The sequence below is a fragment of the Neovison vison genome, chromosome 4, assembly GCF_020171115.1.
Source record: "Neovison vison isolate M4711 chromosome 4, ASM_NN_V1, whole genome shotgun sequence".
NCBI classification, from domain to species: Eukaryota; Metazoa; Chordata; class Mammalia; order Carnivora; family Mustelidae; genus Neogale; species Neogale vison.
Window position 1 is genome coordinate 77,084,686 of NC_058094.1, and position 144,179 is coordinate 77,228,864.

At 39.9% G+C, this 144,179-nt stretch overlaps 1 protein-coding gene and 2 pseudogenes across 1 annotated transcript; all 3 read left to right on the plus strand.

Moving 5' to 3' along the window:
* The first annotated feature begins 33,372 nt into the window (after nt 1-33,372).
* Nucleotides 33,373-33,689, plus strand: LOC122905348 (annotated as a pseudogene).
* Nucleotides 33,690-53,733: 20,044 nt separating this feature from the next.
* BPNT2 (3'(2'), 5'-bisphosphate nucleotidase 2) lies at nt 53,734-92,188 on the plus strand. The gene is made up of 5 exons (XM_044245564.1): nt 53,734-54,395; nt 72,782-72,944; nt 74,247-74,342; nt 84,043-84,204; nt 86,154-92,188. The coding sequence occupies exons 1-5, from the start codon at nt 54,006-54,008 to the stop codon at nt 86,423-86,425; spliced, it is 1,083 nt and encodes a 360-aa protein (XP_044101499.1). The 5' UTR covers nt 53,734-54,005; the 3' UTR covers nt 86,426-92,188.
* LOC122905690 lies at nt 68,200-68,282 on the plus strand (annotated as a pseudogene).
* Nucleotides 92,189-144,179: the final 51,991 nt, after the last annotated feature.

Here is a 144,179-nt window from a genome sequence, read left to right on the forward strand (position 1 = left end):
TCCCTGGGGCATGGATGGAGCAATGAGAGTCTTCTGCTTTTTTGCTGTACCAAACACCACAGCTGCATGGTTGTAACTTGTAGAAATAGGGCCAGAAACAAATAACAGTTATCATCAATAAAAGCATCTGTCAGTGGAGTAAGCACAATCCAATAGAAAGAGTCTCTTTTGTTTATCAAGGCAGTGACTAAAATATATCAATTATATGGACAGAAATATCAGAGGTATTAAATTAAGTCTACAAAAACAATCGTTTTCCATTAAGCTTTTTTAAACTCCTAGGAAATCTTAAGATTTATCCAGTTCAACCACCTGGCTCATTAAGCCCTTCTGCCCTTCCCCATGATAAGGAAAGCACGAACCTTTGAAGCCACCCATTTCCATTTGAGACTATTTCTTTGACTAAAGTGGAAAGGATTTCTTTGGTGTCTACATTCTTTGGACCAAGTTCCACACTCCAGAGCCCAATCTGATACCCCTCACCTTTGACCAATCTTTGAATATTTCATGAGATCATCTACACTGCTCCTGCATTAACTTCTCCAGTCCCTTCCACTGTTCACCATACTACAGGACTGGTGGGGCCTTCAGCATCCTAGCCACACATCAAGTACCCTTTCTTTGTAAAATAGCTCACCTGCCCTGGACTCTGTCCTCTGGCAAAGGCATAACCATGTACATTTACCACTCTGTGTAGCTAGAGCGAAGTATTCTAAATATGTTCTCCAGCCCACTCCTATGTTCGAGAGCACATTTCCTTTCTTTTCTTTTCTTTTCTTTTCTTTTTTTTTTTTTAAGATTTTACCCATTTACTTAGAGAGAGAGAGAGAGTGAGAGAGCGCACAAGCACAGGGAGCAGAGGGAAAGGGAGAAGCAGACTCCCTGCTGAACAAGGAGCCCAATGTGGGGCTCCATCCCAGGACAGTTAGATCATGACCTGAGCTAAAGGCAGATGCCCAACTGACTGACCCATCCAGGTACCCTTGGGAGCATATTTCAAAGCAAAATTATTTGATCTCTTCCCTGGGTTCTGTTCTGCACGTCGGAATCACATACCAACCATACCAGAAGGCAGCGTGAGAAACTGGGACGGCAGGGTGCTGACCAAGAGAATTTAAACCTGGGTGTTCTATTGACTCAGTTCACCATACAACTAAGTGGATATGCTTTTCAACATTCATTTCAACTACATGGCGAAGAGTCTGAAGTTTTATCCTACTTGCACACCAGCAAACAAACCTGCCACAGTGTTGCAGAGGCTGCCAGATGCCATGAGATGCCTGGGTCAGAGACAAAGGAGCTTATGACACCAGGCACAGCAAGCAGCCCGGCCTTCATGTTCCTGTGGTTTCCACTTGGCTCTTGAGTCCCTCCAGGACAGGGTGGACCAGCGTGAGTGGATGCTGAGGACTCAGCAAGTGTACACCACAGCTGCTCAAACATCACCCAATCTTTCATAATCGGCTGCAAGCAAGCTCACCCAACTTTTACCCTGGAGGGAGACATAATCTTTATTACATTGGGCAGCAAACAAACCTGCCCTCCGTTCCAGTGTGTGTGTGTGTGTTGGGGGGGTCACTATCTCTATTTTCCCAAGTCGTTCATTACATAATCATCCTTGAAAAGGGAATCTAGAATAAAAACTGTCAATGCCTCTGCTCATAAGACATGCCAAGCCGAGAGACCCATTGTGAATGGTCTCCCAGTACATCAAGGAATTTCACATAATTACTCCAGAACATTAAGCCGTTCAGTAAGTATGTATTGAATGAACACTGTGTGTTCTGCACTCGCCTAGGTACTATGGAGGTGAAAAGTCTACGGCCTCTAGATTCAAGGAACTCAGAAGTGATCAAGGACTACTTGGCCCACAACAAGGAAGAATATTCTAGGGAAGAATATAAAATAAGCTAAAGTTACATTAGGAATAATTCATTCATTCACACAAATTAATATTAAATTCTTAACATAAACACTAACATTTACTTAGTGTTCATTATAAAACAGGTACTAATCTAAGCCTTTTACATATATTAAAACAAGCATATAGAGTAAATCCTAATATTATCCCGATTTTACAGATGTGAAAATAAAGGCAGAACATATAAAGTGGCTTATCCACAGGCACACAGCTAGGAACTTATCTGATGCTCAGGCAGTGCCCACAGAGACCGCAGGCTTACTCTGAGCACTGCACTCCCTACCTTGATAAAAGTTGGACAAGAGCAGGGACAATCCCCATTTCCACAAAGCTTGCGATCTACTAAGTAGGACACTTGGTCATGGCTATTCACTTGATGATGGGGGCGGGGGTGCTTTTGATAAGGAGCCCAGCTCAAAAGCTAACACAATAACACAAGCAAGAACTAATGCCTGCTTGGGGTTCCTAGGTGGCTCAGTCATTAAGCATCTGTCTTCGGCTCAGATCATGATCCTGGGGTTATGGGATCAAGTCCTGCATCAGGCTCCCTGCTCTAGCGGGAAATCTTCTTCTCCCTTTCCCACTCCCTCTGCTTGTATTCCCTCTCTCGCTGTCTCTCTCTGCCAAATAAATAAATAAATAAATAATTTTTTAAAAAAAGGATTAATGTCCACTTGAACAGAAGAAATGGAGGGGGCCGAAGATATGGAGGGGTGGGCACAGAAGAGATACGATAGAAATAGAATTAATAAGGTGAGTGACTAATTGGAAGTTAGAAGTGAAGGAGAAAGAGGTGTCTGTGATGAGCCCTGGTGTCTGGCGTGGGGGCCAGTGTGCCTGTTATGTCACCGGCAAAAGAAAGTAAAAGCAAGAACAAGAACAAGCTTTGGGAAAAGGGGATTGACCCCATTTTGAACGAGCCCTCAGGGATCAATGGAGGCCCACGGAGAAGCACTTTCAGCGAGCACAGACCCTGGGCTGCCTGAGAGCAGTCAGCCTGGCTGGTGAGTCCAGGGCCATGGGAGGAGCCTGTATGACCAGAACAAGCATCATGCTGTCATTCTTTATAATTCGGGGTCATGGTAATTGGAGGGGTCTTTGTTTCCTCAGTGCTTAGAGTGTAAAGGTAGAAGCTGAAGGACTGTCAGATATGGAGGTATGTCTAATAGAGTGTGTCCTACAAGGGCGGACTTGGAGGAGAGCTATCAGTGCGGGTGCTGGAGAGTGCCACATGCTTGCAGGGTAGTATGGGTGAGCATAGTGGCCGCTGATGGGAAAGCCAACATTTGGTCATGCTAGGCAGATCTTGTCTGGGAGACTTGGATCACACCTGCGATCACATCATTGACCTGGTCACCAGCCAGGTATCCTCACGACTGTCCATGTGCCATCCCTCACTCTAGGGAAGTTGACTTAGACTGGAGGAACCTTGGAAATCCTTACACCGTCACGTCAAAGGAATACGGAGTTTACAATAACAGAGAGCAACTGTCCCATCTTGGTGGGAGTCGCGTACAGCATCAGCGTACAACTGGAGCACACGTTGCAGACAACGTCAGCTGTGGTCAGCCTCTGTGAAGCTCCTACACTTCACAAATTGAGATTACTGTTTAATCCATCAACTGGAGCACACGTTGCAGACAACGTCAGCTGTGGTCAGCCTCTGTGAAGCTCCTACACTTCACAAATTGAGATTACTGTTTAATCCATCAGCTGTTCAAACTCCTAAGAGCTGAGACTTTTTTGAGGAGTGGAGCAGAGCTTGGCAGCCATGCTGGAGCTGGGGAAGGGCCTCCACCTTGGAAGTCTCAAAGACGGCCACTACCAACAAGCACTTCAGAGCCCTCCTTGAGGCCAAATTATGCTCCAGAAGCTGGAGACAGAGTTAGGAGTCAGTGCTGTGCACTATAAGGAAGAACTTCACATTAGTTTGAAAAATAGGAAAGTAAAATATTAACATATAAAGTATGGAGTTTTTGAGAGACAATGGAAATTAATAGAAAAGTTTAGGTCTGATGTGAGGGATGCCACACGTCTCAGAGCTGGACACCTCTCTCTTTGGCAGAAGGCTGAGGGGAGACTGGTGAACAGTTATCCGCAAAGGAATTCCAGTTACCCTAGGGGGCATCAAGGACCCGCCATTTTTTCACATGCTGTGCCTTCTATCAGGAAGATCCTCCCCAGCCCACTGCTTCCTCCTTTTCCTCTTCTTGGAAAGCCCTTCTCATGTCCCCATGCTCAGTTCAGGAGTCTCCCCCGCACCTCACCCCACTGCCCAGGTGGAATTGGGCACGCTCTCCTTTGAGTGCTCAGGTACCGTATATACAGAAATCTTTCACTGAGATTGGTGAACTTTTTAATTTGCATGTCAAATTCCTTCCGGTGAACTCCAGTCCTTAAAGGACAAAGGCCTTGGTTTGCTGTCAGATTCCTCAGCCCCTGCCCCAATGTTTGCTGTAAGATCGGTACTTGACAAATGTTGGATAGTTGAGAGGCTCATACTGACCCCCATTCCTACCTGGATTCCCAGAAGAACAAACTATAAGGCAGGCACTGAGGCCAATGTTATATGAAGTAGTCTGAATTTCCAGGATCCATTGGGAAAGGGAAAGTGAGGAAGGAAATGAGAATTCTAAATCTGTAACCAGAGGAGACAGGGAGCCATTTCCCACCCAACCAGCCCTCAGTCACTGATGACAAGACCCTTTAGAGCAGGGGTGGTGGGAAGAAGCAACCGTTTCTAGTTAGAGGGGAAAATGACTGGAAAAAAGGAAGCAGAATCAGCCCACAACTTCCTTGTGGGGAAAGGCTTCCAAGGGTCTCCCTTTCTGTCATTTGACTTTCCCCATCACAGATAAGCCCTTATAGTAAAGTCCCCGAGGAAAGAAAAGGAAAGTAAGTTGGAAAGCCTAGTGGCCAATGAGTATCTCTCTTACCCTGCCTTAAATCCCACCCATCAGAAAGTCAGAGAATTAAAAAACATCAAATGCAAATACCTTGGGTTTCTGGGGTAAATGGAGCAGACACAGGTGCTCCTTCTAGAACTAGCCTGTGACAGAGGTACCAGCAAAGACACCACCAGCAGCTTTCGTGCCTGGAGTGCCAGCCATGGGCTATGGGCCTCCCTGGACTCCCTCAGTCCGTTTTTCTGGTCCATGTTAGAGATGACCCTCCAGATGCTAGAAGGATGAGTTGGTGCCAACTCCATTCCTGCGAGCATTTTGTGAATTCCAGATTAGGATGCGTCTGCTGAGCCCCATGGCCAGTGCAAGGCCACCATACCCTTCTCCTGCCAACCTGCTATGGCTTTGGTCCCCGCACCTCCTGGGCTAGCAAGCACATCCTTTCAGCACCTTTCCTGTGTCCTCACCTCCTACACCACAGCTCTCCCTTCTCGCTTAGGCCCTCCCTTGGGTTTGCTCTTGGCAGGGTGTGCCCCAGCCTGACCCACTGTGGCCAAGCCTTGGCTATCACTGCTGTGGATTTATGATCCAGCTTTCTGGTAACTGCCAAGGGACTGGGTGCCAGTAAATGTGGCCAATAGCAGATGGAAGCCTCTGGATAAATTCTTCCCCTTTCCTGTCCCCATCCCCCATCATAGATTGCTTGGAAAAGCAGTAGTCTCAGCATCTCTGAAGAGATCTCTGAGACCTGGTAACCCACTTGGGAATACACCAGATTGAGATATATTTGTTCTCTCCACTTCTGGGCCTCATCCTATGTTTGCCCTCATCACACATTCCCAGGAAAGTGTGAGCTGGGGAGCCTGAAGGCTCAGTCTGACGCTGGGAGCCTGGGAAGGAGGAGGGTCTACTACCCACCGAAAGTACAGTGGGAGTAAGGGAAAGACAGATTATAATACTTTAAAAATACAATGGCTTGGGACTCTTCTTATTCTGGACCCTTATCATTATCCAGAGGCCAGATGAGAAGAGTAACCTAACTTCAGGCAATCTCAGGGACATCTGGACACAAGCCCCTGCACACGGGAACAGGGATCCCCATGTCCACTTCTTTTAGAACTTCATGCTAGAGAGACTGAAGGGCGAGATGAGAGAGGGTCCTGAGTCCCCTACTCCAGGGGCTCATGGACATGAGGAACATGGCTCCTCGGGAAGCCAAGCACAGAGCCAGACCCTCTTTGAGAATTCCTTTCCTTTCTTTGTCCACATCCCCTGCCAGAGTTTGATGAGAAGCCAACATGGAGAACAAAGCAGGCTTCGTGTGGTCCAGGGAGAAAGTCACCACAGGTAAGGAGTCAGGCCAATCTGGAGCCTCATCCAGACCTACTATGTAAAGACCTCGGGCACATTATCTAACAGTTCTATCTTTAGTTTACTTGTCTATCAAGTGGGAATGCTCAAGCCCAGGGAAATTGAAAGACTTTGGAATGGGCCTAAGAGATCACTAAGAGTGTCCTTTCAATGGCATGTTGGGCATTGCTCCATGGATGTTCAAGGATTATTGGATTCCATGGGAGTGTGTGTCTTTGATGGTCTCCGAGGAGGCTGTTTACAATTTGGTAGAGATAGAAGTGAGTCTACAGAAGACTTATAGTGCTTATAGACACATGATTTAATCTTATTAAGGGCAACACAAATCAATTCTGTCTGGTTGAGGATATACATCTTTATACATTAATCTGAATTTGAACTAGTTTTTACCTTTCAGCAGTTCCCTTCTTAATTAATGAATTACATAAAATCTTCCGTGCATGTTCATCTTACAAAAAAGTCATGATTTTACCATTTTGAAAATTATCCTTCATAGTTATATCATGACTTAAAAGGGTTTGGGGATGATTAAATGAGGATGTGTATACGAAGAGTCTGACATAGAGGATGTGAAAACACAGGACAGCAAAGTCTGATGTGGAGTAAAAGATCACACACAAGGGAAAGGAAAAGATGGATTTACAGCTGAGTTCTATCAGAGGCCCTACTATGTAACCTTTTCTAATATTGACAACTACCCAGTATGGTAGTCATTATTAACCTGGTATCATGAAGAGTTCCCTGATCTCTGGGTCCTAGGGCACTTGACCTAAGCCAAGATGGTGGGAGGTAAAGCAGAGGAGACCCAGGTCTGTCTGACTCCAAAAGTCCATGTTTTTTCCACAAACCACCTAACACAGGCCAAGAATCAGTGCCACCCCAGTGTGGTGGGGAGGGAACTTCTATAAATAGGTGGGTATCTGCAAGTGAAGAGGGAGAAGGTGCTCAGAGCCCCGGGCACCCTGGCTCAAAAGGAGCCAGGAGGAAAGGGGGTGAGTGGAGAAGGAAGGTGGCAAGGGGACAATCCCAAGGACCTCCAGCCTTGGGCAGATACAGGCTTTGTTCCCTCAGCCTCCTTCCTGCTCCTTCTGCTCGAAGGAGGGCTGAGTGAAAAGAAAAAAGGAAACTGAAATTCACATTAACTTCATAATTTCATCCAAGCAGGGACATTGACATTTTCAAAGACCAAAAAAAAAAAAAAAAGACTCTTCCAGGTCATGAACAATGTCAGTGAGGAGACAGAACGGAGGACCCCCTGACCCCTGGGATCATACACCCCCCCAACTATACTCCCTCCAAAGATTTTAAAGAGTCATTATTCATCAGAATGGTGAACTCGCTGACTGTACTCTGTAATATCATTCGTCAAATCTCTGACCAAGTGGGTTAATTTTTAAAGACTATAAATTCTGCTTGCTTTTAAAAATAAAGATAAGCATGCAAAACTGGTAGTTAGGGATATTAAGACTGATGCAATATTAATAAATTTTAATTGCTTTATTATTTATATTGACAAAGCAACCAAAGTCCATTAAAAAAGGAAAAACAAACCCAAACAGGCTCCATTGTGTTGTTGTGTGCCGATCTGTTTAAAAAGAGTAGCTGGGGGCCTTCCATACCTAGCTACACACATCAGTGATATCTTGACCAAGCCAACAACTACCGCCTCAGTGGCCTTGTAAGTGATTTCTCAGGTTCCTCAAATGTCTTTCACAGGTAGTAGATGGTTGCTGCTAATCTGGGGTGCTCATCTAATTTATCACTGGGATATTTTAAATTACTATTTCTCCCACCCCTTCACCTTCCATCTCATACACCCCCGACCAGTGATTTTGAAATATATGGGATGAAAAAAAAGAAGAAGAAATATATGGGATTTTTCCTGGAGGAGAAACAACATTCTTAACTTGTAAATGGGAACTAAATGTCAAGCTTTAGATGGAAGTATGTCTTCTAAAATTGTGAAACCAGAGACATTTCTAATCGACCATTTTTCTTCTCCTGACCTTTTAGTTCCATGACCTACCAGAGGTCATTTCATTACAACCCTCTGAGGAAAAAGTTGCTGCATTTTCACCCAAATGCAGACCCAGGAGCGAGGGAGGGGAATAGGCAGCTAATCTAGCCTCGTCGTCAAAGACTGTTGCAAATAGCTTTCGAATGACTATGAAGACAAATGAACAGTAGATTATGCCTCCATATGATGAAGAGCTGTAATAACTGCCGGACTTCTTAGAATTCCAGGCTTCACATTTTCCTAAAGGAAATAGAGCATACAAAATACAAAAATGGGGAATAATAATGAATTCTCAGTAATTATATAGCTACCTATTCTAATTTGCTTTAAAATGATAAATTGGTTTTTATATATTATCAGAAAAAATTCATCCTACTGGGTGTTAGGAATTAGATTTCATGGAAAAATTCCATTGTCACTGAGTCACTTGGCACTTTGTCGTGACCAGTTAAAGCAATCACTTCAGTAAAAAATAAGCTGTGAACGAGAAAAATTTTAGTGTTTATTCTTTTTTTTTTAGTGTTTATTCTTTTTTTTTCTCTAGTGTTTATTCTTGATTGAATCGTATTTAGTCTTACTGAGTGATTAGTCTTACTGAATAAACCACTGACAATAACCAAATGAAAGAAGCAATATTTATTTTACCAACTATTGGCAGATTATTTAACTCTAAAAAGGTACTCATTAAAAGATGTATATGGGAAGGGGGGGACAAGATGGCAGGGGAGTAGGAGGAGGCGCCTTTTCAGCCGGTACCCCAAAGTGAGCTGATTACCTACCAAAGAACTTCGATCACCCATGAAATCAGCCTGAGATCAGAATTATACACGTCTGGATCTCTACAGGGGCAGAAGCCGCCAGTGGGCAGGTAAAGTGGAATGGGAACGGCGACTGATATGGGAAGACAAACAAAAGGGGGAGGGAGCCACCAGAGGTGACCAGGTGGAAAGCAATACCCCAATATGAGCGGGAGTGCCCTGCGTCTGGGGACCAGCATTAACTTGGAGACGGGTTGAAAGCACTCCAAAAGAGCAAAGGATCGCAGGGGGAAATTGTGGGAATCGGGGCGGCTAGGGACAGGGACTTAAGTCCCCAGTCCCAGACAGCCTCCCTGGCGCTGAGGCAGAGAGTGCGGCGGAGAAACCAGCTCCTGGTCCCTAAGCCGCCAGCGCGCCCGAGAATGCGTGGGTTCTAGTTCCTGTGAGGGGATGGGAGCTGCGCCAGTCTGCAGAACACGCGCTAGCCCTACCACAAAGCTTGAGATACATGCGCATGTCCCTCATGCTCCCCTGAGTTACAAAGGCCCAGCCAGCGCTCTTTGACCCGCGCCATTGTTTCAAAGCCTAAGCCGCGCGCCCGAAACAATTCCCCTGACAGAGGTGCGCAAAAGCCCAGCCTGGGGCTTATGGACAAGCGCCCCGTTCTCAGTGCCCCAGACGCGCACCCAACTCATAGCTGCCTCTGAAAAGAGGTGCGCGCAAACCGGGCACTCCCAGCCCAGGCCGGCAGCAAAATCCCAGTGTGCGACTGCTCCTTGGAACCTCTCTGGCTGTCGGGAGCTCCCAGATAGCTGCCACTGCCTTGGCTTTAGGTACGAGCAAAAGATCCTGAGCACCCAGGGTCTGCAACTTGGAACCTGCTCTGCCGGCGGCCAAGGGGGAACTTATTCAGGTTCTGCACCCAGACTGAGGCTTCTTTCTGAGAGGGAGATCAGGGTGCGGTTTGATTTCTTCTACTACTACAAAAACCATCAAAGGCGGTCAAGGTGAGAAAAAAAAAAGTGAGCAAGCATAAAAACCACCAGAGAACAAAAGCCTGAATAAAACCAGTTTCCTCAGAGCCCACCCCCTTGAGGGGGGCGGGAGGACTTAACTCAGGAAACATCATTGACTGACAACCCACGTGGCAGGCCCCTCCCCAGAAAACAAACCAAGGGAAAAAAAAAAAAAGGACTACAAGAGAACAACCACTGCTTCATAGGAAAACTTGTATTGTTCACTCGTTCCCACTACTCCGGTTCATATATATATATTTTTTTTTACACATAGGTAATTTTTTTAACCTATTTACCATCACAGCGAGTTGTACAGTACATCAAATTCCATAATACCTTTCTAACCTGAACTTTTTGATACATACACCTATGTTTTTCTTTTGCAATTTTATTTTTTGAATTCCTTTTTTAAAATTTTAGTTTAGTCTACTTTATTCCTTTTTATTTTTATCCTCTAATATTCATATAGAGTTAAACTTCAAAGTAATCCCCTTTCCCCAATCAATACTACCCCTATAGGTAAACCAATTTTTAATCCCCTTTATCTTAGGAAAGTTGAGTCCTTTAACAAAGATATCAAGATACATCCAGAAAGAATCAAAACAACCTTCCTTGCACGCACTGAGAATTTATAAGAACTCTCCCATCTTCTTCCACCAGTGTTTCTGTGTTTTTTTGTGTTTGTCCTGATAGCATATAAATTTTATACTTGTGGTTCTTTTTGATGAGATTCTTTCTTTATTTGCATATATATATTTTTCTCTCTTGCCATATACTTGTATCAGTCTTTTTATCTCTTTTTGTTTGTCTACTTCATAAATCTTACCTTGGGGCCCATCTGGGCTGAACCTTCTTTTTCATCTTCCCTTTCTTTCCTGTCTCTCTCTCTCTCTCTTTTTCTTTTTCTTTTCTTTTGTCTCTCGTTTGGGTGGGGAATCCTGATTGCTCAGAAGTGTTCCAGGGTGCACCTTGACTGCACCAGAGTTGATACATCCAGCTACATCTGTTCAGTCATCTCCCACCAAAATGACTAGGAGGAGGAATGCCCAACAAAAGAAAAATACAGAGGATGGACCTTCTGCAACAGAGCTAACGGCTATCAACATAGACAATATGTCGGAAAGAGAATTCAGGCTAACAATTATCCAGGCAATAGCTAGGTTGGAGAAAGCCATGGATGACCAAACAGAATTGATTAGGGCTGAACTGAAAGCGACCAGACAGGATGTTCACAATGTTAGGGCGGAGCTTAAAGCTACCAGGGAGGAGATTCACAATGCTCTCAATGAGTTCCAATCTAATCTAAACTCTCTCAAAGCTAGGGTAACTGAGACAGAAGATAGAATTAGTGATCTGGAAGACAAACAGATAGAGAGAAAGGATCAGGAGGAAGCCTGAAACAAACAGCTTAGAAACCACGAAAACAGAATCAGGGAAATAAATGATGCCATGAAGCATTCCAACATCAGAATTATTGGAATACATGAAGGGGAGGAGAAAGAAAGAAGTCTAGAAGATATAGTGGAACAAGTCCTTCATGCAAAATTTTCCCAATCTCGCGAATGGAACCAGCGTTCATGTACTAGAGGCTGAACGGTCTCCACCCAAGATTATACATTCCAAAAAAAATCACGACACCTGATAGTCAAATTGAGGAATTATAATTGTAGGTATAAGCTCTTGAAAGCCGCCAGGGCAAAGAGGCTCCTTACTTACAGAGGGAAGCCCATCAGAATAACGTCAGACCTGTCCACAGAGACCTGGCAAGCCAGAAGAGGCTGGCAAGATATATTCAGGGCACTAAATGAGAAGAACATGCAGCCAAGAATACTTTATCCAGCAAGACTGACATTCAAAATGGATGGAGAGATAAAGAGTTTTCAAGACCGGCAAGGCTTAAAAGACTATGCAACCACCAAGCTGACACTGCAGGAAATATTAAGGGGGGTTCTATAAAAGAGGAAAAATCCCAAGAATAGCATTGAACAGAAATATAGAGACAGTCTACAGAAAGAAAGACTTCAAAGGTAACTCGATGTCAATAAAAACGTATCTATCAATAATCACTCTCAATGTGAATGGCCTAAATGCACCCATAAAACGGCACAGGGTTGCAGATTGGATAAAACGACAGGACCCATCCATATGTTGTCTACAAGAGACCCATTTTGAAACTAAAGATACACGCAGACTGAAAGTGAAGGGATGGAGAAGCATCTTTCATGCCAACGGGCTTCAAAAGAAGGCCGGGGTAGCGATTCTCATATCAGATAAATTAGACTTCAAACTAAAGACTGTAGTCAGAGATACAGAAGGACACTACATAATCCTTAAAGGGACTATCCACCAAGATGATCTAACAATTGTAAATATCTATGCTCCCAATATGGGAGCAGCCAATTACTTAAGAAAACTGTTAATCAAGATTAAGAGTCATATTGATATGAATACACTAATTGTAGGAGATCTTAACACACCTCTTTCAGAGTTAGACAGATCATCGAAGCAGAAAATCAATAAAGAAACAAGAGCATTGAATGACACATTGGACCAGATGGACCTCATAGATATATACAGAACATTTCACCCTAAAACAACAGAATACTCATTCTTCTCAAGTGCACACGGAACCTTCTCCAGAATAGACCACATACTGGGTCACAAATCAGGACTCAACCGATACCAAAAGACTGAGATTATTCCCTGCATATTTTCAGATCACAATGCTTTGAAACTGGAGCTCAATCACAAGGAAAAGTTCAGAAGGAACTCAAACACCTGGAAGCTAAAGACCACCTTTCTTAAGAATGCTTGGATCAACCAGGAGATCAAAGAAGAACTGAAACAATTCATGGAAACAAATGAGAATGAAGACACTTCAGTCCAAAACCTATGGGATACAGCAAAGGCGGTCCTAAGGGGAAAATACATAGCCATCCAAGCCTCCCTCAAAAAAATTGAAAAATCTAGAACACAACAGCTGTCTCTACACCTTAAAGAACTGGAGAATCAACAACAAATCAAACCAACTCCACACATAAGAAGGGAGATCATCAAGATTAGAGCTGAGATCAATGAGGTAGAAACCAGAGATACAGTAGAACGTATCAATGAAACTAGAAGCTGGTTTTTTGAAAGAATCAATAAGATCGATAAACCATTGGCCACACTAATCCAAAAGAAAAGAGAGAAAGCCCAAATTCATAAAATTATGAATGAAAAGGGAGAGATCACAACTAACACCAAGGAAGTAGAAACAATCATCAGAAGTTATTATCAACAGTTATATGCCAATAAGCTTAGGAACCTAGATGAAATGGATACATTCCTGGAAAAATATAAACTACCAACATTGAACCAGGAAGAAATCGATAACCTGAATAGACCGATATCTAATAACGAGATTGAAGCAGTGATCAAAAACCTCCCAAAAAACAAGAGCCCAGGACCTGACAGATTCCCTGGGGAATTCTACCAAACCTTCCAAGAAGAAATAACACCTATTCTCCTGAAGCTGTTTCAAAAAATTGAAGCAGAAGGAAAACTTCCAGACTCTTTCTATGAAGCCAGCATTACCCTGATCCCCAAACCAGGCAAAGACGCTACCAAAAAGGAGAATTTTAGACCAATATCACTGATTAATATGGATGCTAAGATTCTCAACAAGATCCTAGCCAACAGGATCCAACAACACATTAAAAAGATTATCCACCATGATCAGGTGGGATTCATCCCTGGGCTACAAGGATGGTTTAACATTTGAAAATCAATCATTGTGATACAACAAATTAATATGAGAAGGGAGAAGAACCAGAAGAACCACATGGTCCTCTCAATTGATGCAGAAAAAGCATTTGACAAAATCCAGCATCTTTTCCTCATTAAAATGCTTCAAATTATAGGGATAGAGGGAACATTCCTGAACCTCATCAAATCTATCTATGAAAGACCCACAGCAAATATCATCCTCAATGGGAAAAAGCTTGCAGCCTTCCCATTGAGATCAGGAACACGACAAGGATGCCCACTTTCACCACTCTTGTTCAACATAGTATTAGAAGTCCTAGCCAACAGCAATCAGACAACAAAGAGAAATAAAAGGTATCCAAATTGGTAATGAAGAAGTCAAACTCTCTCTCTTCGCAGATGACATGATTCTTTATATGGAAAACCCAAAAGACTCCACTCCCAAACTACTAGAACTCATACAGCAATTCAGCAATGTGGCAGGATACAAAGTCAATGTGCAGAAATCAGTGGCTTTCTTATACACTAACAATGAAAATACAGAAAGGGAAATTAGAGAATCGATTCCATTTACTATAGCACCAAGAACCATAAGATACCTGGGAATAAACCTAACCAAAGAGGTAAAGGATCTGTACTCAAGGAACTACAGAACACTCATGAAAGAAATTGAAGAAGACACAAATAGATGGAAGACCATTCCATGCTCTTGGATCGGAAGAATAAACATTGTTAAAATGTCTATACTGCCTAAGCAATCTATACTTTTAATGCTATTCCGATCAAAATTCCACCGGCATTCTTCAAAGAGCTGGAGTAAATAATCCTAAAATTTGTATGGAATCAGAAGAGACCCCGAATCGCTAAGGAAATGTTGAAAAACAAAAATAAAGCTGGCGGCATCACCTTACCTGATTTCAAGCTTTATTACAAAGCTGTGATCACCAAGACAGCATGGTACTGGCATAAAAACAGACGCATAGACCAGTGGAACAGAGTAAAGAGCCCAGATATGGACCCTCAACTGTAATCTTCGACAAAACAGGAAAAAATATACAGTGTAAAAAAGACAGTCTCTTCAATAAATGGTGCTGGGAAAACTGGACAGCTATATGTAGAAGAATGAAACTCGACCATTCTCTTACACCGTACACAAAGATAAACTCAAAATGGATAAAAGACCTCAATGTGAGACAGGAATCTATCAGAATCTTAGAGGAGAACATAGGCAGTAATCTCTTCAACATCAGCCATAGCAACTTCTTTCAAAATATGCTCCAAAGGCAAAGAAAACAAAAGCGAAAATAAACTTTTGGGACTTCATCAAAATCAAAAGTTTCTGCACAGCAAAGGAAACAGTCAAAAAAACAAAGAGGCAACCCACAGAATGGGAGAAGATATTTGCAAATGACAGTACAGACAAAAGGTTGATATCCAGGATCTATAATGAACTCCTCAAACTCAACACACACGAAACAGGCAAACATATCAAAAAATGGGCAGATGATATGAACAGACACTTCTCCAATCAAGACATACAAATGGCTATCAGACACATGAAAAAATGTTCATCATCATTAGCCCTCAGGGAGTTTCAAATTAAAACCACATTGAGATATCACCTTACACCAGTTAGAATGGCCAAAATTAACAAAACAGGAAACAACATGTGTTGGAGAGGATGTGGAGAAAGGGGAACCCTCTTACACTGTTGGTGGGAATGCAAGTTGGTGCAGCCTCTTTGGAGAACAGTGTGGAGACTCCTCAAGAAATTAAAAGTAGAGCTTCCCTATGACCCTGCAATTGCACTCCTGGGTATTTACCCCAAAGATACAGATGTCGTGAAAAGAAGGGTCATCTGTACCCCAATGTTTATAGCAGCAATGGCCACGGTCGCCAAACTATGGAAAGAACCAAGATGCCCTTCAACGGATGAATGGATAAGGAAGATGTGGTCCATATACACTATGGAGTATTATGCCTCCATCAGAAAGGATGAATACCCAACTTTTGTAGCAACATGGACGGGACTGGAAGAGATGATGCTGAGTGAAATCAGTCAAGCAGAGAGAGTCAATTATCATATGGTTTCACTTATTTGTGGAGCATAACAAATATCATGGAGGACAAGGGGTGTTAGAGAGAAGGGAGTTGGGGTAAATTGGAAGGGGAGGTGAATCACGAGAGACTATGGACTCTGAAAAACAATCTGAGGGGTTTGAAGTGGCGGGGGGGTGGGAGGTTGGGGTACCAGGTGGTGGGTATTATAGAGGGCACGGATTGCATGGAGCACTGGGTGTCGTGAAAAAATGATACTGTTATGCTGAAAATAAATAAATTGAAAAAAAAAAAAAAAGAAAGTGGGCTAAGATAGAGTCTGGGTTGAGGAAACACACCAGAACTGAAACTAGAAAAAGGTATTTTTGGTTTAGAAGAGGTTGTTTCCTCTGTCAAATCAAAGCCAATGAATCTGTTTTAACAGAGTAATTTCTAAAAATAAACCTATTAAGATGGTAAAAAAAAATGTATATGGGGTATGTGAGGTGTATGTGTGTGTGTATGCCTGTGTTCACAGGTGTGTGTGAGTGTATGTGTATATGAATGTGTGTGTGTGTGCCTATGCACAACTTGTGCCTAAGCCTGATTAGTGGTCATACCTCTACATATAGGAGGACCTCCAAGTTCTCCCATAGCCCTTCTGCTCCTTTTAATCTCTACACAGTAAGAAATCATTTATCACTTGGCCAAAGCCAGGAATAAGAATCATTTTCCCGACAGTGGGCAAATGATACTCAGTAAAATCATCATCATCATCATCATCATCATCATCACCATCATGTCAACTATGAAGACACCCGTCACAGATCATGCTTCATGTTTGAAAATTAATTTCTGGACACCATCCCAATAGCAACAATATTATCTGCTCACCTGAGAATCAACCTAGTCCAATAAACAGCAATGACAAGGCAGTACTGTAAGCATGTGCTAAAATGAACACATGAAGAGTGCTGCTAAAATTCTGCATTTTAATTAATTGTAAGTTCTGTGAAAATACGGACTGGGTCCGTCTCAACTCTGGGTCATAAATTCCCTACCAAAGACTGAAGTACCAAAACATTGTGTTAGTAGTAGTAGAGGATCTTTGGTTATTTTAAAGGAAATATTAAGGTCTTTGAAGATGATAGCAATTCCTTAACAAATTCAGATAGCATATTCCAGAATGCTATGATTTTAAAGGTATTACTTTATGGCAAGGGCCACACTGGCCATCATGACCTACCTCTTTCCCCGAAGACCTGAGTGGAGGTTGTGTTCAGTCAAGCATTGCTGTTGGGTTTTACTGAGTGAGTAACTTGTGTGTATCTTCACGTCCTGGCGATGGGAAAAGAAGAGTTCAAATCTCCTTTTCCTGCCAGCCCCAACTCTACCACTTGGCCATTTTATCACCCCAAGAGCTGGTAAATTCCCCTTGAGTTTAGCAGGCATTCACTGACAGCAAAACAAACAAACAAAAACCAAACCAACAAAAAATCAACCCAGAAGCGCATTTCAAATAAAGCTGGCATAGCCATCACACTGCTCTCTTATTTCAGGCAGACTTCATAGAATTTTTTCTCTACGCTTCTCTCTATGCAAGTATCTCAGTTTTGTTTTAACTGTTGTAACTTGACAGGAACCAGGCAGAGAACTGCAATAAAAACTACAACGGAGCAGATGTTTGAATATTTTAGTCTTTAGTCTAGAGAATCATTCAACAGGTTGTTTCCTGCCTCTTCAAATAAACTAGTTATTTCACTGCTGTGAAATGTGAGTAACCCTAACTACCACCATAGTAACCTCACCACGACAGACTGTGAAATGGAGATGGGATATATGCCCATGGGCAACACTGGTCAGGAAAGTCTAGCTAAGGATAAAGGGCTATACTGGACCAAAATGTCCTGTCAAAGGAATTAGCTTACACGTCCAGGTCTATTATTTCTGTCTTGCTTTCATCGAAGTTCAGGTTAAAAGGTCAGACCAAAACTAATGTTTGCGATAAACAAATAATAAGATATATCAGGAAGGTATGTTTTAATTATATGCATTCAAGAATAAAACAGCTTTACTATTTTCTCCATTGAAGTGCAGTAAATTAAAAGCAGCATTTAAAAAATGGTATGGAATATGTGGTTTGCATCACAGGAAACATGGATTTGTTGTGCCCTGGATTTGCTATACACCAATTTTATGACCTTGGATAGTTAACCCAAGGCTCCGTTTCCTCAGATATAAAAGAGGAAGGAGAACAATTGTTTTTTCATAGTTTTGTCACACAATGGGATGCCTAGCAAAGAGTAGCACTCAGTAAAAGTTAATGGTGATTATTATATTTATTCAGTATTTAACTAACATTTATTTATCTTAAAAATATTGGCTGACCATCTTGGTGCATGGCAGGCATTTTTCCAGGGGCAAAAGAGACAGTGATGGGCACCCCTGAGTGGCTTGGTCGGTAAAGCATTTGCCTTTGGCTCAGGTCATGATCTCAGGGTTCTGGGATGGAGCCCTGCATGGGGTTCCCTGCTCAGCAGGGAGTCTCTTTTTTCCCTCTCCCCCTGTATCTCCTCCCTGCTTATGCTCTCTCGCTTGCTCGCTCTCTCTCTCTCACATAAATAAATAAAAGCTTTAAAAAAAAATAAAGACACATTGATGAATGAGTCAATAATTGTGGAGAGTTACCGAGGTGTGACCATGTAAGACCTGAGTGGAGGTTGTGTTCAGTGGTGTTCAAGCATTCCTGTTGGGCTTTACTTAGTGAGTAACTTGTGTGTATCTTCACATCCTGGCGATGGGAAAAGAAGAGTTCAAATCTCCTTTTCCTGCCAGCCCCAACTCTACCACTTGACCATTTTATCAACCCAAGAGCTGGTAAAGGCACTGTGCCAAGTGTGCGCTGTGTGATGACGCATTTCAGACTCATAACTCAGTAGTAGCAGCATTATTGCTTTTCAGATGAAGGCATTGAGAAGTTAACTAGGAATATGTGGATCTGAGATTTGGAACCTAGTTGATCCAGCTCAAGACCTTCACCATTTTCAAGTTTTAGTGCATGAGTCAGTCACAAGGTAAACAAGCGAACAAGTTATTGAATTCAGAGGCTGAGTATGGCCAGGCAAAAAAGAAGCCTCAGCATAAGGAACTAGAGAATGAGAAGAGCTTCGGGGAAGAGAGGCCAGGGAAGGCCTCTAGGACGAGATGAGGTCAGAGCAGAGGTCTCAGTGACATGGAAACAGAACCAGGCTATGGTCCGCAGGAACAGCATTCCAGGAGGAAGGAACTGCATGAATAAAGACCCTGCAACTAGCTTGCGTTTCATCTGAAAATTAATTTTCTATATGAATATTCTCAAGGACCCCATGCCTACCCTGTTCACTTTCCCTATTACCTTTTTCCCGGTTTCCTCTTTCCCTGTTACCCCTCCATGTTGCTATATTTTTCTTACCAGTCCCCTTCTGCTTCTCTCACTGCCATGGAGTATGAGCACAAGGAGAGAAGATCAGAGGAAAGAAGGGAAAACGGGAAGGGAAGACTTCAGGTATGACATGCTCCTACAGATGCTGCGTGCTGTCGTATATTAGGCCTGAATTTGTGAAGCTGGGATTCATCAGGAACTCTATCCCCGCCTCTCCTGCCTAACTCAGAGCTACACTCTGTGTTCAGTTGTAGTAGCTTCCATGAGCCCAGGTGTTCTGGTATACACTGCATTACTCGAATCTTATATTGGGTCTGTACTTCTACATGCTACAATTCCATAACTTGGGGTGTAGATATAAATTGCAAATACATTTAAATAAACAAATAAAAGCACCGTGGTTATTGTTTGCAAAGCGCCCACCGTGATTTCCCTCTGTGGACAGGTCTATGGGTAGGGCCTCCCACACTGATGCTAAGGAGCTTTCCATTTCTTTTAATCCTGAAAACCCTTTCCTCCCACGTGAAAGAGCCTGAGCTAGCCTCCTGGTGGAGGGAGAGGTTCCAGCCTTCCAGATTTTCCCGCCATTTCAGGTGAGGTCCCAGATGCGAAGTCATCCTGGATTCTCCAGATGCACCTGAGCTGGCCCAGGCAAAGGCCCTCTCCAGCCAGGATAGAAAATAATGGGAAATAATAAGTGTTTTATTTTATGCTGCTATGTTTTGGCATGGCTTATAATACAACAAAAGCTCACTGGTAAAAACAACAGCATTTTCTCCAGGTAAAATACTTGAAAGTAAATACACAGCCATATTCTAAATTATATTCTTAATAAACTGCTTAGCTTTGCACTAATGTAACTAGTTCATAAGTTTTAGTAAAAAACTTTCCTGATAATATAGAAGGGATGCTTATTAAATGTGAAGAGGGCAGGAAATTAGGAATGATGTAATTAAATGAAATAGATGTTTGAAAAGCCCAAATGATAAGATATTCAACAAGGTAAAATTCATTACATATTAAATATGGAGTCTTACATCATGGTCCATAATATCTACAGCATACATATAGTTTCTTGGGACTTGTCTGAAGCATTTGAAGATAAACATTTTGGGCAAATTTTCTCCTTTGGTTCAGAGAAGATGAAAACAAACAAACAAACGAAGAAGAAGTACCAAGGTAATCTGGAGGGCCTCATTGGATATTATATTAGTTAATGTTGGCTACGTGCTTTAATAAGTAGATCCCAAAGATACAGATGTAGTGAAAAGAAGGGCCATCTGTACCCCAATGTTTATAGCAGCAATGGCCACGGTCACCAAACTGTGGAAAGAACCAAGATGCCCTTCAACGGACGAATAGATAAGCAAGATGTGGTCCATATACACTATGGAGTATTATGCCTCAGAAAGGACAAATACCCAACTTTTGTAGCAACATGGATGGGACTGGAAGAGATTATGCTGAGTGAAAGAAGTCAAGCAGAGAGAGTCAATTATCATGTGGTTTCACTTATTTGTGAAGCATAACAAATAGCATGGAGGACAAGGGAAGATGGAGAGGAGAAGGGAATTGAGAGAAATTGGAAGGGGAGGTGAACCATGAGATACTATGGACTCTGAAAAAATCTGAGGGTTTTGAAGGGGCGGGGGGTGGGAGGTCGGGGTACCAGGTGGTGGGTTAGGGCACGGATTGTATGGAGCACTGGGTGTGGTACAAAAATAATGAATACTGTTATGCTGAAAATAAAAAATAAATTAAAAAAATAAGTAGATCCCAAATTATGGAATTGTTAACACACAAGAAGAGACTATGTATTACTTATGTAACAATGCTGGGAAGGTGAGCAGATGAAGCAGAGTGGCCCTTGGCCATACAAACCTTCAGGAATCCAGGCTGACAGAGTCCTGCCATCTTCAGTATGTGGGTTCCAATATCCCTAGCTTGCAAAATCCAATTCAATCTAATATCCCTTCTCTATTTCAGTGGGTCAGAGGGAGAAGGACCATGCAGGATTCTGTATAGGAGGAGATAATGGTGTAGCTCTGAAATGGCAGGCATCACTCCATTTCTCTTATTCCATGGGTTAGAACTCAGTTAACAGGACCCTCTAACATTAAGGAACACTGGGAACTCTATGTGTTAGGAAGTCAGGAACAAGAGATTATGGCAAAGGCTCAGCCTTTTTCACTCCAGCCTTTCACAGGAATGCACAGCTGCCCACCATTCATTCTCACCCTAATCTTCTGATGGACCCACTCTTTTTCCTGCCCTGCCCTCTCACCTTGAGTAACTCACCGCCATTAATGTGCACGAGGTTACATTACTCAGGTGAAGTGCAGAGAAAAAAAAAACAAAACAAAAACTGTTCAGATCCATTCACTCAGAGTTTTAGTCAGTAAAAGTCAATACTGGAAATGACTGCGAAGAAGCAGTAAAGGTCACTGATATCAGTAGTGCCCAGAATGAGAGCGGTGTTCTTCCTTGCTCTTCACTGCTCGTCTCAAACATGAAGTATTTCATTCAGGTTCCATCACGCGTGCTAAAGGATAAGGTGGGTTGCAGAACCAAACCATAGGAAGACAAGCTGAAAGAAGTGGAATGATTCAGATGGAAGAGCAAAGAAGGATCAATGGAGAGGCTATAATTATCTTTACAAGAATATTTTATAGAAGCTAACCTTTTTCTGATAATAAACTCAGAGGGTAGGGGGTGGAATGTTATCCATATTCCCACCACCTAGAGACAAACTCTGTTAACATAACTTTTGTATAGTTCCTTCCAGACTATTTTCCATGCATAATATTTTAAGATACTCTTGCATTTTATGTATTTTTTGCATTTTTGCATGTTTTTGTCATTTAGGAGAGTAAGCATTTGCTTTATGTTTTTAGAGTCTTCAAAAACACCATTTCCTAAAAACACATACTGTTTCACTGGGAAGATATATCACAGCCACTCACTGCTCAGGATTTAGATTGCTCCTAATTTTTCACTGTTATAAATATCATTGGGATGCACATTTGTGTGCAGAAGCCTTTTTCCTCCTCGTCAATGTACTGTCTACTTGCATAAAATCTCTTCATATGTATGCTAAATTGTCTTTCAATATTTTTCTCCCACTGGTAAATAGCTAAGAATGCATGTTTCATCAACCCTTCTCTAGTGTTTGGAATTACTTAAAAATCGTGAGATTAAACAATTTTCCAAGTTTATTAATCACTTATATTTCTGCATTTGTGAATTTTTTTTACCTTATTTGACCAACTAATTAGTGTTTTCCTTATTGACTTGTATGATATAATTATGCTGATATTTTAGCACATCTGTCAAGTTTATTTTCTTTGGTTTCTTTGACTTTGCTATTATTCATTAGTTTGTCTATTGCAGTTGTAAACCTTAATGTAATCAAAAAATTTAACCTCATCTATTTTTCGCTAATGTTTAATATAAGAAATTTCTTTCCAATTTAGAGGGTGAATAAATATACATTGATATTTCTCCTACCTTTTTTTAGAGTTGCTTTTTTTTTTACATTTAATTCCTTAATGAAACTGTAACAGTATTTCAGAAGTCCCAGATTGTCTAAAGCTTTATTTCAAGTTTATTGATTTCTCAAATAGCTATCTTCAAATATTTAAATGGATATTATGTGTGCAGAATGTAAGTGGTAGAATTAAACTGGCTTTGCATGGCTCCAAGAGAGAGCATTAGAATCAATGGGTTAAATTATAGATTTTGGTTTCATAAAAGAAAGCACATTCTAAATGGTGATGACATTGAAATATTTAATACCTGATATAGCATGTTCTCCAAGCATCCAAGTGGATTTCCAGCCACAAAAAAAAATAATAATGCCCTTTGGTGTAACAGGATGAACATCAACCAATGTTAAAATTACCTGGAGAATATGAAATGGACCACCTTGAAGTTAAAGGTGCAATTACCACATGCATCAGTTAGCCCATGATAGTCCTGATTTATGCCCGTTATTCAGGTATGATTATCTGTAATGTCTTTTTCCCCCCACTTTCATACTCTTCCAATTTAGATAGCTCTGATCATGGCAGCACTCTCTGAATGAAGATATTCAGCTGGAAGTGGGGGGGACTAATTTGGAAGGTGTGGAATAAAGAATTCTGCCATTAAGGGACTATTCTAATCACTTCCCAGGCCCTGTTGTCAGGTTCTTATGGCCCAGAGTGCATCCAGCTGTACCCAAGTCCCTGTATCCTTTCCACAGCTTGATGACTACTTTGTGGGACTGCGTATATGCTTATATATTTCCCCAACAGAGCTCGCGTGTAATGTGATATTATGCTGGTTTTTCCCACTCACATTCCCTAACTCATACCTAATATAAAGCAAGCACAATTTGTCTTGGTTGTCGAGCACTCCCCACCCTAAAAAAAGGTTGAGGAGGTGGGAGACATCCCTAGTGAAGATGGAGTAAGTCATCTGGTTGGGGTTGAAATGTTGACAACCGTGAGATTTACATGGTTTATGTCCATCGACTATAGAAGCCCTAATAAGGCACACAAAGTTCCCTGAAATTCTATCCTTTGACTCTACTGCAGAGTCTGTAAATCCTTCTGAGCTCTCAAGATAAAAAGGAAGAGAAAAAAGAATTCCCATATCATCCCTCGGCAACCTTTGGAGTAGATGGAACAGCCTAACTGCTTAGACAGGAAGCCTTCCACTATGCAGCATCACACTCAAGGACCTTTTAGGAGGGAAACAAGTATGGGTAAAAATGTGACAATACACAAGAAGATAATTTCTCTCCTCTGACTATTATTATATCCTATGCTAGAGGAACTAAAGAGAGTTCATTTGAATAGTAAGTGTTCACATTAATGAAGTTGAATGAGAGTGCGTTTTAGGCAATAGGAGGTGGGGAATGCAGGACCTGCAGTTGCAGAAAGAATTTTCTAGACTGACCAATAAAATATGCCTCACTTTTTTATTAAGGGTTTTAGGAAATCATGTTCACATTCTCAATCAAAGGATCTTTCTCGAAGAATCCGTAATAACAAATCTACAAAAAACTCAGCGGTTTAACACATGAAGTTTGTACTCATTCAAATCCACTGAGAGCTCATGAGCTCTTTATGTGGTTCATAAAGTAGGATGATGAGCTTTCAGTAAAGGTTATTTGGGTCATTTTAAGGCCAAATTATGAATATAAGTCAATGACCCTTAAACAAGACCAAGATGACATAATGATAAATTAATATGATGTCAAGTAATTCATAGAATTAACTATCACTTGCCTCCGTAAAGAAACTTTTCTCATCTGGACTTGAGCAGCTTCTCGTTCACTCAAATTTAAGATAGGACTCAAATTCTTTAAGAATTAAGATCAAATGAGTCTCGTTTGGAGACCTGGATTTTACCGGAGAGGAGAATAGGGTTTTCCCCCACATTGTTCCCTCTCCCTGAGAGTCTTCTTGTTGAGGCAGTGGGGATTCTTCTGATGCTTCCTGAGGAAAAATGCCCTTTCTCCAGCCTGGGAATGACTGCTGTATGAATCTCCATAACCAATGGATTTGTGGGGAAAAATTTACTTAAAATGTACATTGAAACTTATTAAGAGACTAGTCTAATATGATACTGAGATTTTATTTTATTTTATTTTTTTAGATTTTATTTATTTATTTGACAGACAGAGATCACAAGTAGGCAGAGAGGCAGGCAGAGAGAGAGGAGGAAGCAGGCTCCCCACTGGGCAGAGAGCCCGATGTGGGGCTGGATCCCAGGACCCTGGGATCATGACCTGAGCCGAAGGCAGAGGCTTAACCCACTGAGCCACCCAGGCGCCCTGATACTGAGATTTTAATACAGAACTCCAGACATTGTTTGAGCACTATGAAATATAATAAAGCTATTATCTCTTATATTGTTCATTTCCTACCTATAATAATACAGCTATCACTATATTGTTTCTTAGGCTTTACAGACCTATCAATATTCATGGTTTCTTATTAATAATAAAAATACAAGTGTCTCTGATTTTTTATCTCTGCCTTCTCATTCTGCTACTTTGTGTGTCTCCCACTCTGCTCTCAAAAACATGCTGTGTATTTCTTGAACACACACACACATACCCATATCCACTCCAGTGTAGTGCTGGCTCTTTTAAAGTGTATTTCGTCATTTAATTCCCACAAGAAGTGCTATGTGGGTAGTAGTCTTACTTTACAAAGCAAAAATGTTAACATAGGGAGGTTAAATGCTCTGCCAAGTTTCCATGCCTCTCAAATGGTATATTACCACATAATTGTTTAGATAAATACAAGGTGCTCTTGTGCAATAGGGTAATAGACAGTACAATTATTTGGCACAAGGGTTTTAAATGATTCTGTCTTAAATTCCTAGCCACACAGATGGACCATTTCAAATCATTGTGTTTTCATTACCTTTATTTTCATGGAATCGCAGACTCCCCGTACCACACTCTGTGAGTTCAAGGCTGTGGTCATAGTCCTTACAACCTTTCTTGGAGTTAGGAGCAGTCATTAAGCAGACTGAAGATATACATTCAAGGCCAGTAAAGTCCAGAGTGGAAGTGAAAGTCCATGGAATGCGAATGCGTTAACTACTTGTGCACCCAAGTTCCTTCACCTTTTTTCATAACTGCCTCAGACATGTCCTCAAACTACATTATTCACACCTCATGTCCATCTGAGCTCAACCTCTAACCTCCTAGGTCACTAGTTCCTACATTTTTTGCACCAACCAGGTTGTTGCTGCTGTAGGTGAAATGTTATGGCCACAGACATATCATGCCTGAGCTCCTATAATGCACAAGCAGGTCCAACTAATGCTAATGGCAGCACAAATGTTTCTGTAGTTAAACCTCAATATGCTTCTCAAAAGCACTTTTTAAAAAAGATTTTGTTTATTTGACAAAGAGATAGCACAAGTAGGCAGAGCAGCAGGCAGAAGGAGAGGGAGAAGCAGACACCCCACTGAGTGGGAAGCCTGATGTGGGACTCTATCCCAGGGTCCTGGGATCATGACCTGAGCCAAAGGCAGCTGCTTATCCAACTGAGCCACCCAAGTGTCCCGCTCCTCACAAGTACTTTTTTAAAAATCTCCCCTGGTATCCAAGCAGCTTATGAACAAAGATTCTGAAAAATCAGGAAAAATGTCCTAATTTTTGGAATTTAAGGTCACCTAAGGAATATAGACTAGTTTAATGACTTCCCCACCACTAAGAAGGCAGGCAGGTCATGAGTCAGCCTGGGACCATCCTGAGTACTTTTCTTCAAACTTCAGTCTAAAAGTATTTCTCTGATGGAAGCTGCTACTTCATGTAAAATAAAGAAATTCCTCCAAACTAATGCACTAATTTCTTTTTTTTTTTTTGGTCCAAATTTCTACACATAGATCCTATGTTTCTTTTTCATTTCCAAAAAACATGTTTCTATACCATTTTTTAAAGATTTTATTTATTTATTTGACAGATAGAGATCACAAGTAGGCAGAGAGGCAGGCAGAGAGAGAGGAGGAAGCAGGCTCCCTGCTGATCAGAGAGCCTGATGTGGTGCCCGATCCCAGGACCCTAGGATCATGACCTGAACCGAAGGCAGAGGCTTTACCCAGTCACCCCTCTATACCACTATTAATGCTTTATTTTATGCAATGAAAAAATCTTATCTGGATAAATTTTGTAATAGCACTGACTTAAACTTACTCTCCCTTCATTAAAAATAATAATCATAGTACAATAAGCAATAGCAGAATAAAACATTCCCACCAAATCTTCTCAGTTTAGTTCACAGTAGAACAAACTAACCAAACCACAAAAAATACTTTGGTGGAAGCTGACTTAGTAGAAAAAGCCTTCTATTGGAAATCAGGGAATTAATTGCTGAGAGACTTTGTGGGGATTGTTTGAAAACTGGTGTAAAAGTGAAAATGCTATTTGAAATGCCATCATTGACTTTAAATCCCTCACTTGGAAATACATATATGTCCTCATGCATTTGGTCAATCAACAAATATCTGTAGAGTGTCAATCATGTATCGCAGACATAAGTGTTAGGTATTTATTCTGATTTAGGTTACTGAACCGTCTTTCTAATCTAATCTCTTTTTAACAAAGAAGAAAATAACTTTCTGCTGGATAATTAAAAACTCTGCAACAAGCTGCAATAAGAAGTCATCTAAGGCATATTTATTTACTTCTGAATTTCATGCGACTATTGAAATCGAATTATGTATTACTCATCATTGAAACTTGGGATTTCTTCCCACTGAGGTATTTCTGTTTCTGGGGAAACTGAGGTCAGAGGTTTATTTTCATTGCTTTCCCTTGTGTGTTTCCTCTGTCCCTTGCTTTCTGGTCAGACTGAAAGGATAGACAGAATGAATTGAGAGAGGAATGTTAAGAATTTAAGACATCCATCTTTTGTGTGACCAGGCCCAATTCAATTTAAGAAGAGTGAAGCAGAAGAGTACTAGAAGAGAGCCATCTAACCTGTTCTTCTGAAAAGTTCTGGCTTCTGAAGAGCAGTGAGGGAAGGGTCTGGCATAAAGGGACAGTTAAATGCTTGCATTTCTCCTTAAGAATGAAGGGGGCGGTGCTATTTCTCCCCAGCAGGTGATGGTGGCTGAGAGCCATGTTTGCAATTCTCAGCTACAACCTCTCTAGCAGTCTAGATAGTGAGGTGGACACTTCTCTCCACACCCATCTTCCTAAAGCCTGTAGATGACTCACCCTCACAGCTCACATAAGAGGGGCTTGTTAAGCATTTCAGGCTGGGAAGGGTGGGTGTTCAGGCTGGGAAGGGTGGGTGCTCTTTAATAGCTGTGTTCTACTTTTCTTAATGGGAAACTATAAAAAGAGTTCCCTCCAAAATAAAAAAGAAGTAAAGGATCCCCACTATTCTCTATAATTGTTTTGAAGGTCCTTATCAACATAATTAGTCAGTATGAAGTAGTTACAGGCATAAGAATTGGAAAGGAAGAGATATAACCATCTGTATTAACAGAAATGAAGTTATTAAATTTATGGAAAACCTAAAAAAATCATGTTAAAAAACTACAAAAATAATAGAATTCAATGAACATAGAAAAATATTAGTCTTTATAAATACATATGATAATTTTCTAACAACAAAATGGAAGCAGAGACTTCATTTACAGTAGTAAAAATAATAATAGTAATAACAACAGAATACCTAGGTATAACTTAACAGTACATGTTTAATATCTATATGAAGAAAATTCTTAAAGAATCCTGAAATACACAAAAATAGACTTGAGCAAATGAAATGATACATAACTTGTTTGAGACAGGAAGGCTCAAATTATAAATATGTCAATTCTTTCTAAATTAATTTATAAATGTAATGCATTCACTACAAAAATATTTTCATATTTTCTAAATCAAGATAAGTTGATTATAACAAGCAATAAAAGCCAAAAAACAAATCTTGAAGAGAATGAGAGGTGATTAGGAAGCTAGCCATATGTCTAGAAATTACTCCATAGCGTGAAAAATACACTTTCATACTAAAACATATTACATTAAAGCATGTGACAATTCTCAATGGGGAAAAACTGAGAGCCCTTCTCCTAAGGTCAGTAACACAGCAGGGATGTTCACTATCACCACTGCTATTCAACGTAGTACTAGAAATCCTAGACTCAGCAATCAGACCACAAAAAGGAGTAAAAGACATTCAAATCAGCAAAAAGTCAAACTTCTACTCTTCGCAGATGACATGATACTGTATGTTGAAAACCCAAAAGATTCCACCCCAAAATTGCTAGAACTCATACAGCAATTCAGCAATGTGGCAGGATATGAAACCTATGCACGGAAATCAGTTGCATTTCTATACACTTAACGAGACAGAAGAAAGAGAAGTTAAGGAGTTGATCCCATTTATAATTGCATCCAGAACCACAAGATACCTGGGAATAAACCTAACCAAAGAGGTAAAGGATCTGTACTCAAAAATCTATAGAACGCTCATGAAAGAAACTGAGGAAGACACAGAAATGGAAAACCATTCCATGCTCATGGATTGGAAGAACAAATATTGTTAAAATGTCTATATCACCCAAAGCAATCTACACATGTAACGCAATCCCTTTCAAACTACTACCAGCATTTTTTCACAGAGATGGAACAAAAAATCCTAAAACTTGTATGGAACCACAAAAGACCCCAAACAGCCAAAGAAATCTTGAAAAGGCAAAACAAAGCAGAAGGCATCACAATTATGGACTTCAGGTTGTGTCAGTAAGCTGTAGTGCTCAAGACATTATCATGCTGTCACAAAAGCAGACACATAGATCAATGGAATAGAATAGAAAACCCAGAAATGGACACACAACTCTATGGTCAACTATTCTTCAACAAAGCAGGAAAGATTATTAGTGGAAAAAGACAGTCTCATCAATGAACAGTTTTGAGAAAACCAGACAGCAACATGTAAAAGAATGGAACTAGACCACTTTCTTACACCATACACAAAAATAAATTCAAAATGTATGGAAAACCTAAATGTGAGATAGGAAACCATCAAAATCCTAGAAAAGAACACAAACAGTAACCTCACTGACATCAGCCATAGCAACTTCTTCCTAGATATGTCTCCCAAGGCAAGGGAAACAAAAGCAAAACTAAATATGGGACTTCATCAAGATGAAAAGCTTCTTTACAGGGAAGGAAACAATCAACAAAACTATAAAGCAACTTATGAAATGGGGAAGATATTTGCAAAAGACATATCTGATAAAGGGTTAGTATCCAAAATCTATAAAGAACTTCTCAAACTCAACACCCTAAAAATAAATAATCTGGTTAAGAAATGAGCAGAAGACATAAATAGACAATTTTCCAAAGAAGACATCCAGATGGCTAACAGATGCATGAAAAAATGCTCAACCTCACTCATCGTTAGGGAAATACAAATCAAAACCACAATGAGATACCACCTCACACCAGTCAGAATGGCTAAAATTAACAAGTTAGGAAATGACGGATGTTGGTGAGGATGCAGAGAAAGGGGAACCCTCTTACACTATTGATAGGAATGCAAACTTGTGTAGCCACTCTGGAAAACAGTATGGAGGTTCCTCAAAAAGTTAAAAATAGAACTACCCTACAACCTAGGAATTGCACTACTAGGTATTTACCAAAGGATACAAAAACACAGATTTAAAGGGATACATGCACTCCGGTGTTTATAAGCAGCATTGTCAATAATAGCCAAACTATGGAAAGGGCCCAGATGCCCATCAACAGATGAATGGAAAAAGAAGATGTGAGATAGATATATATATATATATTTGAATAATATATCTATATCATATATGATATTATATATGTAATATCTATATATGATATATATGTGATATATATGCATATATATGTGTATATATACACATATATATGTATACATATATATATCTCAAAGAAGGTGTGGGGTGTGTGTGTGTGTATATACATATTTATATATGTATATATACACCCATATATATTACTCAGCCATCAAAAAGAATGAAACCTTGTCATTTGCAATGACATGGATAGAGTCATGTCATGGATAGAGTCATGGATAGAATGTCATTATAGGTACATAGAGTGTATTATGCTAAGCAAAATATGTCAGTCAGAGAAAGACAAATACCATATGATTTCGCTTATATGTGGAATTAAAAAAAAACAACAACAGATGAACATAGGGGGAGATAAAAAGGATCAAACCATAACACAGACTCTTAACTAATAAAGAACAAACTGAGGATTCTGGAGGGGAGGTGGGATTAAATGGGTGAAGGAGGGCACTTGTTGTGATGAGCCTGGGGTGTTATACGTAAGTAATGAATCACTAAATTCTTCTCCCAAAACTATTGCACTATATTTTAACTAAATGAAATTTAAATAAAAACTTGAAACAAGAAAAACAAGCAAAAGATATCTGAACAAAAATATGAAAATATGTATATGTGTGGTTTTCTCTTGTTCTTGTTAGATTATCTGTAAAATACTGGAAACAATCTTAATATGCATCCTCAGAGTACTGGGTGAAGACAATATAGTATATCCACGTGATATCACGCTATCACATAGTCACAAAATGAAGTATTAGTCCTCAAAGGAATGAGGAAGACTGTCCTATGGAGTAATCTCCAATATGCACTACTAAATGAAAAGGCAAGTTGCACCACAGTCTGGGTACTATGTTTCTTTATATCTAAGAAATAGGATACATTCTGGCTTGTGTTTTTTCAAAAGGCAATTCTTAAAAGCTAATAAAAATTGTTTCTTGTATGGGGAGATAGAATTGATTGAATCAGAGGTGGAACTTGGGTTGCTTACACTGTCCCTGGTTTTGTGCTTTTGGCTTTGGAACAGTGTAAAGGTAAATAGAAAATGAAATCAAAATTGGGGGTGGGATCCCTAAAAATTAAAAACATAAATAAACAAATGACCCTAGCTGTATATCAAATTGGTGGTTTAATGACCCAGAGAAAAATCATATAATCTGATTTTAAAACATAGTATTTGACAAATATAGTCCTAGTGGGAAATATTCTAAGAACAACAACAAATAAAAAACTGCAAATAAATCTGTGTTCATTATTCCCAGTGTTCATAGTAACCAAGCACCAGGCCCTTTTTGCCAGGATTAAGGTGTTGGTTTTTATTCTCTTCTTCAGAACTCTTGGCTAGAACTGGGTTATATGACCACACTCTAGCTTTAAGGAAGTTGGAGGCAACAAGAGCAACATTATCACAATTATTATTTTTTTAAAAGATTTTATTTATTTATTTGACAGATAGAGATCACAAGTATGCAGAGAGGCAAGCAGAGACAGAGAGGAGGAAGCAGGCTCCCTGCTGAGCAGAGAGCCTGATGCGAGGCTAGATCCCAGGACCCTGAGATCATGACCTGAACCGAAGGCAGAGGCTTAACCCACTGAGCCACCCAGGTGCCCCTATTATCACAATTATTTAGATGAATCATGAACCATTCCTTGGGGTGAGGCCTTTATCTGTTCTCTGCCACAAGAAGTAGCATCTGTTAGCAAGGATGAAGCAGAGAATGTACTGGAGAGAAGTAATTTAAAGCACTGGCCACAGAGGGTAAGGATGAGGGGAAAATCTCAGATGAATGCTTCCTGGGGGACACATTTGTAGAGCATTCAATGGGCAAGTTAACCAGAGGACAGATTTGACTTCTAATCCCTACCACTCTTATGAGTTGGATTATGTTTATCTCTCTAAAGCATTCTCTGAAGATTCTTTTTTTTTTTTTAATATTTTATTTATTTATTTAACAGAGGGAGAGAGAGAGATCACAAGTAGGCAGAGAAGCAGGCAGGGGAGGGGGGAAGCGGGCTCCCTACTGAGCAGAGAGCCCCATGCGGGGCTCGATCCCAGGACCCTGAGATCATGACCTGAGCTGAACGCAGAGGGTTAACCCACTGAGCCATCCAGACGCCCCTTCTCTGAAGATTCTTGAGTGTCCTCTGAGTGTGTGTGTGCGTGTGTGTCTGTGTGGTCCACTGACAAGAGAGGTCAAGCATCTTACCTGAGAGCATACAGCCAACAAGTGGACGAACCTGGATTCCCACTCTCACAGCGGCAACAGAGCCAGGGTCTTAAGTACTCCTCGAGAGACTGGTTTTACTGAATCCAAAATAAGGGCCATAATACCTGGGATTCATTTTGCATTGACAGCTAACATCTAACAGGCAAGCAGTGCTAAGGGCTTTATATAGACGATCTCTCTTAAACCTAGAAAAAACTCAGCCATTACCTTGTGATTCCAGACAGGAACCCTGAGATTCCCATAGCCTGAGAAATTTGTCCAAGTTCTTGGCTTTTCTAAGTAGCAGAGCTAGAATGTGTGCCTAATTCTTTCTGCCTCCAGTGTCTTCCCTCTAGTCTGCCTTGGGAAACTGTCTCTTCCTGGAAAGAAGTTTTTTTTAAAAAGCTTTTTATTTCTGAGACATCCTTTTCAGCTCTTAAATTTACATTGTGTGATTGTGGGGTTCTTGGGGTCTCACTAAGTGGACAAGGAATTTAATAAAAATATTTTAGAATATAAATTGCCTTCCATAGATAACACGCAAATTAGAGGAAACTTTCTGAAAGAAATATGAATGAACATTGAGAGTTAACAATTCTGAATTCCACTCTCTGGGTTCAGACCTAGTTTTTAGCAACATGGCTAAACACACCAAGAAGGTCAGAATCCTTGGTGACAATGGGACTGGTTATGGTGCCTCCTTCAGGAAAATGGTGAAGATTTAAATAATCTAGCATGCTAAGTATACTTGCGGCTTCTGTGGCAAAACCAAGATGAAAAGATGAGCTGTGGGGATCTGGCATCATGGTTCTTGCATAAAAATAGTAGCCAGTGGTAGCTGGACCTACAATACCACTTCTGCTGTCCATGAAGTCTGCCATCAGAACACTGAAAGAGTTGAAAGACCAGCAGAAGCTCCACCATTTGAAACACTGCTAGCCTATAATAAATGGGTTAATTTATATAACAACAACAAAAAGAATTCTGAATCCCAGAATTGGTGGTCTAGATCACAGTGCCCTTAAGCAAAAGTCAGGAAGTTGTATGCCAAGTTAAAAACCTACTGTTGGCATGGAGATGAAGGCATACACTATCTCTAGGACAGGGACCAAGATGAAGGCCAAGAAGTCTACAGAGCATGTTAGGATCTGAGAGTCTCGAGTGTAAGACCATAGAACTTTCCAAGGCCAGCTATTGGAGTAGCCAAGGAGATATACAAGAGTTGCCTCCCCCACAGATAACAAGAAGACTTCTGCATGAAGCAACGTAGGTTCACCTAGACTAAGAGTCACATGCTGTCAGACAACGTGTTCTGTATAAACCACACTGTCTGGACTTAAACCAGCTTTGCTTTCTGCATCAGTGACTCTAAAGAAATACAGTTGACCCTTAAACAAAACAAGTTGGAACTCTGTGGGTCCACTTATGCCCAGAGTTTTTACAATACGGTACTATAAATTTATTTTCTCTCCCTTATTATTTCTTAATAACAATTTCTTTTTTTTATCTTACTTTAAGAATACAATATATAATATATAGAATATGTGTTAATCAATTGTTTATGTTATTGGCAAGGCTTCTGGTCAGCAGTAGGCTATTAATTAGCTTCCAGGGAGTTGAAAGGTACACTCAGGTTTTTGACTATGCAGGGGGTTGGTGCCCCTGACCCCTTAATTGTCCAAGAGTCACTTGTAATTCTCTCGCTTCAGGAGCTCCTGATCTCTGGGCTCCCTTTCAGTAGTGTTATCCTCTGAGGACTGTCCATCCCACATAAAGCCAGACAGCTACGAATGTTACCAAAAGCCAGTGTACCAGAACAAATATGAAAGCAAGACAATGTCCCTACAGTAAGAATAAATAATTTTAAAAATAGGCAAAGCCTCCTGAAAATTTTAAAAGTTTATTTATGAGAAATACATAAACACCCCAATAAGTATATGAAAATCAATAAATGGAAACCTCACTAAGGTAGAGTCAGGTGGCTGGCCCCGGGAGGCCTACCACTCAGTGTCAGCTACAGGAAGAATTGTCAATTATAGACTAGAACAGAAGAATCCTCAACAGGAAGAGATATAAGTTGCATCTTTTACAAGAAATGGAATACCCTGGAAATCAGTCAATGGGGAATAGTCTTCACCCTAAACCCTCACTTTTCTCCAGTTGACTTTTACTCAAAACAGCCCCTCCCAATTTCCTCCTCCTTCTCCATACACTAACATTTTTCTCCTTTGTATGTTGGACATGTCTGAATTTGTCCTGAATCTGTAGCTTCCAAGTCCTGAACTACAATTCTCTGATAGTCCTAACAAACCCATTTTGCGGTAAAATAGCTGGCTGTTTTATTTTTAAGGTTAACAAGTAAAAAGATAGTGTTTTACTTTAGGCATTATTATCCTCTCACCATTTTTCTTTTGTGTTTATTAATCTTATGACTAGTATTGGGCCACCCAGAAGGAAAAGAAAAAGCCCCTGAACATTTTATATTATTTGAAAATTCAAAATATTTTTACTCTTTCCTGATGACCTGGACCTGTCCTGCTTACCTGGCCTTTCTCTTGCTTTGCCTCTGCATCTCACAGCTGTGGGATATCATGTTTCTTTCACTGAGTTCTGGCTTTGAGATTAAGACTTAGTATGCCTCTCAAAATATCTTCCAGTATTGAGGTGGATGAAATATTTAGATTCATCAAAGTGTTACAGAGAGTGAGATGGAAAAGGAAAGAAGCTTCGGTTCTTTTCGGTGCCACAGTAAAGAATTAAGGGAAGAGGAAATGAAAGGAAGGCAGAAGAAAGTTTTATTAAAGTACACTCTGAAAGGGTACCTTTGCCTCAGGTCATGATCCCAGGGTCCTGGGATCTGCTCAGCGATGAGTCTGCTTCTCCCTCTCCCTCTGCCCCTGTTCATGTTCTCTCTCTCTTTCTCTTGCTCTCTCTCTCTCAAATAAATAAAATCTTTAAAGAAGGGGTGCCTGCGTGGCTCAGTGGTTTAAGCCTCTGCCCTCGGCTCTGGTCATGATCTCAGGGTCCTGGGATCAAGCCCCACATCTGGTCTCTGCTCAGCAGGGGGCCTGCTTCCCCCTCTCTCTGCCTGCTTCTCTGCCTACTTGTGCTCTCTCTGTCAAATAAATGAATAAAATCTTAAAAAAAAATCTTTAAAGAAAAAGAAAGATAAAGTACACTCCAAGGGAAGAGCCGGCCAGTAAAGAGAGACAAAGGTCTGGGGAACTCTAGGGTGTGGGCTTGTTTTTTTTCTTGTGGGTGGGTCCTAGGGCCCCAACATTTGAGTGGCATGCCTGAATTACCTAAGAATTAGCCAACTTTTTTAGCCTGTCTTTCCCTAAAATGTATTTAAAATACCTGCATGGGGTAGGAAATGGCAACATTATTTCTATTCTAGGGACGCAGGTCACCTAGTAAGAACCAAGCAGCTGCTTTCTGCACAAGTGTAACAAGTGCAACAAATTTAACTCTGTCTCTGTCCAGATGCTGTAACCACAAACTGACTGTGAGATGGGTGGAATGTGGTGGTCCCCTCTGCAATCCTGGATTGGGGCTCTCCAGCAGGACATCTAACGACTTTGGTGAAGATGACAATTCTGCCCAGTCCAGTGATAACCATGTTAAATCAGCTTGCTGGGAAGCACAGATCCCCTTCCTCCCCTCACCTCATCCCCAGTATCCAAAAGCCAAACAGTCCTATGAAACCTTTAATGAACCAAAACAGCCACAAAGAGGAGGAGCAATTGCCATTGATTTAGAAAATTCCTTTGAGTGCTCCCAGACTCAAAAAGCAATCTCTCTTAGGATTTGCTGATACCTTAGGACACACTGATTGAGAAAAACTGTACTCTAAGATGGCTGACCAAACCAGCAAGGGAATTCCAGTCCCTGTCTCAAAGCCCTTCAGGTTCTTCCTTCCTACTGCCTCTCCCACGTGCACCAAATACCAAGTATGTGGAAGTAGAAAGGTATAAATCTCCCTCCCTGCTTGAGCTAGGGGCTCAGACCTTTGGAGAACAGCCTCGTCTGAGCTCACCAGTGTTAAATAAACTCTGATTCTCCAAGGTCTCCGAGTGCTGCTTGGTTCTTCCACCAGGATCCAGTCCACGTTCTGCAACATTTGGTTCCCTGACCAGGAAACCCAACCGCACTGGCCCATTGATTTGGGGCAATGGTGGGGTAGTGCCAGAATGAGGGACCGTAAGGGAGAAGGTGCGCCCTGCCTGATTTTTGGCAGTCTCCCGCCCGGTCACCTCAGGCTGGCCTGCCCTGCTGTTCCCACCCAGACTCAATGGAGACTTGGCAGCTGAGGACCTGGTCCTGACTTTGGATTCTGGTAAGATCTGGTGCCCCAGGACCCAGTCAGGCCCACCCCTGAGGGTAGAAGGGGAGACTGATCACCTCCCAGAGACCTCTTAGAAGTCTCACAAGTAGGGCCTTCCTGTGGGGAGGTCCTTCAGGTCAGGAATTCCAGAAAGGAATTTCTGGAAGGAATTCCACAGTTCAGGGCCTTCTGGAGGGGAGGAACTGTAATAACTTAGGTGTGAAAGTGTCAATGAATGTGTAGTTCGACCTGGCTTGTCAGGCATATGGATTCTGTGGCTCCACAGATGGGGACCCTAGGGTCCCCAGAAGCCTATGGAGTCTGAGTGGCCCTAACATGCTTCTCTGGTGACCTCATAGGGTCTAAGGCGAGCCCCTTTGGGTGCCAGTCTGGGATTCATACGGACTTGCTAAGGCTAAGAGGCACCCAGGTGTCCTCTGGGATGGTGGACAGGAGGACATCTGACTGGTCTGTCCTTTGAAGGGACACCCACCCTTCATTTGTCTTCATGCCAATGACACAGGGAGGGAACACACAGGGTGGTCAAGGGAGCCTGCCTGCACATCATGGTGAGCATGATGACTGATTCAAAACCTATGGTCTTAGACTGTATGCTCAAAATTTTAAGAAGCGATTCTCAGGAGACTCTGGGATCAAAACATCTGGGAAATTCGGCACATTATGTGAATTGGAATGTGCCACCTTTGGGGTCAACTGGCCCTCTGAGGGGCCCTAAGACTTACCCACTGTCCAGGTCATTTACAAAATTATGGTCGGGACTCCCAGACACACTGACCAATTCCCGTGTATTGATTCTTGGCTTCAGATAGCCCAAACTCTGCCCCCATGGGTCCAATTCTGTGCTAATAGGACCAAAGACCAAAGTAGGACATTTGTAACCCAAGTAAAAGAGCTCAGCGTCTGTAAGGAAGCAAAGCCTATCAGGGAGGCCCTGGCCAGTGGGCGTCAGGAGCAGCAATGGGGATGAGCTCTGGATAAGGATGAACCCATCAGAAAGTGTGGGGACCACAGTCCTCCTCTGACCTGGGGCCTAAAGGTGAGCTGCAGGAAGATAGTGCTCCTGCTTCTGGTAAGTGACATGTGTAGGGAGATACCCGATTTAGCAGCTCTGATAGCCCACAGGAAACTTGATCCAGACAGAAACAGAATGAAAAATAACAGCTCTCATATTTACCTTTAAGAGAAAGTGGGAGGGGCGCCTGGGTGGCTCAGGGGGTTAAACCGTCTGCCTTCCTCTCAGGTCATGATCCCAGGTGTCCTTCAGGATAGGGACTTTAAGAATATTCCCAAGCAGCTGCAAAACCTCCTTTGTTTTAGGGAATTCCCTGTCTTCTCTGGCCCAATATGGATTGTCTGTTCCTGCCCTTGTTGGTGTGAAAACATGGCATCTGCTCCTCTGGAGCTGATGATCTCCTGAACCAGGAACCCTTTCTCTGCCCTCTGGCAACACTTTGTCTCTTCTGCCTCCCCATCTTTCTTTTTCCTGTTTTTGCACCACCTTGGATGCGGCCTGCATTACTGGCTTCTAGACCATCCTCACTGGCTTAGGCATCACTGTCAAGGAGCAAGAAGAGCAACTCTAGGAACTAACACCACCCACTCCAGATTTCCCCACGTGTCTCAGGTGAAAACTGACCATGGGGAAGATGCTAGTGGAACATATTTCAGCATTTAAACTAAGCTTGTTGGTTTAGTTCAGACAGATGTGTCTTTTAAGCTATCAGTGGCAAACGTGAAATTTTTATTCTATCAAGGTTTACTGAAGGTCAAATAAGCTCGTTATCACTGTTGAAATGTGTTTCCAAAATAATGACTAAACTGATGGTTAATTGTCTCAAAGTTTTCATGGGTAATTGTTAATATAACTTTTGAAGTCTTTGGTAACCTGAAACTTTAAAGTTTTGGTTGAATGATAAATGGAATGAAATTCGTTGAACATCTAGGTCTTTCAAATAGGATAAAATGGTAAGTTATTAATTACTGGACATAGGTTTGTGCTTTTGACTTACTAAAGAAACAAAGAATATGTAGGCAAAGAAACTAAGAATATTTAAAATTGTTGGTAAGGGGCGCCTGGGTGTCTCAGTGGGTTAAGCCTCTGCCTTCGGCTCAGGTCATGATCTCAGGGTCCCGGGATCAAGTCCAACATTGGGCTCTCTGCTCAGCAAGGAGCCTGCTTTCCCCTCCCCCTCTGCCTGCCTCTTCTGCCTACTTGTGATCTCTTTCTCTCTCTGTGTGTCAAATAAATAAATACAATCTTTAAAAAAAAATAAAAAACAAAATGAATCTGTTGGTAAACATGTCTTGTGCTTAACCGATTAATAAAGTTGCCATCTAAAGAATTCTGTTGTAACAGTTCACAAAGGGTTAATACTTAGCCATTGCTAGCTATTAAGGTGTTTCTAAGAGTACAAAATTATGCTAACTGTAACTATGACTGATGGAAATAAGGGAAAAAACTCTATGTGGAAAAGTAGGAGATATGTAAGAAAGATAGAAGTAATGGGAATGCATTTTGTTGAAGGAAAAGAAGGTAATTTTATCCTAAATGAGATGATTTTTTGGAAGGAAAATGGCTTGGAACAAAACCTAAATGCAAAGGAAAGTTGTAGAAGGTTTATGAAGGGAAATCTTCAGAAAAATAATTTTAAGTATGGCCACGATGGACTAAGATTGAAATGAATTTTTAAAAAGACACTGGTATAGAAAACTGGTTTTCTCTCTGTTAAAAGGACAAACTTTTCTTAGGTTAATTGATCTGCTGTCAGGAAGAAAACGTAAATAGTTGTTTCCTCCTTGCCTGTCCAGAAAAACCATTTTCCACATTTTGCCCCATCAGGTGTTTAACATCTCTAATTATATTTAGGCATGTGCTTTAAAACTTTCTAAGATTTTAGAAAATGTTGACAAGATTTAAACTGCAAATGAAATCTCTTTAACTCATTAGGCTTTTCCTTGGTATACTAAGTTACTCAGGAAGTACTGCTAAACAAATGATCAACCTTGGGTTACATTTGGGTAAATGTTATAATGATTCTAGAGGTTCTATACATTTCCCCAAATTTCAATATTTTGATAAGTCATCACTTGATATTATTATTATTGAAGTGTTATGTGTAACAGAAATAACCTGATTTCCTTACCAGCTAAATTGTAAACTCTCATCAGCTCTTTAACCATATCTATTCTGCGTTTTTGTCATTTATAATTGTTTTAATTCTCTTGTAAAATGAGTTTCACCTTAAAGGAGATTCATATAAAGGATTTTCAGGATAAATACAGGTATCCAATATATTAGAAACCCTAAAACTGAAATGGGAAAGAACTTCCAGAACTAACTAAAGCTGCATTCAAATTAAACCAGAATTAGTAACATGGGAGTAAATGAACTAAAAGATTATAGCGTTATGCCTCTTATTTTAGACATTGCTCATTCTCTAATGTTTGCTGTTCCAGACTAAGAAAAATTTTACTTAAGTTATCTGTGACTTACAGAAATGTAAAAATATTCATTTGTAAACAAATCAAAGCATTCAACTTTCTCTTTCTGAATCCTCTGAAACTCAAAAGGTCTCAGTAAGTATTCCTTCTTCCATGGCAATCAGTTATTTGCATAAGTTCAATAAGAATCTGTTCTCCAGTGTGCCTGGGTGGCTCAGTGGGTTAAAGCCTCTGCCCTTGGCACGGATCATGATCCCAGGGTCCCGGAAGCCTGCTTCCTCCTCTCTGCCTGCCTCTCTGCCTACTAGTGATCTCCGTCTGTCAAATAAATAAATAAAATCTTAAAAAAAAAAAAAAAAAGAATCTGTTCTCCGTGTAATAGGACACTATTGGAAACATTGGTTATTTTACCAAGGCTTTGACTGGAATGTCTTTTGAGAAAGACATGCATAGACTCAGATATGACCAGATAGCTTTAAGGACCTAAGTTGACTTTATGAAACCTGGAGCCATAAAGCCCCTTAGAACTGTTGGCTTGATACCTTGCCTACAGAGTTCCCAGCAGCCTTACCAGGTGAGTAAAGAAAGTCACTTCCCAGCAGGTTTTCTCTTTGGGGACCTCACAAACAAGAATCTACCCAAATCTACAGGTGTTGTAAACATGTCTGATGGCAAGTACTTGGCTTGGTTTCTGGTCTGGAAAGGCTACTGAAAGTTCAACTGAGATTCTTTATAAGAAGTTCCAGCAAAGCAGATTCTAAAAGATCTATATGATCACTCACTGTTCTTGCTGATCTTATGTAAATAATTGGGCCAAATCTGTTTAAACTGGACTTGTTTTTCAAATAAATTAGTCCTAATTTGGCTATCTCTGGAAATGAGGGTTATTTAGAAAGAAAAATTATGTTTCAGTAACACACCTTTGTGGATGTTAAGTTCTAGATTGGGTTGTCTTTAAATGTTTGTTGTTTACCTAAGCTAGACAACTAGAGGTAAACTTAAGAGAAATTACCACAGTAACTCATATATAGATAATCTTCTGCTGATTATTGTGTGGGGATAATAACCCCATGGGCACATAATTATCTAAGCAACTGGAAAATGGGATTGATCCTCAACAAATGTATAACTTAACTATCACCTTAACTAATTCTGTGGGCTAGGATAAGAAATTGCTTAAGGGGCGCCTGGGTGGCTCAGTGGTTTAAGCCTCTGCCTTCAGCTCAGGTCATGATCTCAGGGTCCTGGGATCGAGCCCCACATTGGGCTCTCTGCTCAGCAGGGAGCCTGCTTCCCCCTCTCTCTCTGCCTACTTGTGATCTCTCTCTGTCTATCAAATAAATAAATAAAAATCTTAAAAAAAAAAAAAAAGAAATTGCCTAAAAACCAGAAACATACCCTACCCCATAGGATTAACTATGGACTTGTGGAGCTAATAGATGACCCCACTTTCTTTATGATTTTATTGGATGATGCATGTGGGACTCCCCTTACCTCTTGACAAGTTTTCTCCCATTTGCTTGTGCTCCTTTGTAATTAGGATATTGTTAAGGCTGGACAACTCAAGAAAAGGGCTTCTTAGTGCTTTCATCCCTTAGTCATATTTATCCTAGAAGCCACCTCTATTGAGGTACAATTACAATCAAAGGCTTTAGCTAAGCATAGAACAGCCCTCCTCATAAAAGGAGCCTTAAAGCTCACTATGGGACAATCCCTGACTGTAATGACTTTGCATCAGGTCCAGATTTGTCTTAGAAACCAAAGGCCACCAATGGATGATGGAGGCCAACTTATTAAATACCAGGCTACACTGATAGAGGTGTCTGAAATAATACCTAAAACCTGCCAGACTTTAAAATCCAGTTACCCTTATGCCTGGACCTGAACGTTGCACTTCTGTAGAGCATAACTGTTGGACGTCATTGATATTGTTTATTCTAGTCAACGGGATTTAAAAGATTGCTGCAAGTATAATTCACCAAGAAAGCTCTATGGCAGGCCACCCCCCCACCATAGTAAGTAGTCTTAGAGAAGACCTTGAACAGATTGGAAACTTAGAGGTGTCCCAACACCTCTAAGCCCTGGGAAAAACTAGAAGGCCCATCTCCTGAGAAGCTTTAGAAAGGATCTTCTCAAATCATGGTGGAAAGTGTCCCACACTGTTGTTCTAACCACCTCCTACTGCCCTCAGGGCCTTAGGTGTCACCGAATGGGTCCACCACTCTAGAGTAAAGGAGGATCTCACCAGCTGGATGAACCACACCAGTGGAAAGCCCTACCAGATCCTACATACCTGCTCCAGCTCCACCTTCAATGAGACTTCCACCAACTGATGGACATCTGTTCACCGTGGTCCTGTCTATTGTAGGCATGACACCAACACTCTTACCTCAAGAGATGAACTTTACATTGCTGCCCCATCTGACTGGACATTCTCCCAGAAACTTGTTATTGTTAATTGCTTATTGGGCAGCCTTAGGAACCTTAAGATGGATTGCTAAGATCAGAGAAAACCTGTTACCAGGCAAGCCACTGCCCAAATATTAGCCTTGCAGGGCCATGGTAATAGATGATAATGATGCCCTCCAAACTAGGTGTTTAAAAGGGCATCAAAGGGGGGAATGATTGGGAAAAACTGTACTCTAAGATGGCTGACCAAACCAGCAAGGGAATTCCAGTCCCTGTGTCAAAGCCCTTCCCGGTTCTTCTTTCCTACCCCGTTTCCCGTGCACACCAAAAGTACCAAGCATGTAGAAGTAGAGGGTATAAATCTCCCTCCCTGGCTTGTGCTAGGGGCTCAGACCTTTGGAGAACAACCTCCTCTGAGCCCACTGGTGTTAAATAAACCTCCAATTCTCCAAAGTCTCTGAGTGCTCCTTGGTTCTTCCACCAGGATCCAGGCCAGGTTCCGCAATAACATCTTGCTAACAGATGAACAAAATAAATAGAAGGGAAGTATGGATGTTCACAGACACAGTTCAAAGCTATGGTGGCTGGATTCTGAGCTGCTGAGTGTGGTTCCCTGGGGAAGGAGCTTGGTGGGGTTGGTCTCACTGCTCTGGTTGCATGAGGCCCCCAGAAAAGCTCAGTAGATGCAAAACAAATGCTGGACACTAGTATTGCTTTTTGCCTTTTCTCGTAAAAGCAAAAGTCCCCTTCGGATTTCCTTGGTTAGCAGAAACAGTAATAATAGAGTAGGTCTTATGTGAAAGTGAAGTGGCCTCACAGGAACTTTTGAAAGGTGGGAGATACCCTGTATCACTGTAATGCATAGTGAGACTCAAGCCATCAGCTGAACCCACAACTGGGAGACAAACTCTCACCTTCTTGCCCATTTCAATTTCCCATTCTTTTATTCTCTCTTCTTTTCTCCATATAGTGTATTTAAATGTAAATAGAATACAGTGTACACGTCAATCTATGTGTTTGAAACTCATCGAGGCTTTTACTTGGTAGGCACTGTGCCCTCACAATCTAGGGCACATGGGTTTTTTTCTCTAAACGGTTCCACCCAAACCCCTCTCATACTGTCTGAGGCAGAGATGGGGCATGCTCAAGGTAAGAACTGCACTGAGCAACTAGCTTTAATGGATCCTCACTTAACCTTCCCTCTCTGATCATGCTCCCGATCTATGTCGTGGTGGAAGGGAGGGATTGGCCCTATTCCTTGAGGGTCCTGACAATAGCTCTGGGAAGATGAGGGGGCAGGTGCCTCTCTTGAGAATGTATCTTTTCTTCATTGTTCTCAGCTTTTGAATCTCCATGAAAACAGCAAGACCATGAGAAAACTTAGGTCTAGCCTCCTGTTGCATAGGGTTGATGCAACTGGGAATCACCCCTCCCTCTCCTTTTCCCTCCAGGCACAAGTCATCCTTATAATCAATCAACCACCATGCTGGGCCAGGTCTTTGCTAGCTACCCGGGAAATTGTTCTCTCTCTCGCTGTGTGTCTATTTGTCAAATAAATAAAATCTTAAAAAAAAAAAAAAAAAAAAAAGAAAACGAAAGAAAGAAAGAAAAAGAAAAAGAAAAACTAGATTACAAGGTTTTGAGAACTATCATCCCAGTAAGTAAAACAGAAGGTGTCCATTTAAAACACAACACACTGAGTCAACAGCAGACCTGTGCCAGCAGGCACAGCCTGGTTAGGCTGGACAGCCCTTGAAGGGGTGTGGAGGGAGGTGATCCCCTCCATGGTCATGAAATTTTCCTCAGCAATCACAGAACAGTGGCCCAGAGGCAAGAGTCTTGGGAAGGGAGAGGGCACAAGGAGGGAAGCAGGGGGTAGCCTGTCCCACCCTGCAGGATAACCTGAAGTGTGCAAATACAGGATGCTTCCTTGTCTTAGGCTCTCCAGGGGCCCACAGGCCACAGAATTCCTCATCCTCAGGGAAGGGCCTTCCTCGGCCAGAGATAGCCCAAGAGAGCCAATGTGTGCCCAGCATCTGAGGAAAGTAAGCAAAACATGGCCTTTGCGGTGTATGAGAAATGCAAGTCAAGAATGAGAATTTGAGGGCGCCTGGGTGGCTCAGTGGGTTAAGCCGCTGCCTTCGGCTCAGGTCATGATCCCAAAGTCCTGGGATCAAGTCCCACATCGGGCTCTCTGCTTGGCAGGGAACCTGCTTCCTCCTCTCTCTCTCTGCCTGCCTCTCTGCCTACATGTAATCTCTCTCTGTCAAATAAAGAAATAAAATCTTTAAAAAAAAAAAAAAAAAGAATGAGAATTTGAGGGAAATGATCCTTTGGTGGGCCATGCTGTGTTCCTTCAAGCACGAGAGACAAGACCATGTTGGTAGAGCTCAAGGAATGTTATGCAGAAATAATAAGGAAGGCCTTGCAGGGCTAAGCAGAATAGGAAAGATTAGGAGCACAGAAGAAATTTAAAGACTGAGCTGCTGGGAGGAGTCTGAGGAGGGACAAGGGATGATTGTACAGGGCTCAGAGGATGGCGGAGAACTGGCAAGACCCAGAAGGGAAGGAGGATACCCAGAAGAAGGGGAGACAGCTTCTAAGAGAGACAGAACAACCTGTGGTTATAAAGCATACACCATCATAAAGTGAAAGCAAAGGGTTTTGCATTTTTGTTCCCGTTGTAGTGTCAGCCTCAGGAGCCCTGTCTTGGACATGACAGCTTTAGCTGAAGTTGGCCCCGAGTGCTCTAGTTAGGGAGTAAGCAGAGCCCCCTTCCAGATTATTCATCAGGCATTTGTCTCCTCCTTGCATTTGGCTGGAGCCTTGCCGGGACTGATGGAGACACGCGACATCACTTTCAAATGCTGCCCTAGTTTTTCTTATCCAGGTCAATCTTTGAAGGACCTTCAGTCACAAATCCAGTCAGACAGGGAACTTATTCACCCTCATGATTTATATTCATCGGCAGCGTGCCCATTGGAGAGAAATATCACTTTGCCCCCTCCCCGGTCCTCGGTGTTCTAGTCTGACTAGCCGAAGGGCTGGACTTTTTCCCTCGACTATTCTGTGTTTATTTCTACCTGCGTGAGTTAGTGGGGAGAATACACTTGCAGATGATGTCAGACAGGACTAGAAGAGATTTATTATCCTCTAAAGACATTACATCAAGACAATTTTGTTGGACCATGATAGGGCAGAAATGCTGAATTCTCCCCCCATTCTATTTTGCGTCTAAAGAGGTACATTGCTATCATATACAAGATCTGTTTCTTGACTTGATTTGTCCTTCCTTCTTTCTAAAAAATCGTTTTTTTGATGTACAATTTATATATGCCAATTTATATATGCCGATTTTAATTATTTGTCAAGTTGCTGAATTTTGACCAATGTCAGGGAACCACCCCTACAATAATAATATTCAATATTTCCATCACCCCAGATGTTGCCTCAAGTTTTCTTGCCATCAACCCCCTCCTTCTAGCCCTGACCCTGGCACAATTTGTCCCTTTCTACACGAGGAGGGATGTGAGTAGCCTAAAAGGAGCATGGTCACATATCCTCTGAGTCGTCTTGTTCTTAGTTTACAGAAATTCCACTTTGCTGGTCATTTCGTAATTGGCATCTTGAAGAATCAGGAATTATTAAGAACTGTCCATCTTTTGCCACTTGCTAAGAGCTGGACTCATTGTCTATGTTGATCTGCTCCACGAATATCATAGATAAATTTGGTCCATGTTTCCAAAGAGATGGCCCTAAAATTGACATCTGTCTGAGGCCGAAAGAGAGCCATCTGAGCTTAAAGACAAAGGAATGCACAGTTGAAATTCAATGTAGTAAACTCTCCCTCCTACTGCTCTATTATCTTTTGGTTAGATTTTTGTAGGATTTTGTGTCTGAGAGATTGTTCCCTTATTCTTTTGCCCTATGGGAATAGGAAGAAATAAGAAGTAATGAACAAAGCTAAGCAAGGAATTCTGGAAGGGATAAATAACGGTGGTGTAAATGTGGTGGGTGGAACAAAATGCATTATAAAGCACTTGCTGGGCATGCATCAGGTATTCCAAGTGCTGGGATACCAACCCAGAAAGAGGTATGGGTCTTGTCCACCAGGAGCTCACAGTTCAGTATGGGAAGCCACCAGGTAACTGGGCAGTGAGGAGATGCTGGGATCAGGCAATGGCAGGCAATGCTGTTGGCTACTGGAGCACACACAAAGAGCATGGCATCCATTCTTCCACCAGGGAAGCCTCCTGGAGACTGTGGTATCCAGGCTTGATCATGAAGATCATGAAGAGCACAAAACCTGAGAATTTGTTTCTCTGGGTTGTTTGTGGTAATAAGCAATTCACAAAGTAGAAACTGGAGACTATTTAAAATTAAGTGGTATCATGCAGAAGCATGCAAGAAGGGAGAAAAATTAAAAATGCAATCCGAGGGACACCTGGGTGGCTCAGTGGGTTAAAGCCTCTGCCTTCGGCTCATGTCATGATCCCAGGGTCCTGGGATGGAGTCCCGCATCGGGCTCTCTGCTCAGCAGGGAGCCTGCTTCCTCCTTTCTTTCTGCCTGCCTCTCTGTCTACCTGTGATCTCTTCAAATAAATAAATAAAAATCTTTAAAAAAAATGCAATCCGAATCAGATTATATGCGAATCTAAGGTGAATCAACTGAATCTGAAAAGAGAGGGAGGGAGGGACTGAGAGGGAAAGAGAGAGAGAAAAAGACAAAGAGGGACAGAATATGCCACTCCATGGAGCAGTCTTTGTGGCAGAGCCTGGAAACGAGGGCTCTGCATTTGAGGGGCTAATGCACTTGCTGCCTTCCAAAGAAGGGATATGAGGCCCATATGTGGGCATTGTGTGGAAATCATGTTGAATAGGAAGTGGAAGACCAGGGTTTCCATCCAGCTTAGCTCTGGGGGAACTCAGCTTACTGACCTACAAAAACAAGAAGATGGAGCAAACTGATCTCTTTAGTGTTTTAATCGCTAGACTTTCCTGATTCAATGTTTATGTAGTGAGGCATAATGATGTTAAGATGTTACTTGAGGCACTAGTAGATGGCCAATAATGACTATATATGGCCCTCTGCAAAGGAAAGCAACATTAAAGCTATTCTTCAAGTGGTTATGGCTTTTGCTATATGTGTGGATATGCAATGAAAGTAACCCTGCTTATCCTGGATGAAATGATTGGCCCAGAGCCAAAGGCACCCAGCGAGATGTATGTGGGAAGTACCACATGACAAGTAACTTGATGTGGAACACTGCCAGTATGAGTGACCTAATCTGAGCTTTTCTTGCTGGTGTAAATACGATGCATGGAAGAAACATGGGTTACTAGAGCTGTTTTGCATTCTTCATGACTATGAGTCAACCTTGAAGCATTCATGATCTGTGGAATAATATGGTTGTAGAAGCAATGAGACACAGAATGAATCTAAGTTGTTGAGAATGTTCCTGTAGTTCCTCATTACTACAGATAGTCTTACAGTAATGCTTCTCATCTAGAGCAATATGGGTGTGTCCCATCTCTGCCAACTATGGAAATCCCCAGGATTAGCAGGAAGCTCTAAGTGAAGCTCCTGGGTGAATAGAGAGGAGTAAGAGATTTCATTCTGCTAAAAGAGGAGGTGCTTCTGGAGACACTTTGTAGCATAATGCAGTATTAGTAAGTTGATGCTGCAGAAAAATACATTTTCTATTTGCTTTGGGACTAAGGTGTAGAAGTAAATTGGCAAAATTGGCCTTATGGCTAAATTGATAATGTGGGAACATTGTTTGAGACTTTACCCTACCTGCAGCTAACCTGTTAGCATACAAGTTTCATGGATGCTAGCAGAAGACATGAGACTCCTGGCTCAGAGACAAGGCAATTGAGGCATTCAGAGTCAGCACTGGCCCCTCTTTCTCAGGCCTCACTTCTCACTGAGTGACACTAAGAGGGTCCAGAGGAGAAGAACTCTGAGCTTAGGAACCTTGAAACAGTAAGCCTGCCTCCCATTATCTATATTTCAATGTGCAGGAAACAAACTTGTCTTTTTCTCTGGAGGAAGACACTATCTCTGTTTTTCAAGGCTGTTTGTACAACAAACAGCCTTGAAAGGATAGCATTCTTCAAAAGGGAGTCAGTGCCTGTGCTGGAAAGACAAAGAGAAATAGAGACTCACAGAAAACTGTCTCCAAACAGTGAGTCATTAATAGAACCATCAAATAAATTCAGAGGGTTTAAACACAAAGAATAATATTTCATGTAGTAGGGCAAACAGTGTTAGGGCAATTTTCCTTTAAAAATATTTTTTTTTCACCTTTTCTCAATGACCATACATTTGAGATACACTGGCTAAGATATTATTAAATACACTGAGTTCTTACATTCTGGGTGACATGACTTGGCTTGCATTTTACCCAGGATTGTGCAATAGCAACCTGTATTATATTGGGGTTCTTCTGTAATATAAATCATAAACACAATGCCATAAATGACACATTCTGATCGTGATTAATAAACATACTCAATTGCTATTTTTGGAGACTAGGAAATTTTAGATACTATATTGTGGGCTTTTTTTTTTAACTAAATGGAGTTTTAAGAAGATAAATTTTACCTCTGGTTACAGGTAGATAGCAGAGAAAATATGTAGTATGAGTTTGGACCACTCAGAGAAAAAAATATAGTGTGGGAAAGTTTATATTACTAACTAAATTGATGCTTTGCCAGGCATTGGATTTAATAAGGAACACACACACAAATTAACAAATATTTGACATCTTAACAGCCCCAAAGCAAATATTTTTTCTGACTTGTATGCCTATGAAATGAAAGTTCTGGACAGACAAAAGGAATGTTGGGTCCTCAATGTATTTGTTAAATTCAAGATTTTTAAAAAATACTTTACACAATAGGCAAAATTTCATTAAAACTAGTTTTTAAAAGTCCACTTTCATAAGTATCTACTGAGTTCATATATGCTAAAAGTCAGAGGATAGAAAGATATGTAAAATAGATACCTGACTTCATGTGGATCATGTGGCTTAGAGTGATCATAATTTCGAAGGGTAGAAATTATATGCAATTTTCTATTTTACATACCTACCGCATTGCCTCTATTTAAAATAAGTATTTGCTGTTATTATTGCTAAGATCAGAGCCATAGTAGAAGGTTACAGTGCTAACACATTATTTTATATCAATTGAAAAAGTTACCCATTTAAGTGGAGTATTTCTAAATCTTTGGGAAAATCAATTGTAAGAATGGATGTAGATCATGTTTTAGAAATAGGCATAGGAAATCTTAATATATGAAAGCCATTATCCCGAGAATTACATGATCTTCTATAGAGAGAACTTCAATGGCAGAACCAAGCACCATATCACTGGGTCTATTACAAAATAGAATTATTGTTTTTATAGGCTCAACTCGTTTAAAGCAAGAATATGAAATAATATTCTTCTTGGAATATTTTAAACATGAAGAAATGCCATCAGTTCTTGCTTTCTCAGAAAAGTAGTAAAACCACTTTTCCGTAAGGTTCAACTAGCCTGAACACTTAATTAATTTCATTGTGCCCGTTAAATGCTCTTTCCAAAGAAAAACCAAAGAAGAAAACTAGCTGGCAGAGATTTCACACAAACACACACACACACACACACACACACCTGTTTTCTCCAAGATAAATTCTGGGGCCAAAAGTCATTCGGACAAGTCAAAATATCCTCATCATTTAAGATCTCAATAATGTTCTATACATGGATATTATTTATTTCATACATAATGGAGAGCATAAAGAAAGGTGGTATTGTAGGAAGGTAGCAATATCCAGACTTTAAGGGGCGGTTCTTTGTCTAATATAATCAAGATAGGAGTAGGCTGTAGATGTAAATATCTGAATATATAATCATTTGTCTATCTTTTTATACAAGACAAAGGGTTTTCTTTCAGTATATTCATTAGTTGTACTTTCAACTACATGGGTAATGCATTACTTAAGATAACCAGCCTGGTTTCCTTAAAGTCAAGCAATCTGACTTCAGCATTAGTTTGAGCTTTTATGATTCTTTTTCTTTACAATCGGATACAGTTTTTGCTCCAACACTTAGTTTGATAGTAATTTTTGTTTTTAATGGCTCACCCATATCAAGTCATTCAAAGCTTTCAGCTTTAGATTTATACTCATATTTTACTGTTTTAATGACATTTAACTTGTATGTATTTGTGATAGTAACCACAATGGAAAAATGAGGTTGAAATAAACAAAATTAACCCTTAAGAAGTACTTAAAGCTCTAACAGTGGGGGTAGGAGGGGGCAGTGCTCCAAAAGGTGGCATTTACTGTATATAAACAGGTAGATGGCAGCAAGCAGGGTCTGCCAAGCCAGTGAAGGAGAAAGTTGTTAAGGAAGTTTCTATTGTGTGTCAATTCTTGCTGCTATTGGTATTTATACAGAATAATGAGGTCTGCCTCATCTTCTTCAACACTTAGAAAAAAAGTTATTTTTGAAAGTCCAGTTTGCCTCAGTTCACAAATCTTTTAGTTTACATTTACTTGCATATAATTTTCATTGGTATGTAGCATTCTTTTTTGTTTGTTTTTTGAAAGAGAGTGAACAGGAGGGGCAGAGGGTGAGAGAATCTCAAGCTGCCTCAGTAAGCATGGAGTGGGACACAGGGCTGGGCTTGATATCACGACCCTGAAGGCATGACCTGAGCCAAAACCAACAGTCAGATGCTTAACCAAATGCACCACCCAGGCCACCCAGTTAAGCATTCTTTAGAGCCTCTGACCACTTGCTACTGAGAAAGCAAGTTTCTTGCAATCAAATTCCTGTGAAGTTTCTAAGACAACATCACTGTCCCACATGTAATTAATTGCATTTCCTCAACACACAGTTTCTCTTAATGATCACATGCTATATTTTATCAGTATTTATTACCTATTCCTTGTGGTCACCTGGGTACTAGAGCCCCTTTTGGAACTATGATATTTATTTATTTATCGGAACTATGATCTTTAAACTCACACTTTGTTTCAGGGCATTTTCTCCTTCGATTCTTTAATCCCTTTCCCTGCAGCATAAATTGCCAGAGCTTTCAGTATCCCTCTGGGTGTCTCACTGGTGCTTTGTATAATGCCACAGTGAATGGGGCCAACAATTCTCTTTAATATCCTTGAAAATATTATTCAGTTTATTTTTACAAACCTCATCCAAAAAAACATCATCTAATGATGCTTTGAATATTTTCACAACTACTCCCCAACCCGTATCTTTTGCTGATCTCATAGTATAGTTTGAGGTGGTTCTGTTGAACTTTTAAGTCTACTTCAACCCGGATCTTTATCTCTGGATTTGGTAGCCATAATTACCCTGTGACCTTCACTTTCAAATTTCTTTTGAAAGCAGCTTTGCTTAATTGTGAATTTGTTCCCAAAAGCTAACAAAAACAGTGCCAGTTCCTTAAGATCTGGTGTTGTCAACACTCCAGAGACTGTTCTTTCATTGATTTGTATTTGTGCTTGATTCTGTGCTGTGATTATTTTTAAGCTAGTTACAGATTGCTGCCAGGGAAACCAAGCAATCAAAAGTCTTTGTTTATTCTATCTATATAACCATATGCAAATTCTACAGATGTTCTGAACTCTGAGAAGTGGTGAAGTTTAGCCTGTTTCTAAGGACTTGCTTAACAGAGGATGTTCAGAATCCATTTCGTATATTTCCAGTTTTTAAGGTCATTAATGCTTATTAAAGCCCACTTAAAGCCAATGACTTTTGCCTATGAACTGTAAAATAGGCTGCATTTTAAGTTGATTTTATATAACTGTTCTAATATCTGAGAGTGATACTGCACATCCTAATATTCACTTATGAGATGGAAGAGGAATTTATTAATGCTTATTATAATACTTATTAAAATTTAGTATTAACTATGACTGCTAAGGTAAGTGGCATACAAGGCAGTTACATCTGTTAAAGGCTTCTCCAAATACATTTGGAGGGCCTATACTGACTCAAAAATTACATGTTCTAGATTGACTGACCATCCTGTAATAATCTTTACATCAAGTGGGCTTTCTCAGACCTTTCCGCTTTCATCTGGACCTCTGGAAGAAAGGTACCTATAAACCATCCTTGGAAAGGAGAGAAGCCTCAGGCATTTTCTGGACGTAAGTCCAGAATCAAAGCCATGTTTTTCAGTCGCATAAAGGGTGGTTTATTCTGGCAGATGGAGGTATAGGGGAAAATCTATATAACATACAGTTGTAAATGCACACACGTTTAGATAACCAGAGATAGACCAATACACTAAAGAGCCAAGTAAAATTCTCCAGTACTGGTCACTGGCCACCTCTCCCAGGGCAGAGAAGCGATTTAAAGCTACAGGCTCTGTCTCCATGAGCGCCAGAGAAAAAAGCATACCGATCTCTCTGAAAATGGCTTGTAATTTCCTCCGTTCGCCAATAATCTGAAAGCGATGGGTACTCTAAAACTAAAGACTACACCTCATTTCAGCCATACATCTTCGTTCGAAGAGAGATTTAATTTACATTTGCGCAAGGCACTCAGCACCTTCCCTCCATGGAAAATTGTCCCTTCACATCCAAGAGTGATTCGAAAACTCAAACATTGCTCCATCCGGACTAAAGGACGAGGAGCAATTTAGCGGCTCCCTAAACTGGTAGACCGTCGTCCCGCCCCCAGGGTCGCCCCGCCCCGAGGGCGGGGCCTATATTACCCCCGCCCCGCCCCGCCCCCTCGCGTAACCCGGATACACACCCACGCTCCCCTTTCACCTCGCAGCCGTTGGCTAACGTGGAAGTGAGACCCGCTGCCCGGCTGAGGACCCGGGACCGCGCTGCCCGGGACAGTTGGGCGCCGGGCACGTCAACGGTGGGCTTCTCGGCGCGGCTCGGCCTTTCCCGGAAGGGAGCGATGGGGCGCGCGCGCGCCGGCGAGCGGACGCCGGTGTAGGAAGCGCGGCGCCAGGCCCCGGAGCGCGGCGGCGGCGGCGGGCGCGGGGAGGCCTGTGAGGGCCGCCGCCCCGAGCGCCGGCCTCCCGCGCCATGGCCCCTATGGGCATCCGCCTGTCCCCGCTGGGGGTGGCCGTGTTCTGCCTGCTGGGGCTCGGCGTACTCTACCATCTGTACTCGGGCTTTCTGGCCGGCCGCTTCAGCCTCTTCGGCCTGGGCGGCGAGCCGGGCGGCGGCGGAGCGGCGGGGCCCGCGGCCGCGGCCGATGGGGGCACGGTGGACCTCCGCGAGATGCTGGCCGTGTCGGTGTTGGCCGCTGTTCGCGGCGGCGACGAGGTGAGGCGCGTCCGCGAGAGCAACGTCCTCCACGAGAAGTCCAAGGGGAAGACGCGCGAAGGCGCCGAGGACAAGATGACCAGCGGGGACGTGCTGTCCAACCGCAAGATGTTCTACCTGCTTAAGACCGCCTTCCCTAACGTGCAGGTGGGTGCCACGAGTGCCTGGCGCGCTGGGAGCGGATGGGCGGCGGCGCCTGCCCAGGTCCGGGAGCCGGGGATCCGCGGAGCGCGTCCCGGAGCCTTGACTCCTCCGACGGCCCCGGGGCGTGGGGTCCTGACTCTCATTTTGCAGACGTGGAAATTGAGACGCGAAGTGGAGGTGCTCAAGGTCGTACAAACAGTTGGCCGGCGAGATGGGTGAGGTTGCAGGTAGTCTGACTCAGAGGCCTTACCTAACTTCTTGGCCCCTCCCGGGGTTTGTGTAAGTGCTTTGTACCTGGAAGCTGGAACTCTCCGTTCTGGGTGGGCCTTGATATGAAAAGGCTGTGAAAGTTAACTTCATTCCTCACTGCAGGCCCTTTTCTAAAATGAAGGAGGTTGGACCAGAACCCCCTTGGCCGTGTAGCCTTCCTTGATGTAGTTGTTGAAAGGGTTGTGACTATAGAGTTCATGTTTTTGCCGGACCTACCAGGAGCTAATTGAGGGCTAAAAACCGTAGAAGTCTTGTTGCAGAGCTGTTAATGTGCAGGGCATTTCTTGGGGGTATGCTTATGATATACTTTAGCTCTGGAGTGATCTCTTAATGGCATGTACTCTGGGGGCTCTTTAAAGGGGTGCTTGGAAGTATGTTTCCCAGCAACTTCATTTCAGCTGTCTACCCGGTTATTATCTCCAGATAGAATTGAAGAAACTTTGCATTTTATTTGGATAGATTTCTGGGGGAAGGAATTGACATTTTCTTAGGTAAATCTAGAATTTTGAATTTTGTTACTAATACTTCTAAAATTCATTTTAGTGGAGCTGCTGTTGAATGAATAAAATTTTAAAAAACATAATTCTGGAGGAAGAACTTAGCATAGCATAGCAATGCTTTGTAAGTGTATGTCTTAACTCACCTAATAGTAGATTTTGGCTACTGGGAAGAAAAATTTTTTCCAGTGGTATTCTATTAATTAGATAAACAGTGAAATCTAAACCCCAGCTTCTTTGGAAGGTATCTGACCTTTTACTGTTGTTCTTGGAAGAGTTAGAATATCGTCATTGTAGAATTTACTTATCTTGTGTAACCTTTTCTCTGGTCTGTCATATTATTGCTTTGTTTCTCCTTTGTCCTCTTTCTGCTGTTTTTTTCTTTTTTCTTTCTTTTTTTTTTTTCCTTAAAAATTTTTTTGCAGGGGAAGGAACATTGGCTTCTGGCAGAGCTGCTAGCAGTCAGGTGTATTTGACAGGAGAATTCTCAAACAAAACACCAAACATTTATTTTTCTTTGCCCTAGCCTACTTTATCATTACAAATCTTTATCAACACAAATACTTACCTTGTGTTTTCATAGATGTAAGATGTGCTTCTAAAATATATTCTTTCTCTAAAACACGTGTGCTTCTCTTCAGAGTTTGTGGAAGAAACAGGAGTTTCAGAGAAGTTGTTGTAGAATAGTTACAACAGTAGAAATGGTAACCATTTCTTGACTGTATTTTAGGCCCCCAGACAGTGGCCACACAGGACTTCATTTGATCGCCACAGCAACTTTTTTATTTTTTATTTTTTTTAAGATTTTACTTATTTATTTGACACAGGGAGAACAAGGGAGAGAGAGAGAGCAAGCACAAGCATGGGGAACGGCAGGCCTCCCACAGAGCAGGGAGCCCCAGGTGGATCTCTATCCCAGGATCCTGGGCTGACCGCAGCTGCTTAACAGCCACCAAGGTGCCCTCGCCACAGCAACTTTTAAGAAGTAAATTTTATTTATGCCAGTTTACAGATGATGACACTGTAGTTTATATGAACTCTCTAATTCTTCATTTTAGCTAGATCTTTAGGAGGCTACTTAAAACTTGTGGTAAATTTCCTGGGAAAACATCAAATTGTGGAATATTAAAAGCAATAATAATAAAATATATGAAGTAGAGTTGAATTTCTTTTTTTAGGGATAAAGACAAAATAGTCTTAAATACCAAAAACATGGAAGTATGTGCGTGTGTGTTCACATGTGAACTCCACCCCACCCCTACCAAACCTTTTGCTTTGGTGAACTTCCACAGGATTCTGCTTTGTTTTCTCACTTTTTAGCAAATGCTATGGGAATAGCTGCCAAGGGTGGTGAGCTGAATTTTATTAAACATAAAAGCTAGGCTTTCAGAATTGCAGATGTTTAAGGCTCTGCCTTTAAGTAAAATAACTTTTTGTTTTCTTGTGACTGAATGTTCACATGTATATTTTTAGTGTTGGACTTTTCTGGGGTAAAGGAGGTTATGTTCATTTATACAGTATCAAAGTAGGGTAGTGTCATGTTGAGTTGCTTCCTTTTATCACTATGTTGTTAAACTAGAGACCAAATGCTGTCATCTAAGTAGAAACTCAGCTCTGGATTCTTTTCTTTCCTCTCTTGCAGCACCCAGAATACAGTCTTCAATGTCTCGTTGTTTTTGAAGCCTCACCTGGATTTTTTGGATAAGGAATTTAAGTCAAATCCCACTCAGTTTACTTTCTTTCTTTCTTTTTTTTTTTTTTCAGTTATTTAAATACCATCATTTATTTCTTTTTTTTTTTTTTACATTTTTATTTTTATTTTTTTATTTTTTTTCTCAGTTTATTTATTTTCAGAAAAACATTATTCATTATTTTTTCACCACACCCAGGGCTCCATGCAAGCCGTGCCCTCTATAATACCCACCACCTGGTACCCCAACCTCCCACCCCCCCCCCCGCCATTTCAAACCCCTCAGATTGTTTTTCAGAGTCCATAGTCTCTCATGGTTCACCTCCCCTTCCAATTTACCCAAATTCCCCACTCCTCTCTAACGCCCCTTGTCCTCCATGCTATTTGTTATGCTCCACAAATAAGTGAAACCTTATGATAATTGACTCTCTCTGCTTGACTTATTTCACTCAGCATAATCTCTTCCAGTCCCATCCATGTTGCTACAAAAGTTGGGTATTCATCCTTTCTGATGGAGGCATAATACTCCATAGTGTATATGGACCACATCTTCCTTATCCATTCATCCGTTGAAGGGCATCTTGGTTCTTTCCATAGTTTGGCGACCATGGCCATTGCTGCTATAAACATTGGGGTACAGATGACCCTTCTTTTCACGACATCTGTATCTTTGGGGTAAATACCCAGGAGTGCAATTGCAGGGTCATAGGGAAGCTGTATTTTTAATTTCTTGAGGAATCTCCACACTGTTCTCCAAAGAGGCTCCACCAACAGTGGAAGAGGGTTCCCCTTTCTCCACATCCTCTCCAACACATGTTGTTTCCTGTTTTGTTAATTTTGGCCATTCTAACTGGTGTAAGGTGATATCTCAATGTGGTTTTAATTTGAATCTCCCTGAGGGCTAATGATGATGAACATTTTTTCATGTGTCTGATAGCCATTTGTATGTCTTGATTGGAGAAGTGTCTGTTCATATCTTCTGCCCATTTTTTGATGTGTTTGCCTGTTTCGTGTGTGTTGAGTTTGAGGAGTTCATTATAGATCCTGGATATCAACCTTTTGTCTGTACTGTCATTTGCAAATATCTTCTCCCATTCCGTGGGTTGCCTCTTTGTTTTTTTGACTGTTTCCTTTGCTGTGCAGAAGCTTTTGATTTTGATGAAGTCCCAGAAGTTTATTTTCGCTTTTGTTTCCTTTGCCTTTGGAGACATATCTTGAAAGAAGTTGCTGTGGCTGATATCGAAGAGATTACTGCCTATGTTCTCCTCTAGGATTCTGATGGATTCCTGTCTCACGTTGAGGTCTGTTATCCATTTTGAGTTGATCTTTGTGTACGGTGTAAGAGAATGGTCGAGTTTCATTCTTCTACATATAGCTGTCCAGTTTTCCCAGCACCATTTATTGAAGAGACTGTCTTTTTGCCACTGTATATTTTTTCCTCTTTTGTCAAAAATTAATTGACCATAGAGTTGAGGGTCCATATCTGGGCTCTCTACTCTGTTCCACTGGTCTGTGTGTCTGTTTTTATGCCAGTACCATGCTGTCTTGGTGATCACAGCTTTGTAATAAAGCTTGAAATCAGGTAACGTGATGCCGCCAGCTTTATTTTTGTTTTTCAACATTTCCTTAGCGATTCGGGGTCTCTTCTGATTCCATACAAATTTTAGGATTATTTGCTCCAGCTCTTTGAAGAATGCCGGTGGAATTTTTCTTATGGCAAATTAGCATTGAGAAGCCACAAATACTTTCTTCTTTTACCCTGGTGTCCTGTGCAAATAGGGAGAGGTGTCTTACTTTCTCTCATGATTTTCCTGTTTAGAATCAAGATTCAGTCTTGAATTCTCCTGATGTTTACTTCTCAGAACAAGGTTATACCAGGTGTATATCTGAGTACACTCTAGAGTACTCAAATGGGTGTGTTTTTGCCCTTGAGAGACATTTGGCAAAGTCTAGACATTTTTGTTTGTCACAAATTGGGGTGGAATGCTATTGGCATCTAGTAGGTAGACAGTTAACTGGCCCACAATGCACGTGACAGCTCTCCATAGCAAAGAATGATCTGGCCTAAGTTTTCACTTGGTGCCCTGGTTGAGAAGCCCTACTCTGCAGAAAACTCAGGTTTTCATAAGAAAACTCAGGTTTGACCTATGATCCCTGGATTTCCTTTTGTCTTTAGCCTTTCTTACATTAGGGTTCTTGGGAGAGTCCTCAGGGCAGTCTTTCTCCTCTTCCTAAACACTCTGGCTATACTTGATTTTATTTTAAGAAAGTAATAGTAACTGCAGCCATTTGTATGATACTGTCTTTAATTACATCCTTCTGAATAGTGATGAAAATGAAGGCTGACGATAAGTTTGTGGAATGAATTTATAGCCACAGAACAGACAAACTTGGATTTGTAGTTTCAGTTTAACACACGGGGAGCTCTAACTGCGTGAGCCTCTATATCCTCAACTTATGTAAAGTTTTTGACTTCGAAAATGATTCATTTTGCTCTTCAGAGTCTTGGGTGTAGGACTTCCTTGACCTCTGGGATGGGAGTTAAACTCTTCTCTCGGCAGGAGTGCTCATTGGAAAAGTCTGAGAAGTGCTAATATCATGCTAGAACACTTGCCTTGAGGGGTACCTGAATGGCTCAGTCAGTTAAATGGCTTCCTTCAGCTCAGGTCAGGATCCCAGGGTCCTGAGATGGAGCACCACCCTGAGCTCTGTATAGGGCTCCCTGCTCAGTCGGGAGTCTGCTGCTCTCTCTCCCTCTGTCTGCCACTCCCCGTGCTTGTGTGCGTTAGTGCTCTCTCTCTCTCTGTCTCTCAAATGAATAAATAAATTTCTAAAAATAAATAAATAAATAAAAGGAACCACTTGCCTTGATGTCTTGTCTAGTCACCCACCTATGTGATCCTGGCCAGTCATTTAACTTCTTTGAGCTGCTATTTTTCTCTTCTATAAATTCCAGATAACTAGTAATTTGATAATTAGTGCAGACATAAGCATTGCGGACAGAAAAAAACCCAAGTTGAAAGGAGCTGGCCCAATAGAGGTGGTAGTATAGTAAATTCAAGTATGCTGATAGGTCTGAATCCGATGCACATTGGGGGAAATGACTGTGGAAGAAAATAGGAAGGTAAACGGGCTGGATCATATGCCAAACTCAAAGAAGTTTGAACGTGATCTTTAGTTTAATCCTAAAGTACTAAAGAAGACCAGATTTACCTGACTTTTCTTAAAGCCTACAGTATGCTTTGGCTGTGGGTATTTGGAGGTGCTTGAGACCAGTTGGGGTATGTTAAAATAGGCTGTGCAAGAGATGAGGACCAGAACTCAGGCAGTGGGAACATTACACTCAGCTTGGTTTACTAGCTAACATTTATTTAGTTCTCAGTAGCAAGCACTGAATTAAGCTTTTAAGCTTTTTATTCCCATTATTAAGGTACTCTTGTCAACAGTATAGGAAGTCAAGTACTATTGCTTCCATTCTGCAGCTACAGAAATTGAGGCTTGGAAAGGCTAAATAATTTACCAAACTTTAGATAGCTAGAAAATAATTTTAGGCCTGTAGAGAGATTCATTTAATGGTCTGAGAATCATCTCGGGTCTGTTTAATTCTCTATATAAGTCAGTATAGGAGGTATAACTACAGTGTACTTTTAACTAACCCACAGTATTTTGAATGATTAGAAGGCCTCAGAGTTGATACTTGGACAATCGTTTGGAGGGAGTAAACCAGTTAGGAGGTTTTTTTTCAAGAGAGACATTCTGCATTTTAAATTGGGGCTATGTTTGTAGAGAAGATAGAATTGGAAAGAGATGAGAGAATTTCTAAGGATGTTACAGAGTGTAGCCTATATCTGACTTTCACAATTGGTGTTTTGCTGGAGATGAAGAGTGAGGGATGATACGTCCAAGGGGGCAGATTACAAGTGCCATCTTAGACTTATGAAGTTAAGAGTTGTCTTTGATATGGCCAAGGGGACATGTTAAGGAGGTATTTGAATATATGGCTCTGAAGAGACATCTGAATTTGAAATACGAATTTGTGAGTCATCATTGTGATATTAATTGGAACAGGATTGCTTATGGAAAGAATGTAGTGTGAAAGGGGAAGATCAAGGGCCTAAGACAAAGATGGAAAATAATCATTTAATAATAATAGCAGCCAGCATTTACTAAATGCTTACTCTTTGTTAAGCACAATGTTAAGCTTGTTTGTTTTACCTATTCTATTCATTAATTCAGCCATAGAACCCAATAGGAAGATAGATTTATCATCCACTTTAACAGCTCAGGAAGATTAGGTGACTAGCCTAGATAAGTCACATTCCCAATAAATTGAGGAGCTGGCAATGACAGAACATACTCTTAGTGATGGTTCTGCATGGTGAATGGTCATTGGTGAACTTTTTAAGAGCTTGCTTGGTGGCTTGATGGAAAGGCTGCAGAATTGAAAAAGATGGGATGAGGAAAAATGGAGATAGTAAAAGACAAGACTTTTAAGAAATTGGACTTCTACAGAGCTTGGCTGGGGTCTTATATGAAACTAAGAGAAGTTTCTATGAATTTTTTTGGTGGTGTTTTTAAAATGTGAGAAACTAGAACATGTTTATTTATAGGTATATGTGTGAAAGATGGTGTTGATAGTAAAAAGCATCTAAAAAGGTAGAAGAAGGTACCCATTTAGAAAATAGTTATTGAATACCTGCTGTGTGATAGGCACAGTGCGAGGTACCATATCTGAGAACTTTTTATGATGTTATGATTTATGGAGAAATGCAGTAGTTGGTACCTTAAGGAGGTACCTTAAGCATTAACCAAAAGCCTCTTCAACCCCAAAGTTGCTGAACGTTCATATTAATAGCATTAATCGTGTTTTGAAGTCTTGATTTCCTATTCTTCAGTTCCCTGTTGAGGACTGAGACAGGCAGTACCAATGAGGGAGGGAGGAGACTGAATGGAAATGGTTATGGGGAAGAAACGAAAGTACAATGGCAAAGAATAATGTTGTCAACACAGAAGTATTTATTCAACACCTACTGAGCCAGACACTGGTTTCAGCAGTGGGATGCGGCTACAGTATAAAGGAAATTATGTCCTAGAACTTATAAAACTTAAGGTCTGGTGGGTCAGAATAGATGGTACACATACGAACAAATAAACTGATTTCAGATACTGATAAGGATTTTGAAGAAGAAAAATAAGACCATGTTAGAAGAGTGAGTGGGGGCTTCTGCTTCAGCCATGATAGTCAGGGCAGGCCATTGTATGGCTCTGTGATTTGAACTGAGATCTGAATGATAAGAAGCAGACCATCATGAAGAGATTTGGGAAAAGTGTATATGAACAGAAGAGTACAAGTACAAAGCAAGTACAAAGGCCCTGAGGCCAAGGGACCAGAAAAGACAAGTCTGGAGTGTAGGAAATAAGGATGCAAGTAAAGAAAGGTTACTGAGGCCAAATCATCCATGCCTTACTTTGTAGATGATGGTAAGGAGTTTGGATTTTATTTCTGTGTAATGAAAAACCATTGGCAAGTTTTAATCAGGGAGTGACAATACTCTTATTTAGGAAGATGACAAGTTGCTGGGTTGCAAAGGGAAGCTCCGTTAAGGCAGTGATTTTGTCCATTTTGTTCATTATTTTATCCTAGTGCCCAAAACAGTTTAGAATATATGGTCATTAATAGTTGTTGAATGAATGAACGAATCAGTGAATGCGTTGTAGGAGACCAATTGAAGGCTATTTGAGAAATCCAAGTGAGAGCTAGATGGTGGTTTAAATTGAGATTTGTTTGGAATACATAATTTCATAATTTCATTTATTTGAAATTGGGAGGTAGAATTTCTAGGACTTAGTGAAGCTAGTGAAATGTGGAGAAGAATTGGGATAAATTTACAGCTTGTGATCTTACCAGCTATGTGTAAGGCTCTTTACAGTGGCGGAAAGTGGATTTATTCAATTTGTAGGTGTGTAATGGTAGTGGCAGGTTACCAGTAGCAGTTGTGCAAAAGCAGATGAGGACATTGTGCTGATGTTTTTGTTCTCTTGCTTCATTTGTTTCTCAGGAAAGATGTCTTCAAATACACTTCTATAATTTGTCAGATCATACTACATTCGAAAGATATGGAGAAGCTGACTTGAACTTTAGGCAAAATTCTTAAATCATAAGGCACAGTAGTTGCTTCCTAGACTTGGCATCGCCATTTTTGTAAACTACAAGCGTTTGTAGTTGGTGAGCTACTTTGTTGTTTCTGGGAGTCACATTTGTTGTTTAAGTTTATTCTGTGGTGTTTGTATGGTGTTACTCTTAGATTCATTCATCTGACATAGCCTAGCATTGTAGTATTATTAAGCGTATGGGCTCTAAATCCAAACTTGATGTCTGCAAGATGGTACAAAAGGAGTTCTCTACTGTCATTCCCTCAAAGGACATTGATTTTGGTAGTCATTCACAGACAAGAGTTCTGCTGTAGGAGTCTGGAAGTCCAGCAGAGAAGTTCCAGCACATCATTGGGGCCCAAAAAAAACCAAACCAAAACTTAAGAATAGATGCATTGATCCAAATAAGAGGAACATTTTCACTTAGCTTGCATCACCTCTCCATCAAGGTCAGTGCCAGGAGAGACCCCTACAGCCTGCAGGGGTACCCACAGGAGTCTGAGTGAGTACCTGGCTTTTCCAGCCAGGCAGGACACCGCCCAAGAAGCCCACTTCTTTCTCTTGTCACCTACATTACTAGAGTGATCTGTAAGGCTGTGGGGTTGGGAGATGCTGTGGGAGCACATAAACCAGGGCTCAAACTCCAAAGGGTTGTTACGAATCTCTTCATAAATATCCAACAGGAAGGCTGCCCACAAGCCCACTGTGGACTCCTCACCCTCAGATCCTCACAGCTGGCTCAGTCAGCCTCAACATTTTATATACCTTGTGCAGACCCACCCCTCTCACCAACATTGGCCTGATTTTAGCGTGTGCTCCTGTAGATGGTGAGACTGAGCCTTTGCAAATGGCTAGCAGACAAGTGCAAAAAACCCACATAACTGCGCAATTGGGAAAAGGCTCACAGACTTGAGTATTGCAAGGTACCACCCTAGAGAAAACAAATGGGTGACCCTCAGCACCTGGTCTGAGTTTGTGGAATTGAGACAAAGCATATAATCTTAAGAATGCCCTCCAGGAGGGAACAGAAAGTGTGGAGAAGGCACATCTACAGAAAAGGTCAGAGAAAGCCTCCGAATTCCACATCAGACTCGAGGTGAGATAGCTGTCTCCCAAAGCCAGTCAGGAAAGAGTGGAGGAGATAACTTCCTTCAGAAGTGAAGACAGCAATGCAAAACTTCAAGGAGTACAAAAAAATTAAGGAAATAAAACATTGCCAAAGGAATATAATTTCTTAATAACTGCTTCCCCCAAAATAGAGATCTATAAATTGTCTGTCAAAGAATTCAAAATAATTGTTTTAGGTAAGTTCAGTGAGCTTAAGAAAACACAGACAACTCAAAGAAATCAGGAAAACAATATATGAACGAAAAAGAGATAAAACAGAGAAGTTTAAAAAACTGCTAGAAATTTAGAGCTGAAGAATACAAGAAATGAAAATGCAGGAATCAGCAGAAGACTTGATCAAGCAGAAGAAAGAATCCACTAACTCAGAAACAGATTATTTGAGATCATGCAGTCAACAGAGAAAAAAGAAAATAAATAAAACAAGTAAAGAAAGCCTGTGTGCATTATGGGGCACCATCAAGTGTAACTATTTACATTTCAGAAGTCCCAGAGAAGGAGAGAGAAAAGGCAGAAAGTTTATTTAAAAGAATGGTGGCTGAAAACTTCCCAAATCAGGGGCGATATAGGCATATCTAGCTGCGTGAAACTCAAAAGTTCACAAATTCAACTCAGAGAGAACTTACTGAGATACATTATAATAAAACTGTCAAAACCCAAAGAATTTTGAAAGCAGTAGAAAAAAAACTCATCTGATAGAAGGGAACCCCCATAAAGCTATCAGCAAATGTTTCACCAGAAACCCTATAGGCCAAAAGAGAGCAGGATAGATTTGGAGTGCTGAAAGAAAAACAAAAACAAAAAAACCTGCCAACTGAGAATACTTTACCTTGTAACACTCTTGTCTTTAGAAATGAAAAGATAAAGACTTTCCCAGGTAAATAAATGTACCACCACTAGATCTGCCTTATAAGAAATGTTAAAGGGAGTCCTTCAAGTTGAAATGAAAGGATGCTAAATAGTAATATAAAAAATGAGTATATAATGAAATTCAGAATTTTTTAATGTAATAGTGGTATGTAAATCATTTAATATAAAAGTTAAAAGATGAGTATTTTTTTAAACTATAGCTACAAAAATTTGTTAACATATAGAATATAGAAAGATGTAACATTAAAAACATGTTGTAGAAGGAGTGAAAGAGGGAAGAGTTCATATGCAATCAAAGTTGTTATCAACTTAAAATAGACTGTTATAACTATAAGATATTTTATGTAAGTCTCATGATAACCACAAGACAAAAACCTCTGATAGACAAACAAAGGATACCACCATGGAAAATAATCATATCAGAAAGGAAGACATTTAGAGAGTAAGAAAGGAACAAAGAAGCCACAAAAAAACCGGAAGCAATTAACAGGATGGCATTAGTAAGTCCGCATTTACTAATTATTTGAAATGTAGATGAACTAAATTCTCCAGTCAAAAAACAGACCAGGTGAATGGATTTAAAAAAAGAGAAAAGACCAAAATGTATGCCACCAATAAGAGAAACACTTTAGCTTTAAAGACACACATAGGATCAAAGTGAAGGGGTAGAAAAAAAATATTCCATGCAAATGGAAACCCAGAGAGAATGGGATAGCTATACTGTTATCAGACAGAATAGACTTTAAGTAAAAAAACTCTTAATAAGGGACAAAGAAGAATTTATGTAATGATAAAAGGCTCAGTTTATCAAGAAGATATAATAATTGTAAATACATATGCACCCAACATCAGAGCACTGAATATATCGAGCACATATTATAGATCTGGGTACAGAAACAGATAGCAGTGCAATAATAATAGAGACTTCAGTACCTCACTTTCACCAATGGATACATCATCTGGACAGGTCATCAATAAGGAAATAATAAATTTGTACTATTTTCACACTGGTACAGGCACTGTCAGAAATGTATAACCCATTTCATCCAACAGTAGCAGAATACACATTCTTCTCAAGCTCATATGGAGTACTCTCCAGAGTAGATAGCATGTAAGGCAGAAAACGAGTGCTAACAAATTGAAGATTAAAATTATAATCGTAGGTCTTTTTTGACCATGGTGGTGTCAATGACAGGACAAAAGCTGGAAGATGCACAGACCTATGAAAATTAAACGGTGTACCTTTGAACAATCAATGGGTTCAAGAAGAAATCAAAAGGGAAATAAAATCTTGAAATTAACTAAAAAGGGGGCACCTGGGTGGCTCAGTTGGTTAAGTGTTCAGCTCTTGATTTTGGCTCACATCATGATCTCAGGGTCGTGAGATTGAGTTCTGCACTCAGCTCAGAGGGTGCTTATGATTCTTTCCCTTTGCTACCCTCCTTCTCTTTCTCTCTCTCTAAAAATAAAATTCATAAATGAAAGCATAAACATTATACCTGATACTGCAAATACAAATGATCATGAGAGATGACTATTAACAATGCTAGGCCAACGGATTGGATAATCTAGAAGAAATGGATCAATTCATAGAAACACACAACCTACTAAGACTGATTCATGAAGAAATAGGTTACCTGAACTGACCTGTAAGGAGATTGAATCATTAGTGAAACTTCCTGGTAAAGAAAATCCCAGAATGAGATGTCTTCACTGGTCTACTAAACAATTAAAGGAAAATTAATACCTGTCCTTTTCAAATTCTTCCCCCAAATTGAAGAGGATGGAACACTTCCAAACTCCCCTTTATGAAGCCAACATTACCCTGATACCAAACCTATGCAGGGTACTATAAGAAGAGAAAATCACAGGCTATTATTCCTCATGCACATAACATGCAAAAATCCTCAACAAAGAGCTAGCAAAATAATTTAACAGACATTAAAAGAATCAAACATCATGATTAAGTGGGATTTAACCTGGGATGAAGGATGGTTTCCATATATGCAAATCAGTCAATGTGATATACCACCTGAGCAGAATGAAAGATAAAAAAATATATATATCTCACTATAAAAATAAAAAGATAAAAAGCACTTGACAAAATTCAACATTTTTTTCATGATAAAAACTCAACAAATTAGGTATAGAAGAAATATACCTCAACATAATAAAGGTGATATATGACAGGCTCACAGCTAACATGAGACCCATTCATGAAAATCTGAAAGCTTTTCTTCTAACATCATTAGGAAGACAAGGATGCCCAAGTACTTTTTAATTCAACATAATATTGGAAGTCCTAGCTGGAGCTAGGTAAGTAAAAGAAATAAAATTCATCCAAATCAGAAAAGAAGAAATAAAATGATCTGTGTGCAGATGACATGATTTTACATATAGAAAACTAAAATTCTTAGCAAAATACTATTAGAACTAATAATAATAACTGTAAAGTTATTGGATACAAAATCAACAAACAAAAACTTTTTTTTTTTTTTTTAAGATTTTACTGATTTAGAGAGAGAGCACAAGAAGGTGAAGGTAAGAGGGAGAAGCAGGGACTCGATCCCAGGACTCCAGGATCATGACCTGAACTGAACGCAGGTGCCCAACCAACTGAGCCACCCAGGCATCCAAACAAAAACCATTTTATTTCTATGAATTAAGAACAATGAACTATTTGTGAGAGGAATTAAGAAAACAATTCTACTTACAATAGGATCAAAAACAATAAAATTCTTAAAAATAAATATAACCAGGGAGGTAAAAGATCTGAAAACTCTGTCATTGGTAAAAATAGTTGAAGAAGACACATAAAAAATGGAAAGGTGTTACATTTCTTGGATTAGAAAAATTGGTACTGTTAAACTGTCCATGCTGCTCAAAGCAGTCAACCATTTAGTGCAATCCCTATCAAAATTCCAATGTCAGACTATCATATGATCTCCCTGATATGAGGAAGTGGAGATGCAACATGGGGAGTTAAAGGGGTAGGAGAAGAATAAACGAAACAAGATGGGATTGGGAGGGAGACAAACCTTAAGTGACTCTTAATCTCACAAAACAAACTGAGGGTCGCTGGGGGGAGGGTTTGGGAGAGGGGAGTGGGGTTATGGACATTGGGGAGGGTATGTGATGGTGAGTGCTGTGAAGTGTGTAAACCTGGCGATTCACAGACCTATACCCCTGGGGATAAAAATATATGTTTATATGTGGCAGTATCGTAGCCAATGAGGTTTATCCGAGGCGCGATTATTGCTAATTGAAAAATTTAAAAAAAAAAAAAAACAAACCCACATTGAGATACCACCTTACACCAGTTAGAGTGGCCAAAATCAGCAAGACAGGAAACAGCGTGTGTTGGAGAGGATGTGGAGAAAGGGGAACCCTCTTACACTGTTGGTGGGAATGCAAGTTGGTATAGCCACTTTGGAGAATAGTGTGGAGATTCCTTAAGAAATTAAAAATAGAGCTTCCCTATGACCCTGCAATTGCACTACTGGGTATTTACCCCAAAGATACAGATGTAGTGAAAAGAAGGGCCATCTGTACCCCAATGTTTATAGCAGCAATGGCCACGGTCACCAAACTGTGGAAAGAACCAAGATGCCCTTCAACGGACGAATGGATAAGGAAGATGTGGTCCATATACACTATGGAGTATTATGCCTCTATCAGAAAGGATGAATACCCAACTTTTGTAGCAACATGGATGGGACTGGAAGAGATTATGCTGAGTGAAAAAAGTCAAGCAGAAAGAGTCAATTATCATATGGTTTCACTTATTTGTGGAGCATGACAAATAACATGGAGGACAAGGGGAGATGGAGAGGAGAAGGGAGCTGAGGGAAATTGGAAGGGGAGGTGAACCATGAGAGACTATGGACTCTGAAAAACAACCTGAGAGTTTTGAAGGGACGGGGGGGGGGTGGGAGGTTGGGGGAACCAGGTGGTAGGTATTGGGGAGAGCATGGATTGCATGGAGCACTGGGTGTGGTGCAAAAAATAATGAATACTGTTAGGCTGAAAAGAAATAAAGAAAAGAAAAAAGAAAAAAAGAAAAAGAAAAAAATTCCAGTGTCAGTTTTCAGTGAAATAGAATAAATAATACAAAATTTATGTGGAACCACAAAAGAGACAAGTAGCTGAAGCAATTTTTTTTTGTAAGATTTTATTTATTTATTTGACAGAGATCACAAGTAGGAGAGATGCAGGCAGAGAGAGAGAGACAGGAAGCAGGCTCCCTGCCAAAGCAGAGAGCCTGTTGCAGGACTCGATCCCAGGACCCCGGGATCATGACCTGAGCCGAAGGCAGAGGCTTTAACCCACTGAGCCACCCAGGTGCCCCTAACTGAAGCAATTTTAAGCAAGAAAGACAAAGCTGGAAGCATCACATTTCCTGATTTAAAATTATATTAAAAAGCTACTTTAATCAAAACAGTATGGTAGTGGCATAAAACATAAACTTAGATCAAAGGAAGATAGACATAAATCCACACATATACATTTAACTAGTATTTGACAAGGCATCAAGAACATACCACAGGGAAAAGATAGTTTTCTCAATAAAGGTGCTGGGAAAACTGTTTATATCCAAAAGAATAAAACTGGGTCCCTAACTTACACCACTCAACAGAAACTAACTCAGAATGCACAAGAGGAGTGCCTGGGTAGCTCAAGTCCTTAAGCTTCTGCCTTTGGCTCAGGTCGCTTAGGCGCCCTGCCTGGCAGGAAGTCTGTTTCTCCCTCTCCCACTTCCCCTGCTTGTATTCCCTCTTGTTCTCTCTGTCAAATAAATAAAATAATTTAAAAAAATGCTCAAAAGATTTAAATATACGACCTGAAACCGTAAGCCACACAGAGAAAGTATTGTGTGGTATCACTAGTATGTGGAATCTAAAAAAAATAATGTTGAGCTTATAGAAACAGTGATTAGAATGGTGATTGCCAGAGTCTAGGAAATGGAGGGCATGTTGGTCTAAGGGTATAACTTTTAGTTATAAATAAGGTAAGTTCTGAGCATCGGATACATAGTCAGATTGCTATGGTTAATGCTGTATCATGTACTTGGAATTTGCTTCAAGAGTAGATCTTAGCCGTTCTTACCACAGAAGAAAAAAGTAAGTAATAGATGCATTAATTAATAATTAACTTGATTGTGGTAATCATTTTATAGTATATACGTATATCAGATCATCAAACTGTATACTTAACATGTGTGTGAATATATCAAATCATCACACTGTACACTTCACGCATGTGTGTGTGAATATATATATAAATATATGTATATATGTGTAGCTTTCTCAATGAAGCTTTGGGGAAAAGTGCCACAGTCTTAATTATTCTAACATTAAAGTAAGTCTTGATATTTGGTCAGGAAAGTCATCCCACCATGTTAATTCTTTGTTTTTTTCCTTCCTTCCTTTCACCAAAATGGCTTGCTCTTTTTCCAAGAAGAGATTAAAAAAAAAAAAAAAAAAGACAATTTATAGGGATTTTGATTGGAGTTTTCATTATATTTATAGATTTACTGATGGGAGAATTGACATCCTTACCATTTGTAATTCCTTAATGTTTTTTCATACATCTTAATTTTCTCCATTGTACTTTTGCACATCTTAGTAGTAGTTTTAAGTCTGGGTAATTTTTTGTTAGTTTTAAAAGCTTCCATTTTTATGTTAAGTACTTTTAATATTTGTTGCTGATATGTAAAAAATGCAATTGATTGTTAAAAATATTTAACAATATCTAGAGACTTTGCCACATTCTTTTGTTCTGTAGTTTATCTACAGTTTCTTTTGGGTTTTCTCAGTCACCAGTTGCATGTTATGATTTCACTTCTTTCTATCTCTGTACCTCCCTACACAGGCCACCCTCCTTTAACTTTCTGCAGTGGCTAGGATGCTCTGTGCATTGTTAACAGAGGTTACGATGGAGGGCAGCTCACTCTATGTCAGGCCTCTATGGTCCTACACCATCCTGTTTCCATTATTGTCAAACCTCATCTTCATTCAGTTCCTTTCTTCTTGGCTTACTCTACTCTAGCCTTATCTTTTTTTTTTTTTTTTTTTGTAAGATATGATTTATGTATTTGAGAGAGAAGGCACAAGCAGGAAGAGAGACAGAGGGAAAAGCAGATTCCCTGCTGAGCTGGGAGCCCAGCTTGGGGCTCGATCCCAGGACCTGGAGATTATCTGAGCTGAAGGCAGATACTTAACTGTCTGAGCCACCCAAGTGCCCCTGCTCTAGCCATACTTTACTTCTTGCTTGCTCCTGAATATACCAGGCACACTCCCACCTCAGGGCCTTTGTGTTCTTACTCCATAGGCTGGAAGGTGAGATGCCTGCTAGGCTCACTTCCTTTAAATTGTCATTCTAATACCACCTTTTCCTTAGCTACCCTATCTTTGAAAACAAATAGCAGCTTTATTGCAGCATATTTTGCATATATAATTTGCCCCTGGCAGTTGTCCATTTCAGTAGTTTTTTCGATTTGCCAAAGTGTACAACTTTTGTCATTAATCAGTTTTAGAACATTTTTATCACCCTAATAATTAACCTGTGCTCATTTACTGTTAATCTCTGTTCCTACCCTTACCCCAGGCAACCGCTGATCTCTTGACTCTGTAGATAGGCCTTTTACAGACATTTCACATAAATGGAATCATCCAGTATTCGATCTCTTGTTTCTTGCTTATTTCACTTAGCATGGTGTTTTGGGGGTTCCTCAGCCCTATAGTATGAATCGTACTTCATTTCTTTTTTGGCTGAATAACATTTCATTGTATGGATGAACCACTCTTTGTCTATCTAATTTTTGGCTAGTTAGTATGAATAATACCAGGCACCCTATCTTAAAGAATAACCATTCTTCTACTGTCCTATAACATACTTCTTCCCTGCTACATTTTATGTCTTCTTGTGTCACTATTCAGCATATCACATTTTACTTATGTATCTTGTTTATTGTTTATCTCCCTCTCTAGAATTTCTGCTAAGTTCCGCAAGGGCAGGGATTTTTGTCTCAAACTGATCACTTTTATACATCAGGTCCTAGAACTAGCATGTAGTAGGCAATCAGTAAACATTTGCAGAATCAGTGAAGAAATAAGTGAATGGATGGGTTGGATGCTTACTGTACACCATATTAAAAATATTTTTTGATTTAAGTGGCTTGATGTTTCTGGGATTTTCTGGTTTTGTCCTTTTGGATTACCCAGCTTACCTTTGTTTACATTTTATAATATACTAACTTATGATCCATTTTATTATTTCCATGTTTCTTTTCTCTTTTGATCAAAGGTATATTTTAGATGATTACTTTTCTAGGACATTGTGTCTCTTAGCATTCGTCATTTCTCTGTTTTAAGGCATATTTCTTTTAAGTCCATTGTCACTTTTCTCTTCCTCTTAGAGTTGATCGTGCTCAGTGTTCCATAATATTGTCAGTCTATTTTTACACTTTAGATCTACTGTTTTTTGTAAATATCATTAAGCCTTAAATAGTTTGTTTCTTAGTTTCTCTATATTTCTCTATATTTGGACTCTATCTTAGGCAACAAACAGCTTAAATATTAGATTAGAAAGTACTTGAAGACAGGATGTTGCTGGAATTTCTTTTATATATTTCCATTTTACAGTGAAGTGCTTCAAAATAAAAATACTGTTTTACCTACTTTCGGTTTGTGTGATTTGGTCTGAAATGTTTTTCTGCCTTGTATTTTCTCAGGTGGCGTTTTTTTGTTTCTAAATTTTTCATCTGTCTTCTGTTTTTGGTGCAGATAAATACTGAGGAACATGTGGATGCAGCTGATCAGGAGGTTATCTTATGGGATCGTAAGATTCCTGAGGACATCCTGAAGGAAATAGCCACCCCTAAAGAGGTACCAGCAGAGAGTGTTACTGTCTGGATCGATCCACTTGATGCTACACAGGAATATACAGGTGACTCTACATTAAGATTGATCTCAGACTTTAGATTGCCATTATATATTGGAGAACCAGAACAAAGGCAGATAATATATACTTGGTAGTAAATACTTTACCGATCTTACACAACTTTTCCAGTTAGATTTTAAGGATTAATGCAGTGCAGTATGAAACCTTTGGACTGGATCAGTTATTCTCAACCTTTCTCCCCTGACCCCAAAACCCGTATATTGTGGCATACTCCTATTGGTGGTAGTGATTCACTGTATCACTGATCCTTCAGTGAAGGGACATTTTTAGCAGTCACAAAAAAAAATGGTTCCTATTGGACACCTGTTTATTGAAGTGTTTTTTATTGAGTTATATATTGAGGAATGAGTTCAGATATTTATTTATATAGCCAGAATACAATATTTACTTGTGATTTGGGCAATTTAGGTTTTATTGCATATACATCTATCTTTGGAATTCAGAATACTAGGCACCCAGGGGTAATTAAGTAGCAAAAGAGAGAATTACTCACCTCATCTCCATTTTCTTTTCTTTCTTTCTTTTTTTTTTAATCTAGTCCTAGCTTAGATTTCCATTTCTGTATCTCCTCTCATGCCTTGTTTCTCACCTGGAGATATCCAATTCCCATTTTTTCTCTGTTCTGTTGGTGTATATGGTAAAGTTAATTGCTTATCTATGTGCCCTCCTTCTAGATGGTAAGTTCTGAGTGTGGGGCCTTCTGCTTTTTCATCTTTGTATTCTAGTTGTTAGGCACTAAACTTGACCATAATAGACACTCAGTAGGTAGCTTTTTGGAGAACAGGAGGAAGATATACAAGGTGTCTTAATAGTAACTGATATTAGTAAATAGGTAGAAATAGGTCATGGAAATAGGTAGAAATAGGTAATGGAAATGGGGAATATTGAGGGGATTTTTTTTTTTTTTAAGATTTTATTTATTTATTTGACAGAGAGAGAGAGAGATCACAAGTAGGCAGAGAGGCAGGCAGAGAGAAAGAGGAGGAAGAAAGCTCCCTGCCGAGTGCCCGATGAGGGGCTGGTTGCCAGGACTCTGGGATCATGACCTGAGGGGAAGGCAGAGGCTTTAACCCACTGAGCCACCCAGGCGCCCCCCGAGGGGATTTTTTTAATAAAAATGTTTCCTAAACCAAAATTGGCCTGATCATATAATAGTGATGATATTTAGTGAGTACATCCCTTGTACAGAGACTAAGTATTTGAGTTGATTTTCAAATTTAAAACTAAAAATTTGAATTATTTTAATAATTTTTGTTACTGTTCTTTTTGTTTTCTTTTTCTTCACAGAGGATCTTCGAAAGTATGTCACTACTATGGTATGTGTGGCTGTGAATGGTAAACCTGTACTAGGAGTGATACATAAACCATTTTCTGAATATACAGGTAAGAAATGCACTAAAGCTTTTGAGAGTTAATGTTATTAAGTCATACATTTGTAATACTTAACCATCCTATGAGAATCTCAGCTGTAGCTCAGCAATTATTAAGGAGAATCCCCTACCATACCTCACCCTTTTGTTGGATACAGTGAGGATTTTGTCACTGGTAATGATAATATACGATAAAGCGGAGCTTTCTAAACTTTCTTTAGTGGATAGAAACTGACAATGAGAGATAGTCAGTGTTGAGGAGTGTAGTTGGGCACAGACTTCCCAGCAGCTGAATTCTTTCTCTTGTGCTGTTGCAGGGGATAAGGTCCAGGGCTCTTAACACATTGATTTCATGTGGGTTCTGAGATCCACCATCAGGGACCTTAGCCAAATCTGTTGTCACATTAGAAAATAAGCTTGAGGGACACCTGAGTGGCTCAGTTGGTTAAGCAGCTGCCTTCGGCTCAGGTCATGATCCCAGCTTCCAGGGATCGAGTGCCACATCGGGCTCCTTGCTCGGCAGGGAGCCTGCTTCTCCCTCTGCCTCTGTCTGCCATTCTGTCTGCCTGTGCTCGCTCTCTCTCCTTCTCTCTCTCTCTGATAAAAATCTTTAAAAAAAAAGAAAATAAACTTGATATTGTGGTGGTTAAGGGGAATGGCAACTTGGCAGCAGGCTAATCCTAGTATAGCCCTAGACACTTCACTTCTTCAGAGTTCAGTTTCAGAGTTCATTTGAACCTTGCCTACCCCACCTTCTTGATATAGTCATGTTTGTTAGCTTTGTACAGATGGCAGGTGAAATCTTTGATCGTCATGTTGGAGTTGGGAGTATAGAATATCATGTAAAAGAGCTTCCCCTGCAGCTCAGGATGACCTTACCCAAAGTCTTTCCAGTGCTAGTGAATACTGACATGACATTTTGGTATCAGCACAACCATTTTGCTGTAGTTTGCCGGAGAGGCTAGCCATGGTCTTCTGAATAGCAGTGATAGTGTATGGTCTGTGGTTGCAAGTCCAGAATGATACCATGAGTTGTCTAGGTAGAGAAGTTGAGGGAAAGAATTAGTGGTGTTAAGCAATATCACTGATAGCCCGAAGGGACTCCTCATAGTTTTAAATTGTCATTCCCATCAAGAACACGGGGCAAGCATTATTGCCTTTTAGCTACACTGTTCTCTAAAGCAATGAGGTTCTTGATGGTGACAGTATCCATTTTGCCATTGCCTGTGTTGAAAAAGGCCCTAATGGCAAGGTGTTTTGGGTTGAATAATTCCCCCCTCAAATTCATGTTCACCCCATATTAGTTTCCTAGGGTTGCCATAAAAACAAAACAAAAAACCCCCTACAAACTGCATGTCTTTAAACAACATATACATAGTCTTAACAGAGTTTTGGAGGCTTGAAGACCTCAAGGTGTTAACAGAGACATGCTTGCTTTGAAACCTATAAGGGAGAATTCTGTCATGTTTCTCTCTTAGTTTATAATAGTTTCACAGCAGTCTGTTGTGTTCCTTGGCTTGTGAACACATCACTATTCTCTGCCTTCAGCCCCTCATGGCATTCTGCCTATGTCTCTGGGTTACTTCTTATGAAGACACCAGTCATACTGGATGAAAAACCCACCCTAGCCTCATTTAACTGATTATATCTGCAATAACCCTGTTTGCAAATAAGGTCCAATTCTGCTATGCTGGCGATTAGGACTCAGTATATCTTTTGAGGGACAATAAACCGGTAACAGTCAGAACTTCAGAATGTGACCTTATTTGAAAGTCAGGTCTTTACAGGTGATTAAAGTAAGTTATCAGGATAAGATCATCCTGGATTAGGGTAGGTCCTTAAATCAATGAGAGTGTCCTTATAAGAAACCAGCATTACTGAGACATGGGGGATAGGATAGGATGGTAGCGGCACAGATTAGAGTGATGCATATAAGCCAAGAAACACCAAAGATTGCTGGCAGCTGCTGGAAGCTAGAAGAGAGACATGGAATAAATTCCCCTTAGAGTGTCCAGAAGTAATAAACCCTACCAGTCCCAATATCTGAATTTTGGATTGCCAGTACATTTCATGAACTGTGAAATGTGTGAGCTTCCAAGACTGAGAAAGTAAGTTTCTCTTCTTCTAAGCCACCGTGTTTATGGTAGTTTGTCATGACAGCCCTAGGAAACAAATACACCCAGCATCCATACAGCTAGCTCTGTTTACTCTGCCCTTCTCACTGTGCCTCAGTGTGTGGCTGACACTGTGTAAAAAGGCTTGCTGTCAAGTGGACAGAAATGGGGACAAGGTCAATTTTTGACTACTCTTCAAACTACTTGCTTTGAGGAATACTTTGTATCCCAGATTGCAGCTCCTCTGAGATTGGCTGAACATAGACCAAATCTGTTTTGTGTTAATCTGACCTTATATCTTCTTTTCATAATTCATATAGATTTTACAGTTAACAATTTGATGAGCTGTAAAGAATTTATGTCATTATTGCAACAGTGTGCCTTAAAATTAATTATGTAATTGTTTTATGGTTTGTGGTTTGCTTTCACATGTTTCCTTTAATCCTTACTGCATAAGTGAGGCTACAGGTTAGGCTGCTAATTTAGGCTGTTGTAATACAGTGCACCAGAATAACAGAGTTTGAATAAAATAGTTGATTTCTCTCTTCTCTAACAGTCCATATGCAAACAGATCAGGCATGCAGGCTATTCTCTTTTGTTGCTTTGCCTTGCTAAATTTTGGTGCCCCCTTCTGCTTGACTGAGGATGGCTCTCTGGTTTATCCGCATTTCACCAGTGAAGAGGATCAAAGGGGAGGCGTGGACATTTTCTGCTAAGGGTTTGTCCTATAAGTCGCATGTATCACTTCAGCTCATATCCCATCAACCAAAACATAGCTTGAACCCAACTGTAGGGGAGGTTAAGAAATGTGGTCTTTATTTTTCAATGGCCATCCAAGCATCCCGTTTTGTCACTTAGGGAGAATAGAGCAAGTGGATATTGGAGCATAACTTAATTTAGCAGTATTGCTACACTTGTATAACACATGAGAGAAGGGTACACTTATCAATACTACCACTTACAGATGAGAAAATGAGACTTAGAAGTTTGATGCATTCCTCAAGGTCATCCAGCTAAATTAGAGGAGGAAGCAACCTTAGGAATTTTATGCAATTCAATATATCACACCACTTTCGTAATAACTCAATAATTCCTAACATTTGTATAGTGGTTAACTATTTGCAATAAACTAAATTATCTAATTTGAACCTTATGATAACTCTGTGAGACAAAGATAAGTGTTGTTATTTTTGTTTTTTATAGATGGGAAAAGGGGCTTATCAAAGTTCTTATGAAAGCCACATAGTTCCTAATGTTACAGCAAGAGCTAACCACTCCTTATTAATATCTCACATTTGTTTAGTATTTTCAGTTTATGAAGTGTATTGACATAAATTCATTTCAGCCTCAAAATCACTCTGGAAAGTATGTAAAAGAGGAATTCTAGTGGCTTTCAATTAAAGAAAGAAAAGCAGGCATGTAAAGTTTAAGTCTTTGAAGTCCTCTTTTTTTCCTTTCCTTTTTTTCCTTTCCTTCCTTCCTTCCTTCCTTTCTTTCTTTCTAAATTGAAGTATAGTGGACTCATTTTTTTTGATAGTGTTCCTCATTGCCTATCTATATCAGTTAGGGTTGCATTTATCTGTATACAGATAAATAGGTTTTATTTTTCTCATGAAGTAAAGATGGGCAAATGGCAGGAAGGTTCAGTTTATGATACTGTTAAGCACCTGAATCTTCTTTTTGCTTTTTCTCTTAGAAGGTAGCTTTTTGTTTGCTTGCTTACAAAGATGGGTGCTTCCAGTTTCCATGGTTTCCTTCCAGGCTGGAAGAAAAGGGAAAGAAGAGGGACAAAAGATCTATCCCAGATATTCTTTGTATTAGGAAAGAGTAACTTTAAGCCCTCTGCTCCATCTCATTAGCCAAATGTCACATGGCCCCTTTAAGCTGCAAACAGCCTGCTACTCCAGAGAGAATTAGAATTATAGTAAAGGAAATGAAGAGGAAGTTGGTACTAGGTAGGTGAAGAGATTCACATTCTTTGGGTCCTGATTTCCACATCTGTTCATTTTAGGGGTGGGAGAATAAGGATCATAAAAAATGCCCATTTAAAAAAAAATTTATTCCATAAGACTATGTATCCCCTCCCCCTAGAGTCTTAACACCTCTAAAATAAAAAAGCCCAAAGTTCCTAACTTAGGAACAGCTTGCGTTTCAAAATGGTTTCTTTAAGTTGTAAGAAAATGCCCTGTTCTTCTGTGATGCTGCTAAGTTGTCCAGTATGCTGGAACAAAGGCACTTGCTAGTCAGCAAACATTCCAGAAGAATCAATAAGTCCTTAATTAGGTGTGGGGTGACCTTCTGTTCCTGGATCGAAGGTGTGTTTGGCTTGTGTTCTCTTTTTGGACTGTTATTTTCAGATCCAGACTGTATATTGATATTGGCAGAGTACCAACTATCAAGTATTATATGCTAACCAGAATTTAGCTACACATGACTATAATGGGAGCTAGATAGTATTGTTGTTGGCAGCAGGTAGAGCAAAATTGATCAAAATCCTTACCAGACTTAATTAAAAGTAGTTCACTGAGTTTGAAATCCTAAGAAGCAACAGGTACTTAAATAGTATTTTAACAAAGTAATATATAAATGTGTGAGTGTAATAGTATATCCAAGCATTGGAAATATGTAGCTAAGTTATAATGTCTGAAATATGTAGCAAAGTACCAGTCACTTTTTATTTTTTTAGCGTATCCTCAGATAGAGTAAACCCATTGTTAGCTGCTATTTTACCTTTTCATGATTACCTTGTCATCATCATCAATCATTTATTTAATTACCTACCGAATTTTTTTAAAGTGCTTGAAATAATTTGTCCATGCATGTGTTAGGACAGAATTTATTGAAATTCTGTAACATGAAATACATTTTTAAAATATTAAATTACTAATTCTTATCTAAGATTATTCTGTTATTAGATAGGCTGTCTTTATTCTCTTACACAATACTGACCTCTAGAGATGCAGCACTGTAAATTCATTTCTTAATAAAACTATGTTTTTACTGATCATTTCTAAAAAGAATTGAGGAAGGTTTTTTTGTTTTGTTTTGCTTTCTCCTTTCTCATTTTTTAACTTCTTTGTGGATAATTTCAAACAAACATAAAATTGTACAGAATTTTCATATGCTCTTTCATCAAGATTTAACAGTTGAACGTTTCTTTATATTTGCTTTTTTTTAATGTACTTAAAAGAAAATTACAAGGATTGTGTCATTTTATGCCTATATATGTTACTATGCATCTCTTAATATACTATTAATGTAATACTATATTTTGTACTGTTATGAATTTAATAGTATAATTAACGTTTATTCCCTAATTGATCCCATATTCACATTTCCTCCAGTTGTTTCTAAAGTGGATTTTACAACTGGTTACTTCAAACCAAGATCTAGTCATGTAACATGCATTTTTTTTTGGTGGTTTTGTTAAGTTCTCTTAATCTAGAACAGCCTCCAGTCCTGTTCTTCCCCATGACATTGACATGTTGAGATCAAGTTAGTTGTTATATAATGTCCTGCTTTTTGGACTCTTCTGATTATTTCCTCAGAGTGTCATTTAACTCATTTACTTTTCATCTTCCTTTTCTTATAAAATGCAAATTAGACCTGAAGTCTTGATTGGATAAGGTTGATTTTTATCAAGAATACATTGTAGATTTTCTTCATGTATTTCCTGCTGCATTTTATATGACATATCTAGTCTCATTATTAGTGATGCTTTAAGATGGTTCAAGTGGTCTTGACCAGATCTCTGTTATAAATTATTTTGATTCCCTTGCTACCAGCCAGTAGTCTGGAGAAATATTTTGGCACCATTTGAAATCGGGATTCTAATTCATCATTTCACAGAAGAATTTTAAGATCTATTAAAGATGTGAAATGGGATTTTCTAATTCTATTGTATTTTCTACATACATGAGCTGGAATTCTACTGAGAAATTTCTTCCATCAACTGGAGTTACTTTTTTAATCCTGAAAGGTAGTTCCTGTTAGGAAGACAAAATACATGTTTAGCTTCTTTTCTTCACCAATTTCAAAGTAAGGACTTAGGGTAAAAACTACCTCTAGGGGGAACAAATGTTATTTTTTCGATGAAGAGCAGACTTTGCCTTTATTTTTTTGATATCCTTAAGGTCTCATGGATTTTTGTATATTCACTGCTATTCAAACTACAGATACTGTTTTTTAAGTTAAATCTGTTCTTTTCCTTGCCTGCTTTTACTAACTACTTTATATATGCCTTTTTGTTTAAATGCCATTATATGGTCCTTTGCCTTAGGTGTCTCCTCTGTTGGTTCTTCCCTATGAGCAACAGTGAAATCAATTTATTTTAGGCTCCTTGACTACCATCCCATTTTAGTAAGTCATTTCTTTTTTGATATGTGTGTTTCTGCTGTTCATTTCTTCTGATTTAAATGGTAACCTTTGACTCTCAAGAGTCAACTGTGAGATAACATTGACACACTTTTATTCTTCCACCTGTATTCCTATCTTTGGTTTTCTCTTAAATCCACAGTTAAATTTATTCAGTGTTGACCAACAGTGCTTTTGCTAAGAGATCTTCAGTCATCTTTTGGTTGGATAAAACTTGTCCTCTAGTAGATTACTTCAGGAGAGCTAGCTCATCCAGGTCTTATTACGTGAGTTCTCACATGTTAAAAGCTTTTTCTGTAGCCTTCATTCTTGAAAAACTCTCAGCTACTTATAGACTCTTTGGTTTAGCCCTGTGTCCTTGGACTACTCTAATAAATTACCATAAACTAGAGGGCTTAAAACAGCAGAAATTTATTTTCGCACAGTTCTGAGGGCCAGAAGTCTGATAGCATGTTGTTGGCTGTGTTGTGTGCCCTCTGAAAGCTCCAGGAAAGAATCTTCCCTTGCCTCTTCCAGCTTCCGGTAGCTCCAGCTGTTCATTGACATGCCTTGATTTGTAGACATACCACTCCAGATCGTACCTCCAGTTCACATTCTCCTGGTGTATATTTCTCTGTCATCTGTTTTTATAAGGACACCAATCATTAGGGCCCGCTCTAATCCAATATGACCTCAACTTGAATTACATCTGCAAAGACCCTATATCCAAATGAGGTCATATTCTGAAGGTTCCCGTTGACCAGAATTTTAGTAGGACACTGTATCACTCAACTATACACTCTTTTTTTCTTGGGTAGAAACTGTTGGACTGATAGAGTATCTGTGTGGGTGCATGTTGAAGCTTATTGGCAGAAAAGCTGATAATCTGATTTTCTTTCCTTTGTCAGTAAGTAGCTCAGTATTTTTGCCTGGAACCCCAAAGAGCTTTATCTTAAAAGACAAATAATAGAACTGTGATACATCTCAGATTTAGAGTTGGGATTCAGGGCAGATATCTACACAGTATGTCTCCCAGTGTGGCTATTCAAGTCGTCTTTTATTTCAGGAACATTTTTTTGAATCAAAGTTTTAAAGATTAGTTCTATTTCATTATTTTTGTTTTTATTTCTTAGAGAGTCCTGATAACATGTATATTGATTCTTCTCTAACTGACTTCTGTATCTATTAACCTTCTCTCTGGTCCCCTTTATCTGTTTGCTTGTTTCACTTAATTTTTTGCTTTTCTCATTGCTTGCTGTGCTTTTGAACTAATCTGTTGCCTTTCTGTGTATCCTGTGATCGAGTGCTAAATCTTAAGTGATTTTGTCTTTTTGTTGTTGTTTGCAGTTTCTTTCCTATATTATGTGAGTTCCCATTTCATATCTTCTATCTTTCTTGAGTTATTTTTTTGTTCCATAGTGTTTTTGTTGTTGTTGCTTATTTATTTTTAATCGTCTTCGGATGTTGTGTTAGTTTTACTCTGCTTTAGAGAAATTTTCAAGTAGCCTGAAATGTTTTAACCTTCATTCATTGTGTTTTCTTCTTAGACTTCTCAGTGAACATTGCAGTTGTACATATTTCTTATATTTGGGCTGGCCACCAGCAGTAGATGGGAAGGTGGCAGAAAAGGAGTTTGGGTTGTTCTCAGTTCAGGAAATTTCTTTTCTGTTAGAGCGAGGAAGGCATTATCTTTATTATCAGGCATCTTTTTTGGTTTTCACTTTTCTTCTGTTTTTTTCGGATCTTGTCTTGTTTTAGTAAAGTTCTTATCTTCAACCCATTCTTTTTCTTCTGCTTGCTGTCTTCCAGTTGTCTCTCATGTCTCTCATGGGGACACTTTCTGAAAGATGTTGTATGTCATCTGGTCTGTTGTGAGAACTTCACTTTGGCTCTGTGTCTTCTCCAGGCCTCCTCTTATAACTGCTCTGTTGCCATATCTCGGGCCTACTTTCAGTAGTTCTCATTTTAGATGGGACCTTTCTCTTCTGGGGAGAAATCCTGGCTGTTCTCTAAGTCCTACCACCACTGAGAGGCCTCCACCCTCTTGACACTTCTGTGAAGCTCCTGCCATATTCCCCACACTGGGCTCAGCTCTGGCACTCATTCTACTGATCTTCGGTATTTACTTCCCTCTTTTTCATAAATTTGTGTTCATGACTATTCTTCATCTCCTTCTTATTCTTTAGCTATTGATTAAGGGTGTTATTATTTGCTCTTCTTGTTGCAGTGTATGGTTTTCAGAAAGAAGTGTGAGAGGAGTCCAAAAGACTGCCATCATCCTTGGGTAGCTCAGAAACCCAGACACTCTGTTCATTTTCCTTATTTTTTCCTGCAGCCGGGAGTAAGTGGTAATGCAGCTGCTTTCATTGCTAGCCATGGTGGACTGTGTTTTACCCCATAGTGAGTGACTGCTAGAACAACAGTCTAATTGGGATAATTCTGAGTAAGTTTATTTTCTTGTATAGCTTGGTGTAGTTAGTGAAGAAAAATATTTCAGGCCATTTCTAAGGTCTCCTCACCTTCTTAGAAATTTCTGTTTTATTTTGAAATCTAGAGCAGTTTCTTTTTATATTCTTGTGATAAAGCAGATGTGTAAATCTAACTCACCTCTCTAACTGTTTTATGTTTATCATTGAAACCATAAATATATCAGAAGTAGATAGGAGGAGAAAATAGTAGGAGGAGAAATAGTAAGGAAGAGAAAATAGGAGGAGGAAAAAAAAATAGGAAAAAAAAAAAACAGGTTTTTACCTGTTTTAAATTTTGAATTATTCAGGGTAACTAGTTGTCTTTATGTCCTAGGTTGTCATAGTTGAGTTCCCCAGGAACCGGACTTTTGGGATGGAGATTAGCATGCAGGATATTCAGGAAAGAGTACCTTGGGATCAAAGTTGCGTAAGGTAGGGAAGGAAGCCATTTTAGGTACAGAGAGATAATTGATGCAGTATTATTTAGCACCTCACTGGGAGGTGTAGCCTGGGAGTTCTTAAGCCAAGTTTTTAGTAGTCATTATCTGTGGTTGGGCAGGATCACATGGCCTTTTTAGCTTTGTCTTAATATTTACCTATCTTAATGTATAAAAATGTTAAATATTATTCGTTCTCAGAAAAAAAGTATTTCTGTTTTTGGGGAGAACATACAAGTAATTCTGGGGAAAAGGTTATTTTGTTGGTCAATTCTTGGTACTTCGAGTTCCTGTTTCAAAAAGTTTCAGTGCTATTAATGAATATTATATTTCCTTTTCAGCTTGGGCAATGGTAGACGGTGGGTCCAATGTGAAAGCCCGCACTTCCTACAATGAGAAGACCCCAAGGATCGTAGTGTCACGCTCACATTCAGGAATGGTCAAACAGGTTGCTCTTCAGACTTTTGGAAACCAGACTACCATTATCCCAGCTGGTGGTGCTGGTACGTTCCAACTCCCCTATTGTGCTGGGGACAGTGTCCCAGCAAGGTTAAGGTTTATGTCGGGAGAAAGATTTCATATTCCTTTGCTTGGGAAAAAAGTGAGAATGGAGAGTGTACTTTGCAGACAGGCATGGTCTCCTACTTAGTTATCTCTAGGGTGAGATTTCAGTCATACGTGCCTTCTTGTTAGAAAGGACCTCACAGTTGCGCCTGGGTGGCTCGTTAGGGTGAGCGTTCATACTGATTTCCCTGCTTGGTGGGGGGGCCTGCTGCTCCCTCTTCCTCTGTCTGCTGCTCCCCCTGCTTGTGCATGTGCGCTTTCTCTCTCTCTCTCTCACTGTGAAATAAATAAATAAAATCTTAAAAAAAAAAAAAAAAAGGAAAGAAAAGAATGAAACCACCTCACAGTAGGGCCAATAGTCTCACTACAGTGACTGCTATTCCTCAAATACTACAAAAGCATCTTCATGTCAGTGATGTATCAGCAACAGTGGTTTTATATATGATGTAATTTCAAAGTAATTGTGCTGTTAGGCTAACTGTAGGACTGTCAGGGAGAGAAGGGAAGATCAAGCACAGTCCAATGCTCTCTGTGGCCCCAAGATGCCAGGGATCCTCATAAGTATTACTAGGATGATTAAACCCTGGGCACTTGTAACACCTTTGAACTCCTCAGCTTGTATGTCCGGCATGAGCCAGAGTCTGGGGGCCACTCTGCTTACTGTATGTTCTGCTCTGTTTTATTACCTGCTACTGATCAGGGGTCAGCTTACTTTTTCTCAAAGACCGGAGAGTAAATATTTCAGGCTTTATGCGCCATGTGTAGACTCTCTTGCCTACTATTCTTGATTTTTGTTTTGTCAGCACCCTTTAAAAATATGAAAACCATTTATAGCTTGAGGGTTGTACAGAAATAGTGCATGGCCTGGATTTGGCTCATAGGCCGTTTGCCTGCCCTTGTTTTGAGTGCTGTTTAATATGACAGAAGTGTTTTAATTCAAATAAATAAGAAATTATAGTCAGAAATGTGTGTTTGAAAACCCTTTCAGTATAGTAATAAAGGGAAGAGTAATGCTTATTAACTTTTAAGCCTAATAGTTTTAATTTAGTGATTACATATATGTACCTTACTTAGTATGACTTTATTATTTCCCTGTAAGCCCTCTGTTAATGTTGGTTAGGAAGGGTAATGTTCAGAATACCCAGTATGAATGGGATAAACCAGATTCAAGACCTGGTTTCTTCTCTTTGTTTAATTATTTTTAAAAAATTCTGCCTCATCAAAAAAAAAAATTCTGCTTCATTACAAAAAAGGCTTAAGATTGTGTTATTTTGTCCTCTTTCAAATCCAGTGTTCCTAGAAATTCAGATGAAATCCATGGGTACTCAGCTTCAGTATAGTATTCCACAGGAAATGATACACAGTGAATGTAAAAACATTCACAAAGTAGATTTAAATTTAAAAGATTATAGATGTGTATTTGGTTACACTTGAGAATAGCTTTGTAAAGTCCTTTACATGATATATTTTTTGCTCATTTGGATTTAATGTCTGCACTGTTAACTTTCTTGAGAAAAGAACAAAACTTTTTTTTTTTTTTTAAGATTTTATTTATTTATTTGACAGACAGAGATCACAAGTAGGCAGAGAGGCAGGCAGAGAGAGAGGAAGGGAAGCAGGCTCCCTGCAGAGCAGAGAGCCTGATGCGGGCTCGATCCCAGGACCCTGGGATCATGACCTGAGCCGAAGGCAGAGGCTTTAACCCACTGAGCCATCCAGGCGCCCCAGAACAAAACTATTTTTAAATAATTTTAGATTTCACAGTTGTAGAGATAGTATAGAGAACTCCTGCCTGTTGTGTGCTGTTATTTTTCATAATTACTCTTAAAAAGTAAGCTACTTTTTAAATCTTTTGAGTTGTAATCTAAATTCTTTGTTTACCTTTTAGGTTATAAAGTTTTAGCACTCTTGGATGTGCCTGATAAAAGTCAAGAAAAAGCTGATTTATATATCCATGTGACATATATCAAAAAATGGGATATATGTGCTGGCAATGCCATCTTAAAAGCCCTTGGGGGGCATATGACTACCCTGAGTGGTGAAGAAATCAGTTACACTGGTTCCGACGGCATTGAAGGAGGGCTTCTTGCTAGCATCAGAATGAACCACCAAGCTCTGGTCAGAAAACTCCCAGATCTAGAGAAGACAGGACATAAATAAGCAAAGGCAATCACAGATCACAGTTCTTCCTCAGTTGAACAGTCAGCCTGAAGCGTCTGGGGGCTTCAAATGCATCAATGGAGACTCTGCATGGTTAAGGCCATCCTGAACTTTTTAAGTATTTATGAAGCATCAGAGACTTACTTTCCCTGTAATAGGATGCAAGATCAGGGAAAGTGGGTTGCTTCGTGTCTCAAGTATTGTCTTTATTTTTGAGACTATTTTCGTATGGTTGTCCTACACAAAGCACCCACACACACATGCATACACACACACACACACACATTTGTGAATTAAAATCTATAGCTGAGTCTACATTGTTATGAGTCACCATTTTCACACAACATCATGCATCTTCACTATTTGTTAGTATTTTCATACAGAATTGGGCTGAAGAAAGGATTGATTTTGTGTAGATTTAATACTACTTTACAGTTATATCTCATTGAAAATAAAGTAATTGGGGGTTTTTACCCCTAATTCAGATGGAAAGCACAAGAAGCCACACATTCATTAATATGCAACAAATGCTCTATTTATCTGTTGTTACTGAATATTTCTTACGGATTAAAAAAAAAACTTAAATTGTTTTTTTTTCCTTTGAAATTTTAATAATAAGTTCACCAGCTATTTGAGAATATAACTATATGATGATTGCATTGTAATTGTAGTTTCTGTGTGTGTATTTTTGTTTTGTTTTTTGTTTTGGTACAGAAAAGTGTATTTGTACCCATGGGTCCAACATTCCTGCCATCTTACTCTTGATTTTTGTTTGCTCTGTGGACATTGTATGGTCCCATCCTTTCCCTCCTAACCAACATTTAGTCTTTAACACATAAGGTTTGGATTAAGGTTTCAGGGTTAGCACTAGGATTTTGGTACATTTTCTCCTTAGGGATAAATTATGCACTATAAGAATATAAATTATTCTGTTAGTTGAGTCATTTGATATTACACAAATTGAGCTAGCTTTCGTTATTTTCAAAAGTTTTAGTACTTTTTAAAAACTTTGCCAGGTTTGTATGTAGAGGTTCTATCCTTCCCAAGAATGATTTATGGTTGCTTTCATCATTAATAAATGGATCTGATCTAATCTCAAAGTAGTAATTTTTAAGATATTTTAATGTTTCTGTTCAGATTAAAATAACAAAGGTTAATGTTACTTTTTGATTAATTTTTCTTTTAATTCAGTAGGCAGAATCTGACTGGAAGAAAGGTGGCATATTCACTGTGTCACTGTAATTAGATCCTTGTTTTGTGAACTTTCATTGGGATGTTGGATTTCTGTTAGTATGTTATCTGGAAACTTCGTGTAAACAGTACCGTTATTTCATGTGACTTTGATGTCCTTCTATTTTATAATATACTGATTAGAGGGGAAGGGGATTGCTCATTGTTTTCTTCTTCCCTTTCTTTAAAACAACTTTCCATTTCTTTTCCTATCTTGGAGGTAAAATTGACCAAAGAATGGACATCCTCTTCTGGTGGAATGTGCATACAATTTTAGGCCTGAGTTTTATATAGTCTCCAGAGTCCTTTCATTCCTCCTTAGGGAACTTAATTTAGTACAAAGCACATGTTTCCACCCAGTCTCTAGCAACTGGTCACAGACCTGAAAGTGTAGTGGGCCTCAATAGGTAGGATTTGGTTCAGTGAAAATTCATACAAAGTTTTGGTAGTTGGAACACTCGATATTTAAACAGGACTTAGGGGAGTCAGAATAGAATATCGGAGACCTCATCTTTTTACTTTTCAATGAAACAATATTTTTTTTTCCTCAGGAGAGATGGCAGAGGCAATTATTTCCAGAGTCCATGGTATAAGCATTTATTTTAATTGTAATGTGTCAGACATGGGGCAAGAAGACTGGCATATTAAGAAATGGCATTTAATTGGAGTTTTTTTTTTTAATATTACATGGAAACTTTGTAATTTAATGGAAATGAAACTAGATCATATTACCAAGCATGATCGCTTTTGTTTTATTTTTATTTTAATTCCATTAATCTGCATGTAGATAATGACTTTGCGAAGGGCTTGTGTTGTGTACAAAAATTAAGATACTGGCTGACAGATTAATGCATTATTTTTATAATTTGTTGGGTATAGTCTAATTACTAATGGTTTTTACGTGGTTTTGTAGAAAATTCATTTTTAATTTTTTTTCTAAAAGATAATGTACATTATAGAACTAATATAAGTAAAAAGAACAGTATTTATATTTATTAATGTGAGACATTTCCATGCCAGAACATACCAGTAAAACACCATGAATAAGTGAGGCATGTACTATCTCTCAGAATTACATAAATACAATTATTTCTAAAATGTAGCAAAATAACTAGAGTTGAACTTTTAGCGAGCCTCACCTCCCCAACTCCTGGTCTTCCCTTTCCTTTATCTTTGCCCTCATTTAGAGCACAATGTTCCCTTAAACTTGAGTTTTACACATCACATTTAGTTAAAGTAGTGGCATCAGTAACTTCAGTATATATTAGCTGTCCCTTTGCTCTGCCCTTTGTCTCTACCTCATTCCCTGGTTCTGCAGCCTGTTGATGTTCTTCTGCATCTGCCCCTCTTTCTGGACCAGTACTCTCCCTCAAAACTTAACCCCTGAATTCTCTCCTAGACCTACTTCTTTCAAGATTAACTGCTGAAATATTATGGTAGAACTGAGTTAAGTTCTTAGGGAGATGAAGCTGGGCAAGAATTCTGGTTGACCGTCACTTCTCAAAGATGTTCTCAAAAGATAAAGGAAAATCACCTTCAAAACCACAAAGATTTACACAATCGAGTCTAATCCAGTGCTTCTGTCTTTACAAAGCATTTCTTCAGATCCTTTCTTCACAGAATGAAAATGCAGAAGATACAAGAATTAGGTATATAAGCCTGCTAATGAAAACCTCCTTTTTCTGTTAGCTTTCATACTTGGTTCCATATTTCAGTTGAGATTACAGAGGGCCTACAAGGTGGGTTATATTTGGTATTCAATTGTCCTCTTTCCTCTAATTGTATTTTTTCTGGATTTTATTATTTTTCTGGATTTTAAATCAGCATTCAGATGAATTGTTTATGGCTATATGATGAATCTAATAAGTGTTTTAGTTCGTGTGTTTTAAGTAACAATTGTGCAAATTCTGTTTGCTTGGTGCTCCCCTTGAATAATGAACAGATTGGGTCGGAGGAAGTAGGATAAGTGGCTAAGAAGAGGGTGGGAAGGAAGAAAGCTCCAGGGAAGGGTAGGAGAGGGAGAATGCAGAGCAAAAAAACCTCCCTCTCTGCCTTAAGCCCTGGGATCAGGAACTCTGTCCTTGTCTCAGATGTTCAAAAATTGGATCTCACTTGGGCTTTGAAGGTGACAACTATCTCTGATAGCAACGCAAAAGTAAAGCTGGGGTGGCACCACCCCCAGTTCCTCAAGAAAATATCCAGCTTGCCTCTCCTTTGATAACACCTTAAAAATGGCCTCATGGAGACAATCTTTGGCAGGTTAAAAATAGAATCTACTTGGGTTATTCTAGCTTCAGCTATTTATCTTGGCTATGTGTTGACTGGTCCTGCACAGAAACTGATTTTTCATTTTTGATCTTGGTTGAATCTGAGCTATATTATTTGCAGTATATGCCTATAAAAAGTCTGTCTTGTAACTGTTGTATAAAATAAACCTAGTCTATGGTTTCATTTTTATTCTAAAAAAAGTTGTGCCTTAACAATAGGGCATTGTATGTTAATAAGGGAAAATAAAATCTTTTTTTAATAGATGGGGAAAATAAGAACTTTTTGCCATTAAAATTTAAGTTCTTGTAACATTTTTAATATTAGAGTTGGGGGAAATTCATTAAAGTTAAATACAATTGATATAAACTTATTTTTGCATAACCTAGCATTTACAACTAAAGTACATTTTTATAAGAACTGGCATCTTGATATATATAGGTCTGAAATGATACTTCATCCTTTGGTTTTTAATTTGAATTACTACAAGACCAGGATAAGGTATATTTAAAAATTTTTTTTCTTTTAAATCATTTTAGTGTGCTATTGTATTTGTTCTACTAGTCCTCTGAGTTGCTTTGGTTTTTAAAAAAATAGCTATTCATGATACCATATCAATAATTTATTAATGCTAAAAGATACTATGTGTTATGTGACTTAACAAACCAGAACAGTTCCTGGATTGAGGGGGGAGGGGTTTGATTAGCAGTTACTAAGAGGGCAAGAAGAATTGAACTTTGTATTTCAAAAGAAGGTTTTGGTTTTATGAGGTGCTGTTTATGTAAGATACATATATATATATTTTTTAATCAAAGCCTGGCAGGTATTAGCATTCCAGTTTACTATTGGTTTCTGTTTTTAAAAGTTATTTTTAAAATTGGATAGTGAATTAATTCTGTGGGAAAACGAGATTTATAAAAGAAGTAGGTTTTTTTTTTAAGGTAAAATAATATAAGCCAAACTTGTAGAAGTTAAGGCTGATAAATAATATTAAAGCAACATTACATATTGTGTTTGTAAGTGTTCCCTAAAGTATTATAATTAAGGTTAATTTGTATAAATTACAAAAGCAGAAACTGTGATGTTTGATTAGTAGTATGTTCTGTTAAAATTCCTCTTGAGGTATGTTCTACACATAGTTATTCAGGAAAGACTTGATCATCTTGTATTTTTTTAAATAGGAAATACAGCATGCCAAGTCATCATTAGATCAGTTAGCCTAGAAAGACTTAATCTCTCTCCACAAATTATCTCTTCTAAACTGTCTTCATCATTTATGCTGAGTTGAAGAGGTAACGTTTAAGGACTTTAATTCATGTTTAAAAATACGGACTTTCAATTTCCGTGTAGCATTACATCCTCCACTGGCAGGAGCCAAAGCTAGTCTTACAGTCTAACAAGAGAGAGCTTGTTCTGCCATGATGAACTGTGGTGCTCCCAATGGATTCCCTCCCCCACATTTAATGATGTTACTTAAGCTACTGGATGTATATATACGCATGGGGTTGAGTTTACACATAATGGTGTTTCCTGCTCATATCCCTGCCTCTTCATACTTGTTTTTTTTAATAGACCTCACTTCTGTAGATCTTTTTTCTTATAATGGGCTAACATTGATGAGAGGAATTAAAAATAAATACCTTTGAGTACTCCTGCCCTAGTCACACATTTAAAGCTATGGAGGAGCTAGTCCCATTTCCTGGTGCCAAGCCATGCTTGGGCACCATACTTCTCTTGGCATACTGTACCCTGCCTCACCCACAGCACCAAATTAAGGGGGTCCTGACTTTAATCTCTACTGAGAAGTTAACTCTTCTCCGTGTTTTTAGAGCAGTTATTTTGTACCTCACCTATAGCACTCATTTTTATATGTGCTGTTGTAAATTTCTTAAGGACAGGGATTGTGTCTTGGTGATTTTTGTATTGTATTTCCACATCAACCCCAGCAGCTAGCCCAGTGTCTTGAATAAATTAGGTGCTTAATGTGTGTTGAACTAAATTGAATAAAGAAGTACTACTAGAATAAGCATTTTTCATGCTTTGGGTAAACTGATTGTTTTGTTGACTCTGCCGATATTTATGATTATCACCTCATGCACACTAAATTATTTTTCAAAGTTTTGCTTTCTTTAGATACTACCCCATGGACATTTAGCTCTAGAAAATGTGATTGCTTCCAATGAAATGACTGTCCCAAACTCTCTGCTCCTGGATATACTTTGCCAAACTGAAATTTGAATATTCTGAATAAATTGGTCATGTCTGAAAGAGATGGTGTGCTGCATCTGCCTTTCCCACCTCTTCTTTTTTTTAAACTAGGGTGACATACATGCATATATGTGTTTACCATTTTAACCATTTGTAAGTGCACAATTCAGTGGCATTAAATACATTCACAATGTTGGACAACCGTCACCACCATGCTTTTGAAGAACCTGTTCATCATCACAAACACAAACTCGACCCATCGAGTCCCTCCCCATTCCCCCCTCACCTCAGCCCCTGGAGCTACTCTTTTCTATGAATGCATCAGCTTTTGAACTCCTAATTTTCTGAGATTCTCTCACCATGTATAGGAAAGGCATCTGTTTGAGAAGGGGTGTACGAGACAAACGTAGTCATAGCAAAATTACATCTTGCATTCTTAGATTTGTTTAAGATAGAGGGAGTTTAGAAAAAGCAAAAGAAGCTAAGATAAGGACAAACATATAGAAAGGTAGTAATAGAAACGTGTGATTAGAACGATCTCCAAGGTGCTTGTTTTCCTCAAGTCTTACAGATAGTAAAAAGATGTCATCAGCCCCATGTTATGAATTTGATTATTTCCTATCTTTGACTTCTGCATCAGCAGATGTATACTATTTGTTAATATAAATAAATAATAGAGAATTCTATTCTACATCCTAATAAAAAATTAGGATATAGACCATTATTTTAAAAATTGTTTATAAAATCTGAGTATTTTGAAAGCACAAAAACTTTAATCTGAAGTATAGTTGACACAATATTATGTTAGTTTCAGGTGTACAATGCTGATTTACAATTCTATACATTGTGTTATGCTCTCCAGAAGGGTAGCTACCATCTACTGTCATTATGTGCTAGTATCACACCAGTGATTACATTGTCTATGCTGTATCTTTTATCCTGGTGACTTGTTCATCCCATAACTGGAAACCTGTGCCAACTCATCTTCCCTATTTTGCCCATTCTCCCACGCCCTTCCCTCTGGTAATTACCAGTTTGTCTTCTATATTTATGGGATGGGTCTGTTTCTGTTTTTTGTTTGTTTTTTCATTTGTTTTTTAGATCCCACATATAAGTAAAATCATATGGTATTTGTCTTTTGCTGTCTGACTTACTTCTGTTAGCATAATATACTCTAGGTCCATTCATGTTGTCACAAATGGCAAGATAGCAATCTTCTTTTATTCTTTTAAGGCTGAGTAATATTCCGTGGTATACATACCACATCTTCTTTCTCCCTTCATCTATCAATGGACACTTGGTTTGCTTCCATATCTTGGTTATTGTAAAAAATCCTACAATAAACAAAGGGCTTCAAATATCTTTTTGAATTAGCGTGTACTTTTTCTTTGGGTAAATACAAAGTAGTGGACTTACTGGCTTATGTATATTTCTAATTTAAAAAAAAAATTTTTAAAGATTTTTATCACACAGAGCACAGAAGGAGAGAGAGAGAGGGAGAAGTAGACTTCCCACTAAGTGGAGAGCCCTATGCAGGACATGATCCCAGAACCCTGAGAGCATGACCTGAGCTGTAGGCAGACACTTAACCCACTGAGCCATCCAGGTACCCTTGCAGTATTTCAATTTTTAAATTTCTGAGGAATCTTCACACCTTTTCCCACAATTGTTGAACCAATTTACATTTCCACCAACAGTGCATAAGGGTTCCTTTTTCTCCATATTCTTATTAACAGCTGTTGCTTCTTGTCCTTTTGATATTAGCCATTCTGACAGGTATAAAGTGATAATCTCATTGTTTTGATTTGCATTTCCTTGATCATTAGTGATGTTGAGCAGCTTTTCATGTGTCTGTTGGCCACCTGTATGTCTTCTTTGTAATGTTTTTTCAGTTCCTCTGCCCATTTTTTTTTTAAAGAAACGATCCTTTTTTTTAAATTTTAAATTCTGGCATAGTTAACATACAGTGTTATATTAGTTTCAGGTGTACAATATAGGGATTCAACACTTCCATACACCACCCAATGTTCATCACGTGTGCACTCCTTAATCCCCATCGCCTATTTCACCCACCCACCACCCACCTCCCCTCTGGTAAACATCTGTTCTCTATAGTTAAGTGTCTGTTTTTTGGTTGGTGTCTTTTCTTTGTTCATTTGTCTTTTCTTAAATTCCACATATGAGTGAAATTACATGGTATTTGTCTTTCTCTGACTGACTTATTTTGCTTAGCATTATACTCTCTAGCTCCATGTCATTGCAGATGGCAAGACTTCATTCCTTTTTATAACTGAATAATATTCCATATAAAATATATACCACTTCTTGGGGTGCCTGGGTGGCTCAGTGAATTAAGCCGCTGCCTTCAGCTTGGGTCATAATCTGAGTGTCCTGGGATCGAGCCCTGCATCGGGCTCTTTGCTCAGTGGGGAGCCTGCTTCTCTCTCTTTCTGCCTGACTCTCTGCCTACTTGTGATCTCTCTGTCATATAAATAAATAAAATCTTTAAAAATATATATATAAAATATAATATATACCACTTCTTTATTCATTCATCTATTGATGAACACTTGGGCTGCTTCCATAATTTGGGTATTATAAATAATGCTGTTATAAACATAGTGGTGCATATATCCCTTTGAACTAATTTTTTTGTGTGTTTTGGGGGTAAAAACCCAATTGTGCAATTACTGGATCTTAGGGTAGTTCTATTTTTAACTTTTTGAGGAAGTTCCATACCGTTTTTCACAATGGCTACTCCAGTTTTTATTCCCAGTAACAGTGCTAAAAGAGTTCCGTATTCTCCACATCCTTGTCAATAATTGTTTCTTGGGTCTTTTAATTTTGCTTTTCTGACAGGTGTGAGGTGATATCTCATTATCATTTTGATTTGCATTTCCCTGATGAGAAGTGATGCTGAGCATCTTTTCATGTGTCTGTTGGCCAACTGGATGTCCTCTTCGCAGAAATATCTGTTCATGTCTTCTGCCCATTTTTAATTAGATTATTTGGGTTTTTTTTTTTTTTTTTTTTTTGGCATTGAGTTGTGTAATGTCATTATATATTTTGGACATTAACCTCTTACTGGATATGCCATTTGCAAATGTCTTCCTCCATTCAGCAGGTTGCCTTTTGTTTTGTTTCTTTCTTTCTTTGTGCAGAACTTTTTAGTTTAATGTAGTCTGAATAGTTTATTTGGCTTTTTTTTTCCAATTTATTTATTTTCAGAAAAACAGTATTCATTATTTTTTCACCACACACAGTGCTCCATACAAGCCGTGCCCTCTATAATACCAAACACCTGGCACCCCAACCTCCCACCCCTCTGCCACTTCAAACCCCTCAGATTGTTTTTCAGAGTCCATAGTCTCTCATGGTTCACCACCCCTTCCAATTTACCCAAAAGCACATACCCTCCCCAATGTCCATAACCCTACCCCCCTTCTCCAAACCCCCCTATCCCCAGCAACCCACAGTTTGTTTCGTGAGATTAAGAGTCACTTATGGTTTGTCTCCCTCCCTATCCCATCTTGTTTCATGGATTCTTCACCTACCCACTTAAGCCCCCATGTTGCATCACTACTTCCTCATATCAGGGAGATCATATGATAGTTCTCTTTCTCCGCTTGACTTATTTCGCTAAGCATGATACGCTCTAGTTCCATCCATGTTGTCGCAAATGGCAAGATTTCGTTTCTTTTGATGGCTGCATAGTATTCCATTGTGTATATATACCACATCTTCTTGATCCATTCATCTGTTGATGGACATCTAGGTTCTTTCCATAGTTTGGCTATTGTGGACATTGCTGCTATAAACATTCGGGTGCACGTGCCCCTTTGGATCACTACATTTGTATCTTTAGGGTAAATACCCAGTAGTGCAATTGCTGGGTCATAGGGCAGTTCTATTTTCAACATTTTGAGGAACCTCCATGCTGTTTTCCAGAGTGGTTGCACCAGCTTGCATTCCCACCAACAGTGTAGGAGGGTTCCCCTTTCTCTGCATCCTCGCCAGCATGTGTCATTTCCTGATTTGTTGATTTTAGCCATTCTGACTGGTGTGAGGTGATATCTCATTGTGGTTTTGATTTGTATTTCCCCGATGCCGAGTGATATGGAGCACTTTTTCATGTGTCTGTTGGCCATCTGGATGTCTTCTTTGCAGAAACGTCTGTTCATGTCCTCTGCCCATTTCTTGATTGGATTATTTGTTCTTTGGGTGTTGAGTTTGTTAAGTTCTTTATAGATTTTGGACACTAGTCCTTTATCTGATATGTCGTTTGCAAATATCTTCTCCCATTCTGTCAGTTGTTTTTTGATTTTGTTAACTGTTTCCTTTGCTGTGCAAAAGCTTTTGATCTTGATGAAATCCCAAAAGTTCATTTTTGCCTTTGCTTGCCTTGCCTTTGGCGATGTTCCTAGGAAGATGTTGCTGCGGCTGAGGTCGAAGAGGTTGCTGCCTGTATTCTCCTCAAGGATTTTGATGGATTCCTTTCTCACGTTGAGGTCCTTAATCCATTTTGAGTTTATTTTTGTGTGTGGTGTAAGGAAATGTTCCAATTTCATTTTTCTGCACGTGGCTGTCCAATTTTCCCAACACCATTTATTAAAGAGGCTGTCTTTTTTCCATTGGACATTCTTTCCTGCTTTGTCAAAGATTAGTTGACCATAGAGTTGAGGGTCTATTTCTGGGCTCTCTATTCTGTTCCATTGATCTATGTGTCTGTTTTTGTGCCAGTACCATGCTGTCTTGATGATGAAAGCTTTGTAATAGAGCTTGAAGTCCAGAATTGTGATGGCACCAACTTTGGCTTTCTTTTTCAACATCCCTTTGGCTATTCGAGGTCTTTTCTGGTTCCATATAAATTTTAAAATTATTTGTTCCATTTCTTTGAAAAAGATGGATGGTACTTTGATAGGAATTGCATTAAATGTGTAGATTGCTTTAGGAAGCATAGACATTTTCACAATATTTATTCTTCCAATCCAGGAGCATGGAACATATTTCCATTTCTTTGTGTCTTCCTCAATTTCTTTCATGAGTACTTTATAGTTTTCTGAGTATAGATTCTTAGCCTCTTTGGTTAGGTTTATTCCTAGGTATCTTATGGTTTGGGGTGCAATTGTAAATGGGATTGACTCCTTAATTTCTCTTTCTTCTGTCTTGTTGTTGGTGTAGAGAAGTGCAACTGATTTCTGTGCATTGATCTTATATCCTGACACTTTACTGAATTCCTGTACAAGTTCTAGCAGTTTTGGAGTGGAGTCTTTTGGGTTTTCCACATAGAGTATCATATCATCTGCGAAGAGTGATAATTTGACTTCTTCTTTGCCGATTTGGATGCCTTTAATTTCCTTTTGTTGTCTGATTGCTGAGGATAGGACTTCTAGTACTATGTTGAATAGCAGTGGTGATAATGGACATCCCTGCCGTGTTCCTGACCTTAGTGGAAAAGCTTTCAGTTTTTCTCCATTGAGAATGATATTTGCAGTGGGTTTTTCATAGATGGCTTTGATGATATTGAGGTATGTGCCCTCTATCCCTACACTTTGAAGAGTTTTGATCAGGAAGGGATGCTGTACTTTGTCAAATGCTTTTTCAGCATCTATTGAGAGTATCATATGGTTCTTGTTCTTTCTTTTATTGATGTGTTGTATCACTTTGATTGATTTGCGGATGTTGAACCAACCTTGCAGCCCTGGGATAAATCCCACTTGGTCGTGGTGAATAATCCTTTTAATGTACTGTTGAATCCTATTGGCTAGTATTTTGGTGAGAATTTTCGCATCTGTGTTCATCAAGGATATTGGTCTATAGCTCTCTTTTTTGATGGGATCCTTGTCTGGTTTGGGGATCAAGGTGATGCTGGCCTCATAAAACGAGTTTGGGAGTTTTCCTTCCATTTCTATTTTTTGGAACAGTTTCAGGAGAATAGGAATTAGTTCTTCTTTAAATGTCTGGTAGAATTCCCCGGGGAAGCCGTCTGGCCCTGGGCTCTAGTTTGTTTGGAGATTTTTAATCACTGTTTCAATCTCCTTACTGGTTATGGGTCTGTTCAGGCTTTCTATTTCTTCCTGGTTCAATTTTGGTAGTTTATATGTTTCTAGGAATGCATCCATTTCTTCCAGATTGTCAAATTTGTTGGTGTAGAGCTTCTCATAGTATGTTCTTATAATAGTTTGTATTTCTTTGGTGTTAGTTGTGATCTCTCCTCTTTCATTCATGATTTTATTTATTTGGGTCCTTTCTCTTTTCTTTTTGATAAGTCTGGCCAGGGGTTTATCAATTTTATTAATTCTTTCAAAGAACCAGCTCCTAGTTTCGTTGATTTGTTCTATTGTTTTTATGGTTTCTATTTCATTGATTTCTGCTCTGATCTTTATGATTTCTCTTCTTCTGCTGGGCTTAGGGTTTCTTTCTTGTTCTTTCTCCACTCCTCTAGGTGTAGGGTTAGGTTGTGTACCTGAGACCTTTCTTGTTTCTTGAGAAAAGCTTGTACCGCTATATATTTTCCTCTCAGGACTGCCTTTGTTGTGTCCCTCAGATTTTTTTTTTTTTTTAGATTTTTTCTTTATTTATTTGACAGAAAGAGATTACAAGTAGGCAAAGAGGCAGGCAGAGAGAGAGAGGAGGAAGCAGGCTCCCCGCTGAGCAGAGAGCCCGATGCGGGACTCGATCCCAGGACCCTGAGATCATGACCTGAGCCGAAGGCAGCGGCTTAACCCACTGAGCCACCCAGGCGCCCCCCCACAGATTTTGAACCGTTGTATTTTCATTATCATTTGTTTCCATGATTTTTTTCAATTCTTCTTTAATTTCCCGGTTGACCCATTCATTCTTTAGAAGGATGCTGTTTAGTGTCCATGTATTTGGGTTCTTTCCAAACTTCCTCTTGTGGTTGAGTTCTAGCTTCAGAGCATTGTGGTCTGAAAATATGCAGGGAATGATCCCAATCTTTTGATACCGGTTGAGTCCTGATTTAGGACCGAGGATGTGATCTATTCTGGAGAATGTTCCATGTGCACTAGAGAAGAATATGTATTCTGTTGCTTTGGGATGAAATGTTCTGAATATATCTGTGATGTCCATCTCATCCAGTGTATCATTTAAGGCCTTTATTTCCCTGTTGATCTTTTGCTTGGATGATCTGTCCATTTCAGTGAGGGGAGTGTTAAAGTCCCCTACTATTATTGTATTATTGTTGATGTGTTTCCTTGATTTTGTTATTAATTGGTTTATATAGTTGGCTGCTCCCACATTGGGGGCATAGATATTTAAAATTGTTAGATCTTCTTCTTGGACAGACCCTTTGAGTATGATATAGTGTCCTTCCTCATCTCTTATTATAGTCTTTGGCTTAAAATCTAATTGATCTGATATAAGAATTGCCACTCCTGCTTTTTTCTGATGTCCATTAGCATGGTAAATTCTTTTCCATCCCCTCACTTTAAATCTGGAGGTGTCTTCGGGCTTAAAATGAGTTTCTTGGAGGCAACATATAGATGGGTTTTGTTTTTTGATCCATTCTGATACCCTGTGTCTTTTGATTGGCGCATTTAGCCCATTAACATTCAGGGTAACTATTGAGAGATATGATTTTAGTGCCATTTTATTGCCTATAAGGTGACTGTTACTGTATATTGTCTCTGTTCCTTTCTGATGTACCACTTATAGGCTCTCTCTTTGCTTAGAGGACCCCTTTCAGTATTTCCTGTAGAGCTGGTTTGGTGTTTGCAAATTCTTTCAGTTTTTGTTTGTCCTGGAAGCTTTTAATCTCTCCTTCTATTTTCAATGATAGCCTAGCTGGATATAGTATTCTTGGCTGCATGTTTTTCTCGTTTAGTGCTCTGAAAATATCATGCCAGCTCTTTCTGGCCTGCCAGGTCTCTGTGGATAAGTCAGCTGCCAATCTAATACTGTTACCATTGTATGTTACAGACTTCTTTTCCCGGGCTGCTTTCAGGATTTGCTCTTTGTCACTAAGGCTTGTAAATTTTACTATTAAGTGACGGGGTGTGGGCCTATTCTTATTGATTTTGAGGGGCGTTCTCTGAACCTCCTGAATTTTGATGCTCGTTCCCTTTGCCATATTGGGGAAATTCTCCCCAATAATTCTCTCCAGTATACCTTCTGCTCCCCTCTCTCTTTCTTCTTCTTCTGGAATCCCAATTATTCTAATGTTGTTTCGTCTTATGGTGTCACTTATCTCTCGAATTCTCTCCTCATGGTCCAGTAGCTGTTTGTCCCTCTTTTGCTCAGCTTCTTTATTCTCTGTCATTTGGTCTTCTATATCACTAATTCTTTCTTCTGCCTCATTTATCCTAGCAGTGAGAGCCTCCATTTTTGATTGAACTTCATTAATAGCTTTTTTGATTTCAACTTGGTTAGATTTTAGTTCTTTTATTTCTCCAGAAAGGGCTTTTATATCTCTGGAGAGGGTTTCTCTAATATCTTCCATGCTTTTTTCAAGCCCGGCTATAACCTTGAGAATTGTCATTTTGAATTCTAGATCTGACATATTACCAATGTCTGCATTGATTAGGTCCCTAGCCTTCGGTACTGCCTCTTGTTCTTTTTTTTGTTGTGAATTTTTCCGCCTTGTCATTTTGTCCAGCTAAGAGTATATGAAGGAGCAAGTAAAATACTAAAAGGGTGGCAACAATCCCAGGAAAATATGCTTTAACCTAATCTGAAGAGATCCCAAATCGTGAGGGGGGATTTCTCCCTCACGATTGGGTGAGGGATCTCCTCTGATTGGGATCTCTTCTGATTCGGATCTCCCAATCTCTTCTGATTGGGGTCTCTTCTGATTTGGGGATAAAAAGAGGTTCAAAAAGAAAGAAAGAAAAAAAAAGAATTAAAAAAAGAGATTGAATTAAAAATTCAATCAAGAATTAAAAAGAGAGATTGAAGAGATTGGGATCTCTTCTGATTTGGGGATAAAAAGAGGTTCAAAAAGAAAGAAAGAAAAAAAAGAATTAAAAAAAACGAATAAAAAAAGTTAAAAAAGAAAAAATATATGTATATATATTATATAAACTAGTTAAAAAACGTTAAAAAAGAAAAGGGTAAAAGTTTTAAAAAAAATTTTAGCAGAAGAAGAGAAAAAAAATGAAAAAGAAAAAAAAATTAAATAAACTGCAAGACTAAAAAATCACAGGGAGAAAGCCATGAGTTCCGTGGTTTGTTTTCTCCTCCTCTGGAATTCTGCTGCTCTCCTTGGTTTGAAACTGCACTCCTTGGTAGGTGAACTTGGTCTTGCCTGGATTTCTTGTTGATCTTCTGGGGGAGGGGCCTGGTGTAGTGATTCTCAAGTGTCTTTGCCCCAGGCGGAATTGCACCGCCCTTAGCAGGGGCCGGGCTGAGTGATCCGCTTGGCTTTGTTTTCAGGAGCTTTTGTTCCCTGAGCTCTTTCCGTAGAGTTCTGGAGGACGGGAACACAAATGGCGGCCTCCTGGTCTCCGGCCTGGAGGAGCCGAAAGCCCGGGGCCCCGCTCCCCAGTGCGCCTTCAGCGAACAGCTCCTAGTAACTCGCGTCTGCCCAACCTCCGGCCGCGCTCTGAGCTCACCGAGCCCACCACTGGCTCAAGGCAATACCGAGCTGCGAGCGTACTGTCGGCTCTGTCTCTGTAGCCGGCTTTCCCGTTCCAATATCCGCAAGCTCTGCAGCACTCAGACAGCCCCGATCTTTCTGTGACCCTGCGAGACCCGAGGCCACGCTGACCCCGTGTGGGCTTCGCCCCGGTTTAGCCTCTGGAGCGATGTCCCTCAGCGGAACAGACTTTTAAAAGTCCTGATTTTGTGCTCCGTTTCTCTGCCGCTTGCCGGGAGCCGGCCCCTCCCCCCGGGATCTATCTTCCTGTCGCTTTGGATTCACTTCTCCGCCAGTCCTACCTTTCAGAAAGTGGTTGTTTTTCTGTTTCTAGAATTGCTGTTCTTCTTCTCTTCAATCTGCCAATGGATTTGCAGGTGATTGCAATCTTTAGATAAGCTCTCTAGCTGATCTCCTGCTAGCTGAAGTAGTCTCAGCCTGCTACTTCTCCGCCATCTTGACTCCACAAAAAAATCTATTTGGCTTTTGTTTCCCTTGCCTGAGGCGACATATGTAGAAAAATGTTATTAAAGACAGTCTGAGAGATTACTGTCTATGTTTTCTTCTAGTAATTGTATGTTTTCAGGTCTCACATTTAGGTCTTTTGTCCATTCTGAGTTTGTTTTTTGTATGGTGTAAGAATGTAGTCCATTTTCATTCTTTTGCATGTGGCTGTCTAGTTTACCCAGCACCTTTCATTGAAGAGACCGTTTTTTCCCCATTGTGTATATATTATTGTCTCCTTTGTTGTAGATTAATTGACCATATGGTGTGGATTTCTTTCTGGGCTTTCTATTCTGTTCCATTGACCTATGGGTCTGTTTTTGTGCCGGCACCATACTGTTTTGATTACTATAGCTTTGTAGTATATCTTGAAATCTGAGCTTAGCACAGAAACATTTTTAAATGTCTCAGCTCTTTAACAATTTCAAGGATTATTTTCTTCCACCCTTTTAACTCTTTAGGGTGGCTCTTTTTTTTTTTTTTTTAAGATTTTATTTATTTGGGGGGGGGGTAGAGAAAGAGGGAGAAGCAGATTCCCTGCTGAGCAGGGCTCTATCACCAGACCCCAGGATCACGACCTAAGCCAAAGGCAGACACTTAACTGACCAAGCCACCCAGGTGCCCCTTTGGGAGGCTTTTACCAGGAATATCATTTTAGAGTTTCCAAAGTACTTCAACCCAGGTTCAAGTTTTCCCAGAAGAGGGATGACCCTGAGAGTGCCAAGTACCACCTGATATTTCAGAGATTAAATATCTTTTTAAATTTTTTTCAATTTCTGAGAATTTTAACTTGTCTCGTTCAGTTTGAAACTCAGACCATGGAGGGGGGAAAAAAAAAGAAACAAACAAACAAACAAAAGATTCAGAGTGAATTCACTGAGGAAGTCAGCACCTCACATGGTCTCCATTTACTCTCTAGAACTTCTATCCCTTCCTCCCAGCCAGTGCTGTTTACCAGCCAGTCGTGCTTTGGGGATTAACATGAGAACATGAGGAAACAAAGGAGTCCATATTGTTGGACAGAGAGCAGAGTAGTTTCTTTCCCAAACAAGATTTCTGATCATGAAACAAGATTTCCACAGCTCTGGTGGGGGTTCCTCCCAGATAAGTACTGGGTCAGATCTTATTTCACAGTAGGAATGCAAACAGCCATTTGTGAAAGTTTTTCTTTCTGTTTTCAAGTGAATTTAGTTCTCTAGCTGGATTAAAATCTTTGGTTACATCAAATCTCCAGTTGGCAGAAGACCAGGCCTAATTTTTCAAAGAGAACATTGTCATGGAAAATATTTTTAAAAGTGGATGTAATTTTTGCCTAAAGCAGCTGTTACTAGGTAAGCAGCGGCGTGTCATGGGGCGGGAGGAAAACAATCTTGCTCGAATACACTTTTTATTCTCTGGAGAAGGGATAAAACATTCCTCGGTGTGTCAAACGGTTGTTTTGGACTACAAGCCAAAGGTCCTGGAAACCTCAGTGGATTAAATATCTCAACAAAAGGAAACATTTAAAATTGTAAAGTATGTCAGACAACAAAATGATACTGCACTAACAGTAAGAGCTGAATTTCCAGTAGTGGTAGGTCACCCGCAGCCCTGGACCCCTAGAAACTGACAGGGCAGATCTGTAGATCTGTGAAACTTGTGGCCCATGGACAGTCGGGTTATCAAGCAGTGTGAGAGACAGGCGTTGGGAGCCTCCAGCAAGGAGAGCGTTGAGTAGGCAAGTCACTGCCAGGAGTCTGGTGCAGCAGCACCTGCATTTGAACACCCTTTTGTGTCTCTTCAGTTATAAGGGTCCTGAGCAAGGCGCTCAGACACGAAGGGGCATAGCAGCAGTACCACCCACAGGGGTGCTGTGAGATGAAATGAAGTAAAATACGGAACAATCAGCGAACAGTTATACAAGCCCTGAAGGATGCAAACTGCCCCCTTCCGCACACCAAGCAATACCACCCCCTCACCCCCCACCCCTCCCACCCCCCAGGCTTTTTTTGATTGTCCGATCTGAAGCTTTATGCTCCAGGCTGTATTCATTTGGCACAACTCTCTTGCTCTCTAGAAACAAAACTTAACTCAAATTAACCGAAGCAGAAAATGATTTATTGGGGTGCCTGGGTGGCTCAGTTGGTTGAGTGTCTGTTTTTCGCTCAGGTCATACCACGGTCCTGGGCTCCCACTCCACATCAGGCTCCCTGCCCAGAAGGGAGCCTGCTTCTCCCTTTCCCTCTGCCTGCTGCTCCCTGGCTTGTGCTCTCCCTCTCTGTCAAATAAATAAATTTGTCCTACAGACTGTCTTGCTCCACAAAATGGGGAACATGGCTGTGAGCGAGCCCAGATCCATGTTATTCCAGCAGTCCCTGCATGCATGCAATCGTCTTCTGTACTAACTTCACAGGAAAGTCTTGGAAAGGATGGTGGTGGGTTTGGTTGGGACACATACCCTTGCCCGTCCTAAACTCTCTGTCCAAGACACAAGCCAAGGTCTGTTGGAAAAAAAAAAAAAAAGCGTAACAGAGGAAACAGTAGCAACCAAAATCTAATCAAGGATTTATTTGTGAGGAGGAGATGAAGGAACTCCACTCATCCTCAGCCAGCGCCCATCTGTGAAGAGCAGCTGACAAGTGTTGTCAGATTTCTCACTTCTTCCTTCCTGATTGGAGGCCCAGGTCTCAATGATACCCCAGCTCTGCAGCAATAGGCTGTGTCCTCCAATGCCTAAAGCCTTAAAGGCCAATCTCTTGACCCCTCTTGTGTGAGGTACTGGGCTGGGGAGAGGCAGAAGATACACAGATTGGCCTGCACCCTTGTGTTTATGATCAGAATTTATTTCCCTCTCAGGATCTCTGATCTTTCTTCTGTAAATTTCCACGAGGCAAAAGTCATTACTACTATCTTGTTCTGAGTGACTGTGCCCTCTGCTAGCATGTAGAAACCAATGTGAAGATCAGCGGACAAGGCAGAAGGCAAATAGGAAACAGGGAACACAGCAGGTTTGAGTGTGTTGAATGCTGGGTGCCTGGAGGCCAGAGTCCCCATCTTCTTGCTTATCCCTCGTGTTGGCATGAAGGGTTGGCCTCATTCTGGAAAGAGGAGAATGTGAGGTCCTAAGTCCTTTGTGGGTTTTCAATATGGTGGACGAACTCCCGCCATCCTCTTTCCCAGTGGGTGGGTCTTGGTTGTTCCAGTTGTTCTAGTCCAGTGGTCCTCACCCATTAAAGTCTATGCGAATCATCTGGGAATCTCGCTGAAGTGCAGACTCTGGGTTGGTGGGGTCTGGTGTGGGTGGAGAGGTCCATTTTGGAGGCACATTTTGGAGACTCTGGATTGGTGGGGTCTGGTGTGGGTGGAGAGCTCCATTTTGGAGGCACATATCCAAAATGCTCCCAGGAGACCACTGTGCTGCCCATACAGGCAGGACACCCAAGAGATTAGAGGCTCAAGATAATGATGTATCTCTCTGGTTCTCTGTGGATCCACCAAGGTAGGTGCTGCTCCCGCCACAGAGCCCGTATCTATGTCACCTGAGAGAACTTAGGGCCAGCCGTCTGCTTCAGGGGCCCCAGAGAGGGATTCCCACAGTGGGTGGTACTTTCCCAATTCCCAGGACATCTTAAACTTCCGTTTTCTGCATGTCGTATATGTCATTTTTAGATGAATAGGAACTTGACTTTATTTATATAGATATTATTATGGTTGTTATTTTACAAAGTAGAGGAGCTGGAGAGATTTGTGAACTTACCATTGGCTTCTCCCTGAGCGTGGCATGAGCTTAAAGAACACCCTCCATCTTTATAGATAGAGAGGGCTACTGGCTGACTTTCAAAATTGAGAAGAAGAATAAGAAGGAAATTCCTCTAAAGATATTATGAAATCGCTATTGGCTTCTTTTGTTCAAAAAAGGAACTTGTGATGTGGGTCATTTAAAATGAAAATAAATAAACCTCCAGACAGCACCCACTTCCTCCTTTTGTCTTGGCTGTAAATCTGGTTTCTAGAGAGTGAAGTATCAAACTTCGCCACACAGGGGAAGCAGAACATCGCTCTTTCCACATCGAGGAGAGGAAAAAGCCCCGTTTCGAGTTTGGGTCTGAATTTCAAAATCCTGAAGTCAGAACTGAAAACAACAGAAATTGTCTCACTAGTCATAACCCTCTTTGGCTGGTTGAACTTCCCAGGTATAACATTCTAACATAAGAGTTTACTTAAGAATAGTGTTTGAGGTAAACTCTGTTTTTAGTGGGAGCAGCTGGTGTCTCTTGGTGACTGTGTCTGGCCCCACCTGTCTTGTGATGGGGCAGTTCTGAGGGGGCAGATGGTGCAGCAGGAGTGGGGCACTGATTAATTTCAGGAGATCAAGATGCCCACGGCTTCTAGCAAAATGCATCACGCTATCTCAGTTGGGGTGGGGGTGTAGACAAGATGCCTTTGGGGACACAAAAGGGATTTGGAAGACTGCTGTGTCTAAGGAACAAAAGCTGAAGGTAATCTTAAAGAATCACTTTACACAGAAAAGTCACTTCACCTGGAAGAATCATTTTGGGAACATTTGGGTCACTCAACCTGCTGTCGATAGTGCCAGCTGTTTCAGAAGGGCATAGGGTTTATTTTTATTTTTTTTACGGGGTATTATGACACGGGCCTTTAAAGGTAGACAGTTTTGGATGTACTTCCATTTTGTCTCTAGGCAAACTGACCAAATCTTACTGCTCTGTGTTCTCAGGTGGAAACTCAGGCAGAAGAACGATGCTTTAAGGCTCCCTAAAACATGGACTCAGGCTTTGTGTTCTGTCATTCAGCTGTGGCCTGGGGTCATGCAAAAAAGACTACATGTTTCAGGAAGGCAGGAATTATCACTGTATCCCCTTCCTCTCCTTCCAGGGTGGAAGGTGGAACACAAAAAAAAGGTTTATTTTGTTTTGTTTTAAAGATTTTTTATTTATTTATCTGACAGAGGGAGAGACCCCGCGCGCAAGAGGGAATATAAGCTGGGGGAGTGGGAAAGGGAGAAGGAGGCTTCTGCCCAGCAGGGAGCCCAATGCAGGGCTCGACCAACCCCAGGACTCGGATCAAACCTGAGCCAAAGGCAGACAATGACTGAGCCACCCAAACACCCCTCAAAGGAAGGCTTTTAAGGCAGATGCTGGGAGCTGAATGGCGTGATATGATAGCGGTATGCCTATTCCTTCAGGACTGAGTCGCCCTGTCAGCTGAGCTGCCCACAGGGTGTGCGGCCGGGCAGGTGCTCTGTCGGGCTCCCCTTGTCACGCGGGTGAAAATGTGGCTCCAGTTCACCAGAGCCATCACAGAGACGAGGGTCCGAGGTGACCTGCAGCCAGAGAGTGCTGGAGTGTGGGGTTGCCTGTGGGTAAATCCAGTGAATTCCTCAACTCTGTGACATTTCATTTCTGTGCTGCAGACCCATGAACGAAGCTGCCTATCTGAGACACTCCCTGAAAGTGTATCTTCCTGTTAACCCTGTGGCTGCCTGAGGACTCCCTGCTCCAGCTCCATAGCCCGTCTGGATTCTTCCCTTTCCCCTCATTCTCCCCTGTTAAGTGACCGGCAACTTTTCTTTCTACGTTCCACATGCACCTTGCACCTGTTCACCTCTCCATCTTTCTTACAACCACCAAGTCTGGTAACAACCGATTTGCAAATCAAGGAAGATCGTCATCTCTGGCTGCCTCCTCCCCAATCTATCTTCCACCCAAAACTCTGACGGGTTCATGGAAATGTAAATCGTAGCCCATGGACCTTCTTAAAATGCTTTAATTTCAGCCCATTGCCCTTATAATGCAAATGTCTTAGACTAGCCTCTGGTCAAAGCTCTAGGCCCTGTGCTGGTTTGCCTGGGGCTGTCTTAGTTTTAGGGAAGTCCTGAGCCCCAGGACACCTCTTATCCCTACGGACCTGGATGGTGGGTCACCCAAAACTCTGATGATCTCATTTCCTCCCTTCTCCAGGCGCCTCCCACTTCACTCTGCCATGTACTCTCTGGGTTCGAGCCACGCTGACCTCCTCATCGCCCCTTCAGTAGGCTGAGAGCTTCTTGACCTCAGGCTGCTGTCTCTGCGCTTCCTTGTGTGACTCTTCTCTCCCAGCTGTCACATGCTGGCTTTGTCATCTCCGGGGTCCTTCACGGAACCCCTTCCCCATATGCTGATCTTACTCTCTGCGTGCCTGCTTTAAGCAATACCCCCTTGGCGGGGACACTTCTTGAGATTAAAGCCTTTTTGTTCTTTATTCACCTGGCATAGGGCCCAATACATAATCTTTGCTCAGTAAATATTTGCTGAAGGAGTTTTTACAAACATGAGCACCTCAGGTATCTTTTGTTAGGCCTAATTAAACCTCCTTCTCATGCGTTTCACTCTGCATTCTCAACCTGGTCTCCTCAGCTTAGTTCAGGGACTGTAGAACTGAAATGTGTTGAAGCATAGTGAACAGGCCCATTCAGGAGCTCCGCCCGCAGAGATCTGATCTGTAGGTGGGCAGCTGAGCTCACCATCCAGTGTCTCAGGTGGCCCTCCCCATGCCAACCCCTCCCACCCCGCATGCCCAGCCTGCCCTTGGGGTCTTCCAACTCTCTCCATTCAACATTCAATTTAACAAATACCTCCTAGTTCTTGGGACTACAAAGGGGAGAGACATATCCTTTTACTTCAATTATGTCTAGTATTTTTTCTTTTCTTTTTTTAACCTAAGAACCAGATTAAATAGCACCATTTATGAAACCTTCCTTAAGTCCCCTCACAGAATTACTTGCTCTGTATTCTGTGCTACCAATAATATATTTCTCTATTTTAAGACAGGAACCAGGAATTTTGTCTGATCACTTGTCAACCTCCTCCAAGAGACTATTTTCTCGCCGAAGGCCAGGATCCACTATATCCAAAACGTATGTTCCTAAGTTTAGCAAATGGTGGGTGCTCAACAAACATGTAAGATGGATGGATAAATGGGTGAACATTGCACTCACCGTCAAGCTTAGAGAGAAAAACATATAACCCAACAGCCACAGTACGATGGAGTATGTGTTATACAGAGAGGCAATTACTTGTCCTGGGCTTGGTAAAGGTTTTGGGGAATCCACAAAGAGAAGGTAACAGTTGAGTGAATTTGTGGACGAAAGAGTTTGAGAACCAGGTGGGAAAGAAGACAGGATAAGCCAGAAGTGGGCACAACGTGAGAGGAAGTTCCTTCAATGACAGGCTTGAGCAACAGGCAAATACACCTGTGGGGAAAGAAGGGTTTTGGGAGCAGGGCCTATGTAAGGAACTGGGGAAGGCTGGACAGGGTCACTAGAAGCCAAGGGAGGCAGGCAGAGATGAAGGACAGTGGCTTAATGAAATCTGTGTTCCACAGAGATAACTGGATCTCTGTGGATAGAGGATTGAGGATAAGGAGCCTGAAGGCAGGGAAGCCAGTTAAAAAGCCTTCAGTAGAAGACAAGAAATGAGCACTGAAATTCGGGCAGGGCAGTGAACAGAAGATGAGGGGTGTGGCAGGCAGAATCATGACCCTCCAAAACATCTGTGTCCAGAAGCCCAGAACTTGTGAGTTACCTCCCATGCCAAAGGGAAACTGAGGTTGCAGATGGAATTAAGTTTGCTCACCTGCTGGTTTTGAGATGGGAGTTTCTCCTGGGCTATCGGGGAGGGACACCCAGTGCAATCCCAAGCATCCTTAAAAAAAGAAAGTGGAGGACAGAAGAGAGAGACCCAGAGAAATGGCAGCAGGAGAAGGATTCAGCCTAATGTTCCTGCTGGCTTTGGAGATGAACCCAGGAGCACAGGCGGCCTCCAGAAGCCTGACAAACCAAAGAAGCAGGTGCTCCCCTGAAGACTTCAGAAAGAAGCCCAGCCCTACTGTCACTCGAATTTTAGCCCAGTGAGGCTTGTCAGACTTTTCTGCACTCTGCAACTGTGAGACAGCACCTATGGGTCAATTAAATGATCAAGTTTGTGGTAATTTGTTCGAGCAGCAAGATGTTCATTCATATAAGGAGTTAATGTGGGAGACAGACAAAGGCAGAACTGAAGAGGAAACTAGTTTGTCGCTGTTCTCTAGCCACTCTTTCATCTTCGGTTGTGGGAATCAGTTAGTGAGTTCTTCTGTTCGAGCAGCGCTTAGCAGAAAGATGCAATCGGCGGGAAGAGACGCAGAGGGCGCCTGCAGATGCCCAGGGAGACAGAGGCACGTGAATGGCCACAAGATGTCCGGGCTGGCGCAGGTAACTGTGTAAGGAAGGTAGGAGGAAGAGCCGTGTGTGGGGCGGGAACAGGTTCCAGTTTGGACAGTGCAGTCAAGACTCCAGGGGCCCTCCGACTAGAGCCAGCCATGCGGTAACTAGTTGCAAACATGGGTTAAGAGCTCAGGGCCACACGGCAGTGTTACAGGAGGCCCCAGCCACCTTGGCATGGAGTCAGGGTGCTCCTGGAGGCACTTAACGTGGAAGGAAGAGGGTGCGATCTTTGGGGCAAGCCAAATAGACTGATAACGTAGGAAACTCTACTCTTATTTAGCACAACTTCAAAATAATTGACAGACTAAAGGAGAATGTATTTTCAACAGAAATAGATTATATATGGGTCGTTATTAATTTTTCCCTGGACTGTCACATGCTTACGGTGGCTGGTGTGTCTGTGACCTGCACATGCTGGTGAGTCTTTTGGGGGGCTGTACACTTTTTCACTTACTCAATGGATTTCGCTTATCTTTCTACTGCCTAGTCTGCAAATTCTTTGCAGACCAAAGTTTGGTAACCATCTATATGATAGGGTAAAAATTTTGACTTTAAAACATTAGGACTTCCAATTTACCCAAAAGCACTTGAAGTGGCGGGGGGAGGTGGGAGGTTGGGGTACCAGGTGGTGGGTATTATAGAGGGCACGGCTTGCATGGAGCACTGGGTGTGGTGAAAAAATAATGAATACTGTTTTTCTGAAAATAAATAAATTGGAAAAAAATAAAGATATAAATACCTTTCACTAAAAAAAAAATAATAAAGTGCTTAGTTGAGTCGAAAAAAAAAACACTAGGACGTTTTATTTTAATTTCTTTGAAATACTGAAATACTGCAAATGCTGATGGTAGGAAAGAGAACCCCCTATGTAAGTAAATACTTTAAAAAATGGATAATTTATGAGTATGTTCAGTGTTTTGGAACAAAATTTACATATAAAGTGGTTTTCCAAATTGCCCTAAAATATTTTTGAGCTTTTAGCATTTCCTTTGCTTACAGTTTTAGATTGCTTTGTAAGCTCTTACTCCACAGAAAGTACAAAGGTACATGTGAGGCCCGTTAACCAGAGTTCTTTCAAATTCTGATTTAGGGGAGCCTCAAAAACCGATGAAGTTTTCTGCCTGCTGCACTTAGAAGAAACCAAGTTGCACTTTTATCTGGATTGGTACCTCACCAGACAAGACAACAGTCTTTGTCACTCTCGACCACTCTCTTCCTCTTTTGGGAGCACTGAGAACATCTGTTTTTCTATTTAACCTTCATGTGCTCTAGCCTGCTTTCCCTGTAGCTAAGATTATGTATTTCTCAGGGAAACGCGATGTGAAGAAGAAAACTCCAAATATTCTGAGGGTCTCCAAGCACCTTATTGCCCGCATATGGCAGTGAGTAAATGTTTGTTTGAGATATGAGAACAGGACAAATTTTCCACTAGCATTTTTAACAAATTTTCCAACCTTTCTATACACTGTGTTCCTAATTTGGGGGATCTTTTTCCTATTCTGTACAAAACAGGAAGCCAAATCTTTGGAGTCTCAAAACCACTCAAATGCTAAGAAGTAGGTTGGAATGTCTTAAAGCTGAACACTAGAAAACACACACACACACACACACACAAAATAAAACCCATACAAAAAACCCTGCATAATTGTTCAGTATAAATTGTAATTAGCTAAACATGCCTTAAAAAGGTCCTTTTCAGAAAAAAGCAAGTCTATCTGCAAAAGACTGATGCCGCCATCAGTGAAGGGCCAAGTAAATTGTGAAAGCATATTGAGAGAGGCGTGTACTTGTTATAAAGGTGGTGGCTCCACCCAGTACCAAGAATACCATATGGAGGGGTTCCTAGGGGGCTCAGTCAGTAAGCGTCTGCCTTCTGCTCAGGTCATGATCCCAGGGTCCCGGAGTCAAGCCCCGCATGGGGCTCCCTGCTCAGTAGGGTATCTGCTTCTAACTCTGCCCCTCCGCCCACTTGTGCTTGCTCTCTCTCTCTCAAATAAATGGATAAAATCTTCAGAGAAAGAATAAAAGAACCCCAGATGGAGTGTGGAGTACCTGCCATGACCCACTTGCTTTGTGGTGCCTGATATTTGCTCTTGCTCTCGTCATTCCCATTTAAGTCCGGTCTTCCAAGTCTGGCTTATACTTATACTTATATGGTCTGGGCTGTGTTTATGGGTCCACCTTCTTACAGCTTTCCCCCTGGGCCACCTCAGAGTCCACAGCCATGTCTTCTCTGCGGGCACCAGACTTAGCCTTTGATTCTGGGCTCTGTCCTGGGTCTCCCTCACCCACCTCCCACCCCAAGTCCAGCCTCCACTTCTCCTTTGCCTGCCTCTCATTTCTTGTATGTGCCATGTTCTCTTTTTGCAATGAGTCCCCATTGCTCTTCAGTTTGGATGGCTAACCACTAACCCTTTCTTCCTTTTCTTCTTCCCCCTCTCCTTCTTCCCTCCTCTCTTCCCCTGCCTTTTTTCTTCTTCTCCTCCTTCTTCCTCTTCTTCTCCTTCTTTTCCTCCTCCTCCTCCTCCTTCTTCCCAACTTAAGTGATGTCACATGTTTTCGGATGGCTTCACTAAATAACACCTCTTCCCTTAGGGTTTAACTGTAATTTCCTTTGTGGTCAAATAGCACCCAGTTCTGGAGGACTTATCACAATACACTATTTATTCTTCTGCCAATCTTATTGCACTAATCTTGAGGAAACAAACTATCATCCGTATTAGCGGCTCAATAAACATTTTTTGAAAAAAGAAATGGAAGAAATGTTTGAGGCTTGCCATGTGGTTTTGATGAGCTAGAAAGCTATAAATCGTGTTTTGACTAAAGAAAGATCTTCCTTATCTGGTATGTTCTATATGATTTCATAGACTTTTCAGGACTAATACCTAACATTTGTTATTTCTTTGTCACTGAAGTTAATTTACCTCAGAAGCTTCCATTTTCTTTCAAGGCGAAATTCTTCATCTTACCACCTTCAGATAACTCAATCTATTTCCCATTTAAAGACCATTTAAAGGTCCCTCTGGGGTAATTCTCAGTTAAATCCACAGGCTCTCTCTCACCTCTCTCCCCTACCCTTTTGTGTTGTGGCCCCAGGGTTGAGGGAGGAATCCCTGGCTTCCGAGTTAGTCTAGCTCCGGAAGGGAAAGTAAATCCTTGCCAATTCTCTCCATGTAGGCAACTAAGGTGGGGTGGAGGGTGTGTGTGTGGGGGTGCCTCTCCAGGGAGCTTGCTGGTCTCTCTCTGGACTCGGCCCTCTCTCAACATACAGTGTATATTAATTTTCTAAGATTCAGCCTTGTCCTCTCTTTGGAGACTGACTGGAACTCCTAACTCTGTAGCTTCTGCTTCGGGGATTTTGGGCTTCTATTTAAATATGCTTTTGGTGAGTTCTCTAGTTCTCAATTCTTAACCATCTTCCCTGCTGACCTAGGCTGTGGGTGTCATTTAAAGCATCCCTTCATCCCAGGAGAGCCTGGTTCTCTCTACCTCCCCTCCCCACCCTTCCCCTTTCAACTTTGATCCCTTCAAAAAGACTCCTTCGAAGTGATTAGAGAATGACCTGTTAGGAGGAGCCCAAGCCTTGGGAGTCTCTGGCCTTGGGTAAGCATATGAGTCCCCATACTTCAACTTTAGGCTTTCTGTGGGGCAGGCTCTTAAGCTCCTGATGTGAGCTCAGTCTGTCCCTCACTTAAATTTCAGAATTTATCTTTCAGGGCTTGGTTTCTCTGTGTCACTTCCAATGTATCTGGGGTTTGAACAAAAGGCTTACATAGCTCCAAAAGGGTCTGGGAGAGGGTCTTATCTCCTGGACAGAGAGTAAAAATTCTCCCCATGTACTGTACAGTCTTCTATTTGAGACTGATTTGTTGTCAAGACCAGAGAGGAATCCCTTCCTCTCTCCTTCTCTGCTCCCAAGAGCAGAATATGTGAAGCTTGGATCCTCAAGTTTTGGTGAGGATATTTATGTTGGAAACATCTGGTACACAGAGCTGTTCACTTATGTTATTTTATTTCATCATAGTGACAGAAATGACAGGTATTAACAGTTGAGTAGTAACATTTTCTTTTTAAAACTGAAAAGCTATCTCCATCCCACTGAAAATAAATCATATAGACTGACCCTATTCTTCTATGTTTTTTTAAAAAGTTTCAATTTTCATTGATAATATCTTTAGATGAGAATACTGCTTAAAAAAAAAAAAAACCAAACTGACCCTTACTCAATTTCTTCTGTTATATACTTATAGATTTATGTCATTTTAAGCTTTTCTATTTCTAAACTAATGATGACTTCTTCAAGCCCTTAAAGATCAGACCTTGGCAATTCTTAAAATATGATACACATAAAACAGAGTTCTTTAAAAAAAAAATCACATTCAAATCACATTCACTCAGCAATTAACTTTGGAGGAAAAAGAAGAATATGCAAGTATAATTCACCACTTAGGAAGATAAGAATGGTTCTTAATTGAAGATCAACAGATTTTAATGCTTATTTATTCAATAAGCAAATAGCATAATTGGGAACAAAGTATCAGTTATACAGAATGGACTAAGAGACCTACTCATATGGACTGTGGCAACATTCCATGTTTTGGGGCAATATTTATGTTGCATATTTTCTGTGAGCACACATGCTAAGATTAGATTCTCTAATACCTAAGTTTCTTGTTGGAATAAATTAGCTATATAAAGCTAGCCTTAACCCCTTGAAAGAACACCAAATATCCTTTTTATTTCCTCCTGATTCATTGAAGTAACAGATGAAATTGCCAAAACATCTTATGTGACAAGAAGATCAGCCTATCCTGATATAATGTGCTAAACCACAAAGTGGTCTCCTCAGACAGATAAAAATGTTTCTAGCCTCACAGTGAATAAGGAAAGGTTTAAGGTATAAGCAGGGGAGATAGGGGCCTCTGACTCAGCTCTGAGACTATTTCTGGAAGGCTGAAGCATTAGCCAGAGTGAACCAGAGATGAGAGTCTAGGCAAGACCACCTGGTAGGGGATGTTGGGGAGTATTTTTTCTTTGACAGCTACAATGTAATCACAGAAAATGATCAAACCTCAAAGAAATAAGTCATGAGGGTGTTATCAATCATTCTTGCTCAAACCAAAAATGACACAAAAATCTCAAGGCCACGAGCTCCGTGGTCAAGTTTTCAATGAAAGGCCTGCCCTAAATACTGGCAGTGGCAATCCATTTGGGATCCCCCTCACTCTAGCTGTCTGCTCCCACCTTCAGTTAAACTTTTACTCCATTTCACACTTTTGTGTCTGGGAGATTCATTCCTCTACCCCGTGAGAGTAGAATCCTGTGGTCCTGCAACAACAGGATTATTGTTGGGAGAAGGTGAGATAAGGCAAGTGAAATAATTTGGCACAGTCCTGGGAACAGAGAAAAACTGAATACGGAACTCTTTGAAATGAGTGGCTGGAAAAGGATGGGAACCTCTCCAAGGCAAGGCGCAAGCTCACCAGGGGCCCCCAGATCTGGCTGGGTGAGATTTCTAGTAACAACATAAACCACCTGAAAATGAAAAAGTTGCCATGGCTGAATTTCAGCAACCAGTGCTAACTGGTGGATTTCAAGTAATTTAGTCAGGCAGGAGAATGTACCTCAATAATTCTTTGCAACTGGTTTAAAGTTTTCTGGAAAGAAAGCAAGTATCTATCTGCAACACATATGAAAATTGGTGAAAACAAAGAAAGAAAGAAACAAAGAAACAAATAAATTAAACAATTCCATTCTCAATAGTTGGAAAAATATCAAATATATATGGATGAATTTAACAAAGAACTTAAATGATATTTATGAAAAAACAACAAAGCTTTACAAATAATGGACATGAAGAAGGAAATTCGAATGAATAAAAAAGACATACTGCTTTCTTTAGTGTGAAAACTTAATGCTACAGAAATGTAATTGGAATCCATCTTGTCAATATATTTAATGTAGACTAGATTACATTTTAAATTTGGTTAAAATATAAATGATTTTAATGAAAGAAAAGACCATGTAATTCTAAAGAAAGAAAAAAATGGGGCAGGAAATCATTTTCCTTTCATTTAAAAACATTTTATAAAATACAAAATAATAAAGCAATGGGACAGATCTATGAATTCAAACAGATATAGAGTCAAACATAAATAAAATTTAGAAAAAATAAACTGGTTTTTCGGATTAGTGAAAAATTTAATAATTAATGTTGGAAGACTGGCAGCATATTTAGAAAAAATATTTGTTTGAGAGCTTCAGTTTCTAATGTAAACTAAAAATTAAAAAATCTCTAAGTATGCTAAGTGCTTAAATTTTAAAAATAAACAAATAGTACAAGGGGATATATAAGTATTTTTAAGTGAATGAATATAAACAAAGAGATAAATTTAAAAACTCTTTTACATGAAAATGTACCATAAATAAAATTGATCCTTGAGAGACAATTTGGAAAAAAATATTTGTAACATACAGGAGAGATAAAAAGGTAATATCCCAAATAAACTGCAAGAACTTCTAGCAAATATTATCAAGGAAAAGAGAGAAAAGAGATAAATAAATAATATTTCAAATATTATCATATCAAATATATTGATGAATATAGCTATAGATGAAATAGAGACTTAATATTGTAGGTAAATTTTTGTCAAAGCTTCAAAGAACAAATAATCCATTTCTTAAAAAAAATATTTTATAGCAAAAAGGAGAGGAAATAGCCAACTTAATTGTGAGGTTAATAGAAGCTTAATACCAAAACCAGAAAATGAAACATAAGAAAAAGTTGATATAAACCAACTTCATTTACAAATACGAACGTGGGGCACCTGGGTGGCTCAGTGGGTTAAGCCTCTGCCTTCGGCTCAGGTCATGATTTCAGGGTCCTGGAATCAAGCCCCACATCGGGCTTGAAGTAGCAGGGAGCTGCTTCCCTCTCTCTCTGCCTGCCTCCCTGTCTACTTGTGATCTCAGTCTGTCAAATAAATAAATAAAATCTTTAAAAAAACAAAAACATTCATCTGTTGATGGACATCTAGGTTCTTTCCATAGTTTGGCTATTGTGGACATTGCTGCTATAAACATTCGGGTGCACGTGCCCTTTTGGATCACTACGTTTGTATCTTTAGGGTAAATTCCCAGTAGTGCAATTGCTGGGTCATAGGGCAGTTCTATTTTCAACATTTTGAGGAACCTCCATGCTGTTTTCCAGAGTGGTTGCACCAGCTTGCATTCCCACCAACAGTGTAGGAGGGTCCCCTTTCTCCGCATCCTCGCCAGCATCTGTCATTTCCTGACTTGTTGATTTTAGCCATTCTGACTGGTGTGAGGTGATATCTCATTGTGGTTTTGATTTGTATTTCCCTGATGCCGAGTGATATGGAGCACTTTTTCATGTGTCTGTTGGCCATCTGGATTTCTTCTTTGCAGAAATGTCTGTTCATGTCCTCTGCCCATTTCTTGACTGGATTATTTGTTCTTTGGGTGTTGAGTTTGTTAAGTTCTTTATAGATTTTGGACACTAGTCCTTTATCTGATATGTCGTTTGCAAATATCTTCTCCCATTCTGTCAGTTGTCTTTTGGTTTTGTTAACTGTTTCCTTTGCTGTGCAAAAGCTTTTGATTTTGATGAAATCCCAAAAGTTCATTTTTGCCTTTGCTTGCCTTGCCTTTGGCGATGTTCCTAGGAAGATGTTGCTGCGGCTGAGGTCGAAGAGGTTGCTGCCTGTGTTCTCCTCAAGGATTTTGATGGATTCCTTTCTCACATTGAGGTCCTTAATCCATTTTGAATCTATTTTTGTGTGTGGTGTAAGGAAATGGTCCAATTTCATTTTTCTGCATGTGGCTGTCCAATTTTCCCAACACCATTTATTGAAGAGGCTGTCTTTTTTCCATTAGACATTCTTTCCTGCTTTGTCAAAGATTAGTTGACCATAGAGTTGAGGGTCTATTTCTGGGCTCTCTATTCTGTTCCATTGGTCTATGTGTCTGTTTTTGTGCCAGCACCATGCTGTCTTGATGATGACAGCTTTGTAATAAAGCTTGAAGTCCGGAATTGTGATGCCACCAACTTTGGCTTTGTTTTTCAATATTCCTTCGGCTATTCGAGGTCTTTTCTGGTTCCATATAAATTTTAAAATTATTTGTTCCATTTCTTTGAAAAAGATGGATGGTACTTTGATAGGAATTGCATTAAATGTGTAGATTGCTTTAGGTAGCATAGACATTTTCACAATATTTATTCTTCCAATCCAGGTGCATGGAACATTTTTCCATTTCTTTGTGTCTTCCTCAATTTCTTTCATGAGTACTTTATAGTTTTCTGAGTATAGATTCTTAGCCTCTTTGGTTAGGTTTATTCCTAGGTATCTTATGGTTTGGGGTGCAATTGTAAATGGGATTGGATCAAGAAGATGTGGTATATATACACAATGGAATACTATGCAGCCATCAAAAGAAACGAAATCTTGCCATTTGCGACAACATGGATGGAACTAGAGCGTATCATGCTTAGCGAAATAAGTCAAGCGGAGAAAGACAACTATCATATGATCTCCCTGATATGAGGAAGTGGTGATGCAACATGGGGGCTTAAGTGGGTAGGAGAAGAATCCATGAAACAAGATGGGATAGGGAGGGAGACAAACCATAAGTGACTCTTAATCTCACGAAACAAACTGTGAGTTGCTGGGGGGAGGGGGGTTTGGAGAAGGGGGGTAGGGTTATGGACATTGGGGAGGGTACGTGCTTTTGGGTAAATTGGAAGGGGTGGTGAACCATGAGAGACTATGGACTCTGAAAAACAATCTGAGGGGTTTGAAGTGGCGGAGGGGTGGGAGGTTGGGGTGCCAGGTGGTGGGTATTATAGAGGGCACGGCTTGCATGGAGCACTGGGTGTGGTGAAAAAATAATGAATACTGTTTTTCTGAAAATAAATAAATTGGAAAAAAAAAACAAACAAAAACAAAAACAAAAACAAAACAATACAAAAAGACAAATACGGATGCAAAACCTTAAACTCCACAACAGTGAGTCGAAATCACTAGTGATTATATATATTATCAGTCTAAACTTTGTAATTTATAAGTCTACAAACACAACTACAATAATATCAAAAGTGCACACACGGAAATAAAGAAAGTAAAGGGACTCCCTTCAGATGGGAAGAAGGTGATTGTCTCAGAGTGGAGGGTAACAAGAGCTGGCACTTTAAAGGAAGTTTTTGTTCATTTGTTTGTTTGTTTTTTTAAAAGATCTTATTTATTTACTTGACAGAGAGATCGCAAGTAGGCAGAGAGGCAGGCAGAGAGAGAGAGGGAAGGAGGCTCCCCGCTGAGCAGAGAGCCCGATGCAGGACTCGATCCCAGGACCCTGAGATCATGAACTGAGCCGAAGGCAGCGGCTTAACCCACTGAGCCACTCAGGCGCCCGGCCTGGCACTTGATGCGTAATTTATTACAGTTTAAAAAAAAAAGGACTGAAATAAGTATGGAAAATTCTTGAGACTTAATAAAGCTAGAGGTAGGCTTAAATGTGTTTTATATTAGTCTTTATACTTTATTTGAAATATTTCATAATAAAAAAATATGAATAGCCCTTCAAAAGAAAAATGTTTCCAGTTGACAAATGTTCAAATGATAGGTAAATAAGCTCAGAAAAGAAGAAATGCAAATAATGAATAAGCATATTAAATAACCCAGTCTTATCTGTAAAACATGTTACCATGTTACTATAATTGTGGATAAGATTTTGAGAAAGGGGCACCTAGGTGGCTCAAATTGTGATCCGGGGGTCCTGACTGGCTCCCTGCTCAGCGGTGAGCCTGCTTCTCTCTTGCTCTCTGTCCCTCCCCCCATTGTGCTCTCTCTTTCTCAAACAAATAAATAAAATCCTTAAAAAACAAAAAGGCTGTGAGAATGCTGATGTTAATATAATTTGATATATCAGATCTGTGAAGAGTGATTTTATTTAAAAGACAATATTTTGTATCTCTTGTCCTGCTCTACCACACATAGGAATTTATCTTAAAGTGACATACAGATAGTGTATACACAGAATAAAGTAGAAGATTCTTCTCAAAGCACATTGTAAAAGACTGAAAAATTCTTAGAAGAGCACAGTAATGAAATGGCTTATTATTCAGTCATTAAAAATAATGTTACAGAAGAATATTTATTGGCATGACAGCTTGTCAAAAAATAAGGAAGTTAAAAAGATTATATACCTTATGTTCTAAATTCCATTATACACACAGAAGTATATAGGACGTTACACATGCATACACACACAGCACATGCACAACACACAAGCACACATATACTCTGCATACACACACACACGTACACACACGTACACACAAAGGGCAAGACAAAACAATGACTAGAAATTTCTATGGCAAAATATGAACAGTGATTTTCTCTGGGGAGTGGGATTATTATTATTCCCATTTTCTTAGTTGTACCTGCCTGTGCTATCCAAATTTTTCACACAAAAAAACTCATTTTTGTTTTTTTATAAAATAAAAAACTTCAGGTTTAACAAGAAGAGGAATGTGTTCTACCTTTTATTATCAAGTTCATCACCAAATCCCTAGACAGTCGAATTATCATTTCACATTATCTGTGTTTCTTACACGAAAGCCCATTATTCCTCCTGTACCCTAACCTTTCCTTGTCTTTTATTAGAGGTATAATATAATTAGTTGCTTGTCTTATTAAGGCTGGTTTAGTGATTGAGGCATTTCTTGAGACAAGGCAGATGCTTCTGATTAATTTACTCAGGTTGATTAGATTAAAACTCTGAAATGGAAATATTCATCCATGTTGAAATTAGCTTTGCCTGAGTTTATCATGCAAAATGGTTGTACAGTTTGGATTATACTGATACAGAATGATAATGATGTAAGTAGATTTACCTGCATTGACTTCTGCTGTTTGGCCGTTTCTTTACTATTTCTTAAAAAGTTAAAATTGTCATCTTTTGACATAAAATATGATACCATGGTAGAAACTAATGCTCTTTATGTTTATTTTCCTTTCTTTCATTTTAAGTTTAACAATAAACATCTACTAATTTCCTCCTCCGGACAAAGCCCTCTGTTAGTACTAGGGAGGGACACAGAATTAAGATCTAACTGCTACCTGCTAGTGTTCTGTGCTTTCATGGAGCATTCAGATAGATGCACATACATTGGGGGAGCGGAGTACCATTTTGGGTGGAAAGAATAGTTTGAAAAAAAAATGCAGAAAATTATAGTATCCATTTTTAGGAACTATGAAATAGCATGGTATAACAGGACCATAGGGTCTGTTTGGTTGAAATAAGTTGGAGATAAGACACTGAATATTGAATTATGGGGTTTAGAATTCACTTTGTATGCAATGGGCATCAACCAAATATTTTAACCAAGATGATTTTCTAGGAAGAAGTGTGACTATTAGAATAGGGAAGGGAAAGACAAGAGACCCAGAGACTGGTTGGGAGGCCAGTGTGCTTGTACCAATAAGGCTTACTGCAGGTCTAGAGCAAGACAGTGTCAATCTGAAGGTGAAGCAGATGTGCTTGAAATGGTAAAGGACAGTATTAGCAAAATCTGGGCACAAACTGGACCTCCTATAAAGTAGAAGAGGAATCTGAAGATAACTTCCATTGACCAGGCATGAGAAACTCAAAAGACGATGATGGCATTACCATTATGGAGATGCCAGGAATAGGAATAATGATAACAATGATGATAATAGTAATAATAACACTAAGGAGAACCAGAGAAGCTGGTGAGTTTGTTTTATCTATTTAGAGGAGGGAGTGAACCATGTGAAAATAGCCAGCAAAAATGTAAGCCTGGGGGCGCCTGGGTGGCTCAGTGGGTTAAGCCACTGCCTTCGGCTCAGGTCATGATCTCGGGGTCCTGGGATCGAGTCCCGCATCAGGCTCTCTGCTCAGCAGGGAGCCTCTTCCCTCTCTCTCTCTCTGCCTGCCTCTCTTCCTACTTGTGATTTCTCTCTGTCAAATAAATAAATAAAATCTTAAAAATATATATATATAAGCCTGGAACTCTCCAGAGAAACCAAGACCTAAATTTAAAGGAAAATTGGAAGAAGAAGAGACAAACAGGAAGAAAAAGAAAAGACTGAATAAGAGTAGTCCCAGAAGTCAACAGAAGAAGCTCAAAAAGAAGGAGAAAATCACTCAAGGGATGAATGAGTTTGATCCATCTAATAAGTATTTATTAAGACTAAAATTTTAAATTTAAAAAAAATTCTAAAAATTTTGAAAAAAGACTAAATCTACCAGACATTCTTCTAAGGCAGTAACAGATTCCCTGACATCATGGCACTGACCACCTAGTACTTTCATTTATTTTGTAAGTCAAAAGAAAAACACAAACTTTAGGTCAAAGACAATATTTACTATATATTTATCTTTATACCAATGTAGTTGTAAAATATAATTTTTAAATATATTTTTATGGAGGAAGGGGCCACAAAGACCAATATGCCCAAGGCCAATGAAAGCCATGATACAAAGCCCTGGAGACAGAGCCGCGGGGCTGCTTAGGAGGGAAGGTCAAGGACGATCTCCTAAGGAGCTGAGTTGAGTCTGAGGAGACAGGAAGCTAAGGGATAATGTGTAGAAGAAGTCCAGTGTGAAACCTAACGAGCTTGTCTGAGAGAGGTCCTTCTACCTGGTGGTTTGCAAGTCTCTGGCATCCTTCAATAACAGATAACGGGAGTATGTTCAGAACTAGACTGCAGTGGATTTGGAGGGAATGGGAGGAAAGACTAGAAAAGTCTTTCTTAAAACTGCAGTGTTGGGAAAAGGATGATAGGATCCTCAGTGGGGGAGGAAGGCAGATTGAATCAGTCTTTCATTCCTTTAAATTAACTTCTTATGTGCGCCTTGATTCCACATCATTACATGCTGTTCACATTGTCAGGGGAGAAATTTTGGAACTTAATAAATAATTGAATCCTGTCCAAATGGTACTACAATGTTCATTGGGCTCTATAGAGCCAAAGCTAATGCCTGCTAATGTTCAGGAGATGGTAAATGAATATGGTCTAATGCATTGAATTTGAAAACTGTTCCCTACTCTTCTGGACTTTTCCTGTCCTTAGAATGGTAAATTAATATAACCCGATGTGATGGTTATTATCTCAAGTGACATTTACCTAAATATTTTCCCTCTTCTTCTCTTTTCTCTGATATTATTTAAATATAATGAAGGAGATTATTTAGACATCTAGCTCCTGACTCATTGTTACTGTAGTCAGCTTCACTGATCCTCAAGAACTTTTCACTTACTGAGAACTCTGTGATTCACCCAAACATACACAGCAATCAGAGGTAAATTGAATTGTGAGTCTGTCTCCCAGCACTTTGCCCTTCGTTTGTTCCAGTTGTATTGTTCAGAAACGTTGCTTAGGCCAATAGTTTTGTGAACTAATATGGTAACTTACTTAGCTCAGATGTTATTGTTCTTGCCTGTGGAATACCCACGCCTCATCTTTCAAGAGAAGACTCCAAGGTTGCTTATCTTGTGAAGGGTTTTCTCACTCCTTCTCAGCCCTTTGTTCAGGCTGGACTTAACTCTTTCCTTTTACATTTTGCCCTGATCTGAACATATTTAAGTCATGATGATTGAAGTGTTTAAATTCTGAAGCGAGACCTGCATGGATTACCCCACTTCTTTTTGTCGCTTCCTTATTTATAAAATTAGTATTATTAACCTAGTGTCATCAATTTTGGATCATTCAAGAATAAAATGACGTATTATAGGCAAAGCTCTTAGAACATATTAGATGTCAGTAAATGTTGTCTATTGTTTTTAGCAAATGTCATATTTCTTCCTAGACTGTAAGCCACTAACTTCCTGTACTTGTTTGTTGCATTATATGCAGCCCTGGGCATGACAAAACACATAACAAAAGCGTGATTCCCAAGGAGACTTCTCCACATCCCTTGTCCATCTACTCTACCTCCATCAATTCCATCTAAATACTTCATCCTGAAGTATCTGTAACTTTCTCCAATCTCTTTAACAGACCATCACGTAAATAAGTGTCAGGACCTCCTGACCAATCCTCATCTTCTGACAAATGTCTATGCATGAAGCCAGAGTGATTATTTTTAGCAATCAAAATCAGAACCTACTAGTTTAGGCTTAAAACCATTTGGTGGCTTCTATTACCTTTAGGGTAAAGATGGTAAACTTTCCATGGTCTACCTCTTCTGACCCTACACATGTCAGACTCAGCCTGGGCCCCTCTCTTCCTCACTCTGCATTCTTATAGCAACATTGGCCTTTGTCCCCAGTGCTCCTCCCTACCCATGGTCCTGGCATGCAGTGGGGAGAAGGCAGCTTTCCTCTGCCTTATCTGTCTCATTTACATCCATAAGTGAAGGGCTGAGTCTATACTATGCCTTGTATGCAATGGACACTCAATGAATGTTAGTTGGATAAAAGTGGTTGACAGCTGCTTTTGTGCCATCACTGGTGTGGACTGATGACAAAGGACCAGAGGAGTGACAAGTGGGTCCCCAGAGGCTGATGTAGTCAAAAGACAAGGAGGAAGAGATAGACCACACTGCTGTCCAAACCTAGCCTCAGTACTCTTGATGTCCCAGAAACTTAGACACAATCCCAAGAGAAGGGTAGAAGAAGGTCTAGTTTACTCTTTATTAATAAAGGTGACTTTTAATAAAAACAAACATAATTTAATTCAAATAAAAAATACAAACGTGGCACACAATCACAGCTTCACGTCTGCATCACTCCCAGGGGCGAGGGCCAGCGACCCCGTGGGCAGCAGCAGGCCGGAACGAGGCTGCCCACCGGCCAGCGGCAACTTCGTCCTACCGGGCTGTGAGGAAGCCAGGGACGGTGCCCAAAGCTTGGCCCATGGGACATGGTCTTAGGCCATTACTATCAGAATACTTCAAATAACTACAATTCAGTTTTTGTCACACCAGCATATTAGAAGGTCAAAATAATAATTAGGTTGAATTATATCAAAATAAAATGTGTCTTTCTTGCATGCTTGAACAGCAGTCCAAGACTATTCTTGAGGCCAACAGCCTGCAGCTATAGTTCAGGTGAGATCAAACTAGTAAAGAGAGGAATGAATCATTCTCTCCTACCCTCTTGCTAGGGTCATGAAAGAGGATGGGTGACCTGCCTCCTGCTTTTTTATATTATCCTTCTGTCTGCCATGGCAAAGATAAAGGGCAAAACTACACATTTTGTTCTTGAAGCCACCATGGTGCCACTGTTGTCAGCCATGGTTTTCCTAAAATAGTGTAGTATTTTAAGTATCACCATACCTTTAATCATAATGGACATATTCCCTTGCAGAACCAAGAGCTGGAGTTCATTCCAGTTTTGTTCACCTGCATAATCAAGCAAAGCTGGTTATGACACCTGAAAGTGCCCTAAAATAATGCTGAACATCTGACCAATCAGCCAGGTGGAACGGATCGTACTGGAAGAAGAAATACAGCTTTGGTACTACTCAGATCTAATCCTGGTATGTTCTTTTACTTTTTTACTTGATAGCTATGTTGGCAGGAGTATGCCATTTAACCTGAGTCTCAATGTCTCTCTCTCTCTCTCTCTCTCTCTATATATATATATATATATATATATATATATATAATTTACTAATAGCTGTTTGGTAAGGTTGTTGTAAAGATTAAGATTGATATTCACAGAACACTTAATGTAGTTTTGGGTGCATTGATGCTTCTCAATGATAATCCTCTATCAGTGGCTGCTCAAAAGCTCTTCGAATTAGAGTTTGAAGTTAGGGAGGAAAATGCCATGTTATATACTATGAAAAATAACAGAAAGAACTTATGAAAGAAATATTAGGTTATCTTCCGGAAAAACTGAAAGATGCAGAAGCCACTTAAAGTCTCAAATGTTTATATGTCTGTGCACAGTGTATTGGGGAGAGTCAGTTAAACTTGTAGTTTTAAAACAAGCATCAGGTCAGTTTAATGAATTCATATTGGGTATGTTTCAGGTCAATTTTAGGTTCTGAAAATCCAAAAATGAATATCATATGATTTCTGGCCTCAAGTAGTTTACATTCCAGAAATTAAGTATCTCCAGCTATGGATGGCATGAAATTGATGACCAAAACAGGACTACTAGTGGGTAAATTTTGCTCAAAAGAGCTCCAATAGAATGATGATCATGTTTCTCGAAAGACATACATAATTTACAAAATACCATAAGCTTAAAGAATGGTAGAAAACATTCAGGTGAGGACAAAAGGGAGAGAAGCAGACAACAATATTGTGATATGTAGGACAGACTTCCTGGCAGGTAGAAGATATAAGGGATGGATCTTGTTTGAAAATATAGATCATCTCAAATGCAAAAAGTAGTAGTGAGAAGGGGATTCAACTCTGGAAACGTTCTGTGGAAAGTAGAATATCTGACATTCTTTACTGACAATTTCATCTTGTAGAGGAAGTAGCAAGGAAATTTGTTATTTTATATTTGGTTCTACGTAACAAGAAAGAGCTTACTGTTGGAGTAAAAGTTATATGAACCTTGGGAGAAATCAAGTCATCTTGGAATTTATAACAGCGAAGAAAGGAAACAGTGGGCATAGTCAGATGTGCATTCTAGACTTTAGGAAAACAGATTTTTCGGAAGTTCATAAAAAGTCTGGCATGATTCCATGGCTAGAGACTTTGAAAGGAAATGTAAGAGCAAAAAGAGATAGGAAAAACATTATTTAAAGGAATGTGGACATTAAAGTATGGATATTAAAGAGTTGAGAGAGAAAAGGACAGGCTCAGAGACAGAGATGGACAGAGGAAGGCAAATAGAGGAGAGACAGACAGACATGACACAAAAATGAAGAGATAAGGGAGAGTGAACAGAAGACTGACAAGGAGAATGATGTGTGGGGTGGATGGGCTAGAGAAGTAGACAATGAGCAAAGGCCATCACAAGATTCTGGGAGAGTCATTCCTGCTTTTTAGCTTCCTGTGGTATGGAATCTTCTCTTGGTCAGAAATCCTGAGAAGCCCAGAGCAAGTAACACATATCCTCACAAATGACCCTCAGTTTATGCCCAGAGGCCTCTTTCCCTAAGAAGGAAGACTTCTCTGCTAGGGAGTACAATATAGTGATGTCCAACTTGTGTCTGACCTGACTGGTTTCTCTCAAAGAGCACAGACAATAACAGATCCCAAGTCCTTCTTAGGCATAGACTCAACAGAAAACATCATCTAAGAGGAATGCAAAGTTCTGAAAAGAAACTATACAATCATAAATGTTTCCAGTTGTGAAAAAAAGGTATAAGAAGCCAAAGAAATTCACATTCAGTTGCACAGGAAACTCTCAGATGACCTTAGATTTAAAATACATATACAAAACTAGGGAGAAAAATCACATAACCAAAAGTGAAAAGAAATAAATGAAACCCAAAAGGTGGCATAAAAATGGACTTATAAAAATGGACTTATTAAATAGACTGAAGTAGGTAACCCAGAATAAGTTGAAACCTTAGGAAAATGCTAAGAAAGATAAGAAATTTAGAATTTTAAATCAATTATCTTGATTTAGATAAGCAAACAAAATTCTAGAACATGGATTCATTTATTTCTTCAGTTGTTCCATAAGTGATACGCAGGGCATGACTGAGGTATTAAAACAAATGGCAGTTTCTATTTCCATGACCCTATGTTCTAATTTAGAGGTTGCAAAGGGTCCCTTATCCCAATATCCTTATCCCAAATAAGGATAGCGCACGGCAATGATAGGAACGTGTAGATGCTGCGAAAAGCTCTGGAAACACAGACTGGGAAGAATGTCATTGGGAAATATTGCAAGTTAGGCTTCAGTATGGGTAGAATTATAGCAAGAGGACAACAGAGCCGGGGAGGAGATTAATAAACTGATTTGTATTGTTGTATTACTGAAGGGTAGGCTAGCCTGTGGTAATGAAGTTGCTGGGACATGTAAATAACTCATGACCATTTTTGAAAAGAATATGAAGTCTAGGAGACAGCGTTCATGCCAGATTAACTATAGACATGCAAGACATTCAATATTTTAATATTGAAAGGTACTTAGGAATAATAGCTGATACGTACTAGATATTTAGTAGGTCCCAAGTTGATACTACTTGGATGCCTGTCTCAAACATGAGGAGGATGAGGCTGGGGCTATTTAAGCCCTGTGGCCAGCATCTCCCAGCTGGTGAGACCTGGGATTTGAACCTGCCCTGTCTGACTCAAGAGCTTAAGTCCTTAAAAACGATTTCTTCATTTATCATATTATCTATATGGGTAAGGTGGCTGAAAATAAAGTCAGGTTGGAATAGTAGTAAAGGAACAACGTTAAATGCTATCTGGTTATTCAGTGTTAACCTGTATTTGGTCCTGCGTGATTCAATAGATAAGTGAGTAATTTAAGCAAAAGCGTAGACAACAGAAAAAAGATCTATAGTTTTTTTTTTTTTTTAACCTGGCATATACACTTAATGTGTCACTACACTATGTATTTTTACAGTAATATTTTATACTATTTATTGCCTTTTTTTTTTTTTTTTACAGATAAGGAAACTAAGGCTCAAACACCACAGTTGACCAAAGTCACTCCACTATTAACAACAAAGCCTGGCTTAGAACCTAAGTTCTAGAGTCTGTCTGACTTCGAAGCCTGTGTATTCCACATAGTAGAGAGACCACATCTGCAGTACTGTGTTCCGTTCTGGCCATCAAGGTTTAAGAGCGTCATTAGTGAAGAATTGTGTTTAGAAGGAGAACAAGAAGTGTCTGTACATTGTCAACCTAAAATTCCACCAGGATCTTTCAGGTTCTCTGCTGCGACACATGCCCCTAAGCAGCAGAGCTACGTAGGCATAGCTTGGGATTATTATGAAATGTTCTGAAGGAGCTGAATACTCAGAATATACAGTTTTACTTATTCGATTATCTGTGCATCCCACCTTGCCTGTGCCATTCCCACAGTAGTGCAGACCCAGGGACAGAGTTCTAAAAGAAGGGAAGGTCCCACGGATAGTGATGCTTCTACACATTGCTCTATTCTATTACTTGCAGAGCTGAACCCTGGACTGTCATAACTAACGAGGAACTTCTTCTCTTCTCTGAGAAAGGAAGGGAGTATTCCGAACAATGACAAGAAAAAGATGAACCTGATAATGACAAAGCATTAAGCATTCCATCTTACCTCTCAACACTTTTATCCACCGACTTGTTTACTGAATGTTGAAATATCTCTTTGTGGTTTCTACAATAATAATAACCAACCCCTGAGCTAGTCAGATTTAGAAATTCAAATTCTGAATTAGCTTCTACTAGCTGTTCTTTGCCTCTGCTACTAATATTTCCTGATATTTTGTCTAAACTTAATGGCAGAAGTCTATTTTGATGAGAGTCTGAAGAAGCAAACTTTAGCTAATTTTGACTGTAACTTCAGTATAAAATAGCATTTGCTTTTCCTGTTACTTTTTTTGTGTGATTATGCACCAATTGGTAAAACATCGTTTGCTACAACTATAATCACAGAAAATGTTTTGGAAGAAAATTCTACCTATCTGGCAATAGATTTGATATGTCATACCATTCAGGAATTCTGCTATTGTATTTAAGCTATGATGATGATGATGGCGATGATGATAGTCACTTTGGGTAACACTATCTGAAGGGCAGGTTACCCTTGGTGAACCTCGAGACAGCCATAGAGCCCTGTACAGAGCCTGACACATAATAGGCGCATACTGAGTAATGAATGAATAACAGTGAATTGACTGCATGAAAAAATGATGCTTCTTGCGGAAATCCATGTGAGGTAAGGTTTGGAATAGAGATGGAGGGTGTGAATCTCTAGTGAGAAAAGAGAGGAACAGTCCAGGGCAAGATTCTAAGCCACAGAGGACACTCTTAGTTACTGAAACTAAGGTGGCAGTGATGATGGATGAAATTAATTATAGTTGTGAATATATGTGTCCTGTGGGTGATAATAAGAGCTAACATTTATTAAAGGACTAATTGGTGTAAGGCATTCTCTTCCATGATTTACATTTAAAATTTGACTTGCTTTTTAAATTAATTGTGAACTCGAGGCTTTTTAGGGGTAATTTACTCCAAATCCAATATTGTTCACTGAAGTTACCTATGATACAGTACTTTCCAGAGAACTTTTTTTTTTTAATTTACTAATCAAAAGACCAACTGAATGACTGAAGAGTTGACTGACTGAATAAACAGCTAATTGTTTATGAACCTATTTTTGCTATCGTGTGCCTTTTTACACAGGGCCCTCATTATACCTTTTCCACAGACCCAGTGGAACAGTGGGTAGTGAATTCTGTCCCTGAGCCCAGACCACAGGAAGAGGTGGTGCAGATACAGGAAATATTTGGGGGTTGGTATGTCTCTTAATGTGGAAATTACATTCATCACCCACATCCTTCAGGTACCAGTTCAAGCTACAGTTACTAAGAGAAAAAAATTACAGGCATTGGCCCAAAAACAGAACTCAACAAAGGAGAGGCACTCAAATATTTCCATCCTTTTCTAACTCCCCATAAATCTGTCTCCACTTTGGCCTTGACCTCATCATTGACAGTCTCTGGAATCTGGTGAACAAAGCTTGGAATCTTGCTCCTTAATTCTGTAGGCCTTTCATCTTTATCGGTTTGATAAAGCTTTGAGCACATTAGCAAGAAACATTGGTAATCTAATTATTTGGGACATATTAGAAGGCCTGAGTACCACTCATCTGTCCTTTAAATGTAGAACTATCTAGAGGACTCTAGTGAAACTGTAAGGAAGTAGAATTGACAAAGTCAGAGCTGACACTCTAAACAGATACTACTTAATAAGAATTAATTTATCACACAGATGAGGACTTTTTAAAAAATTTAAGATTTTATTTCTTTATTTGATGGAAAAAGAGAGAGAGAGCACAAGTAAGGGAAGAAGGAGAGGGAGAAGCAGACTCCCTGCTAAATGACCTGAGCTGAAGGCAGATGCTTAACTGACTGAGCCACCCAGGGGCCCCAGATAAGGACATCTTTTTTTTTTTTTTTTTTAAGATTTTATTTACTTATTTGACAGACAGAGATCACAAGTAGACAGAGAGGCAGGCAGAGAGAGGAAGGGAAGCAGGCTCCCTGCTGACTGAGCAGAGAGCCTGATGTGGGGCTCCATCCCAGGACCCTGGGATCATGACCTGAGCCGAAGGCAGAGGCTTTAACCCACTGAGCCACCCAGGCGCCCCCAGATAAGGACATCTTTATAGGGAGGCAGTCTATTGTCCTAAGACTAAAATCTATAATCTGGGTGTTTTTAATCTACTAGGTAAAAAAGTAATAAACATTTTAGATAAAGGGAAAAGAGTATTGTCAAAATAAATTAATCTATAGTAATTTATGGGTTATAAAAATGAAAATTGTAAAACCAAAATTAAGAAAGCAATCAAAATCAAAACCAACAAATTACTAAAGTGATACATTCTAGTACAAAACTAGAACTTCCTCTTTACATCTTTACTCCCAGTTCTCCATCTAAGTTTAAGAGCAGCTGCCCCTGGAATCTGACATAGAACCTAGCAGCTCTTGCATTGGACAGGAGTACCTAGGGTGCCTCTAGCTCCATCAGGACCACTAAGACAGCTTCTAAGTGAGTGAGATCAACCTTACTCAAAGTCTGGCCCCTAGCACTATAGGCTGAAAAATTTAGTACTGTCAATATTTCAGCAGCGAGCTGACTCAGAGGTGCTAATTCATACTAATAAAACTTGTCAGAATGTAATGCATGATTATGAAGGGAAATGGATGTTTGTTCTGATCTGATGAGTATAGGAGAAGGCAAAATGCAAGTCCTGTTTTTGGTGGTTACCTGGTTCCAAGGTGTAATGGCCTCTGGTTTCCACAGCCTACTATGGTCCTAGAGATGATCAATTTAGGATATTCATGCTGATCAGAGAGAGCATCTTCTCCCCATGGGGTGCTTGAATGGAATCTTTGGGTTAGTTTATATCCAACTAGTTTCCTTCCATCTGTATGATCACTGCAGAAAGGGTGCAGTGTGATAAATTAAGTTCCTTTCTTCATAATTACATCTCAGTTCTGCCTCCCAGAAGTTAAACCCAGGATCCACTGAGGTCTGTGATGTTCCTGAACTTGTCAGAAATGCACTTACAAACACAAGCCATTAATTACATTTGTTATATGTGGAGTTTTACAGTTTCAAGGTCAGTAGCCAATCTACTTCCTGAGTTCTTTGGGCTTCTCACATGTACAGACACTGAGAGGAAAACCGGACAGGAGCTCAGTGTCCCTTTTTGTCATTTACTTAAAAAAAAAATATTTTATTTCTTTATTTGACAGAGAGAGACTGAGAGAGAGTACAAGCAGGGTGAGCAGCAGACAGAAGGAAAGGGAGAAGCAGACTCCTCACTGTGCAGGGAACCTGATGCGGGGCTCTATCCCAGGATCCTGGGATCATGACTGGAGCCGAAGATAGACACTTAACTGACTGGGCCATCCCGGTGCCCCTTTGTCATTAACTTTTATTACCTTTCCCTCAATGGTACATTTACTTATATAGGTAAATTTGTTACCTGGAGAGATGTGGACATGCAGCTGGTCAAGGAATAAATCGGGAGACTTCCATGTCAGAATTCTCTGAGGCGGGACCCTGAAACTTTTCTGACGTGTCTTATTCCAATGAAGGATGTGATGTGCACATTCAATTGGTAGTAACAAAAAATGGCCTCACTATATTTCTAATTCTCTGTTCCATCGAATGGACATTTTACTCCACCACACTTTCTCGCTTTTGCAATTGTCTGTGTACTTATCTCTTCCAATTATCTTTTCTATATACTGTTGTGACTGAAATCATGACTTAATTCCCTTAAGTCACCAAAAATCAAATAGAAATGTCTCTCAAAACATAGTTGTCAGCTGAAGTTTTATTCTGTGTGAGGATAAAAGCTATTCTATTTTAATAATTTTCATTTGTTTCTGCCACAAAGATTCATTTGCAAGCGTTCCTTTTTAAATTTAAAAGATACTTTCAATGATGCCATTTAATATTACTCTTCTGACGGATTCTGTTATCGGCTGACACAAAGATCCCGTCGCCTAGGGAACCTGAAGCCAGCCCCGACAATAGAAAGTGTCTGAGCTTTCTTCGTTACTCTGCCTCTGACTTATTTTATGAAAACTGGTAATTCGCTTCACCACTCTCTGCCTCCGCATCCGAAAAATAAGTTGGATAACTATTGTCAACAAACATAGCATGCTCTTTATCTGCTGTCCATCAGAGTGCTCTCCCCTCAGCGGGGGAGGCAAAAATCAAAAGACAGAGAAGGACTCAGCAGTTGTTAATATCCTTGATGTAAATACATCGTCTGTAAATCGTGTCTTGAGAACAATGGTGTAAATGCCGAAGGCGTTTACAATGCTGTTAAAATAGGGATCGACGTTATTGCTTATTTTATTGTTTTTCAGGCAGGTGTTGGAGAAGCTTTTTTTCCTTCCCAGTTTTCTTTTAGTCCCTACAGCCGGACTTCCACTCCACCGGTGTGGGATCCCAAGACTGCCTGCCTTCCCAAAGCAATGTAGATCACTTGAGAGTGATTTCAGTGTGTGAACTCAACAGAAACCAGGGTAGTTCCATGGTTAACCCAGGCTGTCAGTTCAGGTATTATCTTGGCTTGCAATTAACCAATCCTATGACCTGAAACAAGTTCAATAGTCTTTTTGAGTCCTAGTTTCTTCATTCACAAAATGAAGGTTATTAACAGTATCAACCTCATGGAGTTGATGTAAATAAGAATCAAATGAGAATATGTGTGGTATTTAGCATAAGGCAGGCATGAAATAACTGGTAAGTATAAATGTGGAGAGATCGAAATCCTTTCCCATTTATTTCTACCACTGCCTGTTTTTTTTTTAAAGATTTTATTTATTTATCCATGAGAGATAGAGGCAGAGGCAGAGGGAGAAGCAGGCTCCCCAAGGAGCAGAGAGACCAATATGGGACTTGATCCCAGGACCCTGGGATCATGACCGGAGCCAAAGGCGGACACTTAACCATCTGAGCCACACAGTCACCCTTTACTCCTGCCTTAAATGACAAACCCCTCTAGGGCTATTGGCCCTGGACTATGGATGGACTGTTACCATGTGATATATCCCATAAATTTCCCAGAGGCACAGGGTTGGAGGGTGGCAGTGAAGCAAACATCTTCATTGGCATCCCTTGAAAAACCATCTCCTGGACTTCTTCCCCACCATCACACCCTCCTATTTTCCCACATGCACAGCATCAAGGTTTTTGGTTTGAAAATGATTAAAAATTATTCTCTCTTCAATGCCTTTATTTCCCTGCTTCACCTCCCCTGCCCTGTTTCTCTTGACCTGCTGCGAGTCTAGATCAATAGCATAAAATTAAATTTCATTTGTCATGTTAAGTCATCATTTGTGGTGATACATTTATATAGAAAAAAAAAAAGCAAAAAGAAAAAGATCTTTTACTGACTTTCTAAAAGTTGAAGATTGCAGATTAAACAGCTAGTTCACCATGTCCTTTCTCTTTTAACTGGAAATTAAACTGATGTAGATTCTTCTTGGCACATAATAACAGTAATCTTCTGGAATAAGATGGGTCAAGGGAATCATTTTCAAAAGGCATTTCGAAAATAGGGAAGAATGCCATGTTTGATTCTTTCTGTATGACTCTCTCTTGTGGCCTAAGTTCAGATGAGGATTCCGAGAGAACCAGGAAACTGGGCACGAAGACCGTAAAAAGGATCTAGCATGGCAGCAATGTGGTCTTCTAGACTTGGAGCTGGAGGCTTGAGGGTCCTGTCCATATGAATCCTTATAGGCTCCTCTGTGTTAATTAGAAATGATTTTTGTCTCTCTGGTGCACTGCCCCCATGTAAAAACTAGATCTCTGTCATAGAAAAATCACCCCTTTATTCCATTAAGCTCCTACCTCTGGAAATAAATGAAGACTAACTAACTGAGAGACAAGAAAACTTATGTATTCAGAGCTTGTTATGACTGGGGAGTCAACCACTATCTTGTTGGTTTCACGGTGATCCAAAGGCTGGTGGAGGAGAGGGAAAGCCTCACAGAGGAACAAAAAAGAAGGCTTCACATATGCCCCATTTGGAGGATATTGGCTAGAGATGTGGTATCCTGTATGATTGGTTTGTCATACGTAATTTGGCGTTTTCTGGTTGATCCTAAGTTAAAAGTGGAGATAACAATTAAGGAAGCTATCAGTTATTAATCAACTCTTGACCATTTGGGGTCAATTGTTATAGGGGTTATTGTTTGGCTCCCTGGATTGTTACTAGAGCACATGGTCAGATGTCCTATTTGTCTGAAATGAGGATAGCCGAATGGCTTCCTGGCTTGCTAGTGTGGTTGATATGCTGGCTTCCTAAACTTGTTGCTAAAGATTTGGGGTTAGAGCTCTATTTTTTATATATGGTCTGGTCATTGTTCATTTGTATATTTGGTCTCTCATAACTGTAGGTTGATGTTGCATCTTTGGGGAACAAGCCAGAGAAAACTTATCCCTTGGGTTTTCTGTGTTCTGAACCCATTTGGAGTTCCGTGGATGACAGATGCCCATTAAACATCCTTTCAGCATATGGTGTGGGGAAGAGAGCTAGAAGTATAGGCCAAGATCCAGAGCTCAAGAAGAGCATCAAATTTATACTTACAGGTTCTGCTGATAGGCAGAGTAATATAAGCAAAAAATTGAGAATGTGTGTCTGCAGGCACAGAAAACACAGTTATAACTGGTATTTCCAAATAACTAGAAGGCTCATGAGGAAGAGGCCTCCAGTGTACCCCCCTGAGGCAAGGTAGCAGAAAAAATGTGGGAGTAAATTTAGTGCAAATAGAGGGAAGGTCTTTCCAAATATTAGAGCTCCCTGACAATGCCATGAAATGCTTTCTGAAAAAAGAGGATTTTTTCCATTGGCAGGCTCTGGTAGAGATGATCATCTACAAAGATTACTATCTAAAAGGTCACTCAGAGGACAAAGCGGGGCTGATCTTGATCCTGGGACGATTACATGAATCTAAAAGTTAAGGCAAGTCTTACTATTCTCAATAAGTAATGAATAGAATTGAAGGAAGAGTGGCAATTAGGTGGAATAAATGATTAATAAGTTCCTGAATCATAAATGGCAAGAGAGAAAATTGGGGAAGTATATCTAATAAGAAACACGGTAAAAAGAGGAGGGAGGCAGGAAGGAGTGTAATAGAAAGAGATGACAGAGAGAGGAAGAATAAATGAATATGAATAAAGTGTGTGAAAGAGAAAAAAGACGCACCTGGAATTCAACATAAGAAAGGTCAATAGCTGCATGGAGCAAAAACCATCAGGTGCTTGTCTCTGTGAGCCCCAGGTGCTTGGTTACCTCTCACATGTACAGGGCGGTGGAAATCTGAGTAGGAAGTTATGCATCCCTGATTCCCGAGCCCTGCATTCCTGTTGCATTTATGCGGATTTCCAGGGGGATGCAATTCAAGAACTCTAGAGACAATCATCATGGGGAATTTATAAGCCACAGAATTAAGTTTTGCATTGAATTACTGCCACTCTGCCAACCAACTGTCATCAAGAATTTTATTTATTCTGCTTTTACATTCCCTAATTACTCATTATTCTCTGTGATTAGTTAAAAGAAGAAATGCACATTGTAGGCATCCTATTTCAGGATGCAATCTGAACAGTGTACAACAGTCTTGCCTGAGCAAGACGGAAGGCAAGAGGAGTCCTAATATTCACTGTGTGTTGGGTCAGGCACTGTGCCAGACATTTTATAAACAGACATTGCTTCATTTAATCCTCTTAAAACCTCCTAGAAGAATATTACCATTCGAGTTGTTTAACTGAAGAAAATGAGTGTCAGCATGACCTAGTAACTCACAAAGATAACCGAGCTAGTAATGGGCAGTGCCAACATTTAAAGTCCGATTTATATGACTCTAAATGCATAAATAACAAACCATGAACAAATAAACAATATGTATTCATATACACCTTAATTAATAATTGAAAAAAGCTAAAGTATAATAAGTTAATGAAGTCCAGAATATAAATTCCATTTTATATTTCATTGATAAGGAGATGAGAATTATTTTTTACTCAAAACTTGGTTGTATGCTCTGATACCTTAACAAATGGTAAACCTTCATAAAACATTTTACGGATTTTTCTGTAGCAATGTGTAGAAATTATTGAGAATCTCATATGTCAGAATATTCCATTGAGACACTATTTGTGTTTTCTAAATCACAAGTTAGTCATGAAAGAATGAAAGGAATCCCTCTTCTTGACAATACCCTCTCTCCAGGTGGAAAAGATGACGTGTTTGCTTATTGCCAAGGAGAGTTGACATCTTTTGGTATGTGTCAGGGTGAAAAGAGGTTTCTAGGCAGAGCTGACTCTCTGAAAAAGTCGAAAATGACAACCTCTGTTGTAGAAAACAGGTCCAGGAAGAAATTAAGCTATACTGTCTCAGAATGTTCCTCAAAATCTGATAAGGGAAATGATCCTACCACTACATGGCAGTTATTAGAGCTGGTCACCAAACATTTCCGGTTCCCCAAACAGTCATAGAGTAGGGCGGCCCTTCCTGGCCCTGTGGAGTTGGGTGTGGTCATGTAACTTGTCTGATCAAGGAAATATGGAAGTATAAGCTTTACATGCTAGGGTGGGATCTGCATTACTGTCTTCCTTCCTTGATTCTGACTAATAAATTTCAAGATGGTGGCTTATGAAGTAACTTACATCCTAGAGAAGACTGTGCACAGCAGAGCTCTCATCTGGCCTGCATACAACATTAGGGAAGAGTTAGAAATAAATATTGCTTGCTTTAAACTACTAGGATTTGGAGGCTGATTACTATCCCAGCATCACCTAACAAACCATGATTGATACACTATAGAAATTTGGATACCCTGGTTAAGGACATGGACAGCCAAGCTTGTCAGTGTGCATGTGTATGGTTAGGAGTGTGTTTATATCACTACGTCATGTCAGTCAAGCAACAATCTACTGATGATGAATGCTTGTTTGATGAGGCTGGGGGGAACAAGAAGATTCTTAAGCATGGAATATGCAGTCAAATAGAGTAGGAGAAAGAGGACACGAAATATCAATGGCAGTTAAGTAAACTAATAATCAGTAACAGAATACTGCCATTTGTTTGCCAAGTAAGTTGTGAAGTTCATAGGCAGTCATGACATTTTATAGATGTGAGAACCAATCAGGTTTCGATATAAAAAGACCCAGTTGACATCCTGATTCCTAATCTGTTTTCTCCCTCTCTCCCTTCTTCTTCTCCCCCCACTTTTTTTTTTTTTTTAAATTCTTCTTAATTTCCTGGAACATTACCTTTCCACTTACTGTCTCTTGGATCCTGCTATTTGATTTAAGTTAAAATGTCTCATTCTACTCTCCCTCCAATTTTTTAATTTCCACTCATTTTACTTCCATTTTTGTCATGGTCCCGGAGTCTCTATTCCACTCAAAGGAGTCCCTTTCCACTTTGTCACCTTTATTGATTAACATGTCTATTTTTTTTTTATTAACCTTCTATTTCAATTACCATACATTTTCCCTTGTTCCTTACTAAGTTCATTATTATTTTATAACCTCCTATTTCTATTATATATAAATCATGTTTTCTCTTTAAATATTTTGCACATGCTTTAAGTCTTTTTCTGTTTGCCTAACTTTCTCTATTTCTATGAATATCAAGTATCCCAGTTATAAGTCTCAGGATTTTCTTTTCATGTCCATTGTAGTATTTGGAGTTGTGACTTTATCTTCAACAGGAGTTAAGTTTCACAGCAGTCTTGCAAGTGCTCTGCAGTCTGGAGTTTGCCCTATAATTTTGCCCTACAATGGGCCTACAAGTGTGGTTTCATGATTATCTTTATGAAGATCCTATAGGATTCTTGAGTTCAAATTAGTTTTTTCATTGGTTTTTCTTGACAGTGTTTTACTCATGGTCTAGGGCCAGAATCTACTCATCTGGGTGCGTTTTTAAGGTGTCCAGGTCCATGTAGTTTATTCACTCCACTACTTGCCTGTTTGTACACTCCAGTTGGTAAAGTTTCTATTTATTTCTGCTGACCTGGAGGACTTCTCAGGTCCTACTGCAACAGACCCCATGTTGCAGACAGGAATCCCAGTGAACAGGATTGGTAGGGAAGAGAAACTCAGAAAAGAAGTCATGTTGTACAACAAAGAGCTAACTAACATCATGGGACCAGGGCTTCAGGGAAATACCAGACTTAGAGCTAAATTGTCAAGCAACAACACTGGCATTTTTTTTTTAATTAATTTATTTATTTTCAGAAAAACAGTATTCATTATTTTTTCACCACACCCAGTGCTCCATGCAATCTGTGCCCTCTATAATACCCACCACCTGGTACTCCAACCTCCCACCCCCCACCCCCCCGCCACTTCAAACCCCTCAGATTGTTTTCCAGAGTCCATACTCTCTCATGATTCACTTCCCCTTCCAATTTACCCCAACTCCCTTCTCCTCTCTAACACCCTTGTCCTCCATGATATTTGTTATGCTCCACAAATAAGTGAAACCATATGATAGTTGACTCTTTTTTTTTTTATTTAAAGATTTATTTATTTTAGAGAAAGCACAAGAGAGAGTGTTGGGGTGGAGGAGTGGGTAAGGGCAGAGGGAGAGAGATGGAGGATCCCAGACTCCCTGCTGAGCCCGAAGTCTGACACTGGGGCTCAGTCTCACAACCCTGACATCATGACTTGAGCTGAAATCAGGAGCCAGCTGCTTAACTGAGCCATCCAGGTGTCCCTGTTTCTTAAATATTTAGAAAGTAGGATAGAAATACACTATTTGTAATAGTAACATAGCTATAAATATTTGGAAATAAGCATAGGAGAAAAATGCATGTGAGGGTCAATGTGAGGAGTTTGTGCAGAGAGGCATCACAGAGGAAATGAATAAATAAAAAAATGTGATCATGGTAGAAGAGTGATGATTATTAAATAATATCAAGTCCTTGCAAATTTATGGATCTAGTGTCATTTCCATTAGATTTCAAATGCTTTTCTTATAGGAAACTTTTTTTTTTCCAATTTATTTATTTTCAGAAAAACAGTATTCATTATTTTTTTCACCACACCCAGTGCTCCATGCAAGCTGTGCCCTCTATAATACCCACCACCTGGTACTCCAACCTCCCACCCCCCCGCCACTTCAAACCCCGAGATTGTTTTTCAGAGTCCATAGTCTCTCATGGTTCACCACCCCTTCCAATTTACCCAAAAGCACGTACCCTCCCCAATGTCCATAACCCTACCCCCCTTCTCCAAACCCCCCTCCCCCCAGCAACCCACAGTTTGTTTCATGAGATTAAGAGTCACTTATGGAATGTCTCCCTCCCTATCCCATCGTGTTTCATGGATTCTTCTCCTACCCACTTAAGCCCCCATGTTGCATCACCACTTCCTCATATCAGGGAGATCATATGATAGTTGTCTTTCTCCGCTTGACTTATTTCGCTAAGCATGATACGCTCTAGTTCCATCCATGTTGTCGCAAATGGCAAGATTTCATTTCTTTTGATGGCTGCATAGTATTCCATTGTGTATATATACCACATCTTCTTGATCCATTCATCTGTTGATGGACATCTAGGTTCTTTCCATAGTTTGGCTACTGTGGACATTGCTGCTATAAACATTCGGGTGCACGTGCCCCTTTGGATCACTACATTTGTATCTTTAGGGTAAATACCCAGTAGTGCAATTGCTGGGTCATAGGGCAGTTCTATTTTCAACATTTTGAGGAACCTCCATACTGTTTTCCAGAGTGGTTGCACCAGCTTGCATTCCCACCAACAGTGTAGGAGAGTTCCCCTTTCTCCGCATCCTCGCCAGCATCTGTCATTTCCTGACCTGTTGATTTTAGCCATTCTGACTGGTGTGAGGTGATATCTCATTGTGGTTTTGATTTGTATTTCCCTGATGCTGAGTGATATGGAGCACTTTTTCATGTGTCTGTTGGCCATCTGGATGTCTTCTTTGCAGAAACGTCTGTTCATGTCCTCTGCCCATTTCTTGATTGGATTATTTGTTCTTTGGGTGTTGAGTTTGTTAAGTTCTTTATAGATTTTGGACACTAGTCCTTTATCTGATATGTCGTTTGCAAATATCTTCTCCCATTCTGTCAGTTGTCTTTTGGCTTTGTTAACTGTTTCCTTTGCTGTGCAAAAGCTTTTGATTTTGATGAAATCCCAAAAGTTCATTTTTGCCCTTGCTTCCCTTGCCTTTGGCGATGTTCCTAGGAAGATGTTGCTGCGGCTGAGGTCGAAGAGGTTGCTGCCTGTGTTCTCCTCAAGGATTTTGATGGATTCCTTTCTCACATTGAGGTCCTTAATCCATTTTGAATCTATTTTTGTGTGTGGTGTAAGGAAATGGTCCAATTTCATTTTTCTGCACGTGGCTGTCCAATTTTCCCAACACCGTTTATTGAAGAGGCTGTCTTTTTTCCATTGGACATTCTTTCCTGCTTTGTCGAAGATTAGCTGACCATAGAGTTGAGGGTCTATTTCTGGGCTCTCTATTCTGTTCCATTGGTCTATGTGTCTGTTTTTGTGCCAGTACCATGCTGTCTTGATGATGACAGCTTTGTAGTAAAGCTTGAAGTCCGGAATTGTGATGCCACCAACTTTGGCTTTGTTTTTCAATATCCCTTTGGCTATTCGAGGTCTTTTCTGGTTCCATATAAATTTTAAAATTATTTGTTCCATTTCTTTGAAAAAGATGGATGGTACTTTGATAGGAATTGCATTAAATGTGTAGATTGCTTTAGGTAGCATAGACATTTTCACAATATTTATTCTTCCAATCCAGGAGCATGGAACATTTTTCCATTTCTTTGTGTCTTCCTCAATTTCTTTCATGAGTACTTTATAGTTTTCTGAGTATAGATTCTTAGCCTCTTTGGTTAGGTTTATTCCTAGGTATCTTATGGTTTGGGGTGCAATTGTAAATGGGATTGACTCCTTAATTTCTCTTTCTTCTGTCTTGTTGTTGGTGTAGAGAAATGCAACTGATTTCTGTGCATTGATCTTATATCCTGACACTTTACTGAATTCCTGTACAAGTTCTAGCAGTTTTGGAGTGGAGTCTTTTGGGTTTTCCACATAGAGTATCATATCATCTGCGAAGAGTGATAATTTGACTTCTTCTTTGCCGATTTGGATGCCTTTAATTTCCTTTTGTTGTCTGATTGCTGAGGATAGGACTTCTAGTACTATGTTGAATAGCAGTGGTGATAATGGACATCCCTGCCGTGTTCCTGACCTTAGTGGAAAAGCTTTCAGTTTTTCTCCATTGAGAATGATATTTGCAGTGGGTTTTTCATAGATGGCTTTGATGATATTGAGGTATGTGCCCTCTATCCCTACACTTTGAAGGGTTTTGATCAGGAAGGGATGCTGTACTTTGTCAAATGCTTTTTCAGCATCTATTGAGAGTATCATATGGTTCTTGTTCTTTCTTTTATTGATGTGTTGTATCACATTGACTGATTTACGGATGTTGAACCAACCTTGCAGCCCTGGGATAAATCCCACTTGGTCCTGGTGAATAATCCTTTTAATGTACTGTTGAATCCTATTGGCTAGTATTTTGGTGAGAATTTTTGCATCTGTGTTCATCAAGGATATTGGTCTATAGCTCTCTTTTTTGATGGGATCCTTGTCTGGTTTTGGGATCAAGGTGATGCTGGCCTCATAAAATGAGTTTGGGAGTTTTCCTTCCATTTCTATTTTTTGGAATAGTTTCAGGAGAATAGGAATTAGTTCTTCTTTAAATGTTTGGTAGAATTCCCCGGGGAAGCCGTCTGGCCCTGGGCTTTTGTTTGTTTGGAGATTTTTAATGACTGTTTCAATCTCCTTACTGGTTATGGGTCTGTTCAGGCTTTCTATTTCTTCCTGGTTCAATTTTGGTAGTTTATATGTTTCTAGGAATGCATCCATTTCTTCCAGATTGTCTAATTTGTTGGCTTAGAGTTGCTCATAGTATGTTCTTATAATAGTTTGTATTTCTTTGGTGTTAGTTGTGATCTCTCCTCTTTCATTCATGATTTTATTTATTTGGGTCCTTTCTCTTTTCTTTTTGATAAGTCTGGCCAGGGGTTTATCAATTTTATTAATTCTTTCAAAGAACCAGCTCCTAGTTTCATTGATTTGTTCTATTGTTTTTTTGGTTTCTATTTTATTGATTTCTGCTCTGATCTTTATGATTTCTCTTCTCCTGCTGGGCTTAGGGTTTCTTTCTTGTTCTTTTTCCAGCTCCTTTAGGTGTAGGGTTAGGTTGTGTACCTGAGACCTTTCTTGTTTCTTGAGAAAAGCTTGTACCGCTATATATTTTCCTCTCAGGACTGCCTTTGTTGTGTCCCACAGATTTTGAACCGTTGTATTTTCATTATCATTTGTTTCCATGATTTTTTTCAATTCTTCTTTAATTTCCCGGTTGACCCATTCATTCTTTAGAAGGATGCTGTTTAGTCTCCATGTATTTGGGTTCTTTCCAAACTTCCTCTTGTGGTTGAGTTCTAGCTTCAGAGCATTGTGGTCTGAAAATATGCAGGGAATGATCCCAATCTTTTGATACCGGTTGAG

Coding starts and splice junctions, on each gene's coding strand:
- BPNT2 (XM_044245564.1), top strand. CDS start 54,006: ATGGCCCCTATGGGCATCCGCCTGTCCCCGCTGGGGGTGGCCGTGTTC. Junction 54,396..72,781: donor CCGCCTTCCCTAACGTGCAG/GTGGGTGCCACG, acceptor TTTTTGGTGCAG/ATAAATACTGAGGAACATGT. Junction 84,205..86,153: donor TATCCCAGCTGGTGGTGCTG/GTACGTTCCAAC, acceptor TTTACCTTTTAG/GTTATAAAGTTTTAGCACTC.